Below are 116165 nucleotides of genomic sequence, written 5' to 3'. Positions count from 1 at the left end.
CGCAACTCCGCGGGGCCGTGCCGGCAGCCCCGCGGCGCAGGGTCCTCCCAGGGTGGGTGTCCTGAGGCAGACACCGTCCGGATTTTTTTTTTTTTTTTTTTTCCTAGAAACTACCTCCAAATATAGTAACAGGGAAGGGGCATTCCTAGAAATTCGGGAGACGTCAGAAAGGGAAGATTTGTGAAATTCAGCTTCACTTCCTGCAGAGGGCTCCTAGCACAGGAAAAAAAAAAAAAAAAAAAAATCAAGCGAGCAATAAAGTGCTTTTCATGCTTCTCTGATCAGATAATGGTTTAAAAAAGAAGAACGGTAAAACACGCAACTTGCATGTCTTCGATATGATCTAGGAGTTTCATATGGGAAGAAAGCTAATGAGTAACCCCCTTTCCTCATTTTCTACTAATGTTTATAGATGTAACCCCCTTTCCTCATTTTCTACTAATGTTTATAGATGTAACCCCCTTTCCTCATTTTCTACTAATGTTTATAGATGTAACCCCCTTTCCTCATTTTCTACTAATGTTTATAGATGTAACCCCCTTTCCTCATTTTCTACTAATGTTTATAGATGTAACCCCCTTTCCTCATTTTCTACTAATGTTCATAGATGTAACCCCCTTTCCTCATTTTCTACTAATGTTCATAGATGTAACCCCCTTTCCTCATTTTCTACTAATGTCTATAGACGTAACCCCCTTTCCTCATTTTCTACTAATGTCTATAGACGTAACCCCCTTTCCTCATTTTCTACTAATGTTTATAGATGTCCATCTGCCGTATTTGCTTTCCCCCATGTCCTCGGATCAGACCGATGCACACAGCAAATGTAAGGAATACGCACATGAGTGAAAAACGGGCAAATTGCTAACCCTTCCATCTATCACAGGAACGCTAATTAAGGTTTGCGTGTTATTTTAAACAGGCTTTGCGGGTTGCATCTTTCAGGCTACGCTGAGGTGAATAATTCATGTTATTACTGTAGACGTGTGCAATATTGTTACTCGCGTGAGCAGGGATTTGTAGGTTGGCTTTTATTTAAGGGCCCCGATACTGAGAACTGCTGAGCACTGTCAGTCCTCATTGACTTAATGGCACCTTAAGTGTCTGTTAATTAATTCTGCTCAGCAATTCAGAGGATCGGGCCCTGACAGACCAATGTAAATCAGGACTTGCAGCAGACCCGCACACTGTCGTGAGCCACTATTATTCCTCAGGTGTCTCCTAAATCCGTATATTTGCTTTGTGCTTTTGTCTAACACCCAATCCTTCTTTAGTCGTATCTTTTAAAACTCTATTTGATACATTTCATAGGAAGCAGAAATGAATGGTTGCAAAGCAGTAACGGATGAAGATGTTATTATGTGCTATTAATTATATAAATTATATATTAAATAAATTATATATGCATTTGTAGTAAAGCATTATTTATCCAGGAACAGCAAAGGTTGCTATAAAAACCACAATAGCCAGCTTTTGGGGAAGGATAATAGATTTCAATGTGTGCAACTCTTGCAGGTTAATTGAATTTCCGTAATGAAATTCCCCTCAGCCACATGAAATCCTTGGGTTTGTTCTCTGAATTTCATTATGACTTGCGGAGTCTTCTCTGCCCCCAAATCAAATGCTATAAAAACACTGGGGTCGGGCTTTATTTCAGTGTTTTATAAACACATTTAATCAAAACTTAGTTACAGACACCTTGTCTGTCTGCAGTTTTGAAGGGGAATTAGCAGAGTTTACCTGCCAATCCTAAGTGTGCTTGGACTCCTAAGTACGTTTAAACTGTTATCGCAGTGCTCAATAAACAACTGCTTCAAAATATAGACCCAGCTTTCGGAGAGGTGCACCCACAGTGTTTTGTTAGCAGTAATGCCTGGTTAGAAGTAGATTTATTTTAAGTAATCTCCTGGAATTCAAACCAGCTCTAGTTAATTGCAAAAAGGCCTTTTTAAGCTGGCTGGCTTACTTACGGCACACTGCTCTGCTCTGCCTGTCACTCTCATTTCCTGAGTGAAAAAGTGAATGGCAGCTTCAAGTTCAGGATCTTTTCATCATTAAAAGAAATGGATGTGGTGTCCTCTGTTGGTCATACTGGTTGTCACATGTAAAATTCAATTAACTTGAAAAGGCAGCAAGCAAGAGGCTCTGTTCAAATGACAAAAATTACAAAACTAAATTAAATTTGCTTCACCTACTGCTGTCACCAATAAGACTGCACAGGGTGAGGAATTTCTAAATCATTTCTAAAAAAAATGATGCAGTGATGGATACTAGAAGCTGGATTAAGGAGAGGACTCATTTCACATGACTCCATACTACAGATTCTGCCCTGGGATTCAGCCCCGTCAGACTCTGGCTGCTGTTTTAACCACTTGCTGTGGTCCACCCGCTGTGCCGTGCCGTGCCGTGCCGTGCCGTGCCGTGCCGTGCCCGGCATGCTGGGTGTCACCAGGAGCTGCAGCCTCCCCCCGGCTCTAGGGCTGACCCCCGACGGGGCCGGGGTTGCAGGGGGGCTGCGGTGCTGCCCAGCACGTGCTGAGAGAGGAAGTTTCCAGCTTAAATTTCCGGGCACGCAGTCCGGTCTGGGGACAGGGCCACGTGTGCCAGTTCGGCTAGTTTGTGCTCACGTGTAATGACTCAGGTCGTGTGATGTGAGGGCAGCTGTGCGGCTTCCCGTAGCGCTATAACTATGGCAGCTCAGGCTTTGCTGGGTACGCGTAATGCGAATTCCCACTTTGCCGCTCACGGTGAGCGAGTCGTGATGTGCAGAAATGCGCTGCTCTGCTCGGGGTTGGCAAGCAGCAGTAGCGTGTCCGCTTTGGGTCCTCATCGCAAGAAGAGTATGTAGCTACCAGAAAGGATCTGGGTGACTGTAGCAAGGATGATCGGAGGTGTAGAAAACGTGACCTAAAAGGAGAGATTTTAAAATTTGGGGATTGTGTTGGCTAGAAAGGAGAAAGCTGAAGGCAAATATAGTAACGCTTTCAAAAATGTTTGATGTTATGTGACCGAATCTATGTCATGGCAGTAAACCTGCGTGGTATGTTAATTATTTCTACATCTTAACTGCTACTGGAGTTGCCAATTTCTGGTCTGCGCTAGCTTCTCTTATGCTGTGACTTTACAGATAGTTTTGTAATTACAAAATTAATTTCCAGTAAATAACCATAAGACATGTAGTAAATAACCATGTCTTAAGATGTGACTTAGCAAAATCATTATCATGCGATTAATTTAGCAATGTTATTTAGCAAGATGTAAGTTCTGCCTGCAGACTAGGGAAAAACAGGCTGTGTATTATCTAATTTCTGTGTGTGTCATCTCACACAGACTCGCAGGCCTCAAACCATTGTTAGGTGGGTGAGACGCAGCTGTAACTCTCGTGCATACCTGGCTTAGTCTGGTAAATACATTTCTAAAAAACAAGCAAGAATTTATGAAAGCATTACTCATCACAGGCAGGGTGGCTCCTCTCCAGGTTTCTCCCTGAGGTTGTAGTGACAGAAAGCAGTATTTATCAGATACATGTTTTGTCCTTGAGTTTGATTTTTATGTTTAGTTTTGAAAACGCTCTTACGAAAGCAGCTTCAGGGACACGGCTGTAACTCATTGTCCTTCGTATCCGTGAGTAAAAATACCCAAGAAAACAGAAACCAATTTAGAACATTTTGGGTCGTAGTTTTGCATGTGCTTTCTGCTGAAAATGTCGCTGCTCAAAGTCAGTAATTTACGTTTTTCTTCTCTCTAGGGAGATTGGGCAGTGTTGTCACGGATTTCATACTAGAAATTACAAGTTCAAAAATGAGCTGGAAGGTATGCGCTATGATTTCCTGATGCTGCATCAAAGTTATGCCAAATTTGCTAAAGAGCAGTTCTGGAGACTTGTGAATATTGACAGTAAACTAAGTGCAAAAAATATAAATTTTAATTACATGTGATTGATACAGTCAGATAATCTTCATAACACTAAATCTGTGCAAAAAAAAAAGCACCTTATATAGAATAAATGGTTACAGCCTTTCTTTAAATCAAAATACAACTTGAATGATGATTTTGACCTACCAACAGAATTTACCTATAAGATTTTACAAAATCTAGTGTAAATAGTTAATGACCGTTATTTTTTCTTGTTCACACAACAATTGTACTATTTTGATTCTAGACAGCAGTGGTGTAGAATAGGAGAGGAAGATTTGTCAGGAAGAAAACAAAACTGACTGTGTGGACTAATCCAGGGCCAAGTAAAACTTCAAATGGTAAGCAAATATCAGACATGACTCAATGAAGGTTTCCTTCCATTTGAAGTGCCGTTCTTATTTACATTCTTAGGATAGTTTTAAGTGCTGTCGGCCCTTAACTGTGCGTGATGCTCTGGGGGCCGGTCCCGTCAGTGTCCCCGCGCTGGGCTTCCCGGCTGGCGGTGATCCCGCTGGACCAGCTGTGTCTCAAGCACCCGGCGTTTGCTTGTGCTTGGAAAGGGGTGAGCATGGCACAGCTCCTTTTCGCGTAACCAGCCCGACCTTTCCGTACTCGTTTTTCAGTGTGACGGGGAGTTTTTCCGTCTATGAAACCAGAAAATGTAAAGTGAACACTAACAAGATTGTGAATAATCCTTCTGAGCGGTTAGTGAGACAGATCATAGAATCATAGAATCATAGAATCGTTTAGGTTGGAAAAGACCTTTAAGATCACCCAGTCCAACCATTAACCTACACTACCAAGTCTACTCTAAGCCAATCAAGGGTAGACTAGACTAAACCATGTCCCAGAGTGCCACATCTACCCGTTTTTTGAACGCTTCCAGGGATGGGGACTCCACCACCTCTCTGGGCAGCCTGTTCCAATGCTTGACCACCCTTTCCGTAAAGAAATTTTTCCTAATTTCCAACCTAAACCTCCCCTGGCGCAGCCTGAGCCCATTTCCTCTCGTCCTATCGCTAACGACATGGGAGAAGAGCCCAACCCCCACCTCCCTACAACCTCCTTTCAGGTTGAAGAAACCTCATGTTTTACTAACCAGAAGACAGGACAAAATTAATAAAGAATTAAATGAATTACAGGGTGGTGTGTGGGGGGGGGAAACCAACGGAGAGAACCAGGAATTACAGGGTGACCGGGGTGGCTGCAGCCTGTGCAGCACATCTCTGCAAACCGCGAGCGTGCGGCGGCTGCGCTGGCTCCTCGCAGCAACGAATGCGCGTGGCGGCGGGCACCCGCGCGTGCTTGGGGGCCGCGTGCGGCGCCGCGCCCCTCGGCCTCGGCCGGCGTCTTCCTCCCTGCGCCCTCGGAGCGATCCCCGCTGCTTCAGCCCGGCCGCGAGGGTCTCCTGAGCACAGCACCAGGCCGCAGGGCAGGCGGCCTGAGGAAAAACGTTGCTGTTGTCGCTAAATGCGAGGAGAGCGGGTCCGGCAGCCGGCGTAGCGCGCTTTGATCGCTCCGAAAGGCGCACGGCGCGGCCGCTTTGTCCCGGCCGGGCAGGGTGCGCTCCAGTCCAACGCCGCCGGACGCTCTCCGCAGCCCGGGCCCTGAGTCCACCCGCCCCCTCGGGGAGCGCTGCCGCCCCCGCGGATCCTCCGCTCGCCCTGGCTGCCGAGGCGGCGCTCCCGCCGCCTTCCCCTAAAAAGGGTCGGGGAAGCTGCCCGCCGGCGCGGGCCCGCCAAGGCACGGACGGGGTTCGAACCCGTGATCTTCGGTTTACGAGACCGACGCCTTACCACTTGGCCACCGCGCCTGCGTTCACGCGCCCTCCCGACGCCCTTCTATCGCTGGCGCCGCTCCCGCGCGGCGGCCGCCCCTCGCGGCCCCGCTGCTCGCGCCTGCGCCAGCACCTGGCGGGCGCCGGGCGCTGTGGGGGGCGCGGCCCGCGGCGGGCGGGGGGCGCGGCCGCCTCCCCCTGCGGCGGCGGCGGCGGGAGCGGCGGGAGCGGGGCTGCCCCTCGGTAGGTGTCCGCTGAGGCGGCGGAATCCGTGGGAGGGGGCTGAGGAAAGCCCCTCTCTCCGCGGGAGCGGCGAGGAGCTGCCCCGGCCGTCTGTGGAGGCGTCCGCGAGGCCAGCGCCCTCTTCCCGCCTCGGCCCCAGCGAGGGACGGGGCCGCGGGGCGCTCCCGCCCTGAGGGCGGCCGGGGCCGGGGGGGGGGCTGCGGCGCCAGAGGGGTGTCCCCGGGGGGGGTGGGGGCCGCAGCTGACTGGGGCGTGATGCTGTGCGGCAGCGGGGGCCTTCCTTACCAAAAGATGGCACTCGTGCATTTAGATCGGTAAACGCGTTGGCAGCAATGTAGTCTCAGGCCAGAAAGGAGAGCTCAGCGAGGGGGGCACAAAACGCGGGAGTAAAACTTTCCTCCTCCGAGAAAAGAAGCAGAAATGCAAAACGTTGGGATAATTAAATGGTACGTATTAAATTAAACTCACCAAGTGCCTGTTACTTGTTCCCTATAAAAACTTACGTTGTCAAATGCAGAAAAGATACTAAAATACATATTTTTTTCTAGATTTGGTCTCCTAGTTATTTACAAGTGTGACCTGAAACCAGATTTTTTAGTTTTCATTTACTTTTCATTGTGGAGATCCCTTTAAATTCCCTATGAAACTTTTGTTGGACACCCAAGTTATATTCCGTCTTCCTAGATGAAAGGAATTTTGTTTATTGACCCGTGGGGGGTACTGATCCCAGGTATGATCACTCCTCTTTTTTTTTTTTTTTTTTTTTTCTGTGTGGAAGAAACATGTATTTCTAGAGCCTCAGAAGATGCACCATCATCATAGAATCATAGAATGTAAATGTGTTAACGGGAACCTTGGTAAAGGTTGAGATCAAAGTTACTAATTTGGTGGTGCTGTGATGCAGGTGTGTTAAAAGATTAATATATTTGTATCCTTTTGGGATGTTCCTTGAACCGTCATCAGGAAAACTCATGCTTGATGGCTTGACTGTATGAACAAATTCCAGTTCTTTAGAAGTTGCCATTTGTCAGCTTCTCCATGATAACTCTCTGCATGCCGCTCTTAGAGCAGAGCAATTTGAATTAGCCTCACCTGCAGTGAAAGGTGTCTAGTTTAAATTACTTGTCCGGATAGTCCATGTTAAGTGTGTTTGCTACTACGCTGGGATAGCTGTCCCAAAGGTGATTCGTGCTGTTTTTCCAGTCCTTAAGGACATAACTGATGGCCTGGGCAACCCGAACACTTGCTGGAGTTTATCTGCTAGTCTTGTTCATCGCTGGCTTCAAGGGACATACCCGTATCTGGGCTATGGAAAGCTGGGAAGCCAGAACAGTACTGATGTATTCTGCTTTTGTCTTGATCATGGTGATCACTGCAGCACTTCAAAAGTGTGACAATGTGTAGGAGTGGAAACTGCCTCAACTCAACTCTCATACCTGTAACTTTTATGATAAGGCGTGACCGCAGGGGGCCGGTTATCTTAGTTGACTGAAGAAGAGTTACTCCTAGTATTACCAAGCTGGCAGCAGGAAGGAGTTAGTTTTTAATAAATCATGTTTGACTGATGTCCTTCCATTTCTGGCCTACTAGCTTATTACAAAATACACTCTTTTATGTGCCATAATTGCCAGTTGTAACTTGTCATCGCAGTTCCTGTGCAGCTCACGTCTGTGTTTGTTTTATTCATGTTTTTGTATCTTTGTGAGCTGAGAAGTAATTTTGTGGTGGGAGGAAGCAGAGTGGACTGTTTGAATTATATGTGGAATTCATGAGTTGTATCTCTTCAAATACACTACATTTTTAATAAATGTATTCAGTTGGCATCAGAAATAGTATTTAATGGTAAAGCAACTTCTAATGCTAAAGTTCTTCCTTAACTGTGTGGGGAGACTGAAAGTGCGATTTGACATAATAAAGATCCTCTGAGTAGATTAAGAGGATATACTTGATTTCGTTTAATAAAACTTGCCTACTCTCTGAGCCTAACTTCCTCAATGCATCTGGAAAAAATGTTACTATCTATCTATCATCTAAAGTGCTGTTTAATGGTGAGCTGATTTATCAAAACAATAGTTTTTATAACTAAAAATGTGAATTCTCTTTTAAAACGTGTAATTGCCTGTAGTTTCTTTTGATGTCTGGATACTTTTGTTTGAAAGTGTCTTTTATGTTGGTCATTACCCTTGTTCGAGCTCTGTGTGAAAGCCCTTACTCTTTGTGCTGAATCCTCCTTACGCAGTGCTCTCTTCTGACAAACTCTTTTTTTAAAACACAACATGAATTTCCTAAAGGAAAGTCTTTAGAAGACTCCAATGCTGAAAAGATAATGCCAGTGATTTTGTTGGAAGGAGAAGATAATCACCAGGGTTTTTTCTTTCTTCCCTAAGCCTCACTCTTATGAGATTGAGGGGTTGCTTTAGGAGAGGGCTTTGATGTCGTATTTAAATGTACAAAACTAGGCCTTTCTACAATTCTCCCCATCTCTCTCTCTCTCTCGGAGATACAAGGAAACAGTCGTATTTGTGCAGAATTTATGCAACTGTATAACTGAGTTTATGAAGACTTGCTGTGGAGTAGCTGGAATGCTCCTTGATTGTCAATTACTTAAGCTTAGATTGTCAATTACTTTGCTTTGTCCTAGCTTTATGAAACAATGTTTCTGTTCACTATTTTAACTTTTAATCAGCAGTTGTCTTGGAGGGATTCAAGAATGATGCAGTGTTACTGTAGAGTGGCCCTGCAGTCCTTGTTCTGCAGAGAAGACTAGAGACTCATCTTCAGGTAATTTGTTATGTGAAGGGAAGTAATTCTTAGTGTTACTCTACAGATTTAGGGATAAACGCTTAAAGGAAAATAAAAACCACCCTCTAGCTGTTGCATCTCAGATGTTCCTCTTATTTGTTACTTGGGTTCTCTTTTAGGAAGGTCTCAGTGGGGTTGTAGACTATAGTATGGGGTGTGGGGAAATGTGTGTGACGACTTTGCTATCAAGGGAACATCTCTGACTTGAGACAGTACAAATATTCTAAGAAATATGTCACTCTAGCAACATTTGCATAATACACAACAAGCTAATAGGCAAGAGTATATAGCATTAAATATTGTACAGAGTAAAGACAAATGTGATGATGGCCAATTGTAGAACATGGTTTAATATATTCAGGTTTTATTGAAAACTGGGGTTTAGCTTGTGGAAGAAGTTCATCCAGCATAATCTCAAGCTTCATCAGTCCTTCTTGTCTTGGTATTTACATCATAATACTAATATGAACACAGTTTTAGGGGGAGGGTTATGTGTTTATATTTCTTGGTCTTTGTAAAACAATCAAAACCCTGAATTGCCAGTTGGCACAAAACCAAGTGCTTTATCTCTGATATATTCTGACTATAAATTCTGTAATGCACAAACACATCGTCAAAAAGTGCTGCACTTGTTTTGCAATGTTTGTGTTTGGTGTGTGGTATCTGAAGGTAAGTTTGTGGCATATGTAGCCTACAAACTTTTAGAATGGTTGAAGTTCATAAAGAAAAGGTATTTTATGAAATTTACAGGGCATATTAGTAAGTTTTAATTTGTTCAGTTTTATGGGTACTACTTACTATTTTATGGGTTTTATAAAACTTGGCCGAGTTCTGATGCATTAGTGTAGAACAGGCTTTAATAAGGAAAGGGGTGGGTGATCTAGTATGGGGACTGCCTCCACAAGAGGAAGTAAAATAGTAAATATTTAAATGAAGCAGCTTCATTATGAGAAGCGGCTTTGTGCATATTGAAGAGCTCATAGCTCATTTTCCTGAAGGAAGGCATAGAGGTGTTCTAGAACACAAGCTGAGCAGAATACAAAATCCCACAGTCCGGTACATCTTGAAAGAAGTCAGGAAAGTCATGAATGAAAGTGGCTGTAATCCTGTCTACATCAGAAATAATTTTCTAATCTTTTCTTTGCCTTATTATAGTTCTGAAATATCCCCTAATTTCTCACAGAATAGCCTTATTCTTTGTACTTACTTGTGGTTTTTTTTTTACAAACTCTTTTTTAGAGAAGTACAGGTAGCCTCTATTCAGAAAAATGTGATAAAAACACTGTTTACTTTCTTGTTAAATTCAAGACTAATACTGTAAAGTATAAAAAAGAATTGCAGTATTTTGTAGCTGATAAGAATGCCCATATAAATTTACTTGGGGATTATTTCTGTATCTGTGACAATGTAACTCATTTAGGAGCAGAAGTCTGTGTTGCAAGGTGAAATACACCCAGTAATCTGCAATGATGCTTTAATAGTTTTTGACTTCACGCTGAGATGCCTTAAAGGTTCATTTGCATAAGTGAACAAAATGTTGTATTTGACTCACAAATGAAGTTAAACTATCTGGGGACCGTTCAGAAGCTTGCCCGGTTGCACAGGCACAGCTTTCTGAGAGGTGTATCTGTGTGGCCTGAGCTGAGCAGCTCAGTGGAACCATTCCACCAGTCTGCTCCAGGGCAGTGAGACGAGAGGGTCACGACAGGAACGTGCACCTCTCTGGAATGCATTGTTTATTCCGTATTTTGAGTTGCCCTTTTTCCCTCCCTGAGAAAAATCTCACTTGGAGGGAGGAAGTAAGTTTTTCACCCTTCCTTTTTTTTTCCTTTTGAGTCAGAACAGTATTAGAGCCCCCAGCTCCCTTGCTGTTGCTTTTATACGTGACTTCAGTCTCACAGCTTGTTCCTCTCTCCACCAGCAGAAGGTGTGGACTAATGCAAGAGATTATCCTGAGCGAATTTTGCTAGCAGTTTGACTCTGTGGTTGACAAAAATACGTACTAGAATCATACTGTATTTTCCCAAGTCTTACCACAGCCTCTCGAGTTTTGATCGACTTTTCTTTTTGATGGGGATGGGTTTAAACTAGTGCTCGTTCAGTGATCTCTTTAGTAACCCTACACAGTCGTACATGGTCAATGCATGCATTATGTAACTGTGAAGTCCTCTTCAGTGCTAGACTTTAGAAGACTTTTTAAATAAGGTGTTTTGCTCTCGTGAAGAAGAACAGGGAATGTCCAAAATTACTTAATACATCTCTGCAGTTGTTAGTACATTGTCAGAGCTTCTTAGGTTTGTGCAGTTAACACATGGTTACTCTCTGGGTAGCCTAGGAAAAGCACTCCCTTCCAAACTGTTCATACCTTCTAAAAAGCACTATGGCAGGATGGGTATTCTTGGAAGCTTAGGTTTTTAAGATTGGGCTGAGCCAAAGAAACAGTCCTTTTTCAATGAACTAGTTAGTAGATGAGGTGGGGGGGGGGGGTGTTGAACCCCAGCAGCTGCACATCATGAAAATACAGTGACAAATTACAAAAGAAGGACTGTATAGTTTATGAGCTATATTAAAAGGTAACTGATTACAATTGTTTTAATTTTTATGAAGCCACTTCATTTAAAATATATTGAAGAGTATCATACCTATATTTTACCTGTGCGTTACGTAAGATATAAACTTGTGCATACATTAGGATTTTATTTTTTTTTAAATGACAAGTACAGAAAAGTCTGGATTCTTACCCTACCTTTTCTTGATAAAAGAATAAAAAACAGGAAAGGAATTAATAGAATAGTATTGCTTTAAAAAAAAAAAAAAAAACAGTCCAAACCTAAACTTGGAGAGTTCAGGAAACCTCTATTCTTACAGACTTTGGCTCCGATTTTGAAGACAAACCATCATTCTTCTGGAGTCTAAGTGCAGATTTCATTCTTATTCCTTTTTGTGAGAAAGGTACTTAGAAGAGAGGCCAAATGTTTCTCAGTCGTAAAAGTCAGAATTTTTGTTGATTATTATTAATGGTATTTTTCGTTTTTAAGTAGTAAGCATGGACAAATGAACACAGTTTTCCTTTTTTATTTGAGACACTTAGCAAAACTGCTGAAATATCAAACATTTCCTCAGTAGCTACAATATTGCCACTATGTACAAAATATTTGATAAATGTAGTACACATATAAAAATACAGTATGCATTACATATATACAGTACAATGTGCAAAACATATGGCATTCAAACATATGGAATTGATTTTAGGGGTGCAAACAGCAAATACAAAGGCATCATGGTTTCTTATAGAAAGGCAATACATAAACTGACGCCCTGATTGCCATAATTTGCATTTAGTAAAGTAGTGCTTAAATGAAGAGGGCCCTAGAGACAGGTGTCTGTCGTCTTCTTCTCACAAAATGAGATGCTAAGACATAATTATGACTATGAAAATAAGAAGAGAAACACCTACTAGGGTTAGCGTTATTTCTGTTGCAAGCAGTACTGTGAAGAAAAATCCTATCTGGAAAAAAGCCTGTGCTATTACTTAATACAAATTTTTCAAACAACAAAAACAAATCTGTACTGTTAAACATCAAATACAGCTTTGAAAATATCTACATCCTTAATTTTAAAAAAGTATGGATAATACTTTTGGGGATTTAATTTCCTACGCTTCACAATACAAAGTGCCTCCCTTTGGCAATATAAATGGCAATGCTTTGGTTCCTATTTAAATTTTTATATTATTATAATTTATTTTAGGCTGTCTTTTGAATATCTGAGCTGGTTTTTTTTATAAAAATAGTGTGATTATATAGTTATTAACCATTCCCTGCTTTTTATTGAGAATTTGCTCTCCTAGCTAGAATGGCGTTTTTGGCTATATTTCTACAAATACATTTATGCACTTTTAACTTAAAAAGCCTTTATAGTCAGTATTGGACACTACAGAACGATGTAGGTGTCTCTTTTTTGCACTTTAGATTTATTCCTAGTAAACCGGTATAACAGGAATATTTGAGATTACTTCAGGTTTTAATGGATGCTCTTTATCGGTCATGTACGTACTATATGCAACTCCATTCCATGTATCTCACATAAAACCCCATCTGTAGTATGGTCTAGAAGTCATAAAAAGGCAATTCAATAGACCACAATATAAAGAGTTTTAACAGAACATCTACTAGAGTTAAGTGGAAGAAACTTTTTTTTTTTCCAGTTTTCATAGAATTTGCTTTAAGATTATAATACACGGAAGATGCCATCCAAATAATAATTGTTTACATCGGTGAGCTTTACTGTATTTTGATTACATAATGCCCTTCCAGTTAAACATATTCTGTGATTGCATTTTCTCTGCCTTGAAAGCAGTTCAGCAGCTTGTGCTTGGTTTCCAATTACAGTGCCTACACTTTCCAGGCATCTGAATGATTGAGATTGCGTAACATAAAAGTTCAATACTGAAACTTCTGTTTTGATCACCCGCTTCCTTTAACCTAACTCCTGTTGGTGAATTTAGAAATACGTTGGAAAGAAATTTCAGTATTAAGTAGGGATTATTTCTAAAAGCTGTGGCCTCAGCTTTTTAAAGGTCTGATTCTGCAAGCCCACATTGCTGGCTTAGACTCTAAATTTCTGTAGAGAACAACTGCCATAAATTCATTTTATTCTCAGACAGAACTGCTAAGTTTATGACAATGATTTCTTAACTATTTACTAATGCTAAATGGCACTAAAAGTGCATTACAAATACCATTTCTGTATTAGATGCAGGATGTGACTCCTCTTGATTAACATTAGGCTTGTAAAACATCTGTCTGAACTCCCTCTGTGCCTAGAAGTGTAAATGCCAACTTTTGATTTTCACACTGATAAAATGGTATTCTTAATTACTTTGAAGGCTCTACTAACAACACATTTGATAGGATGTGTTCTGTTAGTATATTGCAGCCATTAAATGGCAAATTTAGTGCCAGTGCATTCCTTCCAACTGTTCTCTTAATGAGAAATATATTCAGTTCTGTACAGTCAAACTGCACAGTCATGATTAAATTTCTAAGATGTATTGTATTTGTGTTACAAAAATTGTCATGTAAAACATGCACACACAGAAGTCTAAGCAAAACCTATATCTGCCGTAACAGGCATACGTAACTATGGCAAATATATCACATTTCAGAACAAAGTCTAAAGCAAACCATTACATATAAGGTTTAATACACATAATTCTGAAATGTACAAAAAAGTAATCACACATTCCCTACACTAGAGTATTTGTACTTCAAAAACTAAAATGATCCCTTAATTTTTTAATTTTTTTTTTTTTAAAAGACTTCTAAAGTAGAAAGCTATACTGTACTGATAACACCACATCTCAACTGTTTGGGTTTATTTCTGCACATAGATTCCTATGGATTAGTTAACATTCTACACTGCCAATAAGGATAGTTTTATAGCAAGATGTCTTTGCCAGTTTTAAGCTCTATTTACATGCACATCAAAAATGACAGTACAGTTGCTCTAGGTTAATTTGTCCTCTAAAAATTAATTTACTTGCCTCTTATTTAATCAGAAGGCAGGGTCAAAAAGGGGTAACTCTAACCACACATATGTGGTATGACGTCTGGTGTATCACACATAATAAATTGACAGTACTGCAGAACACTAAATTTCAATTCAAAGTTGTTCCTATCAGACCAAGAGTCCTTAATTCTTACTCTCGTAACAGCTGAGGGCACTTAGTATCTCAGAGTATTAGCTCCCAAGATAATACAACGAAAAGGAATGCAAAAAGTTGAATGTATTTGTTCAATGTTATTGAAGAGTCCTACATCATCAAAATTTAAGGCAGACAGTCCACATGTAATATTGTACTCAAGTATTATAGGCACAGCAAGAAGGAATAATGAAATACATCTTTCAAGTTCATCTTTTGTTGTGAAAATCTCCATAGATTGTTTTTCTGTATTTAGTTTCAGATTAAAGTAAATCCTGGCCTGTAAAACTACTGAAGATCTATAATGATTTAAAGTGCTGATAACTGATATGATGCAAACATATGATGCCAGTTTAAACCCTGAATCAATGATATAATCCACTATTTTATCTGAAGCCAATGGAATTCTATAATATTAGTAAACCAGACTGCATTGTGTATCTGGAGACATAAAATTGCAGTTAATTCCACAACGTTTTCTGACTAAAGTATTTTGTTTGAGGTTAACATGATTGTGGTTTTTGGTTTTTTTTTGATGTGATACAGGTTGCTAAATAGTTAACAGCTACTTTCTGTTTTCATTATTTCTTTGATACATATCATTCGTCTAAGTAGTAAGCAAAAGCTTCAGGGCATTCTTTCATTAGTTCCTACAAAACTTTATTTTTGAAGGTTGGTGGTGAAGAAGGAATTCTGCAATAAGATCAGTTTTCAGACTATAAAATGTATCACGTTTCCGTTGTTCAGGAAACAGGGGACTGTTTCCTTTTATCTTAATTTAGGAATTCCCTACTAGAAAGTAATTCCAATTTTATGTTTGACTATCAGCCTGTGTTATCTATGGCAACATTTAACAGCTATTACCTGAGAGACAACCATAGAATTACAAGGTATTTTACTTCTATTTTTATTCTTTTGTTTGTTTTTCCAACTGCTTTCATAACAGACTCTGAAAAAAACTAAGGGCTTTAAAAAACCAGTATTTTCATGTGCTGTGAGGTAAGAGCTTAATTTTTGCTATTATCCATTTCAGGTATGAAATATGCCTTCTTATCACAAAACAGTACATCCTGATACTGCTGCTTAGCCTTTTATAATTTTCTGTAAGCGTGTGCTATGTAGGATCCTCACGGAGCACCTTTTCTCTGTCCAGCTTCCCTGATGTTATGTAGTGGTAGACAAAGCTGTTCAATAGATAGTATTCATTAAGAAGTGATGGCTGTCCTGTCAGTATTGTCCCCTGCAACTCAGTCTGATCCTACAAACATCTTTTATTGAGGGCACTGGGACTATTCTTGCATAGATGTTTGCAGGATCATAGTGCACAAGAGCATTAAACAAACTTTTCTACTTCCTCAAACTGTTCTAATATGCTGAGATACTGAATTCAATGATCTAACAAATATCCTCAAACACGAAGTAAATTAGGATATTTATTATTTCCATTAATCTCTTGTTTGAAGACCACTGTTCCCCTCTGTTCACAAAAATAAGCTATACAAAGTTAAAAGAGTATACAAATAACTGTCTGATATACACATTGAAACCCAGCTATTAAATCCAGAGCATTGCTATACAAAATTCAGTGTTCTCAATATTACCTGGCGTAGCTACAGTGGATTTCTTGCAGTTACACTTAATGTCCCTCTGGATGCAGTTAAATTCTTCCCTCATGATTAAAAAATGGGGGAAGAGTTTTAAAAACCACAAAACCAAAATATAAAAACAACAAATTAAGAGACTAGATATATGAAATTTCACTGAACCAGCCAGTGCTTCTACTTGCCTTTGCCCTCACAGTTCATTTTGAACCTGGCTCAGGCTATCCACAGGAACAATGAAGTGCAGTGATACCTCACCCTCCCCCAAACATTTGCTCACTGTGTCCGTACAGACAGTTGAAATCTCACTTTTTCTTCTCTAAATTTAGCCATGGTGTGTTGCTCATTTAAGAATTACAAAGTCAGAGACATAAACTTCTTTCTTAAATATTTGTGATACATTTACTTTGGGGTACTTTTAATCAGCAAGTACAATCATCTTTTCTTGACTTGTGAAATACAGCTTTCAGAGGGCCCTGATCTGCATTACTGATAGGAGCATAAAGTAATTCAGTGTTGTAAACTTGAAAATCAATAAGGAATTAGCTTCAAACATTTGTTCTTCCAAACATTACCGTCTTAATTCATCTTAACTGCAATCAGAATGGTATAGTAACGGACCTGTGCCGTGAAGAGACTTGCAGGTCATGTTCTCATTGGCTATAGCTTAATCCCAGTGCAACTGTAGATCCTGTGGATCTAGGAAGTCAGTGGAAAACACGCTGGGGGCAGCAGAACTGAGAGGAGTGAGTCCAGATGAGGAGCTGGGCATTGTAATGTCTAGCCATTCCATATTGTCCAAATTTGTATCAGGAAGGTCAAGAGACAGACAGGAATTATTAGTGGTAAACTGTGGGTCGGATGTTTCCATGGGTGAATGGGAGTGATCTAAAATGCTGGAGTGATTAAGCAGATCATTCTGGAGGTCTTCAATTAAAGAAAATGACTCTCTGTCCTCATTACTGCTTGTCAGTTGAGGAATTTCATTACCTGATGGTAAAGTCCCATCCAAGAGGGCTTCAAGTTGGTTTTCCAAACTTACAGACAAGCTGGTTGTTGGTTCTAAGGACACAGGAGGAGGGGCCATTTGGATTTGTGGTGGTGGGCGGGATATCACTGTATTCACTGGCATTGTAGTGATGTTGGCTGTTACTGGTCTCATTTTAGAAATGGGAGATGGTTCCTCCTTTATTGGAAGGGAAATCTCTGTAAGAAAAAACAACCCCACCATTGAATTCAGAAAAGATAATGACATACATCCTCAGGCTTACAACTCCTACCCCTTTTTTTGCCTGCTCCGAGATGCATCCACAATGAACTCAAGGGAGTAAGAGTCATTTTGCTGTTCTGATAACACAAACACTACATATATCAGACTATGTCAGGTAATCTGTGAACAACAAAGTATTTTGAAGCAAGTTCCAGAGTTCTGCTTTCAGTAACACTTCAGCCAATTAGAATATTTATATTGATGAAAAAAAGGAACAATTTTCTAGATGTTAGCTTTACCGCCTTCATGTTTATAGTTCTTCTGACTAATTAGAATAATTATGGAACCAACACGTTTCCTCATTTAGAGAAGAGTACCTGAACCAATTTTCAGTTCTATCCCTGTTTAGTACTGGGTCCACCTTGATGAATTAGTCTAAGAGATCAATTGATGGGATTAGGATGCATTTATTCCTGATTGTAGAATCTAAAACTACTCTTCTGTCAAGAAGTTCCGTGTAAAATAGTGGCAGTAGCAATAAAAGGAAATAAAGCAAAGTAAGTTCCAATTAATTCTTATATATGAATGGAGTCCAAAAATGAGATTAGACAGACCAGAATATGCAAATAAATCCTCTAGCACAGATGATACATCTGCCAGCAAAAATATACCTGACAATATATTTTGCACCAGTTTTCCAAGGAAAAAAACACATTCTTAAAACCTGTAAAAGCATCTATTGAAATGACTGCTTAGTAAAAGCAAAGCATTACTAAATGGACCCTCCCACTTTCTTGAAGTGCATTAATAAACTAAACATTTTCAGTGTAGAACTTGCTTACGTAAGTACAAGAGCCCTGAATGCTTTACTTTGTTTTTCATGAAGATGATGAGGAACGTTTGATTTTTTTATGGCAACTTCACAAGTATGGAGCAGTTGTTACCTTTGAGATCAAATAGGTTTACTAATGTAACACTCAAAGCAAATATTTAAGTAAGCACACCAATGTTTCCTACATCCTCTGTTCCAGAGGTAGAACTTCTTTGAATTACCCATGCAATATTTTAATAAAAGCACTGAAAGCATTTTTTAATTTAGCTTGAGTTGTTCACTGCACAGGTCACTCATCTCAGTCCGTCACTGTCTACTCCATTTTCTTCAGCTGACTTTGCAATTTACTTCAAAAAAGAGAAAATACTTTGATGTTTAGAATATGGCTAAAATCTTCTAATAGCCTACCATCAGTCACTTATGTTCTGGCATTCACTGCTGTCAAGATCCTTACATGACAGCAGTACAAAACATTAAGTTAATTGAATTGTTTGGAACCAGAACATTTCCCAGTATTGTAATGGCTTCTTAGTCTACAAAGCCTAATTATGCCTGAAAGCCTCCTCCCTTTACTGCAAAGCTACTTTGTATATTACTTGCGTTATTTCAGTTCCTTTCTGTTAGCTCCCTTATTTTAACTGACATAAAGTTGTTACTCATTAATGTCTCTATGTAGTTCTTTCCAGTAATGTCTCTTTCATGTTTAGAGTTGATAATACATGGTTATATTTAATGAAATTTTAGTGCTGACATGCTTGAATTCTTACCTTGTTCTATTTTTTGTATAATTTCAATAGACATTATATGGACTTGCTCAACTTTTCCAATTTTGATAAAATACATCTATGCTAACCTAAGGGGTTATTTTCATAGAATCGCAGAATGGGTTGGGTTGGAAGGGACCTTAAAGATCACCTATTCCAGCCCCCCTGCCATGGGCAGGGACACCTTCCACTAGACCATGTTGCTCAAAGCCCCATCCAACCTGGCCTTGAACACTTCCAGGGAGGGAGCATCCACAACTTCTCTGGGCAACCTGTTCCAGTGCCTCACCACCCTCAGAGTGAAGAATTTCTTCCTTAGAGCTAATCTAAATCTACCCTCTTTCAGTTCAAAGCCATTACCCCTTGTCCTATCACTACCTGCCCTTGTAAAAAGTCCCTCTCCAGCTGTCTTGTAGGCCCCCTTCAGGTACTGGAAGGCTGCTGTAAGGTCTCCCCACAGCCTTCTCTTCTCCAGGCTGAACAACCCCAACTCTCTCAGCCTGTCTTCACAGCAGAGGCACTCCAGCCCTCATATCAACTTCATGGCCCTCCTCCGGACTTGCTCCAACAGGTCCATGTCCTTCTTACGTTGGGGGCCCCAGAGCTGAACACAGTATTTGTCTGAATGCTGTATGGATTACTGCAAAGGTCTGCCTGGGCTAATTTACAAGCAGAGAAGTTCCACAGCAGGTTGACTGTGTTTTGGTAAATGTTTTCTTTAACAGATAATTACTGCAAACTTTCAGAAATACTAGTTTCATCCAGGCTGGATAGCTTCTACCTCCTCTCCCTGGAAGAATTCTTTCCTTTGATTATAGCACTAAGTTTTTATTATCAGGTTTTAAATCACTACATCACACAGATGTCAATTAGCTTACCTCCGCTCTTGATGAGAATATCAAAAAGATCATCCATCTGCTGACTGTGTGCACTGGAAATCTGTAGTGCACGAGAAAAGGGTTATTCTTTTTCATATAGTATTTTTTCCTAAGCTGATTGATCCTAGTTTCTCCCAATAGTACATAAGTACTAACCTATGATCAAGACTAAAATTCTTCATATGAAACTGTCAATCTAGAAAACAGAAATAGTTTGGAGAGACACTTGTAATCCCTGTGGTCGGTTTCAGTACAAAGGAATAAGGAAAAAATCTGAAAAGCAAGACAAAGATTTCATGAAGGTAACCTAGAACAAAGGTGCAGAAAACTAGGGATAAGAAGGAGAATTACTAACCCTGTTGTGTAGCAGGGTAAGTGTCTGGAATAACTGCAGGACTTTGGGGGTGCACCTGAACTGCTTTCTCTCAGAGATACCCTGTGAATAGCCATCATGTGAGATGCATTTTGTTAAGTACATTTTTTTCCATTTTGTATATTCATTTTCTTTTCTTTTTCAAAGGCAGGGGGAAAGCTTTTGTCAACTGTTTATCTGTTTGTTTTAAACAGTCATCTCCTGAATATCTGAACATTAAGTGAAAGGTAACAAAACCCCCCCAAACTCATTCTTTCAAAAATGGTCTAGGAAAAGTGGAGACTTTTATGATGGTCTCAAAACTAAAACAGTGTTTTAAAACACTGGTACTCTGGAGATGGGAAGTAATTTGTCATCAGGAGATCTAGCTCCTGAAAAGAGGCCAGTGGGGAGGCCCTTTGCTAACCGGTAGCAACAGAGTTGCTTAAGGATACCTGTGTGCCCTTCACTGTGAGTATGTCTCACACATGCCAAGAACATATGAAATGGCATTAGATACCCATGCTTCTGCCTGAGTGTCTGCCACCACAAAACCAGCAACCAATACTAAGTCGCTACAAGGTTTTATCTTTCGGGATAGTTCTGAAACACGTGAGGTTAGGGATGCTCATTAGTTTTGTTTGCAACTTTCCTCCAACATGAAGGGTTATCATGGTAAACTGACGAAGCACTCCACAGGATTATTCATCAAACTCACTAAATACAGACTCTTTTGAAGCAAGCACCTATGCTCACATATATATATGTTTGCTTAAGTGCCCATAAATGCACACACATTCTCCTCAAGTTTACTCACTTTGGAGAATACGAATATATTTTCTCTCTTTTAAGTCTGAAGTTTGGATATCATACATCCTTGAAACAAATCAGTTGAAGGCTAGTTATTTTTAAGTAGCAATAGCAGCATTATCCCAGTTACATGTATCACCAACTAGACACTGTAAGACTTATTTACATGTCTGTTGCTTTAATAAAAAGAATCATGAAACATGAGTCCTGTAGTTAAACACAGTTACGAAAATATTAACAGGGTATGTTAGAAAATCTTGACACCAAACAAAAACCTAAAATAAGCAATGGCTTTGATAATTCTAAAGAAAAAAAAGTTTTTAATAGACTAAACAGGAGAAAATAACTACCTCACGGTGCGATGTCTGAATATTACGGGTCTGTTTTATGGCCTCTTCATAACGAGGAGGATCTTTTGTCTTGGATACTGTGTTGTTGAAGAGGGATTGTTGAACAATGTAAGGCTGCACTTGAGTTGGAGACCCAGGCTGCGTGAAATAAAATAATGACTAAACAATACGTTCTAGTGATTTCAAGATGTATCAAGTTCTACAGATTATCCTATTCTGTCGTACCAATCAACATATTTAGAAATAATAGCATAATCAGAGGGATAAAATAATAGTTTCTTCCTCTCTCACACATACAGTATTAAAATGTACAGAATATTCTTCCTCCTTGAGTGAAATGCGGTAGTTACATAGTCAGATGTTATTTAAGAATAATAATATAACTTTATGGAACATTGTTGGGCTAATCTTACCTTATTAGGAGTAGCAGGTCCATTCTGCACAGGGGGAACCTGATTACCACCAGTGTGAATGTTAGAGTTTGATGTTTTATTAATAAAAGATTGTGAAGGTGTTGTAACTGGTGCAGTCTGATAGGAAAATACTGTATTTGATGTGGTAGGTGGAAAAACCTGTAAAGGATTAATATATCAGTCTTAGGTTGTGGGGTTTGGTTTTTTTTTTTTAAATTAATAACATTGGGTAAATGACATTATTAAAATTTAAGATTTTTTTTTTTTAAATATTTGCTTGCTTAAATTCCCTATTAAGGGAATGTTATTTGTACTGATTTTTCCCTCCAGTGGAATGATTTGTAAATCTAGAACAATTACTCTTTGAAAGAAGCTTTGTGCTGTGACATGCTTTCATTCATCACTGATAACTAAAATATTTTCCTGCGATTTTCCAGGAAGCACAAGAAAGTATAATATATTTTTTCCAAAATACATTCAGAAGAGTATGAACAGTTTAATACAGTATGCATGATTTCCCCACCTAGTGGACAGTCACCAAAAGGAACTTATTTCTGGCCTGATACAAACCAGTATATGTATCCACACTTGGCCTATGCTGCCTGTTTGAAAACAGAATGGTTTGGTTTGTGCCATATAATTCTGATTTCTTTTAACTGCAGATATCTATGAGTAGTGAGGGAGAGGCAAGAGATATAACTGATGAACTCGGGTATCAACTGTAAATTTGGTTACTGGTATATAAACTTCTTATTTCTTCAACTGACAGTCCATACACTCGTTGCAAACGTTTCCAAGCAGTATCATACTTCTCATACTTGTAAGTTAAAGGGAGAGGAAGAGGAGCTATGAATGTATGAGTGCATAAGACTGTTCTTTTAAATTCAGTATCACTTCCAAATACTTTTATGACAAAGGTGTGACAAATCTCAGATTGGGGATGGAGATGAAGCTAGGATAAGCTTTGTGGAGTACAGTTTGAATACCAAATTAAGTCTGCTGTGAGAGGGCTTAATACATTTTTTGTTAGCCACCTGGATAATCTGTGTGAAAACTGTTGTACTTGCCAGCTGTCTACCACTGAGGTGTATGGCTGTGGAGATGTCTCCTTATTAGTGAATCAATTGAAGAACAGGGGCCATGCGGTCGCTAGAATGTGAAGATCTTGACACCTCAAGTGTGTAGGAGAAAATAAATGGAACAGTCAGCTAGCTTGCATAAAAATCTGAGCTACTTAGAAAGTCTAGATGAATTCAAGGGAAACTGGTTCTGGAAAACAACTGTTTATGGAGGTGATCACTATTAGGAAGACCAGCTTCACTAATAAGTGTCAAATTATGTAAGTAGCATTACTCACAGTTCATTAGCTCCATCTGCCTGCTGAAATATCCAAGCCTCATGAAATGCAAACAGCAGACAGGTAGGTCTAATGCTGAAGGCATGAAGACTGTCCTGATCTATTATATCACACCAGTATTTTACATTCTGGTGTAAAAACCAGTGCAATTATGCTGTCTGCTTTCCTGTGTAAAAGATGGCAGTAGATGTATGAGAAAAACAGGTAGGATAGGCAGGCTGTTCAGGTCCAGGACAGCCAGCTGCAGACTAAAGTCTGCTGGGAACTATGTGGTCTCCATGACAACTGATCCGAATAGGGAAGACCAGAGGGTACAATTCTTGGTTATCTCCTGGAATCATTTCAAGGAACTTCTAGATAGCAAAGGAAGCAAACTGATAGGCACAAGTACGTGCCTCAGGATGACTGGTAAATTTCTATATGGGACCTGTTGAAGTAACAAGGTAAGATTAGCCCCTTACGAAATCCCAGAGGACCTGGATGAAATCTGCTTTTTGAATGTATGTCAGTTTTGACTTCTGTAGGATAACCTCAATGTCCATGAAATTAAACAGATTGAACAAGGAGTCTGAAGAGTGATGATGCTCATTTAGTTGTGTTCCCCTTTATTAGCCAGCTGTCTGGAGAACAGCAGGGCATAATCATACATCTTCTAAGATAAATTCTTACCTGGAACAAGAGCTTTAGCAGAAGCAGATTAGAGGATGCTGCACAGGTAAAGCCCCAAACCACATCAGAACATGCGTTTTATGATGCACTTTTGTAAACTGAAATATAAGCTTTGAAGGCTGAGATACTTTGTAGCAGTTACATAACATACTGTAAAAATTACCCTCTTCATCTTGAAATTTCAGTTGTTTCTGAATTATCCTTTCCTTGGGGCAGGCCGAAAAATGTTGTTCTCCTAAGTGATAGGAGCCTTAGACTTGATAGCACTGGTAAGGAAGCAATGAAGGTCCAAAACCAACCTCCGAGTTGCTAATAATAGAGGTCAGCCTGGAAGAGGCTCAAAGGAGGAGAACACCTTTTCTTTTGTGATGACTGATGCTGATGGGTTGGTATCAGTTACCAGATGAACACGACTGGACTGGCACTCACAGCTGTGCATCCAGTGCTGACAAACATCTGTTTTGGAATGGGAAATTTCAGAGCTGATTGTTTTGGGTAGAGAGGAAGAGAAAAGATCTCTCTCTGAATCATTCCCTGCATTCCTCAGGAAGAGATGTATCGTAGGTATGTTGGAGTTTTGACTCACTGGAATTGCTATCCTCCATATCTGAGTCCATAGTTTTCTTCGTAAGGAAGGATGAAATCAACAAGAAAAGTAGGAAAACTAAAAGGAACTCCTATACAAGAATAAATCTCTGAAACCATAGGTAAAAGCTTTCTTCTAAGAATTGCCCACAAGAATCTTTCATTTTGAGCCAGTGGCAAATAAGAGCAACTGACTGGAATACCTGGCATACCACTTGTGCCAAGCGTGGGGAAGAACATAGTAAGAGTGGTGCCATAAGAGTACCATTATGATAAAAAGTCTTTAGCCTTATGTATTTATTTGCAACTGAAAAATAAAGTCCTGCACAGACTAAAATTCTGGAAAGAGAAGGAGTTACAAGCCCATTGTATCACACAGAAAAACACGGTACAGAGATGTTAGGTGACCTGATCATTTGATTATGACACAGATGACACACAAAAGATTCTGAAAGCACTGCCTAGAATTAGATTACACAACTATTTATCATAATGCTTACTGCTATCCACAAACCTTTCTGATTTGTTGGGTTTGACCAAGTGCATGCTGCGTGATGGTATTTTGTTTTGATTGTGGAGTATGCATCTGAGGTGCTGTCTGGACCAGGCCAGAGGAAGAAATAGGAGCAGGTATTTGTGATGGGGTCTGTATTCCAGCTTGTGATTGAGCCTAAAGGATGAAGATAAAATATTTGCATTATTCGTATCTCACAGTAAATTACATAATGAAAAAATCTGTTGTGTAGATTATGCAGAGTAGCAATAGCATGTATTCTGGGAAGGATGAGCATGAACTGTGTATAGGAGACAAAATTTTTAGTGTTTGGTACCGGTGGGTTCCCAGCTAAAAGGTGGTGTTTGTTTTGCCAACAGAGTTTAAGAAAGGTAAAGACAAACTGGAGAGGGACCAGTGGAGAGCAATGAAAATAAGCATAACCAGTAAGAAAGGACTATAAGAACTGGGTTTGAGTAACCAGAAAGACAAAACTGATGATGCAAGAAAAAGGTTGTTTTTAAGAAGATCACAGTAGGGTTCAGTGGCCACTGAAAGGCAAGAAGCATGTCTAACCTCAGGAAAGACAATTTTAGCTGGTAGTTAGGAAGACTTTCTGCAATATCAGTGAAGTGAAATACCAGAACAAGCTGCTGAAGGTTTTTACAGAATTCTAGCAGGATTTTAGAACAATTTAGACAAACATCTGTCTGGGTGCATAGCTACCAGGAATAGCTCTTGCACTGCGGACTGTGGGGCCCATCCCCATCAGAATTTTATAGCCCTCATTAGTATTGCTAAATCTGATGGTGCACACGCTAGCACCAAAGCCTAGGCCCACAACATGCCACAACAGCCAAGTACGCGCTGCAGCTCAAAGAGTATTTTGCTGGCACAATAACCACGTGGGTGGCAGGGGACTTCATCTAGCTATGTCCCAATAATGCCACTGGGAAGTATATGCTTAATTCTACCTTAGACCAACAGGTTAAACTGTTTCAGCTTGGTCAGATTACTCTTATAACTCTTCATTTATAACCTATCTTGGTTTATGCTGTATTTATTCACTGTGATACTACCTATAATCAGCCTAGAAATAAATTTGTGTAACCATGGTTTCTTTTTATAACTCCACTGGAATTCTACAACCTAGCGTTCACATTTTTAAATATAATGAACGATCACCACACAAGGAAGTTCAAACACACATTTTGCAAATGGGTATACCTCAAAATAAAGTACTGGGTTTGCAACTCCCTATTACAATCTGGAGTTAACAAAATGGTGATATATGCTGATGTAAATCAAAACCAGCTGTGCATGGAGGCAGTACATGGTAAGACAGTAACTTTTCAGGAAGGAGTATCTGGGAACAAAAGTCACAAAGAAAGCAAGTACTAGAGGAAGTTATAATGAGATTGGCTCTTAAGTTTTTCTGCTCTTTTCCCTAAAGCAGAAACAGGCTAAGCCTGATTTTTAAGTTAATCTTACAAGCAGCACATTTACGTATTTATACTAAATTATGCAAATAGTGCCATACAGTATACATGATGAAAAATAAAGACCCTTACCTGCAACTTTATGTTTCCAACTGGTAGCTGCACTGCAGTGGTAGAATTCGGTCCCTGGATAGATAGTGGAAGGAGCAGCTGTGCAGTTCCTTGGGTAGTTAATAAAGCTTGAGGTTGCGCAACAACTGCAGTTTGTGGCTGCCTCTGGGGATTAACATAAAATTGAGAAATGGCATTCTGAGTTTCAGCTTTGGCCACAGGTATCTCCTGCTTGATAACAACCGCCTTTTTGGCAACTGGATTCTGGCCACTAGTATATACCGATTGTCCTAAAGCATGACTAACTACAGCTACAGACTGACTTGAGCAGTCAGGAAGAGCGTTTTCATCTTTGACAGCAGCACTGAATTGCTTCTGTTCCACAGCAACGGAGTTACCAGAAGCCTGAGACTGTTGCTGTTGCCCCCGTTTTTCAACTTCAAGTTGCATTTTCAGTACTTCCACAAGTTTTTGCTCTTGTTCCAGTTTCCTTTTGAGCTCTTCAATCTGCTTTTCTTTTTCTTGAAGCTTGCGGTCCTTTTCTGCTACATCAAACTCCATGGTTGAGATGCTTCCACTGCTGCGATTCTGATTATCATCACTCATATTTGCTCTTAGTGGTGAAGTACTTAAGAACTGGGATGGTGACATCATGGTCATCATTTCTGTGAAAGTCTCTGCCATACTAGTATCATCTGTGCTTAGACTAGATTGTTCTGAAGGAGAAGGAGATATAGGCAAAGGAGAGCTAATGTTTTCAGTATTTACTACTTTGCAGCCCGGTCCAGTAGATGTTTTTTCTGGAGGAAAGCTAGATATCGTATTAGCCACTGGTTTATTTAGTGTTGCAACAGGAAATGCCACAGTCACTTCCCCAGTGTTACCTGTGGCCCCAGTAGAAGTGGTTACTGTAACAGAGCTACTAGTAGCAACCCCATTGTTATTAAGGTCTTGATAGGGTTTCAGACGCTCAATAAGATCTGTTTTTGTTCCAGACACTGGTAATCCCCGCAATTTCAACTCCATTTTAAGCTCCGCTACCTGGAATAAAATAAAGCACAATAGTAAAAACTTACTTAGATACATTCTACCTTATTATATCTTAGTAAGAAAAATTATTTTTCAGCATATTCACTAGTTACTACACTCTGGGTTCTGACAGTGTGCATGATCCGTGAGTACACTTCCGTGACCTGCTACTTGCTTTCACTGTTTAAGTGGCCAAAACCTTAGTACTGTTCAGTTGTTGTACAATGAATAATAGCAAAGCTATGCTGACTTTTCATAAATATCCAAAATGGAAAAATGAACATACAGCTCCAGTTCTGGGCTAAAAACTTCTGACGAAACCTGTAGACGATGGCAGCAGTGCACATAAAAGCACTGAACACTAGCACGCTGAACCCCTTTGTTACACCGTCAAGACAGATCTATTTCTGAGAAATTTTATCAGGTCAGCTGGATGATTCAATAGATCCATCAAACACAAAAGGTTCTCTCTAATTAGCAACTGAACGGTTACAGCTATGTGCCATCTGGGTTTCTTTTACAAACATAAAAAGTATAAGCAGTCAAAATTAATCTAATTTCTGATAGAAAAATGTTCTCAATTTTCCAGTAAGCTTACTGGAAAAGCAGGCAAAGCAAAGTGCGAATGTGTTGAGTGTAAATTAATTCTGTGCTTCAAAATATGAATTAAAAAAGAACTGTCACAATGAATGGCTTCTGTTATGCATCTAACTGTAGAGTTTGGGCTGTATGTTTGTTAGAACCAACTCTAAAAGAATACAAGGTAGTGACCTCAATAATATTTCAGTACTTTGCCAGTCTAGAATTTTAAATTATAGACCTTCATGATTCGGAAACGATGAAAGTCCCAGCAATCCATTTGCATCTCTGAGAACCACAGCAATTTTATGTTAAATAACTCTCTGCCTAACAATGATTATCAGCTGTTTTCCCCAGTCTGGTATCCTCTACACTTGCTTGAGAGTGCATTCCAATTTTTCTGTTTTTCAACAATGCATTTCTGAATTCTTAATCAGAACTGGTTTAGATGATTCAGTGTTAAAACCACCACCAGCAGGTCTGCAAGCATGGCTTATGTTACTGTCGCCACATTAGCAGGAATACTAATAAATTATGCAGAAATGGGTAAGAGAACAGCTTTAATCACTGCAAAGCACAAATTCAGATATTAACTTAAATATCTTAAAAAGTTAGTCACTTTTCAAATTGCTTATTTCAAACAATGTTGTTTGAATTGTATTTTATAGACTTGTTTCCTATTAAAAGATTGGCTTTAGCTGATGACCATACATTACTGTCTTGAGACTCTGATCTTCCAAAACCTCTTTTTTAACCCTTCAAGTCTAAAAAAAAATACTCACTCCCATCCCTCAGAAACCCCACACCTTGGTAAAGGAAGGGAGAAATGAATAACGCGCCCGCTAGATGTCTCTACTCCTCTGCTCAGGTTTGGCACGTCCGTGTAGTTGCTACTGAAAGGAGCTGAATGTAAACCCTCACAAGCTTCTTCATTTTCATCAGGTCCCTCACAGTATTAACTCCTGTTAAGGCATTTCTGAAGGAAGAAATCCTATGCAATGCCTTCATATTACATTTCAAACAGAATTTACACAGTTATTTATAACTGCAAGCAGCTTTTATGGATTTTAGTGTTCCTTTTTAGATGATGTATTGAACTCTAGAAAATAAGAGGTCTTCTTACCATTTTCTTTTATTAGTGTTATTTCTGTGTTGGCTTTATAGCAGTGACCTCTCTGAATATGTTATTATTCGTGCATCTTTTAATTTATACTGCTTAACTGAACCTCTTCATTGATACACTGAAACTGTCATGAGGAAATTACCATTCCAGTGTTTAAATCTGCCTGGACTAAAACTTCACACGAAGCACACCTTTGATACCTAGTTCTACACAAGGTATCAAATTATGTACCTATACAATCTGTCTGAAATGAATCTTCTTCTAATTCTTTGGGAAAGAAATGTCATTTCTACAATGTATGCATGTGAGGAGGCTAAATCAAAACAAGTATTTAATTCCAGAAGAGTTGTGTATGAAAACTCTGACAACCTTGTTCTAAACAGTTAAGGGAAAAGTACAGTTTTCATTGGTAAACAGTATCTGGGCTTATTCTTGACAATAACAGTTTGCCATTTATGGCCTACAGTGATGCACAGGAATGGACAAATCCCTCTTAATTCTTACCTTCAAGTCATCCAAGCTTGAAGGTAGAGGTCCTGGTTTCCGGCTAGGAGTATTACTATTCTGCCTTGGTGAGCTGGCAGCTGACGTTGGTGTACTGTTGTTCAGAGTATTCAGTGGCGTGTTCCCGTTGTTACTCTGTTTGTCATTCAGTGTCCTTCAAGTGATAAGAAAAAGGGGGACAATAATGTCAATGCTAAATATATTTATGTTTTCAATCAAGAAGCTGTGATTCTGAATCTAGTGTCTATCAAGTTAATTGACAAATTAATTTTTTTTACAAATACATATTTAACAAAACATTACCATTAAATTTTTTTAGTAAAACAGCGCACAGAAGAAAACATAACAGATATTTTATTTTCAGTTAAGCGTACCAATTTATGCTTCATAGTTATTATTGTCATGGCATCCCTGAAGGATACTATGGACTGCAGAATCAGTTTATACAAATTAATCATCAGCTAGGGCAACTAATTACTTTTCTGTTTGACATCAGTAAAAAAAAACCCCACAATATTGAACTCTATGTATCAACCCTACATACATGTCCAATGTTCACATATAGTAAGGACCAACGTGAAGGGAGTTTACTCTGAAGATGATGCATTTTTATCAGCTGTACTCCTAAGACTCTCATACAAGGATCTCAAAATAATTGTAAAGAAATTAAAAATGCCATCATTTACACTAGGTACCATAAGTCAGTTCTTTTATTTCTTTCAACTGATTTATGAAGAAACGTATCTGAAATGTCAGTGAATGGAACATAAGAAGCGTGGGTAAGCAGGCAGAAACATCTCTAGTCCAAATGTTAGGATACATGGTAATTATAAATATAACCACAGATGGTATCTTTAACTTTTCTAGCCTCACTTGCTGAGGAAAAATAACTCAGTGAAAACTCATTTAAAAAAAACAGTTGAAAGTAATTTGAATTTAGGGTTGTGTGACTGGTCTTAGATGGTGAGAGTGAAGCTCTGCAGATAGCTTCTCATTCTGCTAGAGGGTGCTGGCAACTCTTTGGAGATTTATTTTTCTGACTGCTTCTTCCTATAAATCAGAAAGTGTAACTTCTCACTGTTAGAAGTGCTAAAGATCAACACTGATGAGGAACTCCTACAGGCATTAGAGATGAAGCTATAAACAATATACAAATTTTACCTAATTTAAAATGACTGTTTCTTCTTATTTGTAAACTACAAAAATGTGGTCTGTAAAACTGATGTAAAAAGACAGTAAGAACACAACAATAATATGAGTCTTTGTAAAAGCCATTGTCTGTAAGCTGCTCTTCTGCTCTGCCTGCCTGTGTCATATTTGAGTGAAAGCCGTGTCAAAATTTTCTTCGTTTTGCATAAATGCTTTTGAGTTTCAAATATGCGTCTGGTTGGGAAAAACGCATCTGACAGGTAGGAGGATCTGCTTCCACATCACACAAAAATAACTAGGACCACTTAAAGGCTTATCAGACTTCAGGAGTATTTTAGCAAGAAACCACCTCATCGCTGTGTTAAACAAGGCAAATAATACCAACAGTGATGCATATTGCCATTTCAGTTTTCTTGGGTTCCAACTGTCTCTTAACATTTGCAAAACACATTTACTTCTAAAGCACAAAGTCTATAACTGATGTATATATCTTTTCTTTAAAGGACACAAACAATGCTTCACATACTTCAGCGGTGCAGGTAGAATTGTCTGGTAGTTGTAGTGTTGTTGCTGTTGGCTCAGGATCTGCAGCTGCAAAAACAGCTGCTGCTGTTGTAGCAGACGAGCATAGTTGGAGTCCATCTGTGGCTCATTTTTCTCACCTTTCTGATCAGGTGGAATATATTGATGATACTTCAATTTTTTCACCCTTGGCTTAGGTTCTTTACATTTCTTGCTCCGATGCTTATCATTTGGGTTCTTTGGGTGGCTTTGCTGTTTATGGATGGCAAAGATTGAAACAACTGTAATGGACATCTCATTTACAAGCAGTCATGCAAGGTACAAAGACAAAGCACACCGGAGCACATTTACTGCATGGAGTTGCTGAATACAATTATCCGTGCAAACCTGCCCAAAAGGATCGCTTACCATCCTTGAAAAGTTAACGTACTCCAGCTGGCTTATACTGTGCACAAGAAGGGGTCATCAAATCACAGTCTGTGAATGTTTTTTTAATAGACGGCACAAATGAAGCTAGGGAATTCTGCTAGTCATGACCTGTCATTGCAAAGAGGCATCCTTCTTAAACAGGTAAGTTCAAAGTCACTTAGCACTTTACGATACTAGCTTTTACTTGTACAAAGTCCATCTGTAAACACCTCAGGTCAGAAGTACTTACAGGTCTAGATTAAAAGCATGAAGAGACAGTCTAATAAATTACAGGATTACTCTTACAAAACTTTCAGCAGTATCCTTATTAGCAATACCTGCGCATGTGGTAAAACTCTCTTCCTTTACAAGCTCTTTGAAAGTATTTTGAGTGAAAAGTTGAAGGCAGTTACCTAGTCATACAGAAGGTATCAAAGCAGAAATCCTGTGTTGATCCATGCACATTTTTTACACAGATAGCCTGTTTTGGGGGATATCTGAATTTGTCATTAAGGTCCTGCATTAAGTAAGCTGGTATAAGTCCAGTGATTTCACTGGATATAGCCAAATTTATACTAGAAATGGACTATTAGAGGTCATCCTTGTAAATTTAACTGAGAATTTCATGTAGTTAAATATGTAGACTTCTACCTATAATCATTACACAGCTGAATACCTTTGGCAAAGTCGCTGCAATTAAATATTATAGACATCTCCTAACACAACCGCCTCTCTAATTGTATTTGAAAAAGTTTTCCATGCTGCTGGCTAGGTCAGTGCGGAAGAGAGAATTGAGTATGTTGTTCCGATATCAAATACAAGGATACAAGATAACTTCTCTCACACAGTGCGTTCTGCTTGCATAATAAACGAACTAAGAAAATAGTTGTGGAAAAGGAGCAATGCTGTTCACCAGTTTGGTTACAGGTAGACTATGAATATGGTTGCCTCTGTTCCTATTAAATTATTCTCCATACAAAACTAGATTAGAAAAGATTAATTTCACCAATAGAAAGTAGAAACTCAACATTGCAAAAATCTATTGTCCTTATTTCTTAAAAACTTCCATAGCAATCTAATGCATAATTCTGCTTGAAAACTTTTGTCAGCTGTACTGTAAGGACTTCTTGGAACAAGAGCCAGTCCCTACAATTGTTAATGGTTGATCTTAGCATACAAAAGCTTTCAGTCAACAAGCTGGTATGTTCTCCTGAACACTAATAAAAGTTCTTGTTAAGTTACAGGCACTATAATGTTACTCGTGTATTTCTTCATTAAATATAGCATTGGAAAAGGACATAGATTAAGAACATTGTCCTCAGATGCCATTATTACAGATACCTACCTTTACTAACGTTGGCCCAGGCTTTGCTGCAGATACAGTATTTGTGGTCAGGGTGGTTGTAGCAGTAGAACGTGTAACATGCTGTTCGATTGTAGAGGGAGTTTTGAGAAATTCAGGAACTGGAGAGGTTAAAGGTGGATACTAGTATTAAAAAAATATAAGGAAAAAGAGAAACATTAAAAACATCCACCATCTGAATAATTGGCAAAAAATGTGAAAAGGTTAAGACAATTTACTATCACATCAAATTCTGAAAAATATTTTTAGGAGGAATGGCGAAAACAGGACTCTCTTGTGTGCATTTTGGCACACTTCAAATATAGCAAATAAGATAAACTGGTTTCTTACCTTGACTTCTTAGTTTGCATTTTAACTACTGCATGTAAATGTATCTAAAATCTGTTTTTACTAATACAGGATTTACTTCTAGTTTCACCAAAGCACAACAGTAACTGATTTTAATATTTATTATGATATACTACAAAAATTTATATTTTTCCAACATTACCTTTTTTCTTAAAAATTACTGTTGTTTTTTCTGCAGGTAAAAAGAACAGTAACCAAAAAGGATTTATAACAACATACAAAAAAAGCCCTCAGGAAGGGCTTTGTTTTCATAACCTTTACACGGACGTTTTAATTTGCAGAATTCTTTTCTCCTTTTAACATACATGAAAACAAATAAAGAAGTATAATGAAAATATTTTCTTTCTGTGTTTCTTACAAAATCACAAAAAAGAGCTGGAAGGACCTTCCAAAGTAACCTCACCCATTCAAGTCAGGAACATTTTACTCAGGCTGCTCTTAACATGTATTTGTCTCTGTTTGGTAGCCCAAAATCAGATTAACTAATTGATGCCAGTTCTTAACTTTGTAATTGCAAAATTCTTCTAGAACCAACAGCTGTCATTAACGTACTTTTGCTCCTGGCATAAGGATAAAAAAAGAAATCTTCACTTCAAGGCAGTCAGTCAGAATTACAGGAAAAGGTTATGTCAAACAAATCTCTTTTCTTGTTAGCATTACCAGGTTTCATATATGAAGGTTTCTAGAACCAAATTACAGATTTTAAGAATATAACCAATTTCTATACTTTTATATGCAACTAAGTACAGAAAAATAGTTCAAACAAAATTTTATTAATTATAAATAAAAGGAGATAGAAGCATGAAAAATAATTAAAGGAAGAATGGAATGCATTGTTAGCAATTGTTAGCAGAGGTATCGCCATTTGTAAATAGTCCGCTTGAAGCAACATTAAAATTCGACCCGACACACGACGTGTACCGAAGCAGCCTACTGAAGTTACAGAGAACGTTGCTTTATTACTACAGAATTGAGACCTTTGCTATTTTCTGTCTGTGAAGTCAGAATCTTGTGTACACAAGGAGAATCTTGCCACCCAAACTAGTACTGTTGGAAAAGCCTCTCCTTCATGAAGGTCAAACATCAACATAGCGAAATGAACTTCTTGTTTCAGAATGATCACACAGCAGCAGAGCAGATGTATTTTGAAGAGACAGCTTCCTATTGTATTTTCATGACAACCACACCTCTGACTGTGCCAGGAGGTGCATTTGTTCTGTATTTGACTACTAGCACAATTATATTACTGTGTAGGTACAATCCAGTAGCCTGAACTTTACTGAGTTTGTTCCCTTGCTGTTACAAACATCGTGTGTGTAATTTCTTCTATAAACTTACAAAATTCCATAGAGGCTTAGGACTTTTTTATTATTATTCTTTTCCTGGCACAACTACGCCTACCAGAAAATTCCCAAAAGTTTTCCTACATAATAACTGAACTTCACTGAGCTTGACTGTCGTATAATTTTTTTCTGTGCTGAAATTGTTTTCTGATTTAAAACCTATTTCCTTCTGTAGTGAATATCCCTCTGATGCGATATAGACACTGTACATGAACAGATCTCAGCCCTTGTTTTTCTAGCTACACAAATGTATTTTTATTCTTTTCTCATCAAAGAGATTTTTCATTCTCTGATCATCCTTTTCTGTGTTACAGTTTTCATTAGCCTTTCTTGGATATAAGTAACTGGAAATGTATAGGATATTCCATATGGGGTCTTACTAGATCCTTACAATGGCATTAATGCTTCTACTGGAATCATCTCTTCTGACATACTTGCAGTTTTACAGAGGAGGTACACAGTAGCTCACAGACACTACACTGCTGACCACTGCACCCCAACTGTCTTCCTCCTCAGTTTTCTCTTGAGAGTTCCCACTCTCCACATTTCTTTTTCATGGAAAGGAGAGGTGTTGTGTATTTTTCTTTTTAAGAACTATTCCATTCTATTGGAATCCCATTTCTCTCCTAAAAGCAAAATCAACCAGTTCTTTCTGCAAAACAACAATTCAACTTTCTGATTACTATGCCTTCCAACTTTTGTTACGTGACCCATTCTTATGTCAAAGTTGTTAACGGCAACATGAAATCAGAATGTCCCCAAATCAACTCCCGCAGAGCACTATTAAGGAAGAAGTTTTTTACAATGAGCATGGTGAAGCACTGGGAGGGGTTGCCCAGGGAGGTAGCAGAGGCTTCATCCCCAGAAACATTCCAGGTCAGGTTGGATGGGGCTCTGAGCACCCTGATCTAGTGAAAGCTGTCCCTGCTCACTGCAGGGGGGTTGGGCTGGATGACCTCTTAAGGTCCCTTCCAACCCAAAGCATTCTATGATTCTATGACTATTACCAACTTCTTTTCAACCCGATACTTCCCTCTTTCTGTCTTATCTCTGCTAATCTCCATCTTCTCCAGTTTTGCTAGTGTTTAATACCATACAGTATTAAGTCCCGACAGATGAGATCAGTTGTGTTTCCATTGTTTAAGAAAGCCATTAGGTCACCTAGTAGAATATTCCTTTTATAAAAGTCTATCCATTTCCCTTATATTCCTATCAGCAAATATCCTTTTTCTTCAGAATACATTCTAAAACCTTGCATTCTAATTAAGTCAGATGGGTACTTCTCCCTAATTCATTTCTTCCTGTGCTCTACTATTCTTCCATGAGATTGTACCACAACGGACTTAAATCAGTTTGCTAAAAACACTTGGTGCACATTTTGCAACTTTATGTCCTGGTTCTTTTGTATTTCTGGGATGGCAACTATCAAGCTGCCAGTCTACATGCACTAAGCTCTTTGACTGTTGCTTACAATTAAATTATAATAATTTTCCCTTTTATCTCTGCGCTTCTTTTATACATTTTGCTGCATCTCCAACCATCAGCTGCCAACAGGCAGCTGTAGTTAGCTTGCTGTAACCTATCTAAACTGTAGAGTGGTTGTGATCGTTCTGTTGTACAGCCAGCCAGAGAAAAAGCTCCTGATACTGCTTTACTAAATTGCAAGATTTAGTACGCCATGCCCGGTAACTGAAACATTGCCCACATGCCTGTCTTGGGGTTGTGTCCGTTTATGGTGGCAGGCTAAAGATATAAATGCCTCTATTTTTATATCCAACTTTCAGACTGTTTGCTCTGGAAAGCATCCGATAGCTACAGAGTATCTGTTATTTACTGGACTTGCATAGGAATTGACAGGGGACTTTAAGAGGGAGTTACCCTTTAAAAAAGGGTTCTGGATGCTGTATTCCAACATACTACACTCCTGTTGCTATCACGCTTAAAAGGCTTATTCTAGTTATAGCAGTAACATTTAAAAAAAGCACTTAGTCTGTCTTTGAATTGAAGTGTCATGTCCAGCATTACCATAAAGCACAGGAGAGTTCTAATGATCTCATGATTTTCACTGGTTCTTAAATTTTCTTTTCCTGCAGTCCCATCTAAAAAGCATTTTAATTGTTTGACACTTCAGCTTATTCATTACATAATCTTTTACCATTCATCATTCTGATCCTTCTTGAACCCAAACAAATAACTTGACTTCAAACGTACAATTTAGCAACCCTTTATAGGCTATCAAAACAACTCCATAATGACAGCATAACAAAACTCTTTATAATGGACAAGTTAGTAACTTTCAAAAAACAAACAAACAAACAAAAAAAAACCCCAAAAAAACCCAAAACACCACAACCAAAAAAACCTCAAACAAAAAAACCAAACCAACCCAAAAAACCCCTGACCTCTTTAATTCATATTGCTTGAAACTTGCGGTGCTAAACATTCTAAACTCTTCTTACCATAGAGTAAATTACTTTTTCCTTACATCAGTTATCTTCCAAAGATTAATGGCTACAAGAAATACAATGCTTTTTACAGACTTACCAATTTTACCTGCAAGTGTTAGATGAGGCTATGAACCATGCGTATCATTTACTTGATAAATTTTTAAATTAAAAAAACCTAAATTAACAGGTCTCAACTTCTTAACTTGATTACTTCAGAAAGTAATGTAAAGATTATTTCCTTTGAATAGATCTTCTATTTCCAGTTACAGATAACATGATTTCTGGACCTTTTCTTCTAACTGCAAACAAGCATTTATCAGGTCAACAAGCTACAGTGAATATATTAAGAAAACAGTCATTATATTCTGTCTCATCAAGCAAAATACTTCAGCTGTTTTGAAGATAACTGTTTAATATCTTCAGAATTGTGAACACCACAATTCGATCTGTTTAGAGTGGTGTGGTTAAAATGCCTAATCCTTACCAGATGCAAATAGATCAGGTTAAAGCAAGTTTTAGGTCATCAGTCAACGAGAGCTGAAGGTTCTCAAAGTTAAGTTACGTCCTCTGAGGCCTGGAAATGCGTGGAGGAGGAAGCCTTGAAAAGAACTCTGGCTGCACTCCACTGTTTTCAAAACATTCTTTGTATTTTATGTTGTAATAAAATGTAAAATTTGTCAGAGGAAATTAAAAGAATGAAGGAGCAATTTCCCAGACACATCTCCTGTAGAGACATGCTGTGCTGTTATTCTTTATTTCAAAAGGAACAACAAGGTAAGCATCTGTTTTATTCTGCAGAAGAGCAGCTTCACGTTTTAGATCTGTGCACAGAAGTGGCTGTAATGTTATGAAATCCATAAGCAAAGGATTGAAGTTCCATCTGAAGTGCTTTTTCAACCAATTTCAAGTGCTCTGTTATTTTGTTGCTGCAATCACATCTATCTTATACTTCCTACTTGAAAAGCTTTTGGCATGTATTGCTTTGAGTATTTTTATTTAACTCTCCATTAGGAACCTAACTCTTTACTTAGGAATCTAATTTCACATGGTTTGTTTTCAATTTATTCAACACAAATTACATTCTCTTGACATGAAACCCAATTCACATCTTAATCCGTATGTTAGGCAACAATGAAATAAAACGGATGTGCCGTACTTTGTGTCCAGCATTGTTTTTGAATATGAACTTTGCAATACTTTTTCTATTTACTATAGTAATAAGAAAACCAAGGACAGTAATTCTAGATCCTGAACTACTCAGTTATCAAGCCTCCATGGTCATTAAGACAAAAATATTGTTCATGCTCTGAAGATGTTAATCTCATATTTACTGTTTAATTTTACATTACTTTATACAGTAAGAACTCAATACTCAGTTCTGTCTTATCTTTTGTTCGTGTCTTGATTTATAAATGGCAGCACAGTTCCCTCTGTAGAGCCCTGGCTTTGCTACGAATCCTGAGAGTTTAAATATATGAATAAATGCATTTTCCAAAAGAATGCTTAATAAAAAGACAAGTTGAACTGCAGAGTTATGCATCTTTTTCTGCTTTGTGTAGTGGACAAAGTGATTAAGGAACACTCTTAGGAAGTCCTCCTGAAAAAAATCCATTCTAGATTGTTGATCAACATTAACCTGAAGAACATTACACATTTATAGATACAGACTTGCATGAAATTAAAGTTAAAGTCCTAAAGCTTTTGAATTTCCATCAAATTCACACCTTCTGCCTAAGGAACACTGCTCAAATTAATACAAAACATTTCAGCTAATTAAACAAAAATGACAACATTAACAAAATTTCTGTGTTTGCTTATACATGCGTGGTATATATTGATACCACATACACAAAGCTGAGTGCAGTATTATTAAACTGATGTAATTTGTAAGTCACTTCATATATATAATAATGTGATAAAAACGCAAGTCTTTCCACTGAATCCATTACTGAAGTGTAAGCATGGACAGTATGGTAAAATGCATCAATCTGAAACATAAATTATTTTTCTGTGATAATATAGCTACTTTCATTGATGTACAACAGGAAAGTGGGCTTACTGGGAAAAACAGTTCAGGATCAAGGACTTTTTTCTAGCATGCACGATTGCTCACCAGACGTGCATAAATTTCATTCAACATCTCATTCAGTATTGACACAGGGCAAAATTTTTGTTACTCTTCAACACAAACACAAACTAATGGTTCCTCTAAGCAAGCATAAACTCAGAATATAAGCACAATTTGTCATTTACTTCGCTCTGTCAGTCTCAAATGAACAAGCTGTTAATGAGTGGAGATGAGTACTGTTAAATCTGGCTAGTTCGGAGTTTGCTGACTGTTCAAGCTAGTTGCCATCAGGCAACGTATGATGATTTTGCTTGCCTTTCCCTCCACTGGAGCCTTAGTTTGGGTCTCTTTCTCTATCCAGAGAAGTTGTTCCATGAAAGTTGCAGAAATCTAGTTAAAAGCAAAGCCTTCTCCTCTTAACTGGGCTTAAGTTAGTGACTTTAAAATTACTAGCTGAGGTATGACAGAAAACATCATAAACAATCTATTTAGGCTAAACATAGTAACCTTTAAATAAAACCATGCATCTTATTAATGAATAAACTTAGTAACTCAAAGGTGAAGATAAAGACCTGTGAAGCAAGCGCTGTACAAGATATTCTAGAAAGCATCCAGGTAACTGTATGACTATGCATATAACCCTGTGGTTTCAGTAGCTAATAGAAAAGAAATTTATTTGTAGCACATGATGTTTGTTTCATTACTCTTTTGGCAAATTATTTTACATCAGCACTTTTACAGTGTGTTTAAAGATAGGGTAGGCGATGTTACTGTCCATTTCAAATCACAAAATTAAACTGCTCTAAGAGGTCCACTTCAAAACTCCTTTTTGCAACTCTTCTGAATACAGTCAAGTGTTTTTATTCAAATCCACTGTTCTTTAAATCTTCATGCATTTAAATGCTATACTATAAAGACAACATTTTATCTGCCATGGCAGACTTAGTTACTTTCCTTTCTTTGTAACTCAAGAAAATACTAAAAAACTCAGAGAAAGATCAACATAAAGGTTATTTTCATTTCTTAAATAATTAAATTATTTAGGCAGTATTTTAAAACTATAGGAGAGAATATTTAAATTATGTGGGAAACCTTATTTTTTTATGGACTTTTCTGGAGATAATGGAACTGCCATCAACTGATGTTGTTTCAGCTAAGTTCAATTCTAAATGAGTTCAAGACCTTGCCCAGAATGAAGACAGACATTAAGTAATCAATAACAGCTGGAGTAAACCATGGATATGACCTTTTAAACAACTTCTGGGAAAGCTCTAGATCTTCTACGGGACATAATAAATTTCTGTGAATTTATATCTTTACTACAGTCTATGGGAATGTCTTCATTGCCAACAGCTAAGGCTTCTGGTCTATACACTCCCAAACAGAAAATGGAGTCCCAGAAACTCCTTTGCAACAGCACGTGTGTTCATTCCATGTGAAACTATGCCCCATTTCTATACTGCCCAACCAAAAAACATCCTGTGAAGATTCTGTTTCAACATTTAAAAACTGTACCTGTGTTGATGTAGTAGCATTTGGTGTTATTGGTGATGGTGAGTCATTTGGTTTTGGCTCACCAGGGGAAGCTGCTGAACCCTGGGATTCTTGGCTGGCTGGCTGATCGGGTGATAAAGCATCACTGCTGTCTTCATCAAATGAATAATCATCCAAAGCCTGAGGATAATTCTCCTGTCCAACTGCTACAATGTTTACAAAGAAACAAGCAAACCAATTTTTTTTTAGTTATACAAATTAAATTTAGACATTGGTGGCAGAATTAGCGAATTGCTAGAAAATCATCTGTTTTCAGCACAGTCTGATCATACGGTACATAAGTATTTATTGTGTTTTTAATAAAATGACAACCATATTAAATCATATTCAAGGAACTGATAAAACTAAGTGCATAGCAGAAGTTGTTTTAATAAGAGATTAAACGGTATGTGGAGTGCACACAAACAGCTATGACAGATTTGAGTAATGGCCACATATGTTTGATTATTTTGTAATACTTTTTATTAAGAAACAAGTCTTTTTTAAAGACAGTATTATACTCCAACTATAGAATTCTAACTTAGTTTCAAATAAAAACAGGATAACTTTAATTAAATGATGACACAGTTTAGGACTTAGAAGCTGAAAGAACTAGTAATAAACTTTGAGTATGTTTTCTTCTAGTGAACTTTGCCCTTAAGAGTTAAATTACTGTTTTTTACGCTATATAGATAACAGATAGAAGCTGTGGGACTACTACTTGCCTATAATAGCTTCTTTAACGCTGGAGTCTACAGGAAGAATATTTTTTTCTACCAGTTCCATAGGGCCAGGCCTCTGAGCAATCTTCTCATTCAGATCATCTGCCAACCGAGCTCTCTTCAGTTTCATCTGAGTGGCTTGTAGTGACGGCTCTGCAAAGGTCTCTAAAAAGATGCATCAATATAAATATTCTATTCCATCTTTTCCCCAATTTCATGACAAACAAACAACGTCTTGTCTTTGCAATAACCATTCCCCTTCTATCAAAAGCAGGCAAGTATTATTCTGAAAATTCTCAAATTAATATGCAAAAATAAGATTGTATGAGCAGATGTTTTTCATCCCCATGATCATTTTTTTCTATAAATACAGCCTCTTTTTTAACAGCAGTAATACTTTTGGTAAACATTTGTATAATGTCCAACAGTAAAACAGGGAATATAAAATAACAAACACTAATTACAATCTGAAGACAGCATTTGCTGCTGTAAAGGTTTACCAGTGTAGCTAAAGGTTTAATTAATCCATTGGTTTTTGGATTCTCTCTTGACGAACATCTTAAAAAGTTTACCTTTAAATATAGCTTCCAGCATAAATCTGAGTCTTCAAAATTTTATTCCATTGAAAGTATGGAGATTGTCTTGTCAATATGGATGTGATCTATCAATATGGGGACTCCTGTCTGGCGTTAGTATCCAAATGCATGTTTTGAAAACTAATGGCTATTAAATTGACTTGGATTATGGTTATTTAGTAATTTCTGTATTTGTTAAGATTATGGGGAAACACAGTAATACAGCCCCACTCATAAAAAGGCTATTGTTTCAAATTACCTGAGCAACAAGGAAAATAACAAGGCAGGGTGAAAGTCAAGTTTATTAAAGATTATTTGGGGGGTGGTGGGGAAGTACAAGGCTGTTGGGTTATTTTAGGGTATGAGTAGAAATTGAAGCAATATATACACTACATGTACATGTATCATGGTATAATTACCATTATAGAATAAAAGTAATATACAACTGCAAACGAATACACAGTTGAGAATACTTTCATTGCCATGTATGTACCTATTACTATACAGATTTAGAATACAGATTACAACAGACACTGTAGATGTAGAGAAGTAGAGCATATAAACCTTTAGAAATAATTCATATCAAAGCCTAATTCAGTTAGAAGACTGAGTGCATAACAGAAGTTCCTTCTAATGGCTGCTCAAAGGTACCTACAGCTTGGTACATACCTTCGAGGATGTGCATTCTGACCAGTTCAGACCGGTCCGGCCTGCTGCGAATCTTGTGCTTCAAAAAATTTTCAGTCTTTAAAGAAATGAGGAAATAGCATTAACTACTGTTTACTAGAAAAACCAAAGTAGTTTGCTAAATCACTGATGCCTAATCAATGAGTGTTCATAGTTGCATTCAGACAGGCGGACGTTGCTGTTAGAACATGGGCAGTAGAGGGGTTTGTTTTATTTTGTTCTGTTTTTCCATCAGTTAAGCAGTGCTAATGAATATCTTATCTTCCCCAAACAAGTTGGGAATCTTTCTGGATTTGATCCCATACCACCACACAAAACCACAATAGTATAGGTTTGCTACAGAAATACTGCACAAGTGTAATTTACCCAGGGATCATATCCTTAACTGGAGGTAGCTATGTATTACATTATAACTATAAGTTTATCACTCCACCTTGATCTGTGAAGGATTAAGAAAGTTCCTTTCAGATTTGACACCAATATTCTATTTTAATGGATTCGTCCAAGATAAAAGCACATGTTATTACTGTAATGGTAGTAATTTTTTTATGTACTCAGAGAATTTAGTATCAGATACAACTGACTATCTATTTTCAGATGTCAATAACAAGTTTACACAAAGTGCTTTACCCTGGCCCGCTCCAGGCTCTTTATCTGCTCGTGGAATGCAGCTGGACTTTTCAAAGCTGTGAAGGGAAGAGTAAGAGTTAAATTGACAGGAAGTTATTTCCAAAAGAAATATCCTAATAAGTATGTGTGTATGGGTGTTTAACACCATCTCAGAGTTGTGTTTGCATCTGACCAGGCTTACATTTGACTCATGCTAGTTAGATTCACTTACATTTAACAGAGATGAACAACACTCCTACACAGAATACTTGGAATATTTGATTTTAACAGATATTACCATGTAACAGTTAACTTTTTCACTATGTGCACCAGGGTCTATTTACCAAAACTGTTTCACAGTAGAAGTTTTATGAGGTAAGGTTCAGAATGCCAAAATACCGTTTCATTTATTCCACTGCATTTACTATCTGTCTGTACCTCATACTTGCTGTTACTGGAGAGAACTGGACCATCTCTTAAGAACTATTCGTGCTGATTTTGAAAAAAAGTTTGTAGAAGCCCCAAATGTTCGGATTAGAAAACGGAATGATGGTTAGCTGCTAAATAGCCAAAAAGAGTAAAAAACACTATTCAGCGAGAAAGAATAGGAATTGTAGAGTGCTTCATCTCAATTGGATTGTTGAAAGGAAGTGAAATTGCAGCAGGCATGATACATCTTATTTGCCACACTTTTGGCAAAGATAAGATACTGCAAAACAAAATCTTTAACACTTTTTGACAGTTTAGAAGTTTTTTCCCAGGTTTCATTCCAAAGAATCAGATCATTCCCCTCCTGAAGATAATCAACACTACAGGCCTGGAAAGGTAAAGATGCTTCAGCAAAGCAATCTGAAGCCTGCTGCATATTCAGAAACCTTCAAGAAGAGATTAGCTTTAAGGTACCGTGCTTTCAAGCTAGAATTCACCAGTGCACACTGGGCTATTTATAATAACTTGACATAATTTTGATATGTTTTCAATGGCTGGGGTTTTTGTTTGTTTCAAGAAAGATCGCTTCTCACAGTTCAATGTTTTGACAACTTGGACCTATTATAGAATCATAGAATAGAATCATTTAGGTTGGAAAAGACCTTTAAGATCATCCAGTCCAACCATTAAATTATCTTCAGCCCAGTCTCATCCCACACCATCCACTTAGGGATTCTCAATGTTTTCTGTGTACCCCTCATTCTGAGGCCAGGCTGATCTCCAAAACAAGTCAGAAGATGTTATACTAAACAATTAGCACAGTCATTGAGAGCCCAAGTGGAGGAACACCAAAACATCTCTAAGGAAAGAGTTAACTGCAGTTAAGTTCTAGGCCACTAAATATCCATATTCAGGAGGACCCTCTTGTGATTCCTAAATTGATTTTAGATATCATGTGCTGCTGCTGAAACAACCATCATTCTAACAGATAAATAGATCTCCTTCAATAAAGGAGAAAATGGACACTGGCAATAAACTGCAATCGCGTAAAGCATGCCAGTTGCTTACTTTCAAAATACAAGTGCTGTGAGTTCAGACATACAAATGTAACAAATATGCAAATTTACAAACATCATTTGCTTGTCAAAGCACTCTGATCTGCAATTAAATCCCAGTGGTAGAAAAGGGTTAGAGATAAAAATGGTTTACTGAAGAACTGATAAATTCCTGCATAGCTGTCCAGGATGGCAGGTAGCCAGGCCAGAGTCAGAAGCTCAGCATTACAGAATCCTGAAATCATAAGTACACCTCCAGCTGTATTTATGAACTTGGTGACATTGCTGCCTTAGTGAGACACTTCACACTAAGGCAATCAGCAGCATCTTAACTCTTCCAAAGACAGGATCTAAAGGCATTCATTGGATTTTTACCACTATATAATCTTTGTTTTGGAATACAATACAAAACTCTTGCACCAATTTGGACAGTTTGCCAGATGTGGCAAGTTTATCAGGAACTTCTGGCAACTGGAAAAAAACATTCTAAAACAAAAACATTTTTCTAAAGAAACCACAAAGCTACTTTCCGTGTTCTTGGAAACATGTCCATACTCAGAAAGACCTAGGCAGAGAAGCTTCTGCAGTAGGTCACACGATCCAGTGTACGATGCCCAGCCTAATCCAGTGCCTCACGTCCTATAACATCACAGCTATCATCATGCAAGATTTGACACCGAAGACACGTCTGTTGGTGCATAAGTCACAATTTCTATGTGTCCTGTTTTTGTTTGGCAGCCGTTGCCATCATGCTCTTTAAAGACTGCTGGCTTTGTTATCGATATCCACTCATTTATATAGTTCAATTTATTTCAGTAAGATTAGTCATAATTTGAAGAGCGAAAATAAAAGGAGAATCAGACTAAGTCTGCAAATCCTTACGTTTTCATCACAATGGCTATTTTAACTGAAACATTAGGTAAGCATGATGAATTTACTTCATGCTTATTTAGATTACCTAAAGGATCCCACAAGTCTTTTCAAATGCTAAAGTTATTTATTAACGATTCTCACAGAAATGCTTATCTTCATTATTTTATATAGTCAGTTCATCATTAATACAGTATAGTAACACAAATTACTAGAAGTAACTTAAGGCTTACGTGGCATGATGCCCTGGTCCACCAGCTGTTCTCGTGTCCTTCTTTGTTGTAGCCTCAGCTGAAGTACTGACAAAAGAAAACAATTGTTCATTCATATGTAAGCATACCATCCCTCTGAAAGTACAAAAAAAACCCCATTCAAAAGATAACAAGTATTTCAACTTTAGAAATATTTTTTCTATATGTATTCAGACTTGACAGTAACCTTTAAGACACCTATCATTAAGGAGCAACTGCTACTAACACAGTTTGGAGCAACTGCTTCCAATCCCTATTTATATTGGAGTTTGCTCCGTTTTGGTCAGATCTGATAAAGGGACTGTATTTCATACATACATCTACTTTTCCTATCAGCTAGGCCTCATAAGAGGTATTAAGTATACATCTAAATCCAGGATTTTTTTTTGCCCTTGTAACACTACTCTTAGATAATTGATTCAAGACAACATAGTGACGTATGAAGAGTTTATACCATGAACTGCAACATGTAATGATTATATACCCTGCTCGCATGTCTTAAACAAATCTTACATGACTGCACTATGCTGAAATAGAAATTATGTTTGCAGAGCATTTTAAAAGAAAAGCTGTATGTATTTGGTTGATTGTTTTTCCTTAAGGAATTTTTCTTTAAATATGAAGGCTTATTGTACATTTAAATAAATCTTGCTGAAACACAAGAAACTGAAGAGAAGCTAGATTTTACGTGGCTTATTTAAAAACACTAAAAAAGTGATACATCAGGAACAGACTTTATCCTCTCTACGAACATCAGAAAATGCTGATTTCCTGATTAATTGAGGTATGTGTTATCGTAATTATTTCAAGGACCAAATAAATACTGTTAAGTCTGGAAAAACTGTTTAGAGTTTCAGAGGTAACTTCTTATGTTTCACTACATTTAATAAAATGTACAAAGGTTCTCAACTTATTGTTACTGTAAGAATAACCAATGTGACACACATTAAATACTATACCAGGAACTGCACAAAACCTGGGGGAGGGCATAGACATAAAGGCCCCATACTTTCAAAGATTAGGGCTTTTTTTGTAAATGTTCCCAGGAAAGAAAAAAAAGGAGGGGGAAAAAAAATTAGTAGTTGTTTGTTTCTTCTACTGTTCCCTTCCCCTTGTTTCTGTATCAATTTATCATAGTAGTTCATTATTTCTTAGACACAGATAACCATCACATATATATGTGCTAATGTGAAATTTCATCTTTTGAACAAGAGATGGTCAAGATGCTTGGTCAAGGAAAAAAAAAATATATATTAAAGATGTAATATTTACATTCTTAAATTCTCCCTTGATAGCTTATTATGGATGTATGATTATGACATGCTGCTCCCATTGTATTTCACAAGGAAGCAAAACAAACTAATGCATTGTCCAAAACATCAAAATGAATGTAATTTCTAAAAAATTACGCTAAGGACAAAGTTCATTGTTTTCAGAATTTAAACGGAACCAGCTTATTTCCTGTTCTACAGTACAGGAAGGATACTCCTCTGGCTAAAGCATTAAGACTGGGAATAGCAAGGCCTGAAAACAAGGACGTTATTTTCTTGGGTCACACAAACATTGAAAATTTAAATGCAAACATTTCAGGGCTGTGGCACAGCAGTTCTGTTCAGATTTTACAATATTGTTACACGAGATTACAAAGGACAGAGATGGGAGAATGCAAAAGTAACAACAGTAAAATGTAACTTGATGGAAAGTCGTTCAAAATGGACTGAATTCCTTTGGAAACTTGCAAATACCTGCTTCAAGTAAAGAACTGTATTTTCCAAGTAATACTAAATGACTGTAAAAAGTTAACTGAAGAATTATTTCATAATAGTTTGAATGATTTATTGTTGGTCTTCCTTAATTTCATGTGGCTCCAGGTAAGCTGTGACCTCTTCTTACGATATCTCTTACTAGTAGATGCAAACTTGTGCTGCCTGAAGTCTGGAACCAACTCAAATGGTGCTGTTAGACGCTCCTTTCAGCAGCGCTTCCTAGGTTGGGTTTGGCAGCATAGTGTAATAGCTACATACTCCCAGTAAGTTCAGAGCATAGGTAGAGAAAGTTCAAATCTTTCTGCAGAAAACCACATGGGTTTCTAAGTCCAATTGGTCTAATCTGCCCAAAAAAAATGTAGGTAAGTCTGCGCAAACACACATTTATGCAAGTGTATGTCCAACTTTAAAAATACACAAGCTTTACACAAGTAAGTGTAAATTATGAAAAATAATGTAGTGGGTCAGGACTTAGCCCATTCCTACAGAAGACTTAAAGAAATATACATTTCAATGGAAATGCATTTTAAGCACATGACAGAATATTATGTTAAGCTGCTGGGGCTACTTCTAAGAATTTCCTACTGCACTAGCACAAAGCACTGAGAAATTCACTAACTGGTGTGGTGTTTACAGGAAAACAAAAAACTCCGGTATATTCTCATTTTGGATTCTCTTGCTTACAACTTTAAATTTAAAGCTCAGAGTTAGTCTTAAAACTAAACAGGCAATCTGTTTAAAAATCTTAAATAAGTTTTACCCATCCAAATGATGTGAGAGACAATTATAAACAGCATGGCAACAATACCATATTTCAGACCCAGTATTTTTGGTCTTGAGTAGATTAAAACTTGACTTTCTTCTGTTCTTCGCTCAAACTATGCCTCCTTTAACACAACTAGGAAGCCGTGGAAAGGGCTGAAAAGCATGACCTGCTCTGGGCAGGAATCTCATCCATGCTTTACAGTAAATTTATACCATACTTAAATTTGGCTTTCTTGGAACACTAAACACACTACAAATGTGTCTACCAAATCTTTTACCTAGGTACAAGTCAGTTTTAAACATATGCCTCTCTATTTCAGGCTCAAGGTCTTCAAGAAAAATGGTCTGCTCCTACATCAGTTTTGTCCAGGGTAGATCTGATATATGTCAGACACAGTAAGTAAACCAGAATTAGTATTTTTTTCAATTCCATCACCTGTAACATAGTGGATCAACAAGCAAATGCTGGTAATACTACAACAGGTGCAGGAATGTTATCACTGATGCGAGTAATCTACCAACATATGATAGGTAAGTAATCTATTAAGAAAAAATGCATTTGCGGTATGCTGTATTTCCAATTTCTAATATGCTTTTTTACTCAGACTTTCTTTTTACTGAGATTTATCATAAAACCTATTTTGTAGGTGTAGCTGTTCTAGCTGTGGCTACCTAAGCATTGCTAGTATGGTGCTTTCAGACATTAGTGAACAGAAGTGGGAAAGTTAAACAACTTTCAAACTGACCGTCACACTATAGAATGATCACACTGTTCTGCAAAGTTGATAACAATTTGAAAGCCCTCACTAATTCACCAATTTGGACAGCTGGCTAAATCAGAAAATTATTTTGTAGGAAGTGCATACACTATCTACTCTATGAAGCCTACTACAGACAACAGATACTTGCTCTTCATCTTATCAGACTTACTTAAAATTCTAAAGTAGTATCACTGCAATCTCAAAAGTGACATGCAAAGCCTTTGCGCAGGAAATAGCAGCTTGACTGTTTTTTTTAAAAAAAGTTTAACTGTTAAAATTCCTATAAAGGGGCAGGGGTTTATCAGAAATTTGTTATTTATTAATTAGAGATCTGGCCTTCCCAGATCCAGATACTGACATGACTTTCAGCCCACGGCTTTTCATCTTTCATATCAAAAAAGACCAGCCAGGTTAGCTCAGTTGGTTAGAACATGGTGCTAATAACACCAAGTTCACAGGTTCAATCCCTGCTCACTGCAGGGGGGTTGGGCTCGATGATCTCTCAAGGTCCCTTCCAACCCAAAGCATCCTATGATTCTATGACTTCTATCTGGCGTTCCACTCCACCAAGACAGACAATGCTGAGGTCACACAGTTGGATTGGACAGTCTAAACACATCCCACCAGTTCAGCATTTAGCAATTACTGCATTTTAATTTTGCATTGGCAAGTTTGTGGGAGGAAAAATCAGAAAGGCCTCACGCTGTACTTTGCCAATACAAGTAAGCTAAATAACTACTTCAACGCTTCTAATACGTATTCCCCTAAAGTATACTTTAAAAAGAGTCTGCCTGAGGTACACTCAGCTGAAATTTCTCTTGGAAACAAACTACCCCACGAACAAAAAAACCTCAAAAACCAACGTACCAAAGTTTCTGTGTCAAGGCCCTCTTTTGAACCCTCTTTCAACAGCACTAGCAACATGGAAGTGTCGGGAACATACCACACGTGTGTCCAAAGGGGAAGACACTTTGAACGCTGCGAGCGCACTGGCATGGACTCATCGAGCGTGATACAGTTCCTGCAGCTCCCTGTTTGTGCTATCCGGTGTGATGTGCGTCAGAATGGGGGAAAGGCTGTGCCTCCCTCTGACATCACACTTGCACACAGCCCTACACCATGGAAGCATCAACACTGTAAAAACACACCCCAGTGGATGTGTTACTTACGTTTGTGGCTGATGCGATTTCTGTCAGTTCCTGAAAATTAATGCTGCTTGGCCATGGCCATGATAGGTGGTATTTGCTCAGGAAATGGGGGAGGGAGACTAAAATAAATCTGTTCAGCAAAAAATAGTGGTAAGAATGTAGGTGGCTTATCTCTTATTTTCCAACTGGATTCAACTAATTCTTTAATGAACATTAATTCCAAACGTAGATGATGGGAAGCCCTGTTACATAATTTATGAATGTATTATATCTATGATTTGTGGCCTCAACTATGATCAGATATTTGGCTTAAGCTTTGCAGAAAGAGTAAAAAGCGACCCATATCCTAAACAATATATAGTCTTACAAGAGAATATGAAGTGGACTATAGCAGAAGGATAAGAAGAGCAGTAAGCATGTACCTGCATATAAACCATATGTGCTCAGCTGTGAAGCTTTAGCAATTTTTAGCATATATATATATAAAACAAATAGCTATTCTCTCTCATAACGCTACTTGCCCACCCATCATCTGTTAACCTACAATGGGCATCATAAAGCAAATAAGGGATGATTTTGAAGTTGTCCCATGTGTATCTGGACAAGTCATGAACACTGTGGGAGGACTGAAAAAATGAGCGCTATAGAAGATATAGAACGTGCAGTTATTCACTTATTAAATAAATATCAGGAACTTTCATATATATATATATATATATATATAAAAAAAACATAGTAAAGGAAGGACAGCCTGTAGCATGACTAATAGGGAAGCACTGCAGGGGGAATACTAATAAGAGATGACTCAGAGTTAGAAAGATGGTGTAAGATAATAATTGAAGATTTTGAGACTTGACCAGAGCAAGGAGGTTAAACAGAAACAAAGCTGGATGAAAACCAGATGTTTGCTTTTGCAAACAACTCCAAAATCAAGGTGGTTAAAAAAAAAGTTTGGTGTCAATTTTTTTTGTTTGTTTAAATAAATATTGAGCAGTTGAACATGTTGTCAAAGAAAGTTTCTAAATAGGAAGTCATTGTGACTAAAAACATAAATATGTATTTTAAAAAGTTGAAAAGCTGAAAAAACCCTTTCACTTTACCAAAGCAATCAGATCAGGAAAAAGCTAGTATTTGTATCTCAATAAAAGACATAAGGACCTAAAATACTTTTAGACCCGCCCCCGCCCCCCGTGACAAAAAGTAAAAAGGAGAGATGTTTCTAAGAAAGAAATGGTAACGCCTGTACCTGAGTTGCATAGCTACATGTAGTCCAAGAGGCTATTTGGCTTACAGGGCTGTGTGTCAGAGCAGATGGTCATACTACAGTCAGTAATGACCTTTATATCATCACTGTAGTTAGACGGACTGAGCCCTACAACTGAGCAGAAACAAGTTACAGAGAGACTTGTATCCTTCTACTGGAGATGAACCTGAAGTGGGTATAAAGGAAGGGAATAGGAATGAGGTTTGTGAAAAGCTCAAAAAGAAACGGGGACCCACAAAAAGCAGCTCAAAGAACAGCCAGAAAGATATGGAAGGTGGGAGTCATGGAAACGAAATCACAAGTTTTCAATAAGGAAAATGTGATGAAATTGTCTTCAAAGACAAGAATGAACGATGTGAGAATTGAGCACAGCTTTGCACTTTTGGCAAAGAATTGCTGATTTATTTCAGTGAGACACTCTCTATAGAACAGAATGCAGGTTGGTTTAAATCTAATGTAATTAAACCTAATACAGACTTTGTTTATCATGTATGTAGAAATCCATACAGCAAGAGATTTCTCGAACGGTCAGTAACACACAAAGAAGTAAATCTAGTAGGGATGGATGAGATAGGAGGACACAGCTTCCAAAAAATCTAAAAACCACTGAGGCATTAGCCAAAGTTATTATACTGTACTATTTGTTCTAGTGTTTGGGGGTGGCGTGGGGGGGGGGGCTTTTTTATTTTTGTCTTTATTACAAAGAACCCTTTACAGACAAACCAGTGTGAAATCTGGGGAAAGGATAAATCAAAAGACATGAGGCACTACAAAACAAAGTTCCCCATGGGGTGGTACTTACTCAAACACTGTGTTTAACAGATTGTTCTTATCAGGGTAAATCTATTCAGCTTGCTGCCCGATAGTTCACCTCTCACTTTTACACTCTTAAAATCAAGCAGTTACCTGCATAATGTCTAAAATCTCCAAAATAAAGGCCCAGAATTGACGAAGATGTAGATATGTTAACACACTATTAATGTCAGTAATACTGTACCTCATATTTAAAGTGTATGTGCAAAAGAAGAGCTATGTTAACACCACTGAGCAAATCTAGTTGCTAAAAGACAGCACAAATATTTTGCACTTCACATTATCTAGCAGGAATGCTTCACAACACTGCAACTCTTAAGAAACTGTTTTTGAACTGCTTCTGAATAAAAGCCGTGCACAGAGAGGTCAGTCAAACTCCTGTTTTGACTGAGGGGGAAGGGAGCATATTCTTTTTTTATTTTCAAGTCAGTGTATGATTTTAAGATTAATACTTTAACACCAGGTGAAGAGATTCCAAAATTTCCACGTGTTTTCTTCAGTCAATAAAATGATCATTAAATCTTAGATAGCTTATTTAATACTCACTAAAAAACCAAAAAGCATAATCCCTCCTCACAATAAGAACGTCTGGTTATCTGGCTCTCATGAAGTCAGAACAAGTCTTCTGACTTGACTGGAGGTACAGATTTTTCACCACCTGAACAGCTGAGTGCCAGAGGCTGGTGCTCCCACTCTTAGTTTCTTCCAGTGTTAGCATACCAGGGAATCAACGCGTCTATACGCAAGAGACTGGAGATGATGGTACTACAAAGGAGCAGTTATCTGTTACCAATGCACTTTATTAATAATTTTGAAACATATTTCTATATAGCAGTAAATTTTATAAAGTTAATGGCCTCTGTTTTCAAACAGTGAGCACTGTTCAGGTTCACAGACACTATGCCCTAAAGGGGCATAAAGGTTAAGAATAACCAAAACAAGCAGGTCCTTAATAGCTTGCTGAAGGACTATGCCGGTTTGAATGCAAGAAAGCTGGCACAAATAGGCACTTAAGCAAGCACGCATCACATTCTGTATAAGACCCTTTGAAAGGTAAGAAACATAAGAGCAGTCCAGTCAGGTCTTACTCAGTGTGAATGGTAGAATAAGTGAAAATAAGGTGTATTATTAAATCACTTAGAACAAACAGCTATTATCAAAGTCCAGCAAGTGATTTTTCTTACAAATCTGTAATTTGTATCCTATGGAAAAGATGTCTCAAAGTAGTACTATATAATCACAAGCACTGGAATGCAAAGACGCCAAAAATAAATTGATAGTTGTCCTGCAGGAACAATGCTATCTACACAGATTGACAAGCTTTCACCACTGCTTCTTGTCTTAAAAAAACCCCAGAACTCACACCGTGCACAGTTCCACCACTAATAATTCCACATCTAACACAGTTAATTACATATCCTATTAATTTAAAATCAAATTTAATCTTTTTATAGAAGGTACTATGAGACAGCAAATAGCTGTTGACATTTAACAATTACACAGATGAGACAGACACTAAACCATTGAGAAGGCGTTCATTAGACAGCATACAGTTCTTTCAAACGACAGCAAGAAGAAAAATAATGCATCATGGTATTTTATATTCTCTGTGTAATCATCTCATTATTTCTTCGAAAATTAAAATCCAGTGGATATTAGCTATTTAAGCCCTTAAAACTGCAAGTAAAAATGGGAAAATGTAATGTCCAACATTCCTGCATACTCCCTTGGAAATTTCCAAGAGCGGTAGAAACTCCAGTGCAGGCTGCTAGGCTGGCTGCCATGGAAACAGACAGTGCTGGAAACAGGGCCGTTTCCTTTAAATTAAAAGCTGTTACACAGAAAGCCTCCATTTCTTTCTGCCAGCTTAAAACAGCTTTTATGCAGCCAAGGTCTAACCTGTTGAGGCTGAAACACCGAGCAATAGATGTTACATTCTAGTTGCATTGAAGCACTGCTGCAGGAGATGAACTATTCTATTGTATCCTTGATCTGAAGTAATTTACGACTAGTTAGTTGGCATCAGGACTATAGCATTAATACAAGTATATGAACAGCAGGGTGGCAGTTAAGTAGAAGGCAGTATTTTATCCGATGGTAGGTAGACTATACAAGTGATCTAAGCATCAGCTTTGTATTAGAATTCTGAATTCTGGACCAACCTCACAGCACAGGGCGACAGTTACAGAATTGCAGAAATCGAGTGTCAAGTACTTAACTCCGTGCCTCTCAGCTGTTACCCTCGCACCCCCGAACACCATCTGCTTGGACTTAAAAGTTTATATGCCATTTTCTAAACAGCATAATTTACACTAAGTTAATTTTCCAGAGAGAGATGTTTTGCTTTCTCCTGAATTGTGACTGTTTCTCCCTCAATTCTACATGGGGCGTTGTAATCTGTCTATAATTCATTCAATGCTTTATGGAGAGAAAAACGATTAATCTTTTCAACTAATATTTGTTCTGTGAATAAAATTAAACATTTAATAAGCTGAATGTTTTGTACAGTAAGTAAAAGAAAGAGCAGGTGCTATGCAAGGTGCACATTTCAGTAAAGTTATGGAACACGGCAGCTAGTTTGCACCTGGTATTCCTCCTTCCACGTCTTTAAAGTCAGAAATTTGGTAACTTAGCATTCTTTTCATTTGTATGGCATGTCAAAGAAGGAAGGAAGGAGAGGGAGAAGCCATGAAAATACTTAGCTGCCTGTAATTTGTTGGAAGTGATTCTAAGTTGTACAGCATTTTAAAGACAAAATGCATTTAAAATTGTGGTAGTCACCTCCCATCAGCCTGAAGATGGTGATACAGTAGGTTAAATACTCTCAATTTTAATATAATTCCTCATTAAGGAAATCAGACATCATCTAAACATGAGTGAATATGTTATATTGGGTGCAGTCTTCAAAACTTTCATGTATGCCAGGGTATCATTTAAAAAAGAAAATATTTTACTTGTTTTTATAAAAAAAAACCCTTACTTACTTTATATAATTTTAATGTTCTTTTCTCCATTATTGTGATTTTGTGATTTTTCTGCTCAGACTATATCCAAAATAATTAAGAAAAGTGAAGCAACCTCTGATGCATACTCATTTTAAGCAATTACTCAGTCATACTTTCATTTCAGCTTAGGAATGTTCTGAATAAATGCAAAGCATGTGAGTGGAGGCTACTGAGGGCCACTTCAGATAATCTCTTCAGAATTCTGGAGGGAAACCCTGCAGGACCTCCAAATCTTTTAAATTATACCACTGTGATTTACAGCTTTTGTCTGTAAGCCAGTAATAATGCACACATAACTGTTTCCAGACGTAACATCATCATACTGAAAGTAGAAAATGAAAGCTAGATGGGAAAGATAGCTAAATGTAAACTTAACATTTAAGACAAAAATATAAAGTGTAACGATATCATCAGTTGAGAAGCTTAAATGACTAGGATATAGGACAATCTGTATTGTATCCTATTGCTATGGAACACGTTGCTTAGAAACAAGCCAGAACATACACGAGCCTCCAAACAAATTACCAGTACGTCTGCTGGGATGAATATATATATATATACACACATGTATATGTAAAAAGCAAAATCTATACTTGTCACAATTCTGTTTAAATCTTTAAAATGAGAAAAATCACTACCATCTCAGGTGGAAAGTCTGAATAAACTAAAGCTTACATTTAAAGTATTCTGTAAATTGCATACCTTACGTATATTAACAATAATTACATTTTCTAAACCTGCAAGTATTCCTCTGCTTAGTACAGTCTTCTGTTTTTTTAAAAAATAATTTGCATTTCCTCAAATACTACTATCAGCTAAGAAGTGTTCTGTCAAGGGACTCATGAAACTTGTGTTCAAATTCTACATCTACTGCAGACTTGCTTTGTAATAATTTGGAGCATATTACATTGAATGATGACAGATGATTTCCAGCCAAGCCCTCTTGAGAAGGTACTGCCTCCATTTTCCATGCTTCTCCTATGCACAGTAGAGCCAGCAAACAAAATGCATACCCAAGCAGATCCTCCAACTCATGAGATTACTCATTAATTTAAAACACTGAGGAAGGTGGATTTACACTAAGATGCCCGATTGCAAACTGGGATGTAAGCAATGGCATGGTGTCAGCTCTGCTATGTAGACAACAACATCAGATTTCTGCAGATGCTTGCTCAGTGGATGAGTCGGACTGCTTACAGCGACAGCGAAGTTGCTGCATTAAAAAGGACTTTGCATTAAAAAGGCTGAGGTACATACGTGTTTTGTTGGATGCTTTGTGAAAGGGAAGAAGAAACCTCTAGCATAGCAACAAAACAGACAGTGGTTTCAGAGCGTGGTTTCATAACTTAATATGATCTAAGACAGGATTACTGATGAAAAGACAATGGTCTCTTCCTCATTCCAACCCCAGCTGCTTCTGTTGCATCAACACTGGCAAAGATGCAGCCTGTCAGGTCAGTGCTCTGATCTGGCTGAAAACTAACACTACTGAAATAAATACTCTTCAGTACTACCTGTTCACTCATCCTACTCACTTCAGGGTTGCATAATTACTAATGGCAACATAGAAAGAGGCTGGCAGTAAGCAGGGTAGGGCTGCATGAGACTGCACCTACTTTTGGCAGCAGCAGCCTTAATCCTAACCTTTATAAAACCTTTAAGAAATCTTGTAGTTACCACAGCAAGTTTCCTTAGAACTCTTGGTTAGCCACTGTATCCTCTAATTCCGTACAGATTACATACAAAATCATTGTGGCCTTGGTTTATCGAAGTATCGAAGTATTTAAGAATGTGTTTATTACAATGGGATCACCACATATTTATTATTCATTTAAGCACTACACTGAAGAAGAAAATTTTGCGGAATAAGTGCTGATTTACTTGTAAGACATACAATTATCCCACTGTCATTAAAGAGACTGTTTATGGTAGATACATAAAGTTAAGAATTTAACACAGCCTCACAGGATCAGTACACTGAATTTATAGCGCTTCCTTTATTAACTAAGACGACGGGAATAATACTTTTTTTCCATATTTTTCTCATTATCTGCGTCTCAAGAAACATACCTGATAGACTGCCGCTGATAAGGGGTCATAAAAACACCTCTAAACTCCATATAATAAAACTTATTTAAAAACAACACAACAAAACCAGCAAACCAACAGTAGAATCTTTAAGTCTAACATGCCACCGCAGGAGAGCGGTAGAGGTCAAGAGTATCACCAATACTCAACATGCCAGCAATAGCAGGAAATCTGTTAAATAAACAATTCTCATGCAGTATTGATTTGATTGCAGGGGAGGAAGGGAAGAAATCATTCCTGACTAAATCTGGTAATCTATTAATCAGACAGCATGAACACATTTCCAGCAAGCACCTGAGAAATCCCTGTGCTTCACTCATTCCACCGTGTATCCTGTTTCTAGCACTTGCCAGTCTCCAGTTCCTCACAAAACAGTAAAATTAACAAGCAATACAAATCCAGGAAAGAAGTTTCAAGGTGGAAGGAACATTTCCTTCCTGGTTTGGTTTTTTTCCGTTACAGTAACCTGCAGGCAACTGGTAACTTTGAAGCTCAGACCAATATATGAAAAATATGGTGCAAACAAACTGGGATCCTATCTCCTTTCAAATCCCACCTGAGATAGCACCATACTGATTTGTTTCACCAACTGAATACTGTGTCTTCAAGAGTTCTGCATGGTCATACACTCTTGCAGGAGCTCATCAATCTATATTAAAACAATTTAGGGTACAAGGCAAGACTTCCGAAATTCACTTCACTCCTCAGTTAGAAACCTTCTAGTATGCAACCTAAATATATCCCTAATTCCTAATTATATGCACTGTTGATGATACTAACTCTTTCTTACTAACCGTGTGCACAATGATGTCCTGATTTCATTCAAGTCTCTTCACTTGGATTTTCTAAATGTTTTGGTCACTTACTTGACATTAGTAGTCAATACTACAGGAATTTCTGAAAAAGCTGTTTAGTTAGCACTATATTAGCCTCAGAGCCAAAAAGTGTTTTTGTTCCTTGCTCATAAAAAAGGTAATTTTGATAAAACGGGTAACATTAAGAACTGGTTTTGCAGAACAGACAATATTAACAATAACATATGAGTTATTTACAAGAAAATAGGGTAATTAAGAGGATTTTCTCCTGCGCTTTAGGACGCTGCACTGCGTATCTTCTAAGCGTATTAATTAGCCTAAGCAAAGAAAAAAGTTCATCCTTGTAATCTAACCTTCCAATGCCCTTAATATTATTTTGCTGAAGATAGTGCTGGGATTTGTGTTTCCATCAAAAGTCCCTTCACTTATAAAGAAATACTGAGTAAAAAAAGAACTGCACCTAACAATTCTCAGAAGGTACTCATTGCTGAAATAAGCACACTGTACTATCTCTAGCTTTCTAGATTTATCAAACTGTGCAAAACAGATTATGAAGCAAAGGCTGTAGCATCTTCTGAATTACTTGACCTCTATGTACTTCATCTGGGTTTGCCAATAGAATTACATTTTTAATTTTTGCAGTTTTAACCATTCACAGGTGGTGTTTATAAGTATTTTTGTGTCCTTACAAAAACCAGTTAATGATTCAGGTGGCAGAACCAGTCACATCATCATTTGAATTCAAGGCAAAAGAAGGGGGGGCGGGGAGACAGAATGCCACAAGCTAATTTACAATATACTGTTCTGTAAAATATGAACTGTTTTAATATTATTTATAGTGTTATTTAAACAGGATGAAATTAACAACTGCAATTGCATTTTTAAAAATCTACAAAATACCTGAACTACCCGTTTTGTAATGTTACGAACTGAAAAGCCGAAGCTCTATTTTAGTCTCTCTAGATGCAAATCAAGCAGATTTGCAATGTTTTCAATAATTCATTCTATATACTACAAGAAAGAAAACGCTTGTTTTTTCTAAGCTTTAAAGGGAGGCAAGGCTGGAAGAGGAGATCCTGTAGTCATTCAGAGTCTCAAAAAGAGGTTCACTATTTTAATTATTAGGCTGCCAAACTTAGGAGAGATAAAAGGATAAGCAATATTCACTGGGGTAAAGTGAAAATGGAGAACAGGTACAAAAACAGAGAAAAGGAAGCAAAGATAGCAGTTGTGGAGAACAATTATATCTTCTTTTATGCACTGAATAATTTAAAGTATTCATGAATTTAGACTGGTAGAGTGTCCCATAATTGCAGGTTTTTTGCTACTCTGACAGACCATCATTACTGTAATGTACATTCTTTCATCCACTTTCTACATAACTGACATATTCAAAGAAGACTGAAGATAATGATTACTGTGGTTACTTATTAGCCCACCTACGCTATCCACCATGCTCATTTTTTCATGTCTTTCTCCCCTTTATTTCTTGGTAGCTTATCTTAGGTTTTTTCCCCTACACTGTTTCCCACAACAGTGTGCTTACTCCTCCGTCCCTCTCAACTTCCTTGCCTTCTTTTTGCGTTCCTGTTGCCCCACAAAGCTTCCGAGGCAGCAGCAGGCGGCTTAGCTGCGCCTGCTCGGAGGTGCAAGGCAAACGCCATGAAAAAGAAGCCACTGCTGGCCCCTGCTCTTCAATCACTGCCCGTCAATCAGTACTTCCCTGCTGTAAAGGAAGCAGCACCGTTTCACCCTCAGCCACAGCCACATGCATCAACGCTCAACTTCTTAGCTACCTTTCCAATCAGTAAGAAACCTTTGGTATCAGTACATTATATAAAAATCAGTGTTTTCTCTAGCCCTAACTTAGCTCCAAGTAAAGGTTTTTTTTAAAATAAACTGTCAGTTACTCAGTTCAATAATGACTGTGGGCTATCTTTTTGCTACTTTAAACATTATTAAGATCCAAGTTAAAACCCAAACAAACAAAACCCCAAAACAAACTCAGCGTTTAAATTCTGAGAAAGGCATGATCTCATGTAGAAGGGGAAAAAACAGCAGTCTTGCCACAACGCCCAGGAAGAAATCTCTGAATCACCAGACAATCCAGAGATATCTGGAGTAAAGGCCAAGACAGAGTTCTGTAAAAGGAAAGAAGGAATTTTGTCTGCTACAAACACAGTTTGTTTCTGACTGATTAAGAAGTTGGAGTTTGAGTTCTGACCTGCAAAGAGCCTGGTATGTTAGCGTACCCCAGTTAAACTGTTGCTGGCAGCTGACCTCAAGAGGTCTCTGCCTTCTCCTCCTTAACACAGGACAGCCAGAAGAACACCTCCAGCTAGAAGGAATAAGACAACTTCCATGTCTCAGCACTATCACTGCCACAGCCTAACACACACTACTTTAGATGAATCTCGTATGGTATCATTTGCCAGCCTTAAATAACGCTCCAAATATCCTCAGACTATCGCTGTTTTTCAAGCTAATGCTTGTGCATTGTATCAATTTAATGCACAGTCTAAAAACAATCATTTGAGGAGACATAAAGCAACTTGAAAAGCGTACATTTGGAAAGCAGAGTCAAATCTAATTTAAAGTATAAGGGGAGAAGGGAATTCTAGAGACAGCTGAGAAAAGCACTGTTGAAAATGAGGTAGTAGTACATGCCTAAAACCAAAGGTTTGTAGGGCTTTAAGTGTCATATTTAATGACATTTATTTCATTATATTTATTTCAGTAGTGAAGCTTTTTGAAGTATTTTGAAGCATTTTATGCAATATTTGCAGGACAATTTCAGACTATTTCATGAATTCAGCACTAAATGCTACTCTCTTGAAAAGAGTACTTAATCACTCACTTTTCTTCATAGTAGTTTCTGTCAGGCTATTATCACCGTTATTTTAATGGTCTCAGGTAAATTCTAAACGTAGCTTTTAGATGGTTTGTTTTGGTTTTTTTTTAAGGAGGGCAACCAATACCTAATTCAATGCACAAAAATTCTTCCTGACATAGAGCATTACACCACAAATGCTGGTAACTGCGCCTGCCCAGTACTTCCGCATTTTCTGTCCCCAACCAGCAAGTGACTGACCTTCCTTGAGACTCTTCTGGCTGTTCACCTCAAGGCATTCCTTCTCCTTCACTGGCTTAACATCTCCTGCAGGTAAAATCTCGGAAAAGCCCTGCTGCTGCTTCTTGGAGCTATCGATCATGATGAGAATCCTTTAGAATGGCAACATCCAGCATAGGAAAAAAAATATTAATTTGTCACCAGGCAGTACACCGCTGTCCCGAACACCGCTTCCAGGGTCCTGTCGCCTAAGAAAGGAGCACTTGTGCCTCTGTGCAGCCGAAAGCAGCCGTCATCCTTCACTTTCTAGCTTGACCTGCAGCACGCTCAGCCTGCTCCGGAGCCTGCAACTCACCCAGGCAGCAGGCACAGAGCATGTGAAGCAGCACTCCCAAATCCCACCTCTTTTCCCAGACAACCCCTCCCCCTTTTCCTTTCATTACGCTCGCTTCCTCTGCACTTTCGTGTTTCAGTATGAGCTTGATGGTCAATCATCTGACAAAGAGTGAGTCAAGCAGTTAAAAATAAATCCAGCACTTGCTGAAGGAGCAGCATTCGCTGATACCCAAGACAAACTACTGCTGAGGACTCCCTTGCTTTTTCCCCTTCTCCCTTCCCCCCCCTACTCTGAACACTGCTGCAGGCAGCAGAAATACTTCAACTTTGCCAGACTGGCACATTCATTGCTCATTAAGTTTCACCAGTAAACAAAGCTGCACACTGGCATTTGAAAAAGTTATCTTGAGGAACCTTCCCACCCACCCCAGCCCCAGATCTTATTTCAGAGACATTTATCTAGCAGAGGTAAGTGGGAAAACCATTGATTATTTCCACGTCTTTCCCTGCGGTATCAGAGAGATTCCGATCCTTGTTGTAAATATCTAAAACCCAAGTATTTTATTATTTTCCTTTTTGCATTACAGTTACACATCTCATTATTCCCAGCAGTTTTAGGAGCGTTTCCTCCCACAGCTTCTAATCTGCCATTCTCTCCAGCATATCCCATTTATCTTACAGGAGTCATCAACTTCAGTATCAACTTGGAAGGTTTTGGGGAAAGGGATCCCCTCTAATTATCTGGCACTGGCCATGAGGGAACAGCAGACTAGTTTGCATTTCACACACCTAGAGAAAATAGACTATACATAATTTTAAGTAGTCACTACATGTCAATAAGTAACTCTAGCAGGTGCATTTTGCCTTCCCTTTGGCCTAAAAATGCTATCATTATATGTATTTTCCACACCCTTACTTTATATTTTAAATCCTTCAGCCTGAAATTATAGAGGACATCTCCACTCAGAAAAACTGCTTCACTTTTATGGCATTTGAAAAGATCTATATACAATAACAAACACCTGATGCAGAATTTCAAAAGTGGAAACTAGAAGAGAAATCGTCTCGCCTCTTTGAACGTTTCTCTTGTAGAAAGATCCAACACGAACTCTTCACCTTAACAGTGCACTCCCTGGGCAAGCAACTGATAGCATGGGCTGTGGGGCAGGTCCCGCAGCCAGCAGGGCTTGAAAGCCTCTCCCTATCTTCCTACTGCTGAGAGAAGGCAGACCTAGATCTACTCAGAGCTGTAGATGCACAGGTGACGTGAGCTTACCGGGCTGTATCAACTTCTCGACATCTAAGGAGCTGAAAATACAGGCAAAAGAAAAAACTCTTGCAGCATAAATGATTTGAGGCAGTTCTCCCAGCTTGAAGATTTGTTGTTTGCACATCATTTGTATGAAAATTATCAGCTTAAATTAGATTTTGCTTAAATACAAATTATAGACTATTCCAATACATCTGCTTTTGCAGTGATTTTTACTGAACACAAGAAAAAAAAAATTACTGTGAAAGAACTCCTTCATGAATCAAATGAACTCCCTCACTGCCTGCAGCCAGAACACTTACTATGCATAACAAACAAAATTACTGTTGAGAAACTCCACACATTCAGGGGGGAAAAAAAAAATCCAAACAGAATACAAACATGTACTGCTTAAAAAACCTATATGAAAATCTGACAGAGTCAATAAATAGAATCTTACACAGTTACGGATATACCAGACTATAACTCCACCGTTTTCTTGTACCAACAGAGAAGTTAACAATTTGGATGGATTAATTATATTCTAACAGTATAACAATATGTAACAGCAGAAATTGTTTTATGGGAAGGGTACAGTGCACTTCACACATTTCCTGAAAATTCAGTACTTAGGTCTGAAGCAATTTCAAAATGATTCCGAGAACAGAGTATTTTGAAATTTAAAAAAAAATCAACGTACTAATAAGCAAGTATGTACTTAAAGAACCCAAGAAATAATACATTTTCCTTCAAATGTCATAGTTCTGAAGGTAGTTCTAGCCATTCCTATCTATTTATAGTGCTTCATGTAAATTAAGAGTATCCAGTGCTCAAGTGAATGCCGGATCACAGTAACAGCAGTTGGGTAACAGCAGTTCAAGCCTTCATGAGTGTTTCTCACCTGTTCAGAAAGATGAGCATTAGTAGCATGGAGTTCCTGCTATCCACTCATCCCCTTTTTCAAGGGTACCCACTCCACAGCAGAATTTACAGAAACGAATATGCTTATGCTTCAGCCACTTGGAGTTAAGCCTAATATTGTGCTTCAAATTCACCTCCCAGCTCAACACAAGGTAACATACAGATTAGTATTTTAAAACACCTTTAAGAAGTCTGACCAAAATCTCAACAGTAATTTGCAAATAATTTTATGAAGAAAAGCAGGAACCACAGAATTTATGGAAAATAAGAATGATGAAATTCTTGTGAAGACTAGGGGAGATGAACGGTCAAAATGATGCTGCATATTTTCCATGTAACCATATATTGAAGTTGCCAATAAATGCTGTACAATAGTACAGCGGGGGGAGACGTAACAACTGAAGAGGAAGAAAAGATACCTTGGAAGAAGAAAATAGTTCTTGCTCAGATTCAGCTATACTGTGAATATTGAGAACACTTGGACATTCTGCCCAGGGAACAGTTTCTCTTAAAACCCTGCACGAAGAACGACACTTATCCCCCATGTCATAAAAAAGACTCATATTCCAACAACAGCTTGTTTTCCCAGCAGCCTTGAATATGCATCAATCCAAGCTCAACTAGTAATTTGGATATACAGGTTACTTGAGCGATCAACAATACAGTTCTACTATTTTTAGTGATAAGACTTCAAAGAAGAGATAATCACCACGTCTCAACATGTCTGTTAGAAAATTCTAAAATTCTGAGACAGTTTCACAGGCGCCTGGGGGCATCTCACAGCTGCCCGCTCAGTAGCTGTAGTTGCAGCACTGTAACATGGGAAAAGTGCGTGTTTTTATGAGCAACTTTCTCACATTCCTAAGAACTGTGCTAGAAGGAACAGAAACACTGTTGGTTGGTTAGCACATTCAAGTACTAAATTCATCAAACAACACTCAGTTGTTCAAAGGTGTCTTCCAGTCGCAAGCAGGTCCCATGTGAATCAAGGCAAAGTGCCTCCTCACGATCCCCAGAGACCCAATCCACCTCCCATTTAAGAGCTCCCTTTTCCCTGCTACATTAACTTGTAACTCTCCTAGAACGGTTCACGTACGTTCTTACCTTTGACTGCTACAGCACCATACCTACTTCTCAGATTTACTTACGCACTTCCAAATCTGACAGTAATTTTTTAAGCTCTGGCAAAACAGCAGAAGCCCCGTCATCAGCCACCAACACCATGTTGATACTTTGAACATACTTCCTATGTTTGGATCGTATGTGTCTTGAAGGTCATTGTTTTGACACATAAAAACCGCTTTGTACAGCAGTTACTTTCATTGTTGGTTTTAAAGGGTGCTAATTCCACATTTATCTTAAAAGAACTGGTGAAAGACTTCAATGGTGGGAACTTAATACTTTCACATTCAAATTACCCATTTTGTCCTGTAACAAAAAATCCTTTAGAATAAGTATTAGTGAAACAATAGCAACTTGCTTGCTCTTTGACTGCTCCATTTATTTTAGCAGTTATACAATAAATAGAACACAACCCATGAAATATAAAATACATACAAAAAAAGCTCGGCGTCTTTCAATTCCACTCAGTTTGAAACGCTTTTGTGTTCAGTTTCTAAAAGGCAGCTGCAATTTGGATTGTCATTTCAAATTAATGGCATTATTAAAAAACAGGCCAAAAAACTTTTTCAAATTGCTGAATTTTCATCTTGTCTTTCTGCTGCTGTCTACATAAATAGAGTGTTTCATAATAAAGAGAACTACTTATTTCCAAAGTAAATATTAGGTGTATAACCTCTCTGATTTGAACATGTACCTGTTACCAAAGAGCTATTTTTAACAGTACAAATAGCTAAATGACACTGAGGATCATACAGAAACCTGTAATGAGCTAGAAACAAAACTGTGGCTGAAACATTAGTTTCTATCAAACAACAAAACAATAGCATCTCTTTTAGCTAAAAGAAAATCTTAAGTGGCGCATGCCGTATCTAGTTACAGGTTTAAACCCAATTACAAACAGCATCAGTGTATCAAAACCAGAAGTTGAAGTGAAAGATACACAACAAGCTTTTTGTTTCAATAAAAATTAAATCTGTTGGAATTCATCTCATCTTCAGAGGGTAGAAGAACCTCTCATTTTAATTTCAATTTATTTAAGTTGTATATATTGTATACAAGTGGGTGAATAGAAGAAAAAACACTTCAGAATGGAACATCCCTGTCATTTCCATAAACCAAAACCCAGTAACATCTCATTTAATAGGAATGTGTTGCACAAGTTTTTCCTAAACATTTGTTTGTTTTTAATCTAAGGTAATCTCTATTTTTTCTTTCCATCCTCCTGCAACACAGACTTTCAAGCGTTCTGCCAACCTTCAGGCTACAGAAAAATCATTATTTAAAAAGAGGACGTGCCTAATAGATATTCACCAAAATCACAATGCGCAGGAGGACGATGCAGCACCACCGTACCCTCCTCAGTGCCTGCTCGTCTGCCACTCAGAACAGACCTGTTATCTTTTTAAGTATCAGTGATCTGGTGAGTGAGATCGCTAACCGTTAGCAACTTTACAGCCTCATTAAACATGAAGTAACCAAGCAATTGCTTTAACGGTATATTCCAACTCTTCACATCGTATGGAGCTCATTCCTTTGCAATTCCATTTAAAAAAAAAACCAACCACAAACCCAAAACCTACAGATGAATTTAAACTCTAGACAAAAAAAAGAAATTCTAACGGCCTTAGGTATTTAATCTATTTCACTACCACAAAATTTTGAAGTGGTGAAAAAAAAGCTTAATTACTCAAACATTTATTTCATCTTGGCTTTACGTACACCTTGATGAATTTCTTGGTCCTTTATGGTTAGGATAATCCAGTTGTTCATCATTGTGTAATAATTTCTTCACATAGGAAAACAGTGCTCTGACTACACAAACTAAAACATTCATTTAAATAATACCAGTTATAATTTATTTTATTACTTCTTTAAACAGTAAAATGTTACCTCAAACTGTTAACTTAAAGGGTTTTGCTTTGGGTTTTTTTGTTTGTTCCCCCTTCTCCTCCCCCTCAATTGCCACTTAAAATAGATTTCTGTTCTGCCTTCTTGTTTTGCTAAAACCCCCTTTTTGTTTCTAGACCAGTACGTAAGTTCTTTGCTTTGAACACTTTTGTGAGAAATGAAGACATCTATCAAACAACTCAGCAGTAAATCTCATATAGTCTTATGCTTGTATTTAAGATAAAAAGGCAAACCCCAAAACATTCAAGTCTCACCTTCATATTCTTTTGCTAGTAAAACATCAAGTATATCTTTCTGTTTGTTTTTTCAAAAAGTCAAGTGAAAATTTTGAGTAAGTTTTGAAATAGGATTGTGTACTATGCTGTGACTAAGGAATCACTTCAGGATGACTGGAGACTTCTGCCTATATTCTCCACCACTGCGGTAACAAAGACCCAAACAATCCAAATTATGGTCACCATCTACCTCAGTTACTCTCCCCAGAAAAATCCCGAACACTTACAGTGATATCAAATTTGCATGTTCTACTTCTCCCACTAAAATCTGCACAAATTCCTTTTAAGGGAGGACATACATTGGCAGTGTTCACTGTTTAAATGATAATTCCCTACCATTCAGCCTTGCCCATATAGACATCTAAATAAACAAATATTTTTTAAAAGTATATATAATATACATAAAAATATTTTTATATATGTTTAACTGCACATATATATAAAAATATAAAGGACAATATTTGATGACCCACCATGCTACCTATGATTTGCAAGGCTCATATAAGTACTGCACATCAATTACCAGTTCTGTTTGCACTACATTACCTTCTTGTAGCGGCTGTATCACACGCTAACACTTCAATGATAACATATGCAGCTAGGATTTAGTTCGAACAATTTAAAACAATTATACAGTGGAATTTAAAATGAACTCAGCATTCTTTTCGAGCTATGCATTTAGTTATCCACAAGGAATTTCAGGGGAAAAAAGTCAGAATAAGACAGTTTGATCAAAAGATCTCTTTAAAGGAAAACATACTTTCCATATCTCCTGTAATCACTCAAATGCCAAGCCCTCTAACAGCATCTTTTCATATATACCAGATGCCTTAAACTGAGTCAGTCACAGGTCATGTCTCCCATGTTAATCTCCTCACAATAAGCAGATAATTTAAAAAAAAAAAAAAAATCTATAAATCAAACTTAAATGACTGAATGTTTGTTTAGAAGTTTACCAAATGGAATGACCCTGCTGGAATTCTTTTATGTAGCCTGTGAAAATGTCAGAATATATTCCATTTAAGAGGTCACAGTCCCTAGAGAGCTCTGAGTTTTGGCCTGTATGTCTTTTCACATGCTTTAATATTTGAAAATTGTTCCTTGTAGACACTGACTGATGCCCTGGGAATGCTAGGATTGTGGGAACTGGCAGTACCAATGACAAAGACAGACTTACTGGGAAATCAGTACCTACTCAGTTTGCTCTCTCACCTCGTAACAGATAAGACAACATTCAAATATTTACAGGGAGACCAAAAGAATCCACACATTAAAATACATTTGTTTCTTCTACTGACACTGTTAAAAAAACCAACCCAAACCCCAAAAACCAAAACCCCAAACTCCCAAAAAACCACATCACCCCCCAGTAAAAACCCCAAACAGAGACAAATATATATATATTAATTACAATCTGCTGTGTATCCTTACAAAGGATTATTTAGTAGAATATTTGCACTGGATATTCTATGGACTATTAAAACCTTAGAGGAAAGACAAATCACAGAATCGCCGAGGTTGGAAGCAACCTCTTGAGATCACCTAGCCCAACCCCCTGCTGAAGCAGGGTCAGCTGGAACAGGCTGCCCAGGACTGTGCCCAGGCAGGTTTTTAATATCTCCACGGATGGAGATTCCACAGCCTCTCTGGGCAATCATTCTTCTACACACACACACATTATATATACACACACACACACACTGTAAACTTACATAAATTGTATACTTCTTCCATATCTAGATGGGTCTTTTAGAATATACTTCCTTTGGATTCGGGGTTTTTTGGGAGGGGGTGGGAGTTGTTTGTTTTGTTGCTGTTGTGGGGGTGGTGTTGTTAATCAGAGTATCTGTATGCTGTTTTCCAGATCTCATTGCTTTCAGCCTAGTGACTATGAAACTGCTGAACTTAAGTTGACATTTCCAATTATTTTCTGTGCCAAGCTATCACTTCAATCAGAACTAAGTTTTTCATTTGTTGTTCTCTAAACTTCCCACTAGCCATCTTTTCTCCACTTGCTCTCTCCCAACGCTCTCGAGAAAATAACTTCTAAGCACAGTAACCTACCTGTGTACCATTAGGAGAGGAAAAATATGCCTAATCGCAGATCTCAAAAAGAGTGGAAAAAACCCATCTACACAGATACAAGGACAATGTCCCAAATTTCACCTGATTCCCTAGTATCAAATTTGCAGCTTCAAATCTATTAACTGCACAGAGGATTAAGAGTTTGTTCAGAAGCCATAAAGCTATGCCAAGAATGCGTGTTACCAGTGCTACATAATGAGGGAGTGGAAGATAAGAGATAACAGGCAAACTAATATACCCACGACTCTTTCAGATGCCAGAAAAATTCCCTTCGTTCATCAGATTTATTTAAGTAATATCATTAGGTTAAGTGTGATGTAGATTTTGTTCCATTATTTTGAGAACTGTCTGTCTCCCAGTTGGCTTGACTGGTCCCTTAGGAGGACTCGATATACACCCACTTGGAGTGTTTGTTTTAATTTTGGTTTGGTTTTTTGGGTTTGTGGTTTTTTTTGTTTTGGTTTGGGGGGTGTTGCATCTTCACCATAATTCACTGCAGCTCCCCACAAGCTCTAGTGACCCCCAGGAAGCTGTCATTCTCATCTGACCTTCAGTGCCTCAAGGTCTTTGCTCCTGACTGTCACTGTTCTTATGCAACCAGAGCCACTCATTTCTTTGGGCTAATTTCTTCGGGCTAATTTCTTCTAATAGAGATTTTACCAGTCTTGCTTTTACTTTAAGATGTTCACTGTCCCAAGGCTTTTTCCCTGACAAAACATCCAAGACTCTTAGTTCTTTTCTCAATTAGCTCAATTCTGCTGTAGAATATTAGCTGCTAGCTATCAAAGAGCGAGATCTAGCAGATAGCCATGGTAGGCACATCACAACCTTTTCTTTCCTCTTCTAGTACAAGACATACAAACCCAAATGGAACCAGAATGCAATCCCATATCTGCTCTGGTTCTGAGATTAGAGAAGCTGACACCCATTAGCTTCCATTAGCTGGAACAAAACTGTTTCTCCACACAATGCAGAGGATAGAGAATGGCACGCTCACAATCTGAAATGTTTTATAGCCAAGACAACGAGCTGAAGCAGTCCTACAGAGTGCTAAAGGACAGTCAATGGCCTGTATAGGAACCAACCAATTCTCTACCCATTTTACAAGAATATAACCAGGATCTCCATCTGTGGATGATGACTGCCCAAGGGTAACTCACATACCTCTCTTTTTCAGAAACTAGTAGCCACTGTCACAAGGAGATTCTGGCACAGTGGGATAGTCAAGGAAGCCACTGCAAAGCCAAGAGAGACTGCTGTAAAACATAGAGGCTAGGACCTTTTCATTTTACAGGTAGCTTGAAACAACTATGATTGCATGGCTCCTGACACCCAGACCTTCACACCTACCTCTACCAGCCGAAGTGCCGTGCTCACCAATTCCAGGAAAGGACTAATTCAGCATGCAAAAAGCTTTGCTCATGCAGTGCTTCCTTTTTTTTGAAAGTATCTGCGTGTGCAATCCCTTCCCACCCTTTGGCTCTGAAACAGCAGGTTGTAAGGCTGCAAGCAGCATCATTCCCATCCACTCTCCTGCTGTCAGCAGCAGACAGCCTATCCTTCCCTCCCTTGCCGCCTCCTGGCTCTCAGACAGAAGCTTGTGAAACTGTGGTACAGTGCGTGGGTAGCATATTGTTCTGACTAGTACTTCAGCTGTGCCATGCTGCCTGCTACTCTGTCATTCTTCCTCCACTGCAGTCCAGCTAAACAACACCTAGCCATCAATTTTCTCCCTCCTGCTCCTAAAGAAGGGCCTCATCTGTGTCACTGTTCTCCTCCCCCAACCACTGTCCTTCCTAAGGACACAGCAGCTTGACTAAGAAAGCAAATCCAGTGTACACCACCTAGCATCCTTCAGGCAGGGATGCAAACCAAGAGCTTCTTAAGGCCATGGCATTCTGCTTCCCAACCTCCATTTATGTGAGGAGCCCAACCGCTCACGTGACAGACATGAACTATACACCAGTGGTTGCCATTAGACTGCCAGAATCACAGGCACATCTTCAGTGTCCACTTAGTAGGTGACAAGTATGAAAAGCAGAACCAATGAAAAGGTAACTTTTGCTGCTTTTTGGCAAGTGGAACAAGAGCTGGCCTCCAGAGAACAGGCACGATAATATGCTGCAATAAACAGGGCACAAGTTCACATGATCAATGCATTGTACGTATTGCTTAATTATCCGGAAAGATGCAGACTAATGAGAAACTGAAATTAATATCATCAGTAATCCAGTATTGCCCATAGCTGTTAACTTCAAAACAGCTCAAAAGGAAAAGGGAAATCTTGAAATTGTGACAGTCCAGAAGACCAACATAATGCTGGAAAGATGACTCTCTGTTATTACACCCAAATATATACACAAGGTTACCTTCTATAATCAGTTTGTTGTTCTAACCCCAAATAATTAAAGTGTTTGCTTTAGAGATGGTTCAGTTGAAGTATTTCAGCCCTGCAATAAAACCTTCATCTAGCAAATCAGCTTGAAAACTCCCATTACTTGCCCTGCTATTAAAATATGAAACATTAATTGGTTAATATTTGTGTTTCACAGACTTTTTATGATGGAAGACATCTGTCTGAAAAATGACATTTGAGAGGACAAGAATATGTTGCTGCCCTTCCCTCTCTCACTCCCCAAAGAAATTATCTGTTTATCTTTAATCAGGGAGTAAATACCTGCATGTAGTAAATGGCTGGAGAAGTTTAAGATGCTATTACCCTCCAACTGTTTGTTATTGATCCTCTACTATAAGTTACAACCTCTTCAGCAGAGTTGGCAGAGCATGTAAGTGCTCCTTTGTTGACTCAAGGCGCAACAGTTCCAGTGGAGCTTCATCTAAACCATGAGATTTTGCGCCAAAAAATACTGCTCACCTGAACTCTTATGTTAGCTTTGCTGTATGACTGTGATCTCTGGGGGCAGACTGGGCAGGGGAAGGGGAGGAAAATGTAGAAAAAGAGGAAGTAGTAACATCTCGAATGACTGTTGCCTCACCAGGCATGCGTGTGCAATTTCATTGTATGTTTCTGTTACCCTGCTGTGATTGCCTCCATGTAAAACAAAACCAAACCAAAGTGTAAGCCTCCCACACTTCTAGTGTCATTGGAAAAGCCTGAAATGCAGTTTCTGTGCTAACTTGTGCAAGCCAGCTTAGCAACACTATGCAGAACAACACCAGGATAATTCAGCCTTCTACTGGACTACTGCCAAACGACTCATTCAAGTAAACAAAAGGTTTAAAGGATCACTACCAAAGCTCACAGTAAGAATAATACTTACTGCATAAAAATATGCTTTCTGTATAAAAATATTCAACAAAAAACCTTAAACATTTCAGATTTTTTTGTATTAAGTGCCATTGTATTTCTGTGTACTAAAACCTCTTATGCTTACAGACTTTATAAAATAGTGACGTGTTAAAATACTCCTGAAGAAATCCGGTTTTGGTAAAAAGTAAAAACAAAGACTAAGTATTAAAGCTACTTTTAATATGAATCCATCAAGTTCAAATTTTACTTTTACAAATTCTCTTCTGACTTTTCATAATTTCTACAAAAGAATTATTTTTAACCAAATGAACCAAAATTACTAAATCTGAAGTTATGGGTGAACAATATTTTGGGTGCTCTGGAGATGACAGTGCCCAAACCTCTTGTTGTTTTAAGAAAGCAATTTGAACACAAACGTCCATTTCTTTCAGGAACAAAAGCAGCCAGCCAGTATAAAGTCAGATAGTCAGATCTTTCGAATAAGGACAGGAGAAGAACTAGGAGGCTCCTCTTAATTTAGGAATTATTTAAATACTACTAAAGCAGCATTCTCTCAATGGCGGGATACTTAAACATTAGAAAGATCTATAAAACTGAAAAGGATAGGAAATTACACCAGCGTCCAGCAAACATTTCTTTTTCATGTCTATCAGACTGTATTCCTCCAAAAATTCCTCCCATTATATGATTTCCTCAATCTGCCTTGCAGATTGTTGAACCTTCTCCTTTTCAAAAGCAATAGGGTTGTGCTAGTTAACAGCCTTGAAAACAATGCCTAATCTTTTGGCCAAGCCCAGACAGATGACTTAGTCTTGTCACAAAAGACACAGATGAAGTGAGGCCACAGCCCATTATGTGAACTTCATACAATCTCTTCCTCAAAGAAGACATTAAAATCTTTGTGGGAGGCCTGATACTTACTATGGACAAATGCTCAAACGTATCCTAAGTCGCAAGAGGAAATACGATAAGTAATGAAGAGCGACAGGGCAACAGTTAAGTCCACTGGCACAGAGGAGTGAGAAGCAGCTTCTCAAATTATTCATTCCCCCCCCCCCCTTTATTTATGAAAATCTCCTATGTTATGTCAACAAGCCAGAGCCCTTAAGTATTAAAAATCTCTTGCTGCTGCCTTTTCTTTGGAAAATAAACAAGCAGTGGATTATATATGAAGACAATACAAAACCTACCTATAAATTATTTCACTAATTCATGAAAGCACAAAAATACTTTCAAGTTATGGGAAGAATACCTAAGAACCAAGTCCAATACAGAAGAACTAAAAATGAAAGACAAAAGAGCAGATATGAGTAAGTTTAGCACCTGACTCTGCACACCTCCTTTTACTGCTTGTTTGACAATTTATTTGTAAAAGCAGAAGATAACAAAACAATGAAATTAAGTGACGGGGATAAATATGTACTTAACGCAGTCATAGCAAGGTTTGTCAAAAGAGAAATTTATAAGCTTGCCCTCTTATAAGGGATTTTCTTCTGTGCATTCTTGTGGTAATGGCCTTCAGAAATGAAAAGTTTGACTTATTTAGACTCAACATAGATACCTGTGTCATCCATTTTGGTTTTACAGACAATTAAAAAAAAACCAACCAAACAAATTTTCCAGAGGTGTAATTACACACAGGATGCAAAAAAACCCCCACTGCATTCTCTTTTTGATGAGGTTTATGAGTTAAAGTGTTGGCATTTTAACCTCACTGTGAAATAGCTTTCTTTACATATGTATTTCTCTTGCTTCCTTGATGAAAGGGTAAAATGTTGCAAGCTATCTTAAAACAAGCTTCTGGTATAGACATACCTATTATCAATTTAACATCAAATAGTAGCCAACAAAAACTTACGTCTCCCAAGTTACAATTTTTTTTTCTGCCATACAAAAAATAATTCTTAAAGATGTAGAGCCAAAATATTAATAAATTAGCCATAGGTCCCTTAGTTTAAAATACTTTGAATACATTATATTACTTAACATAATATTCTGTATTTCAGGATCTTCATACATGGAAGAAAATAAGGAAGCAATTGCAAAAGACAAGCTCAAGTGTTCAAAGAAGTTGTCATACCACGTTTATATAAGCTGAGCCTAAGTCTCCCCCCTACCATATTCTCCCTTTATTATGTTTTTCTTTCTTGGAGTGCTATATAATACTGAGGGTACGTACACAAAGCACCATAGGCTTAGTCCCTCATTGTGTAAACAGGAGCATCTTGGTTATAGACAACATTCCAAGTATTTCTGAAACAGAATAGCATGACTTGGACCTGTCCCCAGGTATTTGATATACATACAGCTCCGTAATACATATCCCAATTTTTTCTGCTTTAAAGCTGGGATATTCAGATAGTTTTCTTCTTGTTTAATAATGCTTATACTATTACAACAGACAGCTAAATTGATTTTAAAAAAATGCCTCAAACCCCAAATACTTCATTTACATACTTTCAATGTGCCCACTATTTACTACAAATACTGGAAAACAAACCTTCATTATTAGAATCATAGAATTGTTTAGGTTGGAAAAGACCTTTAAGATCATCCAGTCCAACCATTAACCTACACTACCAAGTCCACACTAAACCAATCAAGGGTAGACTAGACTAAACCATGTCCCAGAGTGCCACATCCACCCGTTTTTTGAACACTTCCAGGGATGGGGACTCCACCACCTCTCTGGGCAGCCTGTTCCAATGCTTGACCACCCTCTCCGTGAAGAAATTTTTCCTAATATCCAACATAAACCTCCCCTGGCGCAGCCTGAGCCCATTTCCTCTCGTCCTGTCGCTAACTACTTGGGAGAAGAGCCCAACACCCACCTCACTACACCCTCCTTTCAGGTAGCTGTAGAGAGCGATAAGGTCTCCCCTCAGCCTCCTCTTCTCCAGGCTAAACAACCCCAGTTCCCTCAGCCGCTCCTCATAAGGCCTGTGCTCCAGACCCTTCACCAGCCTTGTTAGAAGACATTAGTGTGAGAAAACAAACAAACATCACACACACACACAAAGGTTCCTGCCTTTTCCCTAATAAAAATGAGCCTACATTTGGATTCAGACCTAATTCTTCCTGATGCTTACTGTAACAGTGGAAGCACTTTTTTGCTAAGTTGCCATGCCAACATCAACAATGAGGAAAGATACTGGAAAGATTCCCAAAATGTAAATCTTACTTTTCTTTCATTGTTCAAGCTTATCTATGTGTTGAATTAAACTTTCTGGGATACAATGTGAAACTTCAATTCTGTATTATTTTTGCAGAAGAAAACCCTGTTCTTGAAAATTATCCCAACTCTGAAAAATACTTAATTAATACTTCTATTATACATTAGCTGTGGTTTTGAAAGTATTTAAAAATATAAACAACTCCATTCTATATACCTCCCAGTATTCCAGTTGGGGTTTTAGAGTCAGACTTACAAGCTGCCATGACAGGTGAAGCTGATCAGGACAGATTTCATAACAAACACTGCAGCACTTTACATAGCATGGTTTGGGAAGAGCAAGTGAAGAGAGTCAATTAATGTTACTTGAAGAAAGCAAACAACCATCACATGTAGAGATGCAGAGACAAGGAGAACAGTCGCTTTTGCACTCACCATTCTTCCGTTCGTTGAGAGGAGGTAAGTACTGATTGGGCTGCAAGGAGAGTTCCTTAAACTCATGTGCAACTGCTTCGCTGTGAGGACTAGGAGCCAGCCGGGTTAGTGATCCGGAGTCGTCCTCAGCATCCACTGCCCCCAGGTGATCCATTGCGTTACCTCGTCTGGAGACAGGGAGAGCAAGCGGTCTCTTAATCACACTACAGTTGATAAAACTAACAAAGAAAGAAAGGGGGGGGGGAAATCACATCACTTTCTTTGTTCGGTTTTTGGTTTTGGTCAGTTCCTTTGCACAGAAAATTCAACTTTAAAGTGATATATACATCATTTACTAATTTCCCATAAATATTACGGGTTTGCAAAAATATAGTTAAGCAGTGTATTTACAAGCACTTTAACAGCCATTTGGTTCTGAGAAACCGGACAGTTTCTCTGCTCACTTTGACATAAAAATTACACAGTGTTAACTCTCAATATGGATGTCTGGAAGCTCCTGTGCCCTACCTTCTAGCAAGTGACACAGACTGTTTATCAGCAAAACATTCTTTTTTCCTAGTAGCTTATATTAGGGAATGCTGACTTAATACATGATAACATACAAAGGGCTTTTAATATTTTGAAGCACTGCACAACTTTCCTTTGGATCAAAAATCAACTTCGGTATTAATACAGGACTTCATACCACCAAAGAACTGTATTAGACTAGTTAATCTTTAATCTCTCCAGCGAGGAAGGCTTTTTGCCATTAATTTTTTCAAATTAATTTATTGCATACTAGCTACTTATTGTAAAATACTCTACAGAGTGGAAAAGAAGTCCCAATTCATGATTTCTTTCCTTTCTATCATTAATGTGGTACTTAATCTACAGTGAGGAGAGGCAGAAGTATGAATTCTTGGTACAGGCTTTTTATAGCTCACAGAACTCTATCAAGTCATTAAAATTTTGGTAAATTTGAGGTCTGTATTGATAAAACTCGAACAATATGAAATATTAACAATTCATGAAGATCCAAAAAACCAAAGAAATGTCTTATCATTGTTAAATTGTTTATTTTTAGTTATTTTTCTTAAGAAACACTAGTGCTGCCCATACTCAACCTTAGATTTCAAACTCCAGGTATGCTGAATATAAATAGCACACATGTTGGGGTGTGTATTTAACGGTTATTAAAATGCAACATGTGTTTCAGTGACCATACCCCAAATCTTTCAAGTGTTACTTGATACTTTAAAAAACATCAAGATGACAAAAAATGATCATGACCACCAAAGGATGGCCTACACTACAAAAAGGGGTAAAGAATCATGTTGCTGAAAGTGCCAGTTTAAAAAATAAGAAATATAAGCAAGTACTGGTTGATATATACCTCAGTAGAACAATTACAATGGTTAAGTGCATATTTTTCATTATTTTCCATAGCTACCAATTGGTGCTTTCACATTAAATGAAGACACATTAACTTACTGTTACGCAAGGGTTTTTTTTTCTTCTTTGTTCTTAGCTTTTAGAAGCATAATTTACCCAGCTCGCATTCGATTTCCTGACATTACACTCTCCTCAAACTCCCACTCACCCATACAAATTAAGTACATTATTAACCAAGCAAGTCTCTTCAGAGCAGAATTTAAGTGAAAATTTAGCTGCTTATCTGCTCACATTCACAGCATTTTACCCACAATTTATTAGCTATGAGTTATACCTTGGAGTCACTTTTCAAAGAGATTAAACCACATTAGCTGTATTCATGCCATTAAATCCATATGAAATTAATAGAAACACCTTCTTGTACTAAAATTTTAACATTTATTATGCTGCACGTTAGCTTTGAATAACTCTTTTCCCCATGACAGATAACTAAATAACTTGCTTTAAATTAAACCAGTTTAACTTTCATCACTTCTACAACACAGTGCTAAATTAGTTACATGTCCATTCCTTAATTTTAGTTTCAGGAATGTAATGTGGTTTTATTGCCCAGATTCAACTAAGAACAAGGCATGCAAGAATAATTTGCAACATATTAAATTATATTGATTGCAGCATTGCAGTGCAACTCAAAACAAGTTGACTTCTCACACAAAATGTGCTTGATCTGTGGTTTCAACCTGACTAAATCAGGTTAGAAGGCACCTTCTGGAGGTCATCTAGTCTATCCTCCAATCCCAAGTAGCGCTACCAGCTGCTCAGGAATTTGTCTTGTCAGGTTCTGAAAATCTCCAAAGCTGGCAATTCCACCACCTTGGGGCAACCTCATTGCGAATGCCTTGCCTCCCCCTGCTTCAAACTGAATTTCTTCTACTGCAACCTGTGACTGTTGCCTCTTGCCGTTTTGCTCTAACACAGATGATATTGCTGATTGCAACTCTCAGATCCCAGTTTTTACTTTGGTTTCATACAGTACAGAAACGTTATCATTAGGAAACCTCTAAACCCAAAGTTCTCCAATGCAGAACTGTAACCCTAATTTGAAAGTTTCCAATTCACAGTGACGTCTCTGATATTGCAAATTCCTCATCTTAAATCTTTTGGATAAGTTGCTCATAAAAAGAAAACTGCAGCAAGTCTAAACATCCACTATCTCATAGAATCATAGAATGCTTTGGGTTGGAAGGCACCTTTAGAGGTCATCTAGCCCAACCCCCCTGCAGTGACCAGGGCCAGCTTCCACTAGGTCAGGTTGCTCAGAGCCCCATCCAACCTGACCTGGAATGTTTCTGGGGATGGGGCCTCCACTACCTCTCTGGGCAACCCCTTCCAGTGCTTGACCACCCTCATTGTAAAAAATTTCTTTCTTATGTCTAGTCTAAATCTATTCTTCTTTAGTTTAAATCCATTACTCCTTGTCCTGTCACAACAGGCCTTGCTAAAAAGATTGTCCCCATCCTTCCCGTAGGCCCCCTTTAAGTACTGAAAGGCCGCAATAAGATCTCCCCGCAGCCTTCTCCAGGCTGAACAACCCCAACTCTCTCAGCCTGGCCTCATAGGAGAGGTGCTCCAGCTCTCAGATCATTTTTGTGGCCCTGCTCTGGACCCGCTCCAGCAGGTCCATGTCCTTCTTGTGCTGAGGGCCCCAGAGCTGGACGCAGTGCTCCAGGTGGGGTCTCACCAGAGCAGAGCAGAGGGGCAGAATCACCTCCCTCGACCTGCTGGCCACGCTTCTTCTGATGCAGCCCAGGATACAGTTGGCTTTCTGGGCTGCAAGCGCACATTGTTGGCTCATGTCCAGCTTTTCAGCCACCAGTACCCCCAAGTCCTTCTCTGCAGGGCTGCGGAGAAAACTTATCAGTTTATCATCCCTTAGCATTACAGAAATTCACAGCAAAAGGCCTCTAGGAGGCAAAACCGAAACAGGTTGTAGCATGCACATTGAAATACCACAGCTGATGCCTTTGTTGTTTCCTCAAGCAGTTGTTCATACTGATTGACAGAGCAGGATAAGGTCACTACACACTGCTACATGCAGAAGGCCCTCTTTCAGTTTTTTGCTGCATGGGTGCTGCAAGCCCCTTTACCCACAGGCTGTTAAAAATCCAGGTATTTTCCCAAATAATCCTTTAACACTAGCACAACCCTGTTGCTATGTTGCTACATCATCTTTGAACAAAAGACACTCCAGAATTCCCAGAAAGTCTAAATTCCTCAAATTCCTCAGTCATCTCTCAAATCACATTTTTGCTCTCTTTTCATTTTTACTGATGAACTGCTATCATATCAGACTACAGAAATATTTTTGAGCTTAGAACAACGAATTCTCTTCACCTTCCCCCAAAAAAGAAAACACACACCTCCACCCAACATTTTTAAGTGTTTTTTGTAGTGGGAGGAAAAAGTCCGTGACCTGTATCATCAAGATCTGGTTCAGATACACTGTGATCCATTGATGCTCTTTACTGAATCAATGAGCGGAACATCTAAACAATACTATAAAGATGACAAATTGAAGACTTGCAAAAATAAAATAGAAACAATTAATTTGATTCTTCTCTCTTGTTCCATTAGAATCTAAAGGAGAATTCAGCTGTTTAACTTTCTAAAAAGAACTTGTAAACTTAGCATCCATGCAATTACTAGTTTGTCTTTGGCATAAGGTTTTTCTTATTGATTGACAAAATAATTCTGAAACTTAAATAAAAATAATTTTGATAAATACCTTTCCAAACAACAACAAAATAGACAAGAAAAAAAAGACATCTCTATGTAGACAACATCTTTTTACACTGTTCTATGTATGAGATAATAAACCACTACTATTTTTATAACACGCTCATTTTAATTGCTAGAGAAGATGCATACAATTGCTTTATCATCAGCTGGAGGTTACAACCAGCACCATTTACCTCACATGAAACTAGACTTAAGACATGCAGAACATCTCCCATCTATCTTCAGGCTTCAAAAGCCATATTTAATTCTGACATTTCTAATATAATGGATTGTTTGGACGTCAACAATTCAAACACAAAAAACAGTAGGAGAAAACATTAGTTCACCTTCATTAAAATCAAACCCTGTACAATAAATACTTTATCTAGTCATCACGTGCAAAAAAGTGAGACACTTAGCTGATTTAGAATTTAATGTACCATGATACTATCATGTTTTATATTAAAGATAACACATTTGCCTCTCCTTTCTCGTTTATTCAAAGCCTCCTCAATTTTGAAGAATTATTTCATATGTGCCATCTGCATTTACAGATGGTAACCATAATCTGTGTAACCCTTGACTTTAAGCAGACCTATACACAAAAGTGTATTCATAAACATAGCTGAAACTCAACAGTAAAAACATGTACATGAAAAATACAATTAAAAAAAAAATCCGTACTATTAAAGTTTCAATATTCTACTCTGCATAATCCACCATTTTATACAAGACTAATCTGACAGACAGAAATCAGTTGTCATTTCAGGGGCTTCCACTCCCTTCCTTGAAACTAAGACATTAAAGGTTTATCAAGTTGTATGAGCCATCATTGTACTTGCTATGAAAAACACTTCTACTTATAAAGTGTTGGAAAGTATAATACCATCTGAACTAAAATAAAACTACTCCAACTCTTCCAATAGTCCCAAAGGATTTCGGGTTTGGGGTATTGTGTTTGGTTGGTTGGTTTTTTTACACAGAATTCAGCAAAATGTTTAAGTGAAGTGAAAACTAAAACAAAATTATTTTCCTACTTAACCTTCAGAATAGATTATCAAAACAGAGTAAGCACCAGCACTGCAAGCAAAGCTTTGGTTCACATTTATCTGACAACTACACAGAAACAGTGTTCCAGTACTGGCAAAGGAGAATTCCTGTACAGTGTATGAGTCTTATGTAAGTGTTCTCACAGATTGTAGGTGGTTGCTATCTTTCTTAACTACTGAAGAAAAACGCTTCTTTTATTTTTAAACATTTTATCTTTAAAGGACAAAGTGTATTTCCTTACAAAAATCTCAGAAGGGGGGAAAATCCATACTTCCCTGCCATTTGAGACACTAGAACTGGTATTTTATTTGGCACAAACTGTGAAATCTGGATGACACTTAGGTAGTAAATCAGCTTTTATTTTAGAAATCTGCTGGAAAAAACAATTCAAGAATCCCACTGCATTCAAACTCTGGCCAAGTCAAATGGCTGACCTTAACACTGCTTCACTCATTTATACCTGCAAGGAACTTCAGTCACTATACACAGTGCAGTATCAAATTATTAATAGTGACACCACATTAGGTATTAGCAATATCAGGCTCCACTACAGAATTTATTACAGAATCATGGTGTGAACACCAGCAGTCAAATCACCTAGGTTTAAGTTTCTTGATTTATAAAACTCAGTCAAATCTTAAATAATTTAGCTAGCAGTTCATAATATACCAGAATCTTTAGTGGGAAGAATATTACAATTGCAAAATGTTGGGTTTGGGGTTCTTTCATTTTGTTGTTGTTTTTGGTGGTTTGGGTTTTATTTTGTTTGGTGGGGGTTTTTGGTGGGGTTTTTTATTGGTTTTGTGGTTTTTTTTAATGTGTCAGGAAACTTACTAAGACAGACATCTAAAAAGCTTAAGCACCACATCCAGCAGGTTAGCTTAACAGTTGCCAATGAAGGTCATTTGCATTAATGTCTTGGATCTCCTTGTCAATGCATAGAAAGACTTGAAAATCTGTACAGTGGGGACAGCGATCTCTAACACTAGAGTGGTAGTAAACATTTAAGGGACTGTTACGGTTTCAAGTATTACCTTAATTTGAAGAGTGAGCATTAATGATTTGTATCGGTGATAATGTGCTAAGTCAACAACATGAGATTAACTTGGCAATTCCTCTTTCCATCTTGTAAAAGGGCAAGAATAATGCTTTCAGAATGCAGCCGGCCCTATCAAGTGCATAGATACACCTGCAACAAACTTCCTTTCTCATCTTCAAATTAGCTGAGTCCCAGTGGTCAGACCCTTGGAATGCTCAGTACCTCCTGTTTTTTCACAGGATCAATACAAGTAGGACTTGGACATAAACATTCAAAATACACAGGAACGTTTAGCTCACTGAACAATATGCTAACTGTAAGCTGAGAGTAATTTCCCAGAGACAAGAACTGGGAACAAAATACCTACTTCAAAGAGAGGAAAAGATGCAATGTTTTTAAAGGGTGACTCCTCTTGGCATGCTGCCTATCAGCAAGGGGTAAAAAGAAAAGTGAGAAACAAATAGTAGGGTTGGCTGCAGGAAATCCATCTCAAGTCAGTTCCCGGAGCAATACCAAATCAAGGTGTCTGCTACAAAGACAGTAATGCTCCTCAGTCTAGTATGTAAGGGTTTCTCTGTGACCTCTAAAATGCAGTGTATTCTATTTGGTAGACACTAGCACATATTATATAGGCACAATTTCATTTCAGCTGTGCTTACATCCTATTATACATCTGAGATCTTACTAAATTCCTACATGAAAAGCTACTGGGGCTCCCTTTATAATTGTTCTGAATACCTTTTTCTTCACAACCATACACAGTTTTTCCCCAAACGCTAAAGACTACTTATATTTCATTAAAAAACTGAAATAATAATAATAATGCTTTGGAAATACTTACAAAGTATCTAAAAGCCACTTAAAGCTCTACCTCCAAATCACTAACCTGTCTTTTACACCAATTCCCATATATTGGTGTTTTTAAAATAGTAAAGATGTAAAAACCAAAAAATAATCTTTTGCATTTAGTACTGCAATTTTAACAATAAACTGTTACAGAAAAGTTCTTTTGTTTTTTTTTTTTCTTTTTCTCAGTAGTTTTCCAATCCACTTACTGAAATAGCATTTAGAACCAGTAAAGATGAGTATATGACCGAGTACAAAATGAACGTAGACATGGAAAGTACTTGTTATTAATAATCATCCAGATTATTGGTAAATTAACTGAATATGTTAATCCAATTCATTTTTGACATTCATAATTTCACTGATTGGAGAAAATGTCTCAAATTAAGTTTGCCTCTGTTGCAAGAACACTGCTTATTCTGTTGAGATTTCATGTACTCCACAGTGGATTAACAGATCAAAAGATTGCATGCAAAATTTCAATTTGCATGAAAAAAAAGGTCTTGAAAATATACAACCATTTTAGTATTCCACATCACACAGTATGATGCTGTTCCTTTTCCCAAAGAGAAGCAGCGTCAACAGTGCTGACAACTTGGTGTTGCTTTACAACTTTTGCAGTTAGTTTCTCACACAACCTCTCTCATTAAAAGTATTTTGGATGCAGTAGATGAACTTTGAAATTAAAACTGACATTAAATTATTATATTGAAAGAGAAATTGCAATCCTAGTTAAAATACAGTGTTGATACATTAATTAATGGAGATAAATTTGTGGTAAAATACACAGCAACAAGGACTTAAATCATACAGCTATTTTTACAAAGGTAATTAGACAAAAGCAGAAGGTGATGAGAAATATAAATGGCTGACTAACTATGAGTAATCATCTTGGATTATGCTTATTATTATATATCTTGGAAACTCATTGTTACTATCCTTTTCTTTAAAAAACAGTGTGCAGAAGTAGATGACAGAACTGAGGTTCTGTCAGGCTTCTCACCATACCCGTAATGGGAATGACATGTTTCTTAAAGGAGCATGGAGTTAAGACTGGACTGATAAATATTTCAGATACATTTCCTCTTTTTATTTAATAAATTACTGAGATTAAATTTTTGTAACTGTCTGCTCTAGCTAGATTACCACTACTGAGCAGACACTAGAAGACCTCCAGACTTTTGCATATTTTGATGATAATGCTACACTGAGATTCTCTTACTAATTCTTAGAAGGAAATCTTTGAACCTTAAGTCTTTGGACTGATTAAAGGCTGAAACGAAATAAGCTACACTGGCAAATGCACACCATAAACCATGTAAAGTATAGAAAATTACTTATATCTAGACAGAGGCAGGGGATGCGTCAACAGAATACTAGATGATACATTCCTTCCTGTACTATCTCTAGGCAAAAAAAAAAAAAAAAAAAAAGGCACCTCATTTGTAATGGGAGATGTGGCCTGCTAAGTGCAAATTAATTACCAGGCAGAGAGTCTGGGTCTGTGATGAACAAAGGCAGCCTCCCACAGCTCCCTTAAAACATGGGGAAGCTAAAGCTTACCCTGTTGCTGTGTAGGGCCATACCAGTGAGTCACCTATTCTTTTTTTCACATTACTGCCTTCTCAAAACTAACCTAATCCAAATAACATTTGGTAAAATCTTCTGGGCTTCACATGAACCTTCAGTGGAAAGGACGCAACTCATAGGAATGTTGTCAAGCTTAGTGTTTAAATACTTTAAGGTCTCATAAAAAAGTTGTAAGTAGATTGTAACAATTATCTTCTGTGTTCATGCTCCATGGGCTTTAAAATGGTCATTCATAATAAAATTTATCCAAGATGCTAAACTTCTTACAAATATTTTAAGTAATGCAAGCCAAGGTTCAATATGCATAATATTCAAGTCACTAAAACGAAACCAATCCCTTCAGATGGAAGTAATGTTTAAATTTACTGATTATATAGAACTTCTCAAATCTACCATCTTCCTTTAAGAAACAGTTATGAAAATAACTGCAGCATGCACCAAAAATCAATAAACAAATGGTCTGATGGACCAAATGAAAAAGTAGTCTAGGATTAGCTGCCTCTTAAAGACAATACACGGTCAACAGCCGCCTTCTTTAAAGAAGAGTATCAACTGCTTTGCTGTTCTATCGTGTGAAAGAGAGATATGGTCACCTAGGTAGCTGTGCAAGCTATTTGAAACCAAGCATTGAAGCTAGCATCTATTAATCCATCCAGATAACCCAGAACATCTTTTAATATACCTTCTGCTACCGCAATGCTTTTTAAGTAGAAGCCACATTATGCATAGAGTACAGTACTGTTTGTCGCAGAAAGTTCATAAAGACTTAACTCATGTTGAAAACTCTGAATCACAGTAAGAAGATGCGTTACTTCATCTACAACTAATAAGTCCATCCTTCCTAACAGCTGCTACCTGAGCACTCAGTAGCAACAAGAATTATGGCAACACCACTTGAAAATATAATACATAAACATTGTCCTATGACTTGTCTTAAGTGGAGGACATCCAGATACAGTCTTGAACAATTTTTTACTTTTAATCACCTTATGAGCAGACATCATTTGATTTCATCTCATCTTTTTTGTGGATATTCTTACTCAACAATGTTCATATTGAGGCACTGCTAGGTCATTCAGCTGGACAAAACTGATTAAATAAACACAGAGCTGTTACAGCACATATCCTCACTAGTTCTATTAGAATAAACAGCTTCATAAAAATACTTTAAACTAGAAAGGTGAAACATAAAGTAATATCTTGTTCAGATGTTACACGCACACACTCTGCATGGAAATAGGCCATTTGCAAATGCCCAGAAAATCCAAACATGACGTTCCTATTTTTCAGCCTATGAAGATGATGTTGATTGTCAGTATTTTACATTTGCTTTATTTAAAACTCTACTAAAATTTAAAATGCCTGTATTAACATTGGCAGCAAATAAATTTAGACTCAGCTTAGAAAACAACACAAGGTCAGTTTTATAAAACCTAAATACAGCAAGACAAAAAAGCAAACAAAAAAACCCAACCACCACATACACATTTTTGGTGTGATTGGTGTGCAAATGATGCTTCTAGTTTCTCATCCTTGCATATCTGTACACATTTAAATTCAACCTCTTTTTTTCCAATAAAACATAAGTGATACATTATTTAAGAAGCAATTTATTTGAATTCCAATTAAAAAAAATTTAAAAAGTTCTTAATATCAGTTTTAATATGAAGTGCTTAGCAGTAGTGTTCCATTAATTGCAAGATCAACTCAGATTTACCTGCAAAAAAGCAAGTTCAGTTCTTCCGGACGATGACACAACTTTGTGGAAGGAATTAATAAGATAATATTTGTTCCATCATTTTCTGTGGCCAGCAAACATAAACAGCATAGCCAGCAGAATCTATTTATGTAACTGAAGTTGACAACATATTTTAAAAAAAAAAAAAACCACCAAACCACAAATGTTCATTCTGGTATTATAAAAGCGCCTGATAGCTCAAGTCTGGAGTAAGGGTCAAATAATTATATGAACACATCATACGACTGCTAAACATTTTAGTGTCATGTCCCAGAAGTAGGCATTTATTAAAAAAAAAGAAAAAAGGAAGAGAAAATATACAGAGTTTTTTTACAAGAGGTGTTCTGACAGTTCAGAAAATAATCAATTAGTAACTTATCACTAAATTGGATCATAATCTTTTAACAATTCCTTTATGTGTTCAGAGTCCTTTGATAGCCAAAATGTTGATCTATTTTAAAAATGAATGTTGGTAGAGCATCTAAGGCATTTCAGAAAAGGTTGAATTACTCCATGATTTCATTTGTTTGCTTAGCTACTTCAAGATGTTCCCATTTATGACTAAGCTGCAGGTGCTATTCTGTTTATTTTAGTGCCTGTAAACCAAGTCCTTGAACTGAACAAAGCAAGGAAAGCATTAGGATTCAAGTCAAAGAGGAAGGAACTGCTGGACTGTTTCCTGTTGAACATGCTGCTTTCTACCTTCCTTCATAAGCATGACTGAACATTACACAATCATTGCTATAAAATGAAATTTCTTGAGAAAGATATATTTTGCTTCTTTTTATTTCTATACACTGTTACAGAGATTAGCAAATTTTTATTATATTTGGTGTACCAAAGACTGATATTTGACCTCTTAAATGCAATCTTCTACAGGACAGAATTTCACTTATTCACATTCAGCAATAAACTAAATACTAGTAAGACATGAATTCAAAATAATGTAGCACCATTAGGGATTACTAGCAACTTCGGTTTAGGCAATCTTGCAAACATCAAAATGATTATGGCTGAACTGCAACTCAGTGCACACATGCAGATGATACTCAGTTAAGTAGTCCCTACTCATAACCTTAGGACAACTCTTTCACAAACCTTTTGCCTGCATATTGACTTGTACCAATACAGCTACCTTCAGATATTAACAATGCAAACAACAACTTGAATTAGCTCCCATGGAAACCACTCAACTTGTTGCTCTTAACTTTTGAAATTAAAACTTGTAAAATTGAACCCACTAATGAACAGAAGGAAAACTGAGGTGACAGATTAATGTTTAAATAAAAAAGATAAAAATCGACATTCTGTACATCTTAAGCAGCAGCTATTTACCATACATTCGTTATCTGATTTATGCTAAATCCTTATAGTTCATCCAAAATATTCTCTTTACTGTTCTTTTCTTATTTATGATCACGTAACCTCCCTGTAAAAAGCACAACAGAGCATGATGGTATGTATTTAACTGTCCCAAATGACTGGTTTTACTTTGCAGGTTATTAGAAGTATTTAATCTTCTCCTCTATTCTATTTCCTTTAATTATTAAGAAAACAGAGTCCTAGTAACAAACAATTAACACGTCTGACTTACAAGTTCACGGGACCGTCTCTTCTTTTCAACAATTCAATTTACATTGGATGATGTGGCACATTTTGAATACCAACAAAAGTACAATTAAGGGCTAATTAAGGAAGGTGATGGAAGTTTTAAGATTATTTTTGTATAGTGCTGCTGTCCTGCTTAGACAAAACCATTGGGTGAGCTACATCCATAAGATTTGGAAGGCTCCCCTAGTGCTCCCAAAGACAGCTCACAGTTAGCTACATACATTAAATACATGTATTCATCACATGCATGCTGTGTGGGTACGAATGCTCATCTTTCTCAACTAAACAGAGGCAGTGACACAAAATTTTGGCAGTCCCGTAATACCACTTCATGCTATCGCCAACTCTTCTACTCAACACATGTAAATTGTTCTCCATTGTATTTGTCATTATCCTGGAGTCAGAACAAAGTCAATATACTTAGTGTTTCTTACAGCCAAAGCTGCTACTAGAACTGGACAAGTATGTTTATTTGCTTGGCTTAAAAGTATTACTTTCAATTACAAACTTTAAAAAGCACTTAAAAACAAAAGAGCACGGCTGTTTCACAACTTATATACCAGCTATCATTTAGATTCATGGCTTCAGGACAACGTCTTCCCTCCTCAGTCTTCGACTGACGCTTTGGCCAAGTTACACTACTGATACAGCAGGGTTAAAGAAAAATTATTACACCTTACCTGGAAGCAAACAGAACAAAGTGTCACATTACATTTGGTAACAGTGAACCACTGCTCAACTGCTCACGTCTCACATTGTATGACGTGACCTCATTTTTTATACAACCGTGACAAAAGATCAGAATGTGAATGCAATTACATCACTTATAATAGATTTATACTTCGCAGTATCTTCCTGTCCTGGTTTCAGCTGGGATAGAGTTAATTTTCTTCCTAGTAGCTGGCATAGTGCTGTGTTTTGGATTTAGGATGAGAAGAATGTTGATAACACACTGAGGTTTTAGTTGTTGCTAAGTACTGCTTATGCTAGTCAAGGACTTTTCAGCTTCCCATGCTCTGCCAGGTGCACAAGAAGCTGGGAGGGGGCACAGCCAGGCCAGCTGGCCCAAACTGACCAAAGGGCTATGCCATACCATGTGACGTCATGCTCAGTATATAAACTGGGGGGGGGGGGTTGGCAGGGGGGCAGCGATCGCTGCTCGGGGACTGGCTGGGCATCGTTCAGCAGGTGGTGAGCAATTGCATTGTGCATCACTTGCTTTGTATATTGTTATTACTATTATTATATTGTTATTATTACTACTACTATTTTACTTTATTTTCTTTCAATTATTAAACTGTTCTTATCTCAACCCAGGAGTTTTTCCTCACTCTTACTCTTCCGATTCTCTCCCCCATCCCATCGGGGCAGGGTGAGCAAGCAAGCGGCTGCGTGGTGCTTAGTTGCTGGCTGGGGTTAAACCATGACACTTCCCAAGAATTAAAGTGGGGTTTTTTAATAGATACAATAAGGATGCATACTAAAAAATGTGCAATTCCATGCATTTAAGCACAGACTTTCAGGTAGAAAAAACCCCAAACCAGAACCCCCCAACTCCCAAATTCCTAAACACTGGAAATTAAACATGAAGATACATCACAAATGTAATATTATGACTTTAACAGAAATATAAATACATTTTGTTAAAGACAAAACAACACTCTTTACTAAAAAAACCCCAAACTTTTACTTCTCAAAACAAGAACACTTCTTCTAACAAGGCCAATAATACTCTCTGTGAACAGGGTAAGACCACAGGAAGGAATATCACTTATTGTTTCTTTGTAAGTACAGAACCAAGATTATAAGCGATCAAGCTTAATCCCCAGATCAACACCCATATTCTAAAATAACAAGAAAAAGTATGTTATCAGTGTGGTGCCTGAAAACTCTGATGTTCGAAACAGTTTAATGCTATAATCCACAGTCCATGCCCTCAGTGCTTTAAGAACCAATTTCTCACGATCTCCACAGCTAAAATGAACTTGAATTCCATTTTCCATACTGAAATTAGCTGAAGACTAATAGGGCGGAAACTCTGGGTCAGGAGAGTTTATGTTGCCTAAGGCCACTTTCAGAGAAGTCTTATCTGTTAAACTATTGTGTGTTCCAATACTTCATTCCCTACAAAGCTGCTTGTTTAAAAATAAATAAATAAATAGAGATAGAAATAACCATAAAATTGTTTACAGTAGATTTCTGCACAAACTGCTACACTTAACAGCTGTAACACATCTAAATGCTGTATTTCTTGGGATTTTCTCTTAATACAACTTTAAGTAGAGAAAGCCATTAAACCTTCCCCTCATAAAGCAATTATAAAGAAGAGAAGAAAGTTCTCTGTTTATGCAGAAATGTCATTAACCAAGAATAAGCTGATCAAGAAAGAAACATAATGGCCTTCGGAAAGACCTTAAATCTCATGCACCACTCAACAGAAAGTTAATAAACATAGAAAAAAAGGCCTCTTGTATTCAAAGATACAAATTTCACACGTGTGCACGTAACAATGAGGAAGCCTAACTGAGCATTCACTCAGTTAAGACTAATTATTTCCAAAGATCACCTTTAAGGAAAATAATATTTAGAAATTTATAATGGAAGTAATAACACAAAGAATCAATTTAATGCTGATATGATGAGTGTAGAAAAAAAATATCTGTAACACCCCCCCCCAATTTAAAGAACAGGATATTTCTGAATTTAAAAGCAACAGACATCATTAATGAAATCTGCTATACTAATATAGAAAGCTCCTGTGCAGCACTGCCTTATTATTACTAAACTTAAACAGTTCTTACTAAAGGTTATTCCTTAATTCATCATAGAACACCTGCCACCACTAGAGCATCAACTTCAAATATTTTAAAAAATTAATGCCCTAAATATAGGGCATTTTTGTTACAACCACCAAGTCCACTTGCAACTGTGCTGGCTGACAAAATCACCAGTCTCTCAGATGATTTTCACCACCTAACTTCTGGTTATGATGATCCTGTCCACACTGCTGGGTCAGCTGTTGGCATGGGTGCTCCTTATCCACAGAGAGCTCAATCAGCTTAACGAGTTTGAACAGAGTTACCTTTGCTAATTGGGCTAAGCTGAACTGAAATGGTTTAGGAGAACAAACCTGAGAAGGCAAAAATCTCTGGTAGGGGTGGAATGAGAGGCCCCACCAAAAGACAACGCGAATCATCTTAATCATGTTTCAGTAAGTTATGTGGCTGAATAGTTCTCTCCCTTCATCTGAAAATGTACTTCAAATGTGGAGTAAGCTTCATGAGCTTCAGTAAGCCAAAAAAATCCTTAAGACACAGGCTGAAATATTTTTTAATACATTTCCCAATACATATATTTAAATACATTTTCCCAGTATCCCTCTGTATAATGCTAATGCAAAAGCTCTTACTGAACATTTCTTTTCATGAACACATCAAAACTAGAATAACAGTCAATTTACAAACTCATAAGCATAAAAATACTCCAAGCCATAATTTCTCCCCTACATAATAATTTTATTTGTGTACTAGACATTTTTGGTTTTCAGCAGCGTAACAGAAAATATACTTGCTTTAGTATTCCTTCTGATACATAAGACATTTCCATCATTCAACAGTCATCAAATGTAATTTATTAGGGTAAGCATGTTTCAAAACACTTTGGTTAGATCCATTTACTAACACTAAAACACACCATGTATTTAATCATTAAGAAATCAGTACAAAAAGGCTGAAAAATCTGTGCAATGCCACTCTTTCCTCAAAGATAAATTTCTTGAACAGCATTAAAAATATTTTTGGAAAAAAAAAAAAACAAAACACCACAACCCACCAAAGTTTTATTAGAACTCCTGTTGGAAAACTACTGATAATCTGATGAAAACAAGACATTCATTAAATATATATCTGACCAGATATAATTACTGTAGCCCAGGTTTCTCTTGCCTTACTTTCATTATTTCTTTTCTGGCATCAGATCACAGTTCATTTCTTCCCCAGATCATTTCAGTACCTGCTTTCCTTCTTGATTCCTCTTCCTGAATTCTCCCTTTTTTTCTATCCTCCATGTACCACTAAATCACATCTCATCTCAGCTTCCACTTTACCCATCAAAAATCCTCTGTATACCATCCTTCCTTAATATATCTTTTCTTCTCTTGACCACGTTCCTCAGCCAGCCAGCATAAGGCTTGGCTTAGGCTTTCAAAAGCCTACCTACAGATGCCAAGAACCCACAGACAGATCGAAGGGATGCTATGGAATTCTATCTTTTGGACTACTTTCTGGCCCCATTACTGCCTCAAATATTTAACAGTAGGTTTACAGCTGTGCCTATGTTCAAGAGCTTCCAGTCAACTATCAATCTGGTTTAGTCTGCAGAAAGGGAAAGAGAATGGTATACAAGTACCTTCTAGTGTTCTAGCCATCCTCCATTTCAGATTTCTAGTTTGTCTCCTTATTGCCCACCTTTGCTCCTGCTCAGGACCTTCTGAGGGCAGAGAAAGATGCACTAGTGGCTGCAGTAGGTTGTTACCATCTGCATTTCACCCTTTCCCAGAGATTCCACCTTTCTGTTTCCCCAGCTCTGCACGATGAGTTTTTAAAATCAGGCATATTTTACAGGACCTGGTAAAAGAGCAGTCAAATGATTAAACTGGCAGAACAGAGGAAGGGTGGAACATCTGGCAGAGGAAGGAGGGAGTCATTAACCACTCAACTTGGATCTACCGCAGCCAGAACAGTTTGCCTCACCATGCTGATCCGATTCCAGAAGAAATTACCAATTACACTGTGTTATTCATAGAAGCAAAAAAAGTTGGTTAAAACTGTCTACAGATGTAGAGTGAATTGTATAAAGTGTGATTCACGTTGGAAGATTTATAATTCCCATAACCATAAAGATGGTTTACATTTTGCAGAAACTGATAGCATTTGCAGTAAACCCTTTATCTTACATCAAGTGAAAGTATTTGAGTGCTTCTGTATTGCTGACATTAACGTAAAGAAGCATTACTGTAAATAACCCATACAAATTCAGAAATAATAAAGACAGTATAATAAAGTAGTAACTTCTCTTGAATTAAGTATTTACTAGAGACACAGTAAGCACTACCCTCATAAACTGGACATGAAAATCCTTCTGCTGTACAGAAACTCCAAATGAAATTACAGCGTGTAATATATTAACTAGAAAATGGTGAAGTTTTCAGTCATTCCTGTAACTTCACACACACTTGTGTGACGATGTTGTGATCATTCTCAATATTTACATAAACTATACAAGCCAAACTACAGAAACATTGGAAATTTTTAAAGAAATAACAGCAATTCCCAAACAAACGACCTGTTAACTGATGAACTTTGCTTTTGGAGCAATTCCTCAGTATTCAGTGATAGCAAGTATTATAGCACTTCCACTACCTGCAAATTGTATTTAAGTACTGGATTTCTTACCTGAAAAAAACTTACTTCAGGTTTTGCTGAAATACATTAACCAATATGTGTTCCTCTACTCCTCTGGAGTACAAGCATTAAACTCTACATTTTTACTACCCCCCCCCACTTCTTAATAGTGAAAAACTTACAAAAATGAGACCTGACATGCACACACACAGCTTCGTTGTCAATTTTGCATCCAATTTCCCAGTAAATGCTGCTGCACAGTGATACTACATCCATGAGAGTCTGAATTTATCTACTTTCAGAATTTTCTTACTAGGAGTGTACATACATTTATTTCCTTCTGTTGGATGTGAAGCAAGCACAAGTATAACTATGAGAGGAAAATGTCTGAACAAGCATACTGCCATCCAAAAAAATTACTGATTTGAATTAATAGCAAATCTGACACATCACTACTAAATTATGTTGAGCCAATTAAAAAAAAATTTTAAAATTATTTCCTAATTCACACAGTTGACAAGTCTTTAACAAAAACCTTATAAATATATGAAGTATATTTATAGAGAATATAGCTGTACAAAGAGTACAACTTACATACTGAAAATCATTAGCAAAACATTAAGGCATTTCTTTTGGTTACCTGTCTTGAGTTGTATTTCCTATGGAAACATATTTTTAAAATGGTATTTTTTTAAAGAGAAAATCCTAAAAAATAACCTACCAAGTAGCATGGTATCATAATGAAAAAACAAATGCTCCAAAATAGTTAATAGAGATTTATTAGTCCATTTGAAAACTCCTAAAATAATGCACAAATGGTACAATTCAGACCAACCATAATGAACATAAAGATCCCATTAATTTCTGTAATGTCAGCATATTCAGCAAGCTCCATTTTCAAAATACACACATTCTGAGGCCCTCATCTGCCTGATTACCACCAAAAAATGATTATAAAAGCACAAGCACACTCCTTTGCTCTCACACTTCCAAAGTGATACAAGAATGAAATGTGCTGAGAAAGATGGCTAACTCACAGCATACAAAAATATTGGTAACACATACAATTTACACAGCATTTTAAAACGAAATATGAGCTTAACAGTGAGATCACAAGTTCTCTTGGGTAACATTTAAGTATAAACACTTACTAAGAACATAATTCACAATTTACGGTGAATACCCATCAATCTAAAAGAGATTACCTATACACAAAATTGCATCTATAACACTGTGATGCAAGAAGGAATACATCCACGTCAATGACATTCATACACAGATTTCTTTGCTTATGTTAAGTCACAACTATTACTTTCCTAAAGCTTTACTAACATGTGGTTCTAAATCCTGACAAGCTTTAAGCATGTGTTCAACTTTGTGCAACCCATTTAACCTCATAAACACATGCTTAAAGCTTTACTGAATCACAACTTTACCAACAATACATTTTCATTTTTAAAAAAGGGGAACAAAATTAAGGATTGTGCCACCAATGTAATTACACAGAATGTCAGTAGCTGGAATTTTATGTCTCTAACTTTTTTTGTAGAGGAAATACTGAGAAAATTGCCACTTCATGAGACGTAAGAACCATTTATGGGTATTAACTGGACTTTACTGGAATATAAAAACAATTTTAACTCTATTTTAATGGTTTCTCTGCTGAATTTTTACGAGCTACCTCTTTTACATTTACACAATAAAGAATGACTGGCAAACTAATTTTAATGTCTCTAGAATTTTTACTCAAGTTTTCAGCAACTGTTCCCTAGCCTTCCAGCAGACTTCTAACATTAGAAACAAAATATGGAAATAAAAATACAACTGCCCATCCTTTTCAGGGATATAAATTAGGGCTAATTATCTCATAAATTCACAGTTTGAGAAGGGTAGAAAACCAGGGGGTTTTGTCTTTTTGTCCTTTAGTGTTTTGTGTTTCACTAGTCAGTGTGAAGATGAAAAATGAGCTTAACTATGACTTCTCTCTCACTTTGTTGCTTTTGGCGTCATGCCCAGGTTTAAGCCAGTTTTCAAACATTTAATTAATGGCTTTAGCCAAGTACCCAAACATGAAATCTTAAAATACTGTCTACTGAGTCAACGATCACAGAGATTCAGTTTATTGCACAAGTGCAAAACTGTTATATTAACATCTGGATTTAATAACAGTAATCTGAACACTATTTAATAAATTCTGTAATGTGCATTTGCTTTGCAGTTTTGGGATACGGAAGATTTTTGTGGCTGTGGCTTCGACAGAGCCTCAACAACACTGAAGAGTACTTTTAAAGCAGCTGTCAATCTTTACCACAGAAGAAAAAAGTTTGGAAAAGTTTTATTCCATAATTAATATTATGCAATTTAGGCTCTTGAACTTCAGGTGATAAAAAAGCTTAAGAAACAATGCCAGGAATACTGGTTCACTGTGGTCACTGCAACACAGAATAATTTCATTTAAAGAAGCAATCATGAAACTTTCACAGTTGTCAAGTACAAATAAACTTAATTTCAGGTGTTGAACTCTCTTTTAGGCATGCTGCTAAGAGAAGTAGCAGATATATTCAAGGTAAGAAACAAAGGTTGCAGGTTTACTAAACCAGGATATGAAGTGAACGGGTTTGCCAAGTCTAATCAAACCTGCACTTCTTCATGTAGCCTGAATGGAACCCTAAAACACACCTTACCTTCAGGTTAAGGGAAGCTCCCCTATCTTTAAGGGTTTCCAGTTGCTAATTTTTTGCCTAATACTACAGTTCTGGGGTTTGTTGGAATACATCAATGCTCCAGATACATAACACCTTCTGTGTATATCCAGAAAGTTTTGCATGTCTTGCTGTTCTTCCATTCTCTGCAGCAGTTCTTAGCCATGGAAGTTGTGTGCCGTGTCTGACTTTTTCTGTAGAGATGGAGCCAAAGCTCTGTTTCATCTTAGAGGGGCCTCAGTAAAAATTATCAAGGAGGCTTTAAGCTTGATGCTCTTTCTTGGTTATTCTGAAAATAAAACAACCCCTCCCACCCAGCACAAAGCACTTTTTCCCATACAAAAGATGGGGAGGGAGGGGGCAGGATCAGAATTTTCACCGTTTCAGTACCAGCTGAATATCAGAGGCACGCAGTTCTAAAACTGAGAACGTTTTAGTTGATATAACCTATGTTCCTTATTTTACTAAGCTGCTCAAGTCCCTTCCTAGAACCTATTGAAATAGAATTCTATCAGCAGCCATTAAACATTCTTAGTTACTCCCTTCGAGAAAGAAGTTTCCTCTCCTCATCTATAACTGGATTTATTTAATCAAAAACGCATTGGGTCTGGTGGTACTTTGGAAGTGCTGCGCTGTTAAGTGCTCTGGTGCTATGCTGGTACTAGCCTGAGTCACTGCAGAAAAATTATTAAAAATAAACCAAATGCTATGTAGGCCAAAGTTTTACCTACCAATATCAAAATTGTTAACATTTAGAAAAAGTGTAACATAATCTGTGAAGGCTTGCAAGTGTGGCAGTCCTTTAAAAAAGAGAAAATATTATGTAATCAACATAGGAATATACAAGGCAAAATTCTAAGAGGTGGTTAAAAACCACCCATATCAAACAGCAAAGCACAAACATCACGCTGACTTGCTCTTAGCTTATGTAACATAGGTACTACACAGCCTCAAATTCCTGTCTGTATGACAACATATCTCTTGGAAAACCTTCCATTTTAACAGGATTATAAAACTAGCACAATTTAAAGTGATACACGGTTCACTAAAAAATAGCAGCTTTATAAAAACCCTGTATTTAGAAAGTGTTATTTATATTAAGATATAGCACTTACCTTGTCTTTCTAGCCTCCTTCTATAGTGTCTGTTTCAGCACATTTCTGGTCAATTGGAAAGTAAAGATAGGAAAAACAAAAATCACAAAAATGTCACAAGGATTCTTTATTTTAAGTTACATAGTCTAGTCCACCTAAGAAATTAAAACCTTAAGAATACAAGTTGCTCTTTCTCACTTTTTGCCGTTTTGTAATGTTAAAGTATCTTATTACATTAAAAATCCTCAGAGTAAACGGATTTCAATACACTCTAAGCTAATTTTTAGCACCTTTTGTATTACTACTCAAATTCTAACGCACTAATTATTTGTCTTGCCAGTTACCTCTGGCAAGAATAATAGTGCTAGAGGTGCATCACCCACGCTTTTTAACTCAACTACAATATATAAGACCAGTCCTAGCTCCTTCAAGCCCAGTTTGCATAGTTCCTTAGAGCTAGAATGTCTTCACACTTGGAAGTTTAACTGCCAATTCTATGCACTATAACTTCACCTAATAATAGAAATATATTTTAGTTTTCTATAGATTCCAATATGAAGGAGCCTTGATAAAGAAAAAGGAAACTGTTCACAACCACATTTTGGCATCTTGCTATAACAACTCCTCTAACGTATTTGTTCCATCATCAACATTTCATTTATTAGTATATTTTAGAGTACGTGTGTACATATATGCATACACAGACAGGCACGATCATGTCAATGGAAACCTACTGCATACTAAATTTAGGAAAGTTAAAAAACAATCACAGTTATCTTTAAGGCTGGCATTTGTTAAATGCGGTTTCATACAACATCAATGAGGTTTTCCAGTTTTGGCTTTGAATCCATAAGTATCACCTCACAGGTCCCATACATTGCTCAGCCACACAATGTTGTTCTGCTTTTGTTCTGCAAGGTGAATCCTAATACATAGGGTTTTTCTTCTTTTAAAGGTTTGCATGCTGAAGCTGATGTTATGGTTTCTATACGCATCAGTGAAAGAGGTTAAAAATTAAACATGTAAAAAACCAAACTAAAACACCCAAGAGAAAGATGTTGAAAGACGGAAATGCCAAAAAGGCCTAAAAAAGAAATGGCCTACAATAACAGGTATCCCTTCTTCCTTCCAATAATTATTTAATCAGTAATCTAAGCGCTGTTAAAAAAAAAAAACAAAAACCAAAGCCACAACTAAGTACATTCTCTATCCCATATCATATTAGTTCATAATTTCATAAATTATCTAATTTCATTTCTAGGCTAACAAGCAAGGGCTCCAATTTATTGAACATTTTACACATATAAATGCTAAATTTGGCTGAGTATCTGTGTATTAACCTCCACCTTTAAAGCTTTTTTTTTAGTAACTCATTCAACATAATCCCACAAATTAAAAATGGTAAATATTAAAGTGATTGTCATGTTACTGTGTGACTGCTCCCAAAAATTCACCTGTATCGTTAAGTCCAGTTTTCTACATTTCTCCAAATACAACTAAATTGTGAAAGTTGTTCTGGATTTTCAGCTTCCAGATTTTTTTATTTTCTTAATAACTGGTGCGATTACCAGACAGCACTCTGTGAAGTTTTAAATGCAACTTATACCACAAAATCATAATTTGTCCTAACTAATTGCACAGGAAAGAAAACTTCAGGAAGGAACTAGATAAAATGTCAAACATTAAGAAAATAATCTTATGAAATGCCAGCTGTGCCTTTGTGGAGAGCTTTAAAACATAATTTAATTCAAAACCTGGGCATTTTTCCATCATAAAGGGAAAGATGTAGTGTGAGGAAATGTAATCACCTTCCCATAAACACAAACTTCAGAACATGCCGTACTCACAGTACAGTGTGAGCTGGTTTTTTTTCTTAAAAGCTGACTGATGTTAAGTCTACATCTTTCAGACATACTGACAGCAAAGTTATGAGATTTGACGGTGCTGTTTGTGAAATACGCACAAAGAGATAAACTTCTGATATTTACATCACAATTAAATAATTCACTTTATATCCTGTAGTTTTTATTTCAGCTATATTGCCTGCTGCAGCCATGAAGTCCTAGTAGTATCTCTCTCGACTGCACTAAGATAGCGTAACAGCAGTTTTCTGCGCTGCTTGCTTAGAAACCAATACAAACCCCATATAAACGGAATAAAGGCAAATATATTTGCCGGCACAAAGGAAGGGCACTGCAGCACAGCTCTTTACCTCACTCCCTCCATTCCGAATAATGTCACTCTCACAAGTGTTAACTGATTTATGTGCATCTGAGATACAGATCCGTGCATACAATTGCTGAAGATGCTCTTGTTATTTCAGGTACAAAGCTGATTAACCAAATGCCATCTAAAAATCTATGGATTTCACAACTAACAAACCGAACCCTCTAACAGTCCCTGGTCTAAACGCAGCTACTCTTTTAGCAGGTAAGTGAACCGATGCTGTAGTTGCATGATTTAGGTGATCAAGGCCAGAGGTCTCAACTTCATGGCTTTGAACAGGCAAAAACTTTCATTTCAATACATGTATTTTTAAGGTCAAGCCCTGAAGTTACGCCCTTCTGCCAAAAGACCCCGTACCTCCCCCAGGAGCTTGTGTGCCTTATTTAAAGAAAAAAAAAAAAAAAAGGAAAAAAATAAATCCATGAGTGCAGTGCAACAGAAGGAAAATCTATCGGCATAGGCACGGCAGAAGTGGAGCTGGGCAGAGCTCCAGGGCAGGCGCATCCCAGAGCGCGGTGCGAGAGGTGCCGGCACCAGCAGCCCCGCCGCGGGCCGCCTCCGCCCTCCACCTGCGCGGCCCTGAGGGGCGGGGCGGGGCGGGGCGGGGGAGCCCCCCAGAGAGGCCCGGCGGGGCTGAGGGGCCGCCGCCGCCAGCACCACCACCGCGTCCCCAGGAGCCGGCCCTGCGGGGATCCTGCCCGCCGCCGGCAGGGAGACGGAGGCCGCCGCTCCCGGCCCCACCAACGCGGCGGGCGGGCGGGCGCCCCTCCCGGCGCGGGGCCAGGGCGGCGGGGCGCACTCCCACACGCCTCGGCCTCCTTAAGATGGCTCTGCCTGGCGCGAGCGGCCGCCCGCGGGCGGGGCCGTGCAGCAGCCCACCTAGGGGCCAGGCGGCAGCAGCTGCCTCACGGCTGCCGCTCGCCGCTCTCCGTCCCCTCCACGGCGGCGGCGGCGGCTGCCAGCACGGCCCGGCGCGGCCCGGCCCGGCCCGACCCCGGGGGCGCGGCACCTCGGCAGCGCTGCCGTCCCGTCGCGCGCCGGGGGCGAGCTGCCGCCGCCGCCCCGCCCGTCACGTGACGCGCGCTCCCCCGCGGACCCCGCGTGGAGGAGCCCGGCCGAGCGGCGGCGGCGGCCCCGTCCGTCCGTCCGTCCGCCCGCCCCCCCCGCTCGCTCACTCAGCCGCTCGCTCACCCTCGCTCGCCGCCGCTGCCGCGGACATCTCCTCTCGCGAGCTCTGCGGCCGAGACCGCCCTCGGGCGCGCGCCCCGGCGGTTGGCCCGCGGGCGGGGGCGGGGAGGCCGCGCGCGCTGGCGCTCCGCAGCCGCCTCACACGTGTGGGAGGCGGGGGGCGAGGGGGCGGGGCGGGGGCGAGGGGGCGGGGCGGGGCGGTGCGCCTGCATCCGGGCACTTGCGCCCCTCCGCGTGCCCTCACAGAGGGGCGGCTGCGGAGGCGGAGGGTGCTGGCGGGCCCTGGCTCCGCCGCCTGCCCCGCTGCCCTCCGGGCGCCGAGGGGGCTGCTCCGAAAACCTTATGGGGGGTCCCTCCCCCGCGGCCTGAGGTAAACCGCCGCCTCCTTCACAGCGGCCCCCCGCCAGGGTTGCGGCCGCCGCGCGTTTCCAGGTACCTCGGCGCTGCGGACGCCCCTGGCTGGCGGCGGGAGGGCCGCGCCGCGCCGCGCCGCCCTAACCCCAGCCCCGTGGCTTGGCCCGGGAGCGGCAGGGCTTAGCCGAGGGCCCGGCGCTAGGCGCGATTTCTGCGGCGCTGAGGCGAGGCTGGGGTGAGTAGCGCGCACCTCCCCGCCGCGGCCCGCGGCGCTTCCTACACAGCTTTCCTCCAGGTGCTGCAGTCGCACGAACTTGAAATTCGAAGCAAAACTCACGCTACGGCTTCAAACTTCGGCTCTACAAACAGCCGTAAACAAGATGGGACTCATAACTCGTGCATTTTCCCTTCAGGCTTAGCAATAAATGTCTGAGGTGACTGAACTTGACCAAACATCAAACCAGTCAGGAGGGGGAAAAAAAAAAAAAGCATTTCTTAGAAGAGGTTTTAGAAACCCGATCACGTATGCTTGACAACATGCAATAGGAAAAATATGCATTTATTCTGCAAGCAAATGTGAGCATGCACGCACATGATAATTATTTTGTTGCATGTGTTGTGCAACATTGTGCTCACCGCAGTGAATGTCTTGCTGATAAATGGACTTTTACTAATACCGAGCTAGTGCTCTTGCGTCAGGCCCATAATTAATGCAGCTCTGCTTTTGGTTTGTATTTTTTTTAGCTCCCAGATTAAGAACTCGAGCTGCCACTCGGTGCAAGGGTCTAATGCAGCTTTTTCATTATTTGCAATTTGCTAGTGTCCAGGAGCTTGTTAGGCGACTGCATCAAGCTTATGCTACACGGTAACAAAGCAACACCTGGTTCCGTGCTCCAGGAGATTTTCGATGCATTTGTTCAGCAGTGATTGTCAAATGGAACACATATGTATGTTAAAAAAAAAAAAAAAAGGTCAGTTTTTAATTTCTTGCGGCTTTAAGATGCTAAACAACGCTCTGATATGATTGTAGACTAATGCTTTGACATTTAAAGAATTACTTGTTCAAATTATTGACGTGGGTTGGAAGGGTTATTATTTAGTTTGCTTTTTAAAACAGGGCACTTACCTCTTACATTCCTCTAGATTACATTTAGCTAATCAGATTTTATCCAATTTCAGAAACAAACTAAACCCAGCAATGACCTGGAAACTTAGCAATGAACTATGTAAAGATCTCATTAAAACCTGTAATTTGCTCCAGATTTACTTCCATCACCCTTCAAATAAAATAGTTCAGATACGAGTCTGCTGTTAAAACCATAAATGCGAACAACTACAAATAAGTACTCTATTTAATGTGTAGCATTTAACTAATCAAATTAGGATTATAAAACAATTAAGGTGAAACTGAATAAAACCAATTTATATCTGAAATTTCAGATTTTGAAGAAAATGGAAAAAAGCTGTATAATAGAGATTAAGATCTTAGTCCAGCTTTGCCATTACATTATTTGGAGAAGGTCCTAAAACTTTCAAAGCTAAGGCAAAGAAATGATAAACATACGAATTCAACGGATGTCTGTTGTGTCCAAACATAACTTTCTCAAACTGAGAGAAATGATACTGCTAAATTCAGGACAAATTATTACATAAGACCAAACAGCTATTGCTGTTAACAAAACCAGCAGAAAAATTGACAGAGATGTTAAAAAGAAACATGCAGTGGAACAACTGTTGGAATACCTTCAGTTCAAGGCCTTTCTGCGTGGAAAAACGCTTTTAACGTGGTTAGAAATTTGTAGGGATTAATTAAAGACATTTACAAACTGATTCAGCAATATTTATGTGTTAACACAAACCACGGATTCAACTGAACATAGCTGCAGCTCTGTTTTTTATATTTAGTCTCTAAGGACAAATCAAGGAGACTTCATCAAGTCATCCCAACGACCATGCCTAGAACACGTGTATTATCCTTCAAAATGGCTAAATAGTTGGTGCTGCCCTCTCCTGTAACATCTTAAAATTTTTTAATATTTTGGGAGTAAAAAGTTGGTCTAGAGAATTCTAGGAAAACTAATAATTAAACGAACAAAAATCCTCACCTACAAATTCAATAGTGTACACAAAACTGAAAGTAATTGAAGGAAAACAGATTTATAATGTAAATTCTAGCAAAGAATTTTGGCTGTGAGTGGTACTGAAGGTGAGCTGTCAGACAATTAGGCCAAAGAAATTATGCTATGACTTCTTTTCTCCTTCACATGCCCTGAGTAACAGGAATATTTGCTGTATTAATCTTCTGGGAATGGCTTCCATTCATAAAGAATTCTTTATTTTCTGTTTTCCTGAAAACAGAAGACATCCGTTTGCTACAGAGTGATTATGTGGGCAAAGTTGAGTCTGCCCCTTTTTTTTTCCTTTAAGTTAGCCAACACATTTAAACACATGTGGAAAACAGAGACGTAAAAAGATTAGCTGTGATTTCAGGTGACGGTAACATATGAATCATATTTCTGTCTTGTATATAAGAATTGAAATTACATTATTATTGCAGAAATGCAGATTATCTCGTTACAGAGTGTACAGAATATGGGGAAACAAGCCTGTACAAGAACGTCGTGCAAGAGGTGTAAAATCTCTTTAATGTCACAATGCAGTCTGGATTATTCTAGTTATTTCGACTGCTGCATGTATTAAGGCATTGCCGATTGACTAGAAGGGTGTAGATGTGGTTCGTATTATGGAATACCTTGAGTATTCCATAAGGAACGCTATAGAATACTAAAAACCTGAAAAAAAAGTATCAGGGGCAAAGGTGTATTAAAAGGTTGACATTAAACACATTTGATACTCATTTCTTGAAGGTATTTGTGCTTTTTAAAACAACGTTGTGATACTAGCCAGTGAAGAGGAAGACATTTAAAGCAGCAAATAACTACCTGAAAACAGTTTGTCCCATAAAATCACTCTATGGAAATTGTCCAGCTCCACACAATAGCTCTTGCCTTTTGAGCACCACCTTTCCTGTCTTGGGCATGAACTTGTACAACACTTCCTTCTTACTGCAGAAGAGTTCAACTAGAGCACTCAGCATTTGCCTCCAAGAATAACAATGAACTCTATATTCCCTTTCTTACAATAAAAGTAAGCGTAAGAAACAGAGGTACAATGATTTTAACTGCTAGAGTAATGCTGCTTTTTGAAAAGATGGACCTAACTCTCCCTCTGTTGCTTTCAAACTAGTGTCCTGCTGTTATAAACTGCTAAACATGAAAAGCAGACAAATGACACGATATTGGTACTTTAATATCCAAATTAATGCACAAATAAAAATATTTGTTGTGATTGATAACAAATATGTATTTCATCATGCAGTTGTAAGCTGTATATTTTAGGGAAGGATTGTTTACTTAATGAAACAATGCAAACATTTTTTTTAGAAATTATTCAGAAACTACAGATGCCTTTCAGTTCTAGTACAAGCTTTATATAAAGAATTTGATTGTTCTAGAGATGTAAAGACCGTGTTCCGATTTGTTAGTAAAGAAAGGCAATTCATTATTTAAAACCTACAATAAAAATACTCTGCAATTAATTTTAAATTAGTGCAAGAATTATCAAATTCACCCATACAGTTCTGTGTGGTTTTACATGTCAAAGTCATATCAAATACAAGCAGTATTAGTAAAATCACCAGTGTACGTGTCTGAGATGTATCTGTAAAATCTTACATATGACACCTCAGAGTGATTTTAATTTTTTTCTAAAAGCTTTCCATCAGTTCTTTCTTCAAGCATATTAGAAGAGAGGGGTTTTATTATATGTCTGGTAGACCAACAAGTCCATACACGGGCTGATAAAGAGAAGACACTGTTGTCCAGAAATACTAAGAATATCTTGCTGTCCCTCCTGCCTGTATATATAGCTCCATATGAACATGGAATTTCACTGCTGCTGACGTGAACCAGTACATCCTATTGACTAATTATCAATAATAACTTGCTACTGTTGTTTATAGAAAGATTGTCTTACAGTGCCTGTGTTCTGCAGGTTTAGTCTGTTTTTCTTTTTCTGATGTGTAAGTGTGTGGTAACTATATAAAAGAATCACACTAGCTTTCTGGGGAGGAAATTCATATACGCCACTCAATAAAACCACATTCTGTGTAAACTCGAGCAAAGAATTTAATAAAATGTTAGTGTACATTTTCAAGTAGTGTTTTTTTCGTTATCCTCATCTTCAGACGTTGTGACGTTCATTTGTGACATCCTTCTTGAGAAAGCACTTGAAGCCTGTATCTGCTAATACAAATAACTGAAGTACATAGTTTAAAACATAGCCAAATTTATGCTATTTCAGAGACAAGCTTTTATTCATAGGTTACCTTGCCAACCGCAGTTAGCACCCGCCCAGATGAAGTGTATCATAGAATTATACCTCTCTACAAACAGAAATGCCATGTAAATGAATTAGAAATTATATATATATGAATTATAAGAATTTTAATTATTTTTTTGTTATTTGTATATGTCTTGAAGCTGTTAAGAATTTTTTAAATGCTGCTTTGGAATATGTTGGAAATATACCTTAATTGAAGCACTGAAAATAATATATTCATGTACATAAAATCAATTTCTGCACATGAGATTAAAAATCAAGCATTTCAGAGAATTTCTGTAAATCTGCCTTTACCCAGGAGCACCAGTGAACCACTTTGGTTTTTTTCTGTTCAGGTTGCAATTAGTACGTAGGGTATGAGGTTTTTTGCTCAACACGAATGTTTATTGAATGATTAACCTTTAAGAGGTTCAATCACGTTATTAGAATTCAGATGCTGGGAAAAGCATTTTGTAATACTTGTTCACTGCTCCGGGTATTTTTGTCAGAAAGTAGTTCCAGTTTTTCCACATATCTATGGAGTATCCACAGTCCACAAAGGAACAATTAACGCTGAAGCTCAAGAGAAGTTCGAACACAGGATATGACTGCAAAAGTTGCTTGTTAGGCAATTTTGATCATGTCCAAGCTAGAGTGAAAAGGAAGATACAGAGGAAACTTTCTAGTAACACTGCAGATGTGGTTACCTTCTTTCACTTTCCAAAGAGATAAATCCCTATTTCTTTGAGTAAGTCCTCAAGTAGGGGATATCTTAGCTTTTGCAAATATCTATCATCTGTGCTCTTTCCTCATTTTAGGCAGGTTATATCCTCAAAGATTTGGACTACCTGCAGAAAAATAAATGCAATTATTAGCCTTGGCTCCCAAAGCCAGGTATCAACTATGTATTTGATGGGGGATATTTCATTTCTTGGTAGAATTCATTGAATAAATATCACAATTTTGCCGTATAACTTGCAGGATTACAGCATAGTAGTTCAGTTAGCTATTTTGAAACTAGGATGAGAAGCCTGTAGTAATTATTATATTCCAATATATTCCTTAAAGGCCTGAGATCAAATAAGATTGATGAAATATGCTGTGCAATGTAAAAATGACTCCTTTCTCCAAAGGTCTTTTTGAGTTATTTCAAATAACTGAGGGAGAAGTGGATGACTTGTTGATACAGTGTTATTTGGATTTGATTAAGCTTTTAACATTCCTGTTAGGAAGGCTGTTACAAAATGGCAGCATAGTTAAAAAGGGGTGGTTCTCTTACAGGCAAGAACTCTGTAAGTTCAATAGGAAACAAAGGGTGGGAATGTTTATGTGAAGTGTCCCGTTGTGGCTACTCTTAAAGGGAGGATGCTGGTCTGGGTGGACTTTTGCTGTAAACCACAGTACCAGTTCTTATTTCTGTATGACAAGGAAACTGAAAAAGACAGCATTTATCAGCTAAGAAGAAAACCAAAAAAATACAGAAACCTCCCACTGGGTACCTGGTTAAATTAGTAGGTTAAGTAAGTATATAAACCATTATTAATTTGAAACAGCCATGTTACAGAAACAGTAGGTTGACCTTATCTCTGCCATAATTTTTTTCTGTTCTCTAGAGAAACTTGGAACTATTTTAGCCCAGTGATTATACAGAGGGGACCTGATGTCTAGAAACAGTGATCCTGCAAACAGTTTTAGTCTCCATTGCCAACTGTAGTCAAGCTGACCTTATTGAATGGAGCTCACTGGAGCTCATCAGTGGATTCTCGTAAAAGAAAACAATATTACACTTCAGAGTTACATCTGAGAAAATAATTACTGCTCGTGAGCATTGGCTATTACTACGTTAGGTTGTAGCACTAACAGACAGCAGTTATTTATATTAATTGTAAAATTCAGTCTTGCACTGAAGCTTGAATAGTCTGTCACAAGAAATAGATATTTATCAATGGCATTTAAATTTTTTTTTTCATTTGTGTTTGACGGTTGAATGTTCATGATGCTAAGATTAAAAGCTTAGAACCTATGTTTTTACTTTCTCCAGATTAAAGAGCAAACAAACCAACCAGCAAACATTAAAGGTGAACCTTGATTAAATATCTTTGTTTCTGAAAAAACTGAAAATATTAATAATCTTCTGAAATTCAAAGTTAAGAGTAGAAATAAATACAACTAGTGTTCTTAACCTGTGAAAAATACTGAGGTCTGCACTTGATCTGCCTTCAACGGTGATAGTAATGCACAGGTCATTATAATAGTGTTTTGTTTAAGAAGCAATCATTTGCATTGATTATAACCAAATTGCCTAAACTTTTTCTATAGATAGTACCTGAACAGAAGGTGTATCTGTAGTATTTGAAATATTACCATGCACAGTTATTTCTTACAAGTTTTGAACTGAGTTTTTTATTTGCTGTATGTGTTACATGTTATCTCCTAAAAACCAGAAACCAGGAGTCAAGTATAGCTCAAAAAAAATGGTTTGTACAATCTGCCAGCTGTACACGTAGTCTGGATATATAGTTTATCCAAATCTTTCCATTCTTTTCTTTCCTCTAATCCTCCTAATAGCTTCCCTTTTTTTTGTTTTTTTCTTCCTATGGGGTACCTGTATCCCCTGTATCAACACATATCCCCTGTATCAGCACATTTTGTCTGCATTAGACATTTCTGGCTGTTTTTCCTCTTGCAGATGCAGCCCCACCTCTGAACACGTGTGTATTCCATCTCTGCTGCCTCCTTTCTCCTCATCTGCCTGTTCCTTTAAGCAACAGGAAGCATGCCAGAGACTGCTGTTCTTTCATGTCTCAGCCATAGTCCTGCAGTTTTGCAGAAATTGGAGGCTTGCAGGGATGAGATTGAGTTGGCAGCATGAGTCTACCTACCTGTAGGCTGCAGGTTTTGTTGCCTGCTTCCTGTCCTTTTACTCAGCAGCTGGTGGGGGGAAAAAAGAGGTGAACAAAGATAAAAAACCCAGTCTCTGCTTTTCTTTCCTCCAGGTATATCTGAAAGAGGGAGAAAGGCACTGTTGACTTTTGCTACTGCAAAAAATTTGGCTTGGGACATATCCTCATGTAGATGTCCACAGCTGTTCCCAGACAGTAGGTGAATATAAATGCCCAGGTTGTTAAAACCTATTTTGCTGATATATTCATTTATATGAAACAAAAATCTTCAATAGGCAATAATCCTTGCCAAAACAGTGGTGGCCTTTGGCAGAGCTGCTCAAAGTTTGGGGGGGTATAGCTAGATGCTGGGGCCAGGTAGAATTGTTGCTTCTGTGAGTGCTGAGGCATCTGGGAGGGCACAAAAAGGCATAGACTAATGTGTGTGGATTTGGGCCAGTGGCTGTGTGAGAAGCAGTTGTTAGCTGTGTGGCGCTAAAGGCTGCTATGGTTGGCCAAGGAGTCTTGGGAATCTTTTGGGATATCCCTTTGGGAATTTTTTTCTAGAGAGCTGAAGTTATATTCTGTGGTTCGGCAGAGTACCCCAGAATCTCTAGTCAGTCTCTTGCCAATGTGTGTGGGGAAGCCCTAATGCCGGTAGTTGTAGTCTTATTTACTGCTATCCAGTAGAGAGACTGGCAAGAAAAGGGTGTATTTTATCACCTTGGTGCAGGTTTAGCAGACCTTGAGAAAAGCTTCTGCCTTTTCTGTAGAAATGTAGGAAAAGACCTGCTGTAACTATTGAATGTGTCTTTTATCTCCTTGGAATGCATGTTCTGCTCCAGGCCACACAATCCACAGGACCACCAATGTTATTCTACTTTATGATTTGTTCATTTCATGAATAGCAAAGAAGATGGAGCCGATGGTCAATTCACACTTTAAAATGATTACTCATTTTGTTTACCGATTTACCAGTGTAGTGTTCTTACGTTGCAGACACATGGGAGCTAAGTGTAGGTTATTAGTAGTCCACAGTTTGTGAAAGGTCCTGAACTCGTCGTCAATTGCTTCTCTTCGTCTTCAAGAACGAGGATTTCTGAAATTTCTGGTCGTGCATCAAAGTGTTTGAGGAGAGGGTGTTTGCAGTGGGGATATTTGGTATTAGTTTTGGAACATTGGCAGCCAGCCCTTTACTTCTAATTAAATGAGAGAGATAATTTCTCACACAGAGAGGTAGTTGATTTAATTTTTGTCAGAATGCCCAGAGCATCAAATGGGTATCTGATCATTGGAACAACATCCTTAGTACAGATTGAAAGAATTAATACAATTAATTCACCACCACCACGGGAAAAATTCTGGGATTTTGTTTATTTAAACTGATGATGCATATACAAAACCAAATGTATGATACTCTTGCCTTTTCCATGATGAAAGTTCAGTGTGTCATGTAAAGCTCAGGCCTGAGAGGCAAAAAGCACTTACTTTGGTACATAGGAGATGGAGGCTCTCCTAATTCCTTATTGGAGACTGCAGAGTCCATGGGCTACTTGTCCCAGGTAGTAGCAGACCTTTTCCCAAGGGCTGCAGATATCTCAGTGCTCATCTTATTTTGTTCTAGAGCATTTTGAAATATAATGAAAGCTTGGCAAAAGAACAGTTTAAAATGTAAAAATAGCAAAATGTGCGGAGGCTGCTGTTCATTTTGGAAGTCAAAGCTTGTGACTAAAGAATGCTGCTTAGCAACAGATGGGGAAAATCTGAAGGTGATCACATCATTTTGCACTCCCTGAAAATTAATTATTCATGTTCATCCTACCTTTTAAGCACCATCCTTTTCATGTCCCTGTTCTGCTTGTTTCTTGGGATTAGGACTATGTGACTGGCTCAGTCGTGTAACCCAGTTTTATTGAAACTCATGCTGATGCAGCTGTGATTCTGCTGCAGAGCTCTAGCTCAGGCTTCTTCACTTCTCTGTCGCACTATGCTGTACATAATGTGTACTGATCCGCGTGGAACAGGACACAAAGGTGTCCTAGGAAGGAAGGACACCACAAACTATGCAGTTTCTGTAGATGGTTGTTTTATTAAGCACACACTTCTGTCTGTCTCAGCTAGCACCATTCACCACCAACCCTTGCTGTAACTCCTCCTCTGCAACTTCTTCTCACACCTAGTTCGCCGACAGTTTGACTTCATATGTCTTTTTTTATGCTTTCAAAGAGGACAGGGTTGCTTTTGTTTCTAAGTTTGATTTTCCTTAGGAAATCAATCAGATCCCAGATTGAAAAAATTATTTTATAAATACTGCTAATATTCTCAGATTGTGGCATTTGGGAAGCTGTAAAGTTCCCATTTGATTCACTTGCCACTGCCATCATTCAGTATGCACAGGGTGGAAGCATAAATACAATATTATAAATTGGCAAGTAGTGTTTGATTGATTTATCTGCAGATACTTTCCGTGTGGGCCAAGACTTATGTTGACCAAGTCATTAATCAGTTTGCTAGGCATAAAATATAAGCACCTCATACCCAACTGAAAAAGTAATTTGCATAAATGGTTAAGGAAGCAGTGATTTGCGTTCATATTTAACTGGTATATGCCACCCGATTAAATCTTGCCTGACAGGTAGTAAAAAGTCTTTGATGGGATGTTTGTATTCTTCACTGAGTGAATTTCAACTTTTAAAATGTAGTTTTGACACAACATAGCGTGGGAGTTATTTAGAAAAGTTACATTTTTCTTTGTTCCTTCTTAGCCCTAAAGCAAGGCACCTTCAAGTAAGGATACTGGTTTTCTCTACATACAGAGACAAGAAAACTTCAGAAATCAGTATCTTATTCAAGATCATAGAATCATAGAATCGTTTAGGTTGGAAAAGACCTTTAAGATCATCCAGTCCAACTATTAACCTAACATTACCAAGTCCACACTAAACCAATCAAGGGTAGACTAGACTAAACCATGTCCCAAAGTGCCACGTCTACCCATTTTTTGAACCCCTCTAGGGATGGTGACTCCACCACCTCTCTGGGCAGCCTGTTCCAATGCTTGCCTACCCTTTCCGTGAAGAAATTTTTCCTAATATCCAACCTAAACCTCCCCTGGTGCAGCTTGAGGCCATTTCCTCTTGTCCTATTGCTAAGTACTTGGGAGAAGAGCCCAACACCCACCTCACTACAACCTCCTTTCAGGTAGCTGTAGAGAGCGATAAGGTCTCCCCTCAGCCTCCTCTTCTCCAGACTAAACAACCCCAGTTCCCTCAGCCGCTCCTCATAAGGCCTGTGCTCCAGACCCTTCACCAGCCTTGTTGCCCTTCTCTGAACACGCTCCAGCACCTCAATGTCTTTCTTGTAGTGAGGGGCCCAAAACTGGACACAGTATTCCAGGTGTGGCCTCACCAGCACCGAGTACAGGGGCACAATCACCTCCCTGCTCCTGCTGGCCACACTATTCCTGACACAAGCCAGGATGCTGTTGGCCACCTTGGCCACCTGACCAAGACATCAGATTATAAGATTATGGCCAAAACATCAGATTATAAGAAGTTTTTTTGTAAAGACTGTCATGATATGTTGATTATGCTTATTACTTAGCATGTTTAAAGACTTGAGTTTTTAAAGCCTAGAAGTTGTTACTTCCCTCACTCGTGTATGAATCCATTTAAACAAATAGAAAGGATAATCCTTTTTATAAAGTAGAACAGCATTTACCAATGTGTAAATAGGCACTAATAAAAGTAATGAATATTTACAATTTCTGAAAGAATGCACTGTAAAAAAGATAATCTTTCTATCTGATTTGTAAGAAAGATATACTTTACATTACATGCCATAATTATTTAAAACAATGCATACAGGGGTCCTCAAGTTGGGGTTTTTTTGGGTGGTTTTTTTTTTTTGCCAAGTAGCATAATAATCTCATGTAGCAGAGGCAGGTGATTGTATGCTTTACAGAGTTACAAAAAAGTGCAGTTAGGAGAAGTGCAATCTGTACATGTATCTGCTACATGATTCTGTTTTAAGACATTCAGGATGAAAAGTAGAGTTGTGAAAGTGCTGATTATGACTTTATAATCAATGTACATATGAATAGCCGTGCTGCAGGGGACCAGAGATCTGACTTACCTGATATTATTTCTCTGACACTGGATGCGTAGGGAAGACTAGATGATGTATTCCCAGGCTCCACCAGTTTGCACCTTACAAACTTTCTGAACCTTACGTGGTGTGGAGACATGGACAGATAGCGTGCAGTGTTGTGAGCTATTTATGATCAAATACTGGTTCCAGTGAGGAAAATAAGCCCATGTCCTTCTCTTGGAGATCGTGCAGGCCCATATTAAGAGTTTTAGACCTCTTTGGCATAGCACTAATTGGGAACTAAGGTGGATTTGTAATTATAAAAATTGGGATAGTGTTGATGAGCAGGTAGTCTGATATACGCGTACATTGCGGAGTGGTATTACTTGTTACCTATAATGAGTACAGTGAGTCCCAGCTATGTATACTATGTTTGGAAACTTGAGATATTTGAATGCTATTTTAATATAAATGAATTTTTGGTATCTATGGGAAATCCTTCAGTGTTAGCAACAATGTTGTGCTCTCCCCATGTTAACATATAGCTGGAAAGGCAGAGCAGATGTTAATAAGCACAGTTACAGAAGTAAGTTTAACCTTTACAAGCAATGAAAAAGGCCTGGGAAATACTAATTCTTAGGTTGATTACTCTTATAATGCACTCTCATAAAATGAAATAGAGCTAGAATCTAAGCTGCTGATTTGTAAATAATTGAATATCTAATTTAGTGTTTATTTTATTTGCTAATAATCTTGTTTACTGGCATTTTAATTTATTTTCTTGCGGGTTTGTTTTGGTTTTGTTTTTTTTTTTTTACAGTTAGAATAAAATAGTCTGGTGTATGGATTATTTGCCTGCATTTGAAGAAAGACTTTTGACTCCCCAAAAGGTACATTATAAGAACTGCTAAATAATTAAATAATAGATCGCTAGTGCAGTGAGCGTAGGTTTTTACATATTCCCATATGCAAAGAGGTAAAGCAAAAGTGTTAATGTAAGAAGAGGGGATAGGACACACATCTCCTCTGCTGAAAAGACTCTCTCCTCTCTCCTCCTCTTTCCTGGGTTGCATAACCATTTCTTCCTCACAGTTTCCCCTCTTCCTTGGCTAAAGTTCATTAAAGAATTCTCATTTCTATTTCAATCTATTTTATGCAGTACTTACAAGACGCCTAGATCCTCCAGTTGGCATCTGCACACATTTGAAAAAAACCCATCATGTAGCTGCTAATTTGAGCTTCCAAATTGAAGGTTTGGATGTTCAGTTAAGATGCAATTAGTTGAAAATAAGGCATTATGTACCAAAATCCCCATGTCAGCTTTGAAAGTTAAGCTCACGACGAAATTAGACATTTCAAAATTGAAGTTATGGCTGTATTCTCTCTTCCTCTCTAGGCCAAACATGTGTTCATAATCCTTTCTGCTTATCCATTATTTCTTAACACACAATAGCAAATTAAGTCCACATGAGCCTTTTAGAGAAATAAAAACAGATCATAACTGATTTGGCCTTGATCCTATTTTGGAATCTGCCGGTTTAAGCAGCGTAACCCTAACAGTAAGGGTCAAGCTAATTATAGTTGCTTAGAAATCCAGATTTTTCTAGGTCTGAGCTGGGTCCTGCCTGCCAGCCTGAATTTCTCTGTAGTGTTTGAAACTCACTCTTTGAACAAGGACTTGAACTGAAAAAGTGTAGCAGCAAAACAGTAACTTACTGGTTCTTGACTCCATGCTACCGCTTAATCACCAGCTCTCCTCTCTGCAGGGCAGCTAGAGATAACCCAGAAGGTAAGATGGAACTGGCTTCTAGAAAAGTTTATTGGTAAGTTAGTGCCATGGGACAGGTGTCATATTGGGTCCCAAAGCTATCCTGGAGGTGGCAGAACGTTTCTGCATGTGGCTGAGACTGGCTTAGGGTGAATCAGTGCATCAGTCCTAGGAATCAAGAGAAACTTCAGTGTATGCTACTGAAATGAAGACTTTTACCCTAAACTGGTAATAAATAACAGCATCTCAGAAGTGAAAAAGCATATGGAGGGATACAAAACATAAGACTTTTAAGGTATAAACTGATCTATGAGTCAGTGGCTAGTTTCGGTTTCACACTTCATCATGGACTTGCTTTGTCAGCTTGGGCATATCCCTTTGCCTTTAGTTTTTATGGCTCCTTATTTGTGGGATAAAATAAATACATCACCAAGTGCATGACAGAAGTAAGCTCTTACTTCTATAATCTATCAAACAGGCACAGTACTCTCCTCATAGGGTCTATTTGGTATTTGACTAGAGGCTGTATTCTTTCAACCACAACCGGTTAAGTTACATGAGTTCCACTTATGTCCCTAGTAATTAAAAAAGATAATTTTTGTATTAATATAAGAAATCACCAGCAAGCCTGTGAGCAAGCCTACCCCGTTACCGTGCAGTAATTTTACTTAACTCTGAACTTTGTATGCTACTTTCTACCTCATCTATTTGTTAGTGCACAGACCAAGACATCGAGGAGCCATGTATACTTCTGATATGTTAAAAGAAACAGAGCAAAATATAATAGGAGCAAAAACAGAAGGGAGTTTTTTTTATTATTATCAAACCTTTATGACCTGTTACAGCTAAAGAGTTTTAAAAAAGTTGAAAAAATAATTACTATACCTGTTTAAGTATTTTTAAAATCTTTTTTCCCAGGATAAAATTTGTAGGTAAGTTCCTAGTTTAAACTGTTGTTACCCAAGGTAAGTAAGATCTGTACAATACCTTGGAAAAAATCTGATAGTAGTCTTCCCTAATTGACTGAGAGTACTTGAAACCTTTTTTTTTCTTTCTTTCTTTTTTTCTTTTTTTTTTTCGTGGAAGGAACTTCATCTCCAATCTGGTTAGAATCCTTGATCCAGTTTTAGGATTTGAACTGTTAACAATTTCTACATTCAGTAAGCAAACACTCCAAAACCTCACTTATGTGCAGAATGCTTCCTTCTTGAAATATTGTACTGTTCCTAAAATTGCATTTAGATAAAAGCTGATCACCTTCAGACAATGAAACCATTAAAAAAAAAAAAAAAAAGCCAAAAACCAAACAAAGGAGAGGAGATAGGTCTGACTTGGAGAAACAATCGCAGCTGACTGTTCTGGGAATGATCTTCAGAATTACCTCATTATTTATTCTTGGTACAGTCTACCAATTAAACAAACAGTTTTATATATAGAAACAGGGAAGGGCTTAGCTTACTTTTTCAGGATCATTTTCAGACGCATGGACACTGAAAATGTGCAGGCTCATATTACCCAACACAGCAGATACTCCGTGTCTTTGTGTGTATATGCATGTGTAAATGCATATGTGTAACGTTACATGCTATCGGCAAAGTTGATAACGAGTGAAGGGGAGTCAGAGATTTCCAGTGCATATCAGTCGAAATTCCTCTATTTGGGTAATAGTGCATGTGTTATTCAAGCCACTAGAAATATGTCAGGGATCCCTAAGAAGCCGATGGGGCTGAGAAAGAAAAAAAACCCACTACATTTTAATATCAGTAACACTTTGTGGAAAAAATTCAGATGACTTAGTATGTGATCATTCAAACCTTCTGTCAAGTAAGTAGTAAAGTGAAAAAGAAAATCTTGATTATGACT

At 38.1% G+C, this 116165-nt stretch overlaps 1 protein-coding gene and 1 non-coding gene across 3 annotated transcripts; both read right to left on the bottom strand.

Annotated features, from left to right (window-relative positions):
• Nucleotides 1-5659: 5659 nt before the first annotated feature.
• On the bottom strand, nt 5660-5731 carry TRNAT-CGU (transfer RNA threonine (anticodon CGU)). Its single transcript has one exon. It is a non-coding gene; the product is annotated as a tRNA-Thr (tRNA).
• A 10984-nt stretch (nt 5732-16715) lies between these two features.
• Nucleotides 16716-76348, bottom strand: MRTFB (myocardin related transcription factor B). 2 transcript variants are annotated; one of them, XM_075718371.1, is made up of 15 exons: nt 76195-76348; nt 45908-45973; nt 43342-43397; nt 42694-42769; nt 41453-41614; nt 40710-40894; nt 32971-33111; nt 31222-31469; nt 29547-29700; nt 26333-27352; nt 24783-24938; nt 21658-21816; nt 21245-21382; nt 19733-19793; nt 16716-17254 (listed from the first exon to the last, which is right to left on the bottom strand). In XM_075718371.1, exons 1-15 carry the CDS (start codon nt 76346-76348, stop codon nt 16716-16718), a joined length of 3315 nt encoding a protein of 1104 aa, XP_075574486.1. The 2 variants fall into 2 exon arrangements, with proteins under 2 accessions (XP_075574486.1, XP_075574487.1); XM_075718372.1 differs by lacking the exon at nt 76195-76348 and adding an exon at nt 61442-61562.
• Between the last annotated feature and the right edge of the window lie 39817 nt (nt 76349-116165).

This window comes from Pelecanus crispus, chromosome 11 (genome assembly GCF_030463565.1).
Source record: "Pelecanus crispus isolate bPelCri1 chromosome 11, bPelCri1.pri, whole genome shotgun sequence".
Lineage (NCBI taxonomy): Eukaryota > Metazoa > Chordata > Aves > Pelecaniformes > Pelecanidae > Pelecanus > Pelecanus crispus.
This window is presented reverse-complemented; position numbering and strand designations above follow the sequence as displayed.

What these genes read in the sequence shown, in the direction of transcription:
- MRTFB (XM_075718371.1), bottom strand. Translation starts at nt 76,348, where the DNA reads ATGGATCACCTGGGGGCAGTGGATGCTGAGGACGACTCCGGATCACTA. An exon ending in CGTTAAAGAAGCTATTATAG is followed by an intron (nt 40,895 to 41,452) that starts GCAAGTAGTAGT and finishes TAAACATTGTAG; the next exon opens with CAGTTGGACAGGAGAATTAT. An exon ending in ATGCTACTACATCAACACAG is followed by an intron (nt 33,112 to 40,709) that starts GTACAGTTTTTA and finishes TTTTAATACTAG; the next exon opens with TATCCACCTTTAACCTCTCC.